The sequence below is a fragment of the Salmo trutta genome, chromosome 4 (assembly GCF_901001165.1).
Source record: "Salmo trutta chromosome 4, fSalTru1.1, whole genome shotgun sequence".
In the NCBI taxonomy this organism is placed as follows: domain Eukaryota; kingdom Metazoa; phylum Chordata; class Actinopteri; order Salmoniformes; family Salmonidae; genus Salmo; species Salmo trutta.
The window spans coordinates 27,279,701-27,423,879 of NC_042960.1; the positions used below are offsets into that span (position 1 = coordinate 27,279,701).

The following is a 144,179-nucleotide window of genomic DNA, read 5'->3' on the forward strand; positions in this document are numbered from 1 at the left end:
TGAAAATGAGTAACACATCCATAGCCACATTTTGAGGTTACTGTAACAATACATTTCTTCTTATGCAATCATGTAAAGCATGCATGTTCAAGATAGAACCCATAGGTTATCACAGGTCAGTGGAGATCTTCACAATTGCTGTAATAATCTGCACAAAATCTTGAACGGTAGTAGTACTGGTAATGTATCTCAACTGCAATCCAGCATCATTTGGTTGTGCTATTAGATGAAGCACAGTGATATCACACTAATCTGCTGTATAAATAAACACAATATCTAACATTGTATTCCCATTTGAACTTTGCTGTGCCCTTAAATGGTTGAAAGCGCAGTGACAGAAATTTGGGTGACAATTTAACCAACAATCTGACATTGTTTTTCCATTGGAATTTGGTTGTGGTTTTAAAGTAGATGGTTGAAAGCATCGGTGGACATTTTACTAACTTTTGTATTTTTGAGTGGGTGACTATAGGTTGTAATCTCATTGATCAACGTCTCAACCAAATAGTACCCAATTATCTACTTTGAAATGACAGCGTGACCAGTGGGATTGGAAAGTAAATAAAAAACGTTTAGTATTTTGACTGATATCAGATGGGTGGTGGCACTTCTGCATCGGGTAGTGGTTCTATAAAAACAATTTGCTCTCTGGCTGCTTGCAGAGGTCAGAGAAATCGAAAGGTGTATTTATTGAAATTCTCTCTTGGAGGGCAAGGAGGAAAATCACGATATTGCATGTGAATGAGGCTGGCTGTAGCCTACGTGTCGTCTCTCCTTTTCTCTTTGCCCCTCCTCGATACTTAAGAATCAACCGAGCGCTATCCATCAGCTCGCATTCTGCTGCAAACCAGGATGAGCCACCAGCACAACAACCATCACTTCACGTTAATTTAACCTCTGTCTCTCTGACCCACCGGTCGGTCGCGGTCCATGCTTTGCCTGTCTGAGATGCGATTTCGTTCTCCCTTTTCCCGGAGACTATCGTCCGTTACGCCCCACTGAAAGAGCATGCCTGAGACCGGGGCGACGGGAGCAGCAGCTTCAGCTGCCAGTATCAGCTCCTCCAACAGCAGAGACGGCACCGAGGGCTTTTGGCACAGACACCGATCGCAACGCGAGGGAGAAAAGACAGATCCAAGTGCTGCCTCCTCGCAGCAAACGTCCTCCGGTGTACTGGGTGAGCCCGTATTTCAAAGGGTCAGTTTGGCCTGTGGGCGGAAATGTAATGTAGTTAGAATTGCGGCGACGGGACGGGTAGATGCGACGGGAAACGAGACGAGCATTGGATCACAATATAGGACCGGTGCCGCACCGTCCTTTTGTCTTTTCAGGCACATGGCCACCATAGAAACAGCCCACATGTTATATTGTTTATAGAAGGATGTCTTTGTCCTTAAATGTCTCAGTATCATCGTCGCTGTCTCTAGGCTAGCCTACTAACACCCACTCCATATGTGTGTGTTGTAGGTTTGACATGTGGGAGGTTTAGCCTGTAATATCCAGCAACATTCTGGAATTACCATCCACTGTGCAAAAACTGGTTGAATCAGCGTTGTTTCCACGTCATTTCAACCCCCAAAATATAAACGTGAGGGCTTTGAATCAATGTGGAAAACTGATTGGATTTGTAAAAAGTCATGAACATAATGGCATTTATTTTTTTCACCCAACTTTTAACCTAAATCCATCCAATGACATGGTGGGATGTTTTGTTGATTTCACCTTGATTTCACTTCGGTGACAACTCAACCAGTAAATTAAAAACCAGACGTTGAACTGATTTCTGTGCCCAATGGGCAGCATTTTATGGATTAGGGCTACTAATTATTCTGAGTTTTCAAATGGTCTGGTTTTAACCGTTTACCACGAAAACTTAGGCCACACAGCCTGTTCAAACTAAAACGTATTTCCCACAATGACAGTTGAACATTTTGTTATTTAAATGAAGTATTTTGTCTAGAATCTTTGGCATTGTGCCCCCTTCTTCTATCAACCTATTGGGTAATATTTGTTTGAGATGTTGATCAATGAGATTACAATATTTATTTACCCATTCAAAAATAATTAGTTGAATTTCCAATGTGTTATCACTATGCTTTCAACCATCTAAAAGCATAAACACATTCCAATGGAAAAACAATATCTGATTTTAGTCAGTCACCCAAATGTCCATCATTGTGCTTTCAACCACTTTAAATAAGAATACAATGTCAGATATTTAGTTTATTTATACAACATTTTATTGTGTTATCAGTGTGTTAATAGCAGAACCAAGTGGCCTGGATTGCAGTTGAGATTACATAAAAGTACAAGTGCAAGTCATCAATGCCTTTCGTGATTCTGCACAGATTATTACAGCAATTGTGAAGATCTCCACAGACCTGCTATGGCCTATGCATGCAATCTTAAACATGCACACTTTATGTAATTACATAAGAAGACATTTCTAGTTACAGTAACCTCAATGTGGCTATTTTAATGTGGAATGTTAGCCTTAACTTTAGTCTATTTACTGTATTTAAAAAGTAATCTTGAATTGTGTTTGGTTGACAACGCAACCAAATATCAACATTTAAAGGCGATGTATCTACTGCTTTGATAGTTCCATCTGAGCCACTGTCTTAATCCCATTCTTTAACTTTTATTTGTGGTTGAGTTGGAGACATGATTCCAACATACAGTTTGTTAACTTGTCTAAATTAATAGGCTATTTATTGTATTTCAAAGTGATATTGAATTGTGTTTGGTTGTCAACGCAACCAAATATCAACATTTAAAGGAGATTTGTCTTGTGTTTGGATCGTTGGTTCCATCTGTGATACTGATTTCCAGTTTGTCTACAAATTAAGAATTGATATGTTGGATTCATGTCTCCATCTCAACCCCCCAAAACGTTAAAGAATAGGGACTAAATCAAACTTTTTTAAATGTACTTTAAATAAAGTTTGAATTATTCCTTTTCTTTACCTTGATTTTGGGTTGAGATGGAGACTTGAATCCAACATATAAATTATTAATCTGTAGACAAACTGGAATTAAAGCCAGACTAAGTCAGTGTCACAGATGGAACTATCCAAGCAGAAGATACACCTCCTTCAAATATTGATATTTGGATGCGTTGACATCCGAACGCAATTCAATATCAGTATATATCATTACATTTGAAATCAACCAGAGCTTGAAACCCTAGGCCTATTTTATTGTCTATTTTTAGTTCAATTCTGGGTTGAATTGAAATCGATGTTGATGATTTTGCAAACGCTATACGGGCCCATTGTCTTACGTCAGATGGCATCACTCCTACGCGACACTCTTCCCTCATCCGATCTGTCTTGTGGGACTCATCCTAAAATGTTAGGATTCCCGAGCATCCGCTATTCCAAATGTTTAACTTAGTTCCTAATTTTTTATATCACTGCACTCCTGTATGACTATGAAATATTCAGAATAGTTAGCTAAATTATTACACAGCAGTGGTTCAAACTGTAGAACCCAGTTACTACATTTGAATATAAAATTTGATTTTATCAAACAAAATTATGCTACATTTTTTCTCTGGGACCCTCAGGGTGACAGATCAGAGCAAGATTACTGAATGTAAGGACATTATTTACCTTCAGAGGTGACTACCGATTCCGTAGAGGTTAAAAGTGAAAAATCCGTCCGTAGATCAGCGTGTTTCTCTGCGATCGTTGGGATCAGCAGCACAAGCTGAGCTGACGGGAGGCTATCACTGCAGAACAGGCAGCGCTAGCAGCTTCTTCAGAACTCATCAATTGTGATAAAATATTGTTGCTAAAGTAGCTTGCTAGCTTGTGGAGGAAACATTTGGTGTTCAGCATTGAGTGTGTGCTCTAGGTTAGCTTCCTATTAATTTCATATGAAGTGACTGGCTTAGAGCTACGTTAACAACCTAATGGAAAAATGTAAGCTAGTTGTCGTGCACATTGTCGAACTCCAGAAATACTGCTCTGTCAAGCACCAAACTTCTTCGCTAGATGTAGGCAACTAAGACTACCTCAGCAAAAAAATCTTCACAATCAATTACGGATTTATTGTTTTAGCATATATTAATTTGGACTATTTGAGGGTGAAATTGGGTTAATTAGGCGCTGTCGCCTAGGATATATTTTCTAATGTTATGAAAACTCATTGTAGCCAAACTACTTTCGAGCTATCCCATTACCCTTTGCGAGATACAAGACAGATCAGTGCAGGCGGAATCAACGCATCATTGATGATATGAGTGATAAAGTATGGTCACATGATTTGTTCTGTTAAACCTGCCCTTTGGAATGACTTTGAAGAAATTAATTTCTTCCTAAATGGAGGAGAAGCAAGAGAGAAATAGGGAGAGAGGTGGAAGGAGGAGAGCGCATAATGTAGATGTGAGAAGGAATTCAACGTGGCTGCTATGAAACTGTGAACTGTTTATGTGTGATCAGGGATGTATTCATTCCGCCAATTCTGTTGAAAAACGTTTCTTAAACAGAAGCAAACTGAACAAAACGGGGATAAACATACCTGAATTTGTCCAATAGAAACTCTCGTTTGCAACTGTTGGACTAATGATTACACCCACTATCAGATAGATGCAGGCAAAAGTGTGCAAGGCGGTATTGAATGTCATTGTCTGTCCATATGTCACTGCCTGTAACATCAAATTTGTCTCTCGACCTGTGCGCACCTACGTTGTAAACTTTAATTCATAGGCTAGGTTGTAGCAACCTCATGATGGGTATAGGAAAAATTTGAGTATCATGTAGTAGCCTAAACCTATCGCTGTTACATTGTAAATAAGTTATTTCTGTTTTTATATTTTATTTCTATAAACCTGTTTTCCCTTGGTCATTATGGGTATTGTGTATAGATTGATGAGGAAAATAAATAATTTAATCAATTTTAGAATAGGGCTATAATGTAACAAAATCTGGTAAAAGGGAAGGGGTCTGAACACTTTCCGAATGCACTGTACAAAGTAAAAGTGCCTTACATCAAATTCCTTGTATTAAGCAAACAAGACGGCATGATTTCTTTTTGTTTTTTTTATATACGGTCAGCCAGGAGCACACTCCAACACTCAGACGTAAATTACAAACACAGTATTTGTCTTTAGTGAGTGCACCAAATCAGAGACAGTAGGGATGACAAAGCTTTATATTGATAGGTGCGTGAAATGGAGCATATTGCTGTCCTGCCCCAGCATTCAAAATGTAATGAGTACTTTTTGGTGTCAGGGAAAATATTTTGGAGTAAAAGTACATATTTTCTTTAGGAATGTAGTGGAGTAAAAGTTAAAGTTGTCAAAAATATAAGTAGTAAAGTACAGCTACAAAAAAAAGACTTAAGTAGTGCTTCAAAGTATTTTTAATTGGTTACTTTACACCACTGCAAAAACCTAATGACATCACTGTGCTTATCCTATCAACCAGTAGTCTTTGGTTAGGCTCCCTTACCTACTCTGGCTAGCTAGGGCCCCTTTCCAGACAGCCAGGACACACTGCATCATTCTGCAGCAGGCAGCACAGCCATTGGGGAAGGACGCTGTCTGTGCTCTGCTCTCTCTGCGGGCCCTCTGCCCAGACATATGAAAACAACTCTGTGCAGCTGAAGCGGTTCCCCAAATCTCCAGTTTCGGTTCTAACATGCAGTCAGGACTGTATCCACAAAATAACACAGGCCCAGCGCTGAGTGCAGAATATGACCGATGTTGCAAATTCAAAAACAGGTTTATCCTGCTATGAGTAGGCTATAGGCTACCCATGCCAAATTAATTCATAAGTCCCACTGGGCACAAACTGGTTGAATCAACTATTGTGGAATCTACGAGGAAAATACATTGGATTTGAAAAAAGTAATCAACGTAAACTGTTTTGAGGGTGAAATTTCAACCATAGCATTATGTCATCGTGGTAACCAAATTTCAACATAGTATAAAATATGTTGAATTTGTTCCTTTAAAACATAAGAATTCAGACCCTTTGCTATGAGACTTGCATTTGAGCTCACGTGCATCCTGTTTCCATTGATCATCCTTGATGCTTTTACAACTTGATTAGAGTCGACCTGTGGTAAATTCAATTGATTGGACATGATTTGGAAAGGCACACAGTTGACAGTGCATGTCAAAGCAAAAACCAAGCTCGAAGGAATTGTCCGTAGAGCTCCGAGACAGGACTGTGGGGAAGCAAAACATTTCTGCAGCATTGAAGGTCCCGAAGAACACATTGGCCTCCATCATTCTTAAATGGAAGAAGTTTGGAAGCACCAACTCTTCCTAGAGCTGGCCACCCGGCCAAACTGAGCAATCTGGGGAGAAGGGCCTTGGTCAGGGAGGTGACCACGAACCTGATGGTCACTCTCCAGAGTTCCTCTGTGGAGATGGGAGAACCTTCCAGAAGGACAACCATCTCTGCAGCACTCCACCAATCAGGCTTTTAAGGTAGAGTGGCCAGATGGAAGCCACTCCTCAGTAAAAGGCACATGACAGCCCGCTTGGAGTTTGCCAAAAGGCACCTAAAGGACTCTCAGACCATGAGAAACAAGATTCTCTGGTCTGATGAAACCAAGATTAAACTCTTTGGCCTGAATGCCAAGCTCCACGTCTGGAAGAACCTGGCACCATCCCTACTGTGAAGCATGGCGGTGGCAGCATCATGCTGTGTGGATGTTTTTCAGTGGCAGGGACTGGGAGACTATTCAGGATCAAGAGAAAGATGAACGGAGCAAATTACAGAGAGATCCTTGATGAAAACCTGTTCTAGAGCGCTCAGGACCTCAGACTGGGATGAAGATTCACCTTACAACAGAACAATGACCCTAAGCACACAGCCAAGACAACGCAGGAGTGGCTTCGGGACAAGTCTCTGAATGTCCTTGAGTGGCCCAGCCAGAGCCCGGACTTGAACGCGATCGAACATCGCTGGAGAGACTTGAAAATAGCTGTGCAGCGACGCTCCCCATCCAACCTGACGGAGCTTGAGAGGATCTGCAGAGAAGAATGGGAGAAACTCCCCAAATACAGGTATGCCAAACTTAGCGTCATACCCAAGAAGACTCAAGGTTGTAATCGCAGCCAAAGGTGCTTCAACAAAGTATTGAGTAAATCGTCTGAATACTTAGGTAAATGTGATATTTCAGTTTTTATTTTTAATATATTTGTAAACAAATTCTAGAAACCTGTTTTTGCTTTGTCATTATGGAGTATTCTATGTAGATTGAGGGGTGAAAAAACTATTTAATTCATTTTAGAATAAGGCTGTAACGTAACAAAATGTGGAGAAAGTCAAGGGGTCTGAATACTTTCTGAATGCACTGAACTTTTCATCAAGTTTGACAATTGAGTACTTTATCCACCACAGTTCCTAAGTTAATTTCAAACCAGTGACTTTCACTTTTAATTGAGTAATTTTCTATTAAGTTGTCTTGGTGGCTTTCTCTTGTAAATGAGTCATTTTCTATTAAGGTATCTTTACTTTTACTCAAGTATGACAGCTCAGCTTTTTCCACCACTGTGTTTTTGATGTTTTAACAACCAGTCTGGTGTACAACCTGGTTACAATGTCTTAGGAGAAGTGGTCATATCTTGTCAGGGTAACTAGCCTACAAACATAGTGTCACACCCTGATCTGTTTCACTTGTGCTTGTCTGCACCCCCTCCAGGTGTCACCCATCTTCCCCATTATCCCCTGGGTATTTATACCTGTGTTTTCTGTCTGTCTGTGCCAGTTCGTCTTGTTTCGTCAAGTCAACCAGCGTGTTGCTCCGTGCTCCTGCTTTTTCCTTTTTTCTGTTTTTTGCTAGTCCTCCCGGTTTTGACCCTTGCCTGCCTTGACTCTGAACCCGCCTGTCTGACCATACTGCCTGTCCTGACCTCGTGCCTGCCTGCCATTCTGTACCTCCTGGATTCTGACCTTGTTATGATCTTTTGCCTGTCCACGACCATTCCCATGCCTGCCCCTTGGATTACAATAAATATCAGAGACTCGAACCATCTGCCTCCCGTCTCTGCATCTAGGTCTCGCCCTTATACATAGGTTGGTTACAGTTGGCTAAGTCCATGATGAAGTAACTATAGATACTATGAGCTGTGAGTGTATAAATATTTAGGTTAAAATGTAGGGACTGACTTATACTGATATTAGTCCTGCACCCATCGCTCTCTGTAAGTGTTACTATACACTGACTGTACAAAACATTAGGAACAAAGCTCTTTCCATGACATAGACTGACCAGATGAGTCCAGGTGAAAGTTATGATCTCTTATTGATGTCACATGTTAAATCCACTTCAATCAGTGTAGATGAAGAGTAGGAGACAAGTTAAAGAAGGATTTTTAAGCCTTGAGACATGGATTGTGTATGTCTGCCATTCATAGGGTAAATGGGCAAGACACCATGTAAGTTCTTTGAACAGGTCATGGTAGTACGCTCAACAGTTTCCCGTGTGTATCAAGAATGGTCCACCACCCAAAGGGCATCCAGCCAACTTGACACAACTCTGGGAATCATTGGAGTCAACATGGGACAGCATCCCTATGGAATGCTTGACACACCTTGTAGTGTCCATTCCCCAACGAATTGAGTGTTCTGAGGGCAAAAGGTGGTGCCAGTCAAATATTAGAAAGGTGTTCCTAATGTTTTGTACACTTCGTGTAGTCTATATTATGGGCTGTATTTCCCAGTTGGTTCATGGGGGAGAAGATAATTGGAGCTGGGGAGTCAGTGCAGACTTTCATCATGATTAACATGATATCACATAACTGCTTTCACACGTGTCAGTGTCTTTCAGCGCCAAACCGCCACACAGCATGTTGAGTCCTGAAGCCTGATTTCCCCCTCAGCCCTGCTCTCTGTTTTAGCCGGGTGGGGAGGATTGGATGTTTCTTCTCCATGTTTTAAGCAAGTCTTCCTAATCCTTTTTCAGTTAGCCTAAAGTAGCTTTGATCCATTAAGACACCGTCCTTTGTGACTTCACCCTCTCAGTCCCCTCCCTCGTCCTCCACGTTAATTACATGTCCATCATATAACATAGTCATCTTAGGATGAGTCCCAAATGGTACCCTGTTCCCTATGTAGTCCACTACTTTTGACCAGGGGAATAGGTTGCCATTTGGTGCGTCTCCGTAGTTTCAGAAAGTATTGACCACTCTGCTCCAGTGCAGAGTGGTGGTGCTGATAAGATACAGATAGTTACAGTAGTGAAATCAGGGCATGGGTTTTATGGTGGATATTCATTCAACCAGAACACCAGTGGCTTTGTTTTGGTTGTTTGGAAGGGACATACATTATTGAAAAGTGAAAGGCAAGCAAAAGTTTCTGTGGAGTTTCCCTAACCAGATATAATAGGTATTGATTGTGAAGAGGGTTACTCCTCTAAACATGGACTTGAACTGTGCTTATAACAAGTATATTTTCTAATTCCCATTGGGTTTACTGTATTTCTCTCTATAGATCAAGTGAAGCACTGATCTAAGCGATACTAGTCCCCAAGTTAAGACTAAACTCAAACACCTCTTAGAGAACAAACTCTGAGCATGAGAGTGTGGAGCAAGGGAGTTTGCATATTGAGAAACTCCCCTCCTGTATTAAATGATCAGATCATGAGAAGGGTTTTCACTCTGCCGACTCAAACAACCTCAGAAAGTGGCACTCAATCTATTCTGTGATCTCGGTGAGATAGGATGGGGGGTCAATTTTCGTCTGTGTAAACTTATTTAACAGAGTTTCTTTCTTCAGAACTCGGCATTAGTAAAGGCGCTTCTCCAAGTAAAATGTTGTAAAAGGAATAGGTCGGTATTTTGTCAATCGTGGATACCATTTTTATGTCTCTGTGTCCAGTATAAAGGAAGCTAGATGTAGTTTAACAAGTCAGTGCTAACTCGTGTTAGCGCAATGACTGGAAGTCTACAGGAACACCTAGCATGCTAGCTGTTCTCATAGACTTCCAGTCATTGCACTAACGGTGGTTTGCAATTGTGCTAATGCTAGTTAGCAACTTCCTTCAAACTGCTAGGTAAAGTCCCCCCTTATCTCAGCTCACTGGTCATCATAGCAGCAGCCACCTGTAGCACGCGCTCTAGCAGGTATATCTCTCTGGTCACCCCCAAAGCCAATTACTCCTTTGGCCGTCTCTCCTTCCAGTTCTCTGCTGCCAATGACGAACGAACTACAAAAATCTCTGAAACTGGAAACACTTATCTCCCTCACTAGCTTTAAGCACCAGCTGTCAGAGCAGCTCACAGATCACTGCACCTGTACATAGCCCATCTATAATTTAGCCTAAACAACTACCTCTTCCCCTACTGTATTTATTTATTTATTTTGCTCCTTTGCGCCCCATTATTTCTATTTCTACTTTGCACTTTCTTCCACTACAAATCTACCATTCCAGTATTTTACTTACTATATTGTATTTACTTTGCCACCATGGCCTTTTTTGCCTTTACCTCCCTTATCTCACCTCATTTGCTCACATTGTATATAGATGTATTTTTCTACTCTATTATTGACTGTATGTTTGTTTTACTCCATGTGTAACTCTGTTGTTGTATGTGTCGAACTGCTTTGCTTTATCTTGGCCAGGTCGCAATTGTAAATGAGAACTTGTTCTCAACATGCCTACCTGGTTAAATAAAGGTGAAATAAAAATAAAATAAAACTGCATGCAGAGACATAACAATGGTATCCACAAGTTTATCTGACTCTGGGAAGTAGATTTCCAAAATCCCGAACTATCCCTCTAAGCAGGGATATGCACTCTGTATCAGCACACATCATCCACACACCCTTGGCACTGACAGGGATTCCACTTTCTCTTTCTCTCTTTTTATCCCTCAACAAGGAGTCCTCCGCTCTGCTTTAAGCAGATTTAGACAGGTTCAATGTCACACAAGTTGGTTTAAATACACTCTTAGAAAGAAAGGAGCTATCTAGAACCCTTAGAGAGAAATAGTAATAGCGTCTTTTTGTAGGCACTAACTCCACCATGGTTTGTTGGACAAAGCCTTTGAGGACAATGTTTTTGTAGGATTTTTGGATAAATGCCAAAAATATGTTCTATGAGATAATCTTCATCCGCTTACGTCACTTTTTGTGAATTTTATATAATAATAAAAAACAAATGACACACAGGCTTCATGATTCATAGTCATGTTAACTGACTGCTATTATCTCATAGAACCAAACGTATAAGATCTCCTAAGCCTGTGTTAACCTCAGACCTTAATTTTGTAATTTATTCCAAAACCTTATTCTTTCCCCATTCATTTTTCCCATAGGGATGGCTGAATGAACCAGAGTTAACTTATTTCCTGGTTTTAGGACTATAGGAGAACCCTTTGAAGAACCCTTTTTGGTTCCAGTTGGAACCCTTTCCACAGAGGGTTCTACATGGAACTAAAAACGGTTCTACCTGGAACCACAAAGGTTTCTACCTGGAATCAAAAATGTCTCCTATGTGGACAGCCGAAGAACAATTTTTTTTCTAATAGTGTATGCAACAGATGCTGATCGTACTCTCCTTGCGTTGTGTTTTGTCCAAATAAATTACCCGAGCCAGTGGTCCCAATTGAGCATTATTTATTATCTGCTGTTGTTAAATAGGAAACAGCATGTTAGTTGTGCAGGGTTTGATGATGTTGATGGCTGTCGATGGTAAAATCCCTTTTATCACATTTTCATACTGGGACTAAACAAAATACAAAAATACAATACAAAATATAACATGTGTAAATACCTGTTAAATAGGAAACAGAACGTTAGTTGTGCAGGGCTTGATGATGTTGATGGCTGTTGAGGGTAAAATCTGTAGTATGAAAACAACTGTGTTAGCAGTGGGCTTATGTGACCAGCATGCTAGCTAACACACTTATATACAGCAATCATATACCAAAGCACATCCCAGAAAGCCCCTCAATCCCTAACAGGTACCATATACCCAAACATGTATATATCAGCAATGTACAGCAAACTTGTACACATTGTAAAATATAAAACAGTATTCAGAACGTGACCTAGCATCACATTTTCATACTGGGGAGACCTGACGTTCGCGATCTCCCCCTATCTGCAAGCGGGGCCAATCACAACACGCCTTATTGTCATCGCAATTGAACCAACCAATAAGAATGCTTGAACATTAAATACACCTTTCTTTAGAGGCAAGTGGAAGCACAACCAACCCTGTTACATGTACACCAACCCTCTGACAGCACTGAAAGGCAAAGCAATTTATGCAAAAGCATCAAACTCACCAGCACATTTGTAGAAGCAAGAACCAACACTTTTTACTGTAGACATTGCAGTAGACATTCTATTCTTCTCTATTCTATTCAATTCTATCTGACCCTATTTTACTCTAACGTCACAATACGGTGTAGAGTATTCGATTTGGCTACTGGGGAGCAAGAAGACCCCCAGCTTCGCAACAAAAACATTGACAAATATGTGCTGTTTTCAAGGGATTGTTAAATAAATGTTATAGCTAACTATTTGGTTTTAATATCATCACCGCATGAAGAGCATGGTCAGAACTACACTATCATCAGAGTTATACATCAAGTAAAATAATGCTTTTCATGATCAGTAAACATCAATTGATCATGTCATTTAAGATACGTGAGGGTAGCCTATCCATTTACACCGGTAAATCCTCGTCCTGATCAAGTTTACATATTACATATTAGTCATTTAGCAGACGCTCTTATCCAGAGCGACTTACAGTAGTGAATGCATACATTTCATACAATTTCATAAATTTTTTCTCCGTACTGGTCCCCCGTGGGAATCGAACCCACAACCCTGGCGTTGCAAACACCATGCTCTACCAACTGAGCTACAGGGAAGACCAACTTCAACACCACTGTAGATGGCAAGCAAATCAAACTATATTTGGAAATAGCTGGCCATCTAGTGTATCCCCTGAAAGTTAGCTTCTTAACTAGCCATATTGACGTGATCTGTTATTAGTTAGCTAGCTAATTTGACATCGTCCATCAATCAATGTAGCATATCATGTCTGTCAGAAGCAATCGTAATTAAACACTCTTAAAAACAATGTTGAAAAGGGGATAATGTTAGCTAACTTCACTAGGTAGGCCTACGGTGGTTGGAGAAAAAAGTACATTAGGTATAATTACCACTATTTTAAGCCAACTGTACAAAGTTTCTACCAGTAGCTTGCAAAGAAAACATCAGCTAACAGTACATCGGCAAATGCGCCTTTCTACTGCCAATATTGAGAGATATCGTAAGGATACCCCACTGAGCAATAATAAGAATGTTCTACCCTCGCATATCTGAATGGTGGCCAATATTGAGAGATATCTTAAGGCTACTCACACATATCTGAAATTACATGATCAATTGATGTTTACTGATCATGAAAAGCATGCAGTTACTTGCTGTATAACTCTGATGATAGAGCTAAATTTAGAATAATCTGAAATTTGTAGTTCTGACTACGCCCTTCAAGAGGTGATGATATTATAACCCAATAGTTCATATTTATTTAACAATCCCTTGAAAACGATGTGCAGTTGCCAATTGAGGGTCTCCTAGCCCCCCAGCAGGCAAATCGACCTATTAACAGACTTCTCCTCTCATAACACCATAGACTACTGCTTTATAGGAGAAGCACAGTGATGTTTTTGACATTTTAACAGCCAGTCAATTGCACAACCTGGTTACAATGCCTTATGAGAAGTGATCATATATTGTCAGGGTAACAAGAGCCTACAAACTAGCCTGCATAGTGTGTATAGCTTACACTTGGGCTAAATCCATGATGAAGTAGCTATAGATATTATGAGGTATACTTAGGTTAACATTTAGATCTACATTAAAGGGCACTTCATTGAATATAACAGGCATTTAAAATTCAGTATTGGTGCACAATTTCTACTTACAAGTATCAAAGGGAAGCAAATTTCATGGAACGACCCAAAGACCGGGTAGATTAAAGATAGCAGTTGCTGTGCAGTCTACGGGACATATTTAGGGATGATGAGAGTATTTGTGAGCAACCTGGTGGGGCCCTCCAGCAGTATCTACCTATGCATGCCCATTCTCTGTCTCAAGTTGCTGTCTTGTGTTTCTAGCGTTCTTCCAGAGATGAAAAATGCAAGAGTGGAACTAGTCATACCTTGTCTGTCTGAGGGTGAAATCTAGTCAGCCTGCCTTTTACTCAAGAGCCTGTGATTATGATTTTGACTGGCTTGTGGATGCATGTGGACTCTGTTCCTAAAAGTTAGGTCTATTCTAGACATGAGAAATGTTTGCATTTCATCTATAAACATCCACCTTGCCAATACAGAGGCTTTTGAATGTCTTTCTTGAGCATGTCACCCTGTGATCGCTGCCTGCAGAGTCAACACTGCTGCACTTTGGTGTGTGTAATAGATATTGCAATTCTCATGGAAACTCTCCTTTATCCTCCCTGTGTACTGAGCAGGGGGGATTTTTGTTGTTGTTGCTAAGCAAGGCCAGTAGAAGTACAATGGCTATGGAGCCATGCAGAGGAAGGCTGTTTTTAGCCTCAGTCATGACATGGGGAATATCACCAGATCAGCTCCTCTCTACCCTCTACTCTACCCTCTACCGAAGGGCTTTTTAGTTAGCCTACAGGGGAGAGGAACACTTTCTGGTCCATTTTCAGGCATTAGTATTTCAGCACCAGTTCATCACTGTCTCTCCTCTTTTCCTAATTGGTTATTCCAAAAATAGATTACAGTTTCAGTTCTGAATACGTTTTATATTTGTGGTAAATGAGCAGTGGAGATAAAAAAAACCCACATACAATCATATTAGTTATCTTTCGGTGCAAAGGCAAAGTGATTAAAACACAGTTGCTAACCAAACTCCTCGCTGTGGTTCTTGTGCCACTTTTGACCCCTCAGCAAAACTAAAACAAGAGGGTCGCCTGCCACTGTGCAGTGTTGCATGAGAACCTCTCACAAATAGGCTGTCAGGAAAATGCAGTGCAACACCTTCTCTACACCCTGATTCTGCACCCGACATTTCCACTTTAGAAATGAGTCTAAGTGTTTTTGTCTTATGTTGATGTCTTCAGAATTGCGTCAATACAGGACTAAAATCGAATCCTACTACTAAGATTGAATCCTGACACTCGTCAGATGTGGCAGGGCTTGCAAACTATCACGGATTACAAAGGGAAATCCAGCCGCGTGCTGCTGAGTAACGCAAGCCTACCAGATGAGCCAAATCCATTCTATGCTCGCTTCAAGGCAAGCAACACTGATTATCAAGGCAAGTAACACGGATTAACAGGACCCGTACTCAGAGCATGCGCTAATCAGCTAGCAAATGTCTTCACTGACATTTTCAACCTCTCCCTGACCCAGTCTGTAATACCCACATATTTCAAGCAGACCACCCTAGTCCCCGTGCCCAAGAATGCCAAGGTAACCTGACTAAATGACTCTAGCCCGTAGCACTCACATCTGTAGCCATGAAATGCTTTGAAAGGCTGGTCGTGGCTCACATCAACACCATCATCCCAGACACCCTGGACCCACTCTATTTCGCATACCGCCCCAACAGATCCACAGATCAAGCAATCTCTATTGCACTCCACACTTCCCTTTCCCATCTTGACAAAAGGAACACCTATGTGAGAATGCTGTTCATTGACTACAGCTCAGCGTTCAACACCATAGTTCCCTCGAAGCTCATCACTAAGCTAAGGACCCTGGGATTAAACACCTCCCTCTGCAATTGGATACTGGACATTCTGACTGGCCGCCCCAAAGTGGTGAGGGGTGGCAACAACACATCCACCACGCTGACCCTCAAAACGGGGCCCCTCGGGGGTGTGTGCTTATTCCCCTCCTGTACTCCCTGCTCACCCACAACTGCGTGCCGCCATGAAGTTTGCTGACGACACGAGGGTGGTAGGTCTGATCACGGAAGACAATGAGGCAGCCTACAGGGAGGAGGTCAGAGACCTGGCAGTGTGGTGCCAGGACAACAACCTCTCTCTCTCACTGTCAGCAAGACAAAGGAGCTGATCGTGGACTACAGGAATCGGAGGGCTGAGCACACCCCCATTCACATTGACGGGGCCGTAGTGGAGACGGCCGAAGAGCTTCAAGTTCCTCGGTGTCCACATCACTAAGGACCTATCATGGTCCGAACACACCAACACAGTCTTGAAGAGGGCACGAGATTTATGGGCTGTAATTTCTACATCCTCAGGATATCGATCTGCCTGGGAACCGTCCATGAACATGTACTGTATCTACCACTACAATAGGACCTTTCTACAGATAAAACCCAGGCCTATAATAGCAGTGATAAGAGCTCAAGATCAGCAGCCCAATTACTGACTGTAGTGACCCACTGCCATTATTATTGACATCCACATCCTCAAAGACATCACATAGATATCATTACTATGTTATAGGGCATCAGTCTCAGCACGGATATGAGGGTTAGGGTTTCTGGATATACAGTATGATACTATGCGTCACTATAGTATGTGTGATACAGTGTGTGCGAGTTAAAAGCGGAAATTAGATCTAGAATGACTTTCTATAAATAGATATTCTGTTATCATCAGTGTGGTTGTACAGTATGGAGATGAGCGTTGCTCAGAGGCAGAGCACAGCAGCAGTTTGGCAATTTTAACTAATTCATCAGGAGAGTGAATGTGAAATGTTCTCACTTCTCTTATACAGAAATAAAATTATTACCAATCTGGATTAAGTCACTACTAGACAGTCTGTCATCTCATCGCTGGTCTACCATAGTATTACATTACATCATATTGAGTAAAATGTACCATGTTATTTGACTGTTAGAGCCATGGGCTATACACATGAAAATGCAGTAAAGGGTGTAAATATGTAATATTGTAGTAATAAGAGTTATGTGATTCCTTATTGACCTTATGAGAAGTAAACTGATGAGATGTGAAATGAGAGAGTTACACATAATGTTCTGAGAACCATATGTTTCTTAGAGCTTGGTGAGAGTGTGGTTGTCCTATGTTTAGTTTGCATACAACCTTCTCACAACAATCTGGGAATGGTGCAGGATACCCAGCTAGCACATATCGTTCTGAGAACCATATCTTTCTTAGGTGGGAATTTCAGTACTTCAGCTTAATGTTTCCTACAGGTTTCCTCATGGTTCTATTTAAAGTAATGTTCTCACATTTTTCAGAGAATATTTTAAGAAACAATGTTCTTCTGTGGGAATTTCAATACATTAGCATTACGACCCTGCCTGGCTCACAGCAAGAACTTTACCTTTTTCAAATGCAATTTTCTTGTCTGCTTGTTTTAGCAATTACAAAACTACATTTAAAAAAAAGTACAACATGTCTAAAGATTACTTTTCATCATTGCCTACTCCCGAGTGTTCTCACTACTTAGAAAAACATAATATTGTAGGACATTGGTCACCAACCGGTCGATCAGCTGCACTGTACGCCGGGCGAAGTGTTCCCATTTTGAACCATTTCATGTGTCTGAAGCAGTGTTGTGTTCGAGACCACTTAAAGCAAGACCGATTTCAAGACAGGAACAAATAGATTTGGAGTCAAGACCAAGTCCAGAGGGGGGCGAGGCCGAGTCAAGACCGAGACCGGGAGGGGGACAAGAGGTCTGAGACCCAGTCAAGACCGAGACCAGAAAAAAACTCAAGACCATGATTGTAATTTTGTCAAATTGTCCAGTATTTCTGTGTTCATATTTCAGAACAAAATATGAATTCTTAAGTCATTCATAATAGTGAAAAAATGCATGCTGAGGGAAAATAGAGCCACTATACAAATTATTATTAACCCAAACACAGTGGGGAAGAATGGGCCTTCTACGCCTTCAGAGAAGGGATAAGTATTTATAAAATATTAACAATAATAATATTTTCAATGTTCTGATTTAATCGCTTCAGTTTTTGTTGGAAAGGAAAGGGTTAACACTGAAGAGGAAAAAAAAGATCCAATCAGGATTTTTCTTTGCTAGTCTCTGGGGAGCTAAATCTAGTCAGCCTTTGGTTAGGCCATCAGAAGCTAGATAGAAGTCATTTGCCATTCAACTGTAATAGGGCAACAATTTGGAGTGACTGTGAAATCAACCAATCACATTTTGACTTAATGGGTGGGACTGTTTTTACAAAAACTTATGGATACTTCTGCCTTCTCGAAGGCCAACCGGTCTCTGCGCAATAAGCTAGCAGTAGTTTTCCCATGGTCTAGTTAACTAGTTTTTGTTGTCAGCTAGTTTTCAGCGGCTGCAGCAGGTGTTATCAAAGAGGATGTTGTTGCTAATTTGTTAGCTTCTCCCATTTCAAGAATAACTTTCAACAAAAAGTTAAGTTTCAAATGATCATCATCTGGTGAGTGGAACTGTGTTTTTTTTTTAAATTGCAGCTCGCTAGCTGTTGTTAGCCATCTCTTTGAAAATAACTTGTGTGTGTGAAACATTGTTGCATTCAAACATTAGGTCACCAATTATTTTGTGTGCTAAAGGTGACATGTTCTTTGCAATGAAGTAATTATGTAAGTTCTTATTGGGAAATGCTTAATGGTACTGTTTTTGAATTCTTATGATTGGGACCTACTGGCTTATTATTGTATGTATATCCTTTAACATCATGCTCTGTGTGATTGAGGTCTTTCTGTCGGCCCTATGCAGTGGTGTATGGTGCCTGGAGAAGTGGGAATACTCTCATTTTTGCCAAAAAGTTCCCAGATGGCCCACCCAGCGAAGGAAAGGCACCCTGTGTGAAAATCATGTTTTCCTATTTTTTTTAACGAGTTTTCACATATATTTTTGGGGATTTTCACTTTCATATCAAACTTTTTTGTAATAGAAAAAAATACAAAAGTGTGATGTTCTAAGTCCACAGCAATGCTTAAGCCACATCAATTTGATTGGGCTTAATTTGATTTTGACTCTGAGAGTGATCTTGACTCAGAAAAGGTTGGTGACCACTGGGCTTCCCTCATACACCTTTTCATGACGATTCTAGCAGCCACTTGAGTGAGTGCTAGATAGCTACCGTCCGGAACATTAAGCTAGCCAAGATCAACAACACAAATGGACTATACAGCTACAAGTAGTGAGTTGAGTTACAAACAGACTGTACTAAACAAGTTAAATGTCTTACCTGTGATTACATGTTTTCTATACACTTAGCTACGTGTAGCCTACTTGGACACAGCGTCCCCACATTTCCCACTCTCTCAAACGAATAGCCTAACTCTTTTCGCAGGCTCTATTTCCTTACGTGGGAGAATTGCAAACCGTAGGTCAGTTATTTTTGACCTGGCTAGATGTACAGTGCCTTCGGAAAGTATTCAGACCCCTTGACTTTTTCCATATTTTACAGCCTTATTCTAAAATGGATAAAACAAAAATATCCTCAGCAATCTACACACAATACCCCAGAATGACAAAGCAAAAACAGGTTTTTAGAAATGTTTACAAATGTATGTATATATATATTTAAAAAAAAAAGATTTACAGGTGCGTCTTGAATCCATTGATCATCCTTGAGACGTTTCTACGGCTTGATTGGAGTCCACCTATGGTAAATTCAATTGATTGGACATGATTTGGAAATGCACACGCCTGTCAATATAAGGTCCCACAGTTGACAGTGCATGTCAGAGCAAAAACCAAGCAATGAGGTCGAAGGAATTGTCCATGGAGCTCCATACAGATTTTGTCAAGGCATTGATCTCGGGAAGGGTACCAAAACATTTCTGCAGCATTGAAGGTGCCCAAGCACACAGTGGCCTCCATCATTCTTAAATGGAAGAAGTTTGGAAGCACCAACTCTTCCTAGAGCTGGCCGCCCGGCCAAACTGAGCCATCGGGGAAGAAGGGCCTTGGTCAGGGAGGTAACCAAGAACCCGATGGTCACTCTGACAGAGCTCTAGAGTTCCAATGTGGAGATGGGAGAACCTTCCAGAAGGACAACCATCTCTGCAGCACTCCACCAATCAGGCCTTTAAGGTAGAGTGGCCAGATGGAAGCCACTCCTCAGTAAAAGGCACATGACAGCCCACTTGGAGTTTGCCAAAAGGCACCTAAAGACTCTCAGACCATGAGAAACAAGATTCTCTGGTCTGATGAAACCAAGATTCAACTCTTTGGCCTGAATGTCAAGCGTCACATGTGGAGGAAACCTGGCACCATCCTTACGGTGAAGCATGGTGGTGGCAGCATCATGCCGTGTGGATGGTTTTCAGCGGCAGGGACTGGGAGACGAGTCAAGATCGAGACAAAGATGAACGGAGCAAAGTACAGAGTTCCTTAATGAAAACCTGCTCCAGAGCACTCAGGACCTCAGACTGGGGTGACAGTTTACCTACCAACAGGACAACCAACCTAAGCACACAGCCAAAAAAATACAGGAGTGGCTTCGGGACAAGTCTCTGAGTGGCCTAGCCAGAGCCCGGACTTGAACCCAAATTAACATCTCTGGAGAGACCTGAAAATAGCTGTGCAGCAACTCTCCCCATCCAACCTGACTGAGCTTGAGAGGATCTGCAGAGAAGAATGGGAGAAACTCCCCAAATACAGGTATGCCAAGCTTGTAGCATCATACCCAAGAATACTCAAGGCTGTAATAGCTGCCAAAGGTGCTTCAAGAAAGTACTGAGTAAAGGGTCTGAATACTTATGTAAATGTGATATTTCAGTTTTTATTTTTTATAAATCAGTTTCTGTACATTGAACAACACAGCAGCTTCTCGACATGTTTTGTTATTTCTGTATAACCAAAAACAACGAAGTTGCCTCTTTTAAAGTAGGGCTCAATAGGAAAGAACGTTGGTTTTTGCCCAATTTGTGGGCGTGGTCGAGGGGAATTCCTTATTATTGTGTGAATACCTTCCGGGACTATAAAAACACAACAAAACATTGACGTCCAAAGAACATTATAAGAATTCATTTAAAAACATATACATTCTGTTTGCAGCATCAACAAAACTCTCTCTGTCCTCTATCTTGGTAAGTGTGCTCAAGTGTGGTGGCAGCACTTACTAATTGTCCTCAGCTGATCTTAATCAGTGCTTGTTTCCTTTGAAAAGGGGGCTGATTGAATAGACAAAAATGATCAGCTTTGTGTGAATTAAAAAAAACATGGAGCAGTGGACTAATTTCATTGATAGAGAACAGAAGATCATAGGTTCAAATCTCCCTGATGCCACAATAATAAAAACAATGTTTGCATCATTAATGCTCATGCAAATGAATTTCCATGTGTGCTTAGAGTTCAAAGCAGTTCATCCAAACTAAGCTAGCAGTGTTATTAAAAATCTTTTTTTCAGAATACTATTTTAATTACTTTTTTAAAAACCTATCAATTCCATTCTCAGAATGTTAATAAAATCTCGCAGGAAAACTTTCAGGGAACCATAGTAAAACATTCTCAGAACCTCCAACCTAAAAATGAACGTTCTCAGAACATTTAAATAACTTTCTGTTTTACCAGTCAGGAAACGTATGGCTTCGTTCCCAGAACCAATGGGAAACCAAAAACGTACGTTCACACAACTTCCAAGGAACTAAATGTGCTAGCTGGGTACATTGTAATTGTGTTTTTTTTACTCACTGTAACCTAATAATAGAGAGAGAGAGAGAGAGAGAGAGAAATATAAATGGACTTGAGTTTTTCAATTCTTTATATAGATAATACACTAGTAGGTCTTTGCCTCAAAATGGAAATAGATTTAAATCCCTTATTTCCTGAAATAGTTGGTCGTTGCTAATAGTCCCACTGGGCACAGACCTCAGTTCAACATCTAGTTTTGATTTACATTTGAAATCAACAACAAATGTCACCATGTCGTTGGATTTAGATTAAAAGTTGGGTGAAATAAAAATGAAATGCCCTTGCGTTGACGACTTTTTGCAAATCCAAATCCAGTTTTCTACGTTGATTCAACGTCATAGATTTTTGGGGGTTGAAATTATGTGGAAACAATGTTGATTCAACCAATTTTTGCCCAGTGGGGTGTCAGTCTGAAGTGGGTCAGTGCCTCCAACGCTAATGCCCTCTCTTTAAGCATCTTACTGAAAGACTGATTGTGCTTGGTTTAGTTCTGCTCACCTCCTTCGGTACCCTTTGGTTTCCTTACGTTTTTTTTGTTTGAGAAACACATCAAAAACCTATACCTCCTTTTTTATGGAAATGTTTTCAACTGTAGGTTATATCTCACGACTTTTCCCATCTGTAAATTCCCTCTCTTGAGTTAGGGTTATCGCATCAGACTTAATAGTTCAGACCCCACCCAGTCAGTTATCTCCCCCAGTGATTTGTCTATAGGCGCACAACTTCACGTAACAAAAAATTGTGCTACATCTTGCAATGCCCAAACGGCCTTGCATCGTCATGGTTGTACTGTTCATCTGGTAAATCCTGTATCCCTTTGTTGCTGTGGTCATTAGAGGATCTTCCTCTTGTGTTTGGGGGCTTTCGCTGGGACCACTGTGGAACACGGCTGTTCGTTGGAGTTGGACACACAAAAGCTGCTATTCATTAACTATATTCAGAGCCAATCGCTTATTAATCCCCCTTCATCACAATGGCCAATTCAGCCAGTTAGATAACCAGCAGTCTGTGGATCTGGGAAGAAGTCTGTATGGAGTTGTGTGAAAGGGGCTCTTTGATGATTGTTACCTGGATGAATAGAAGGCATTGTGGCTCTGGCACTTTACTGTTCAGACTCCACCTTATACTGCTGCTCTTCACTGTCTGATCTGGCCCACTCTTCTTTATACAGTGTAATATACCGTGTTGAAGGTCACACTCAGTTACGTTCTTGAACCCCCATTTTCTATTGACAAAATATACTGTTGTTGAACTAGCACAAATTAGTGAAAGGCTTTAAAACCTTAAGCGCCCAACATTTTGAGAGAGAGCCGGAGGGAGAGGGAGAGAGAGAGAGGGAGAGAGAGGGAGAGAGAGGGGGGAGAGCGAGAGAGAGAGAGAGAGAGGGGGCAAGAGAGAGAGAGCGCGAGAGGGGGCGGGCGAGAGAGCGATAGGGGGCGGGTGAGAGGGGGAGCGAGCGGGGGCGAGCGAGAGAGAGAGAGAGAGGGGGCGGGCGAGGAAGTGAGAAGGGGAGCGAGAGAGGGGGCGGGCGAGGGAGCAAGAGAGAGGGGGAGCGAGAGGGGGCGGGCGAGAGAGCGAGAGGGGGCGGGCGAGAGAGAGAGGGCGAGAGAGGAATTATAGGAACAGAAGACCTTCTAATTAAAGAAATGAGCATGATTAGATAATTTGGCGAGAGAGGGTCGAGAGAGAGAGGGGGCAAGCGAGGGAGCGAGAATGAGAGAGGGGCGGGCGAGGTAGCGATAGGGGGCGGGTGAGAGGGGGAGCGAGAAGGGGCGGGTGAGAGCAAGAGAGGCGGGGCGGGCGAGAGCAAGAGAGGGGGGGGCGGGCGAGAGCAAGAGGGGGGGGGTGAGAGAGCAAGAGAGAGGGGGCGGGCGAGAGAGCAAGAGAGAGGGGGCGGGCGAGAGAGCAAGAGAGAGGGGGCGAGAGAGGGGGGGCGGGCGAGGGAGCGAGAGGGGGCGGGCGGGAGCAGGCGGGCGAGAGGGGGCGGGTAAGAGAGGGGGTGAGAGAGGAATTATAGGAACAGAAGACCTTCTAATTGAAGAAATGAGCATGATCAGATAATTTGGCCCAGAAACAGAGTGAGAGGGGGCGGACGAGAGAGGAGATGAGAGAGGGTCAAGAGAGAGAGAGGGGGCGAGCGAGGGAGCGAGAAGGGGAGCGAGAGAGAGGGGGCGGGCGAGGGAGCGAGATGGGGAGCGAGAGAGAGAGAGAGAGGGCAAGAGCGAGAGGGGGCGAGCGAGGGAGCGAGGGGGGGTGAGCGAGAGGGGGCGGGTGGGAGAGGAATTATAGGAACAGAAGAACTTCTAATTGAAGAAATGAGCATGATTAGATAATTTGGCCCAGAAACAGAGCAGATATTCTTAATGGGATCATTGCTATTACACTGTACTGGTATTGTGGCTGTGGACATGGTTGTCAGTCATACAGAATCACGTTAGTACATAGGGTAGTGCTGAATCCCAAATCAGTGGGCAGCTGTCCAGTTCTTTCAGATCTTCAGCGTAGTGCCTAAAGGGCTAGGGCTGGTTTTGGGTTTTGGAATGGGGTTCGGGATATGTCATTCCTCTAAAACCAGCCCATGAGAAACACGTGCCGCTCAAAGCAGTTCCACACTCTCTTCCCCCTGGTCTGCCTGTGAGGTAATACAGTCACTGTTGCTAGGAGGAATATGGGATAAGATAGAACACTAACATGCTGACTACACTGGGCACGTGTGTGTGCCATCAAAGGCTTGTTGATTTTATCCATCCACACCAGACACGATCAGGACACACAGGTTGAAATATCAAAATTAACTCTGAACCAACTATTTAATTTGGGGACAGTTCGAAAAACATGAAACATTCATGGACATTTAGCTAGCTAGTTTGCTGTTGCTAGCTAATTTGTTGTTGCTAGCTAATTTGTCCTGGGATATAAACATTGGGTTATTTTACCTGAAATGCACAAGGCCCTTTTTTTTCCTTGATCTTTGTAGAATTTTGACCTATTTTGAGTCACACAAAAAAAGGTGTGTTCTCTACTCCAACAATTAATCCACAGATAAAAGGGGAAACTTAGTTAGTTTCTAATGATCTCTTCTTCTGTGGACTTTTTAAGGTGCATTACCACCACCAACTGGAGTGTGGACCTCAGTTCAGCTTTCAATCTCCCACGTGGGTATATGCTCCTAAAAACCAATGAGGAGATGGGAGAGGCGGGACTTGTAGTGCTTAAAGCGTAAAAAATAGAACAAAGTTCTATTTTAGCGCCAAACTACGCAAACACGTGCGAGCAGTTTGGATTAAATAATTGAATAACATGCATGTGTAAATGTATTTTGCAACGCTCACACACGTAACGCGAGTGGTGGGGTCAGCATGTAACTCACCCTAGAGGTGTTTCTGTGTGAGAGTTCTGAATCCTATATTTAGACTCTATTGTTAATATGTGGTCTAAAATTCCATGGATTGACAGAGAAGACATTTTTTGGGGGTCACTACATAACATATACTTGAAAAAGTCCCAGCAGAACCTATTTGTAGTTTATGAATGCTGTTATGAATGTGTAATAAACATGTTATGAACAGTTCCTGGTTCATGAACGTACATTTATGTAGTCAGAATTTTGTTATAAATGTGTATTAAGCAGTTAGTTTCAGGTCTGTTTAGTCAAAGTTGACATCCCATCTGTGTTGTCCTGTGTATCCAGTAATTTAGTATGTGACATGTTGGCGTTGCACAGCGCATCACGCTCTGGATATAGACACCATGAAAGCACCCCTAAAGCTTGTTCACATGTTCTGACCCACCCACTGAGCCGACCCCCAGGATTCAATATGATGCTCTCAACCACTTAATATACTCTGAAGTGTCTGTGAATACAGCTAATCCACAGAAACCTGAGCTGTAGTGCTCAGAGAGTGATAGGATTTCAAGTCTCAGTGAAAGTGAATTACTTTGGCTGATGTCACTGCAAGATGCTTAGCTAACATGTAAACTATCCTACTTGTTTACATGTAGGCCTAGGCCTCAACATTTGACTTTTTAAACTACTGTAGCCTATGTAACCATTATTTGAAGTGAACTTACTGTAGCAGTGGGAGGTGGGGAGGAGGTTGAGGTTAGTGAATTTACATGTTTGTTTGCATTTCCTTCAGCATTACCACCCCCCCGAAAAAAATTCTACATCAAGCTCTTTCCTCAAGAGGACGTACAATAATACATTATATTCCATTTAGTCCTATGCCTTGCTTTTCTATTATTATATTGTTTATATCTATATATTATTATTATTATATATACAGCACCAGTCAAAAGTTTGGACACCCCTTTCTCATTCCAGGGTTTTTTATTATTGTTAGTATTTTCTACATTGTAGAATAATAGTGAAGACATCAAGACTAAGAAATAACATATGGAATCATATAGAAAACAAAAAAGGGTTAAACAAATCAAGATATATTTTACTTGAGTGGTTATTCAAAGTAGCCACCCTTTGCCTTGATGCCAGCTTTGAAGAATCTAAAATATATTTTGATTTGTTTAACACTTTTTTGGTTACTACATGATTCCATATGTGTTATTTCATAGTTTTGATGTCTTCGCTATTATCCTAATCCAGGCACTTGTCATCTCCTGTCTGGATTACTGCAACTCGCTGTTGGCGGGGCTCCCTGCCTGTGCCATCAAACCCCTACAACTCATCCAGAACGCCGCAGCCCGTCTGGTGTTCAACCTTCCCAAGTTCTCTCACGTCACCCCGCTCCTCCGCACACTCCACTGGCTTCCAGTTGAAGCTCGCATCTGCTACAAGACCATGGTGCTTGCCTACAGAGCTGTGAGGGGAACGGCACCTCCGTACCTTCAGGCTCTGATCAGTCCCTACACCCAAAGAAGGGCACTGCGTTCATCCACCTCTGGCCGGCTCGCCTCCCTACCTCTGCGGAAGCACAGTTCCCGCTCAGCCCAGTCAAAACTGTTCGCTGCTCTGGCACCCCAATGGTGGAACAAGCTCCCTCACGACGCCAGGACAGCGGAGTCAAATCACCACCTAAAGCTAACCTTAACCCTTACTCCTAACCCTAAATCTAACCCTAACCCTACTTGTAACCCTAAACCTAACCCCTAAGCCTAACCTTTTTCCTTGTGTGGACCGGTAAAATGTCCCCACTTAAGTCCTGATGGGCAATGTCTGGGCAAATGGTGGCTCTCGAGTGGCGCAGCGGTCTAAGGCACTGCATCTCAGTGCTAGAGGTGTCACTACAGACCCTGGTTTGATTCTAAGCTGTATCACAACCGACTGTGATTGGGGGTCCCATAGGGCGGTGCACAATTGGCCCAGGGTCGTCCGGGGTAGTCCATCCATTGTAAATAAGAATTTGTTCTTAACTGATTTGTCTAGTTAAATAAAAATGGAGACACCACCAGTGTGAATGGGTTTTCCTATGAGCATTACTCAAACACGAACACACACTCATTACGAACACACACACTAAAACCCACACACACGTAAGCTGCACAGCAGTCTGCCTGTCAATGAGGTTCATAAATCGAGGTATTGTTGGAGGTGTTGGCTTTCAGAAGGTGTGTGTGTGTTTAGAGCAGTGAATACAGGCCTCATTAGAATGCTTGTCAGGCTGTTCTTTTTCTGCCAAACTACAGCTGCATGGGGAACAGGATGGATTTAGAGACTGTGAATAATAACTCTTAAGATGAAACTGAAATAAAAATGTTTTTACATTTGTTTCTATTGTTTTCATTTGTTAAATCACTATTTGGAATAGAATAACATCCTGAAACAAAATCCCACTGGGCACAGATGTCAATTCAACGTCTATTCCACGTTGAAATGATGTGGAAACAATGTTGATTCAACCAGTGTGCCCAGTGGGATGAAATTCCTTAACGCTCTCTGTAAGAACTCCAAATTCAACTCTACATGTTCAGACTGCCTATGTAACAAAGTGATGCATGCATGAGGTTATCTAGTGTTACAGAATAACAATCTGAACCTTATTTTACCTTGCGATGTACATCTTGACAGTATGGGGATATTTTTATATCTCTGGAACACCCCCTGGGCATTCTTTCCAGGAAGTAGTCCTACTCTGCCCCTCTTTCATCCTCAGTCTGTTCCAGGAAGCAGAACCACACAGAGCTGAACAGTGTGTTTCTCAAGCCAGTCCTCGGGGACCCCTAGATATTCAACATATTTGATATATATTCCAAATATACACTCTAGACCACCTAATTCAACTGGTCAAGGGCCTGGTGATTAGCTTAGTTGACTGTTTGACTAGTGCTGGTATAAATCAGATATGTGGCTAGAGGTCACGGTCGACTGGTCAGAGAAGAAGTGTTTTAATGTGGCAGGTGATTATAGGGCTGTGGTATCTAGTTCAACTCATGATATATGATTTATAGAAGATACACTATATATACAAAAGTATGTGGACACCCCTTCAAATTAGTCGATTCTTCTATTTCAGCCACACCCGTTGCTGATGTCTAGTTTGAGAAACAGAAAAGTCCTCAACTGGCAGCTTCATTAAATAGGACCTGCAAAACACCTGTCTCAACGTCAACAGTGAAGAGGCAACTCCAGGATGCTGGCCTTCTAGGCAGAGTTGCAAAGAAAAAGCCATATCTCAGACTGGCCAATAAAAATAAAAGATTAAGTTGGGCAAAAGAACACAGACACTGGACAGAGGACTCTGCCTAGAAGGCCAGCATCCGGAGTCGCCTCTTCACTGTTGACGTTGAGACTGGGTACTATTTAATAAAGCTGCCAGTTGAGGACTTGTGAGGCGTCTGTTTCTCAAACTAGACACTCTAATGTACTTGTCCTCTTGCTCAGTTGTGCACCGGGGCCTCCCACTCCTCTTTCTATTCTGGTTAGAGCCAGTTTGCACTGTTCTGTGAAGGGAGTAGTACACAGCGTTTTACGAGATCTTCAGGTTCTTGGCAATTTCTCGCATGGAATAGCCTTCATTTCTCAGAACAAGAATAGACTGATGGGTTTCAGAAGAAAGTACTTTGTTTCTGGCCATTTTGAGCCTGTAATCGAACCCACAAATGCTGATGCTCCAGATACTCAACTAGTCTAAAGAAGGCCAGTTTTATTGCTTCTTTAATCAGGACAACCATTTTCAGCTGTGCTAACATAATTGCAAAAGGGTTTTCTAATGATCAATTAGCCTTTAAAAATGATAAACTTGGATTAGCTAACACACCATGCCATTGGAACACAGGAATGATGGTTGCTCTGTACGCCTATGTAGATATTCCATTAAAAATCAGACGTTTCCAGCTACAATAGTCATTTACAACATTAACAATGTCTACACTGTATTTCGGATCAATATGATGTTATTTTAATAAAGTCAAGGGGTCTGAATCCTTTCCAAATGCACTGTGTGTGTGTTTGGCAGATAGACCGTGTGTGGGGGGGGGGGAATTATGTGTGTGTGTGGTAGAGGAAAAGGATGTGTGTGTGTGGAGGGGAAGCACTGACTGACAGTTCGAAAAGAAGTATCCTAATCGGTCATTCTGCTTCACTATTGAAAGGTGACTGTCGTTGTGATTCTCTTTCTCTCTATATCTCTTTCTCTCTCCTCTCTAGATAAGTTATTTGGGAAGCGGCTGCTGCAGGCTGGGAGGTACATAATGTCTCATAAGTCCTGGATGAAGACCGTGCCCACTGAGAACTGTGACATCCTCATGACTTTCTCAGGTGTCTCTTTGTTTTTGTTTACCTACACGTTTGCATGGCCATCCATGCACTATGAAAAGCGGAAGTACGCAGAAGTCATTTTTCATGTTGGTCTCTGTGGCCTGACGTTATGAATGGTGATAATGTAATAGCAACATTAGCCATCCCAATACATAGATATGCTGTGCTACTTTTCACAGTCATTACTGGAACATAATGCTCATTAGACAACACGCACTCATCGTTCCAGGCTGGTGTGAAAGTAATGATACTAATATGGGTTATTTACTCTTTTGAGATAATGATGCTACCTCTGAGTTTAATTAAAAACAGTGTTTCTGTGTTGGTTTATGTGGAACAATTTCACAGTAAAACTGTTGTTAATATCTTGAAGGTTGGAATTTTCATTAAAACCGTTATTATGATGATGTAACCAAATTGTATTTTTTTAAAACATGCATGTACTGTATGTACTGTATGTGTTTCATCTCCACTCTATTTCTTTCCTGTAACAGACCAGACAGATGACCACACGTTGCTATGGCTACTGAACCACCTGCGTCTGGGCATTCCAGAACTCAACATCCAGATTCGACATCACAAACGCACGCGCGTCCATGCCTTCTTCGTCACGGCAACCTATGAGAAGTAAGAACCCCGGCCAGCTAATGTACAGTATAGACAATGACATTGTGTGCTGCAGTATGAATTAATTGTCATTATTATTGTTAACACCTAAATGGAGCCTGGGATAGAAGGTAGTTACCGAGGCTTTAGTAAACCTGTTTGAATTAGTGTCTTGACTGATCATAAATAGAACATTTCCTACATCAACAGCAGAAGGTTAGTTAGTTAGAAGGTTAGTTAGTTAGCAATATTAGTGTGGCCTCCCTTTGCTGTATGTGAGTGTGGTACAACCACTGCTAAGAGATCTGGACCTAGGATTGCAGAATTTTGGTAACTTTCCCCAAATTCCCTGGTTTTCCAGAAATCCTAGTTGGAGAATTCCCAGATTTCCTCATTCATTTCTCATTAATCCAGGAATGCTCCTACCAGGATTTCTGGAAAACCAGGGAATTTGGAGAAAGTTACAAGAATTTCATTGTAGAATGTTGGAAGGACTTACATTTTACAATAGCTTCAACTATTTCTAAACACTGTACTGTACATGATACTATTATGCTGTATCTTACCTCTCTGGGTAAATACCAGGGGATTTAGAGATGACTCTGGGTAAATACCAGGGGATTTAGAAATGACTCTGGGTAAATACTCAACAACCAATGTAAGAGTGCAGAGGGCATTAGCCACACTACCCCACAATGCAGTTCACTCTGTGTTAGATGATGTCTGCTGTGCCGACTGACTGCTGTGCTGACTGATCTGTTTTCAAGGGCTCTTGGCTATCCTATCCTGAGAGTTTTAAGGGTGGCTTTCACCTCTTAACAAGTGAACGGAGTAGAGAGAGAGAGAGAGCTTTCTGTAAGTGTGTCAGTGTGCGTTACTGAAAAAATGCTCACGGCAGATGGCTGTACCAGCATGTGTGCACACACAATCTCACATACACACAGTCACACATACTTGCACGCTCGTTCTCAGGTGTATTGGATGACCTAAATTGACGCGATAGAAAAGTTCATGTATGTAATCTCATTTACTGCTGCTGAAACTATTCAAACTTGTGTTGATCCATGAAAGTGATATGGAAATGATAGAAGTCGTGAGATAGAAGGTTAAATGAAAATGATACACGTTCACTCATTTTTTATTTTTTTATTTCACCTTTATTTAACCAGGTAGGCCAGTTGAGAACAAGTTCTCATTTACAACTGCGACCTGGCCAAGATGAAGTCCCGTGTAGCTCAGTTGGTAGAGCATGGTGTTTGCAATGCCAGGGTTGTGGGTTCGATTCCCACGGGGGACCAGTACGAAAGAAAAAAAAAATGTATGAAATGTATGCATTCACTACTGTAAGTCACTCTGGATAAGAGCGTCTGCTAAATTACTAAAATGTAAATGTAATAAAGCAAAGCAGTGTGACACAAACAACAGCACAGAGTTACACATGGGATAAACAAATGTACAGTCAATAACACAATAGAAAAATCTATGACAAAATGGATGGCACTAGACTACATCCAATTTGCTGAGTAGAGTGTTGGAGGCTATTTTGTAAATCGCCGAAGTCAAGGATCGGTAGGATAGTCAGTTTTACGAGGGTATGTTTGGCAGCATGAGTGAAGGGGGCTTTGTTTGCGAATAGGAAGCCGATTCTAGATTTAATTTTGGTTTGGAGATGCTTAATGTGAGTCTGGAAGGAGAGTTTACAGTATATCCAGACACCTAGGTATTTTTAGTTGTCCACATATTCTAAGTCAGAACCGTCCAGAGTAGTGATGCTAGGCAGGCGGGCAGGTATTGGAAGCAATCGGTTGAAGAGCATGCATTTAGTTTTACAAGCATGTAAGAGCAGTTGGAGGCCAGGGAATGAGTGTTGTATGTCATTGAAGCTCGTTTGGAGGTTTGTTAACACAGTGTCCAAGGAAGGGCCAGATGTATACAGAGTGGCGTCGTCTGCGTAGAGGTGGATCAGAGAATCACCAGCAGCAAGAGAGATATCATTGATATATACAGAGAAAAGAGTTGGCCCGAGAACCCTGTGGCACCCCATAGAGACTGTCAGAGGTCCAGACAACAGGCCCTCCGATTTGACACACTGAACTCTATCTGAGAAGTAATTGGTGAACCAGGCGAGGCAGTCATTTGAGAAACCAAGGCTTTTGAGTCTGCCGATAAGAATGCGGTGATTGTCAGAGTTGAAAGCCTTGGCCAGGTTGATGAAGACGGCTGCACAGTACTGTCTTTTATCTATGGCGGTTATGATATCGTTTAGGACCTTGAGCGTGGCTGAGGTGCACCCATGACCAGCTCGGAAACCAGATTGCATAGTGGAGAAGGTTACGGTGGGATTCGAAATGGTCGGTGATCTGTTTGTTAACTTGGTTTTCGAAGACTTTAGAAAGGCAGGGCAGGATGGATATAGGTCTGTAACAGTTTGGGTCTAAAGTGTCTGACCGCGGCAACTTTCCAATCTTTAGGGATCTCAGACGATACAAAAGAGAGGTTGAACAAGCTGGTAATAGGGGTTGCAACAATTTCGGCAGATCATTTTAGAAAGAGAGGGTCCAAATTGTCTAGCCCAGCTGATTTGTAGGGATCCAGATTTTGCAGCTCTTTCAGAACATCAGCTATCTGTATTTGCGTGAAGAAGAAACGGGGAGGGGGCTTGGGCAAGTTGCTGCGGGGGGTGCAGAGCTGTTGGCCGGGGTAGGGGTAGCCAGGTGGAAAGCATGGCCAGCCATAGAAAAATGCTTATTGAAATTCTTGCTTATCGTACTTATCTTCTAGCAGATGGCAACATTCATCAATCCATTCACTTTTCTCTAGGTCTGAGTTCGCAGTTTTTTTCCCGCAAGGCTGAATTTTTCATTACTGGTGATATATTATTGTCTAAATTAGCATAGAGCAAGCTGCATAGAGTACAACTGGCTGGGCTAGCCCTCTCAGCAGTATTAGACTGGGTTATTTATCCCAGGTTAGCAGTGGCCAATGACAACTGGACACTACACACGCAGGTAAAGACTTCTTGAATTGAAAGGACAATACGGCTATAAACTTTTAATCCAATAGAAGCTTGGCTGCTTGGACGTGTTCATTCACGACCTCTCGTAAAGAGTCTTGGCAGTAGCAGGATACCTCTCTAAAACATACTGGCTTCATCTGGATAAGAAATTGGGGATTTGAGTAAATGCAGTCTGTGTTACCCTATAAATAGATATAATCCTTCTTAGATCGTTGATCGGTTTCAATCATTGTTGAGTTCAGTACTATGGACTATATTGTAAAGCAGTTTCATTCACGACCCGAGAGGGCCATAACAGTATGATAGATGTGTGCTGGTAAATGCCAGCTAATAGAAGTGTGGCCGCACTCTGGTGTGTGTAGCTGTGTGAGTTGGGCTTATCATTCTGCAGAGAACAGAGCAGAGGAGGAGGAGAGGCGAAGTAGAACCTAGAATAGATACTGTTGTCATTCCTTGAATGCTGTCATTCAAAGTTTACTCGGGCTTTCCTTTGCTGCTCTGTTCAGTGTTATTTGGTCCCTTCATGTGCATCTATCACGGGATGTGTCATATGGAATTCTTATCAGATGCGTGGCATGCCAGGACAGGTCTTATTCACATTAGACCATGTATTCCCATCTTTGTGTGTATGTTCTTGTTTTTATTGCATGTGTGTGAGTGTGCGTGTGCGTGTCCTAACACCTTTCTGTTTGCTTGTCTGTCACTGTGCCACTCTGTTGGTTTGTGAGTGTGTGTTTCTCCATCTCAACTCTGCTCCAGCCTTGTGGGCCTGTGGAAGCCTGTGTGTGTTTCCCAAACTCTCTCCCTCTCTCTCTCCCTCTTACTCTCTCTCCCTGTCTCTCAGTCTGTTGCGCGGGGCAGAGGAGATGGGTCTGAGGAAATCAGTGAAGCCAGAGTTTGGGGGAGGAACACGCAGCTTCTCCTGTGAAGAAGACTACATCTATGAGAACATTGAGAGTGAACTATGCTTCTTCACATCACAGGTCAACACAAACACACACGCACGCACACACACACACACAGACTTGTGTGATAAATAACCTTGTCTGAGAACCTGAAGATTTGATTCTGTCTGACCGGTCGGTCCCTATCTCTCCTCAGGAGAGGCAAAGCATCATCAAGTACTGGCTCGACAATCTACGAGCCAAGAATGGAGAGGTGCTTCACAACATACAGTTCCTGGAGGGACAGCCAATCAGTGAGCAGCATTTTTTGTTTGTTTTGTCTTTGTTAGTCACTGTGAAGTAAATAATGTTGTGTAAGTTGTTTATACCCAGCGCTGTTAATCCCAATAACATACTGAATACTGTATACGGGTGTGCGTGCATGTGTGTGTGCTCCTGTATGCTTCTATGTGTACCACTTTGTACTCTGTGTGTTTGAAAATAAGAATTCATGTTTGTATGTGTGTTCCACCAGTCCCAGAGCTAAGTGTGCGGGGCGTGATCCAGAAGGTGTTTCCGCTCCATGAGCAGAGGATCCTCAGTCAGCTGATGAAGTCCTGGGTGCAGGCCGTGTGTGAGAAACAGCCGCTAGGTCAGTAACAGTGGAGGCTGCTGAGGGGAGGACGGCTCATAATAATGGCTGGAATGGAGTGAATGGAATGGCACTAAACATATGGAAACCATGTGTTTGATGCATTTGATACCATTCCACTTTTTCTGCTCCAGCCATTACCACAAGCCCGTTCTCCCCAATTAACACTCTCACACACACAGAACTGTTTGTGTACTTTTCCTCCGTCTTGGTAGACTAGTGTTTGCTGGAAGTGAATTGTTAGTGCAGTCAGGCTATGCTGGGTGAATCTTTCATGATGTATATGTGGTTCATGTGACCTTAAACCTAAGGTCAACCGAGGCCAAAACTCACCAGAAAACGTTTCTTCACTCACAGAATTATATGTTGAATTGAATTATAAATGTTTCATTGCTAACTGTCTCTCTCCCTCTGTCCCTCTGTGCTGTATCTAGATGATATTCATGATTACTTTGGGGTGAAGATAGCCATGTACTTTGCCTGGCTGGGGTTCTACACCACATCTATGCTGTATCCTGCTGTCATAGGCTTTGTGCTCTGGATTCTGACAGAGTCTGATCAGGTGACTTTCACACTGGGCCTTATCAAGTGCCTTTTCTATCCATCCATCCATTCTGTCCACAAGGTGTACTTGTATATCAAGCTGCCTCACTACAGAAACAGGAGATACATTGCCTTCAGAAAGTATTCACACCCCTTGACTTTTTCCACATTTTGTTGTGTTACCGCGTGATTTTCCAATGCCTTGCAAAGAAGGGGACTTATTAATAGATGTGTAAAAAAAACAGCAGACATTGAATATCCCTTTTCAGCATGGTAAAGTTATTAATTACAATTAGGAAGGTGTATCAATGCAGAGTCACAACAAGGATACAGGCATCCTTCCTAACTCAGTTGCCGGAGAGGAGGCCAGTGGCGTTCACCATGAGGCCAATGGTGATTTTAAAATAGTTACAGAGTTTAATGGTTGTGATAGGAGAAAACTGAGGATGAATCAACATTGTAGTTACTCCACAATACCAACCTAATTGACAGAAATAAAAGAAGGAAGCCTGTACAGAATAAAAATATTCCAAAACATGCATCCTGTTTACAACAAGGCACTAACGTAATAATGCAACAAAAAAATTCGTAGAGCAATTACATTTTTGTCCTTAATACAAAGTGTTACGTTTTTCAAGCATAGTGGTGGTTGCATCATGTTATGGATATTGTTGTAATCGTTAAGGACTGGGGAGTTTTTAGGATAAAAAAGAAATGGAATGAAGCTAAGGCAAAATCCTAGAGGAAAACCTGGTTCATTCTGCTTTCCACCAGACACTGGGAGATTAATTCACATTTCAGCAGGAAAATAACCTAAAACAAAAGGCCATATCGACACTGAAGTTGTAACGGGCGTCATATAGAGGAGACCAAGGCGCAGCATGTTGAGTGCTCATCGTTATAATTTTAATGAAAACGAACACTAGACAAAATAAACAAAATGACAGCCAACAGTTCTGTCAGGTTATACAAACTAAACAGAAAGCAACTACCCACGAAAACAAAGGGAAAAACAGGCTGCCTAAGTATGGCTTCCAATCAGAGACAACGATAGACAACTGCCTCTGATTGGAAACCATACCCGGCCAAAACATAGAAAAACAAAACATAGAATGCCCACCCACCTATCACACCCCGACCTAACTAAACAGAGAAAACACAGCTCTCCTAGGTCAGAGCGTGACAGAAGTTGCTTACCAAGAAGACAGTAAATGTTCTGGAGTGGCCGAGTTACAGTTTTGACTTAAATCTACTTGAAAATATATGGCAAAACCTGAAAATGGTGGTGTAGCAATGATCAACAAACAATTTGACAGAGCTTGAATAATTTTGAAAATAATAATTGGCAAATGTGGCACAATCCAGGTGTGGAAAACTCTTCAAGACTCACCCACAGCTGTAATCACTGCCAAAGGTGCTTCTACAAAGTATTGAGGTGTGAATACATACCGTATGTAAATTAGATATTGCTGTATTTATTTTTCAATAAATGTGCACACAAAAAATCTAACGTTTTCAGCAGGGGTTGGAACAAAAATAATTTTTCAATTGTTTCAATCTGAACAGAACCACTATTTTTGGGGGTTTCGTTCCACTGTTCCGACAGGCAAAATAAAGTCCTGAACCGGTTCGACCCAAAAAAAGTACCAGTTTATATCGTTCCTTTCTGTTTCTTTTTTAACCTATGAAATCAACAGGTTTTTACATTTAGCTCATTAAATTACTTCATCAATCCGTGCGGATAGAGTAGGCAAGCTAGTTGTTTACATACGTGATGGACAGACAAGTGTAGCCCATGCTGCAATATGCGACTTCAATTTTGTGGGTGGGGAGAGAGTGAAAGAGGATTGTGGAGGAGGCTTGAATCGCTGGGCATCTTATTATGACATGCATTATATGAATTATACCTAGAAGGAGCGGCTTCTATGGAGGAACCTTGAATGTCCTTTGAGCTAGCTAGCTTACAAGCTTGAGCTAGCTAGCTTACAAGCTTGTGTGTGCAGAGCAGCACAAGAATTAAAAACAAGTCTTACCTTTTTTTAGTTAATGTGATAAATAGACCTATAGTATCCTTAACTAGCATTGAAAAAGTTAATCCATTCTTCTCTACTAATTAAAAATCTCTCTCCCTATCTTCTGAATCAAGCTTGTAACATCAGTACAGTAGCCTATGCTTCGGAAGGGGGAGGAGCAGGTAGCCTAAACACGCACAGGCAAGGATTGTCAGCTTGCAGGCAGACACTTATTAAGGCACAAGGCAAGACCCAGATGCAGACACAGGAGGCAGATGGTTGGAGTCTTAAAATGTTTATTAGTCCAAAGGGGTGGGTAAGAGAATGGTCGTGGACAGGCAAAAGGTCAAAACCAGATCAGAGTCCAGGAGGTACAGAGTGGCAGATAGGCCCATGGTCAAGGCAGGCAGAATGGTCAGGCATGCGGTTACAAAGTCCAGAAACAGGCAAGGGTCAAAACCGGGAGGACTAGAAAAAGGAGAATGCAAAAAGCAGGAGAACGGGAAAACCGCTGGTTGACTTGGAAACATACAAGACGAACTGGCACAGCGAGACAGGAAACACAGGGATAAATACACGGGGGAAAATCAGTGACACCTGGTGGGGGTGGAGACAATCACAAGGACAGGTGAAACAGATCAGGGCGTGACAAACTGGTATAAGTTTCTGAGTGACAGAGTGAGGGCTTTGCATAGGTGCTTTGTTGTATTTTGTTGTGGGACTACAAAAAAATGCCTGAAACGTAGAACAACGTTATTAACCGGTTCCCGTGCTTTAAAAGTAACGGTTCTGTTCCGGGAACAGTATGGATCACTTTAGTTTCAGGTTACGTTTCTGTTACTGGAAAAATGGCGTTCTTTTACAGTTTTCTGTTCTGTTTCCTGAACCGGTTCCAACCCCTGGTTTTCACTTTGTCATTATGGGGTATTGCGTGTATAATCCATTTTGAATTCAGGCTGTAACACAACAAAATATGGTAGTCTAGGGGTATGAATAATTTCTGAAGGCACAATAAGATTCTGCCCCTATGGGCAGTTCTGGCTCAGACAAGCCTTATGGTCCAAGGCTTACTTACCACTTACTTTTCAAGTGCACTGTCTGGAACACGTTTAGGACATAGACACACAGATACTAATTGTGATACACTCATCTGCTCTCTAACAGACTTATTCCGGTCTCTAACAATGTTAACCTTTTCAACTGAATCACAGAGTGAGATATTGAACTGTTGACACTTGAAAATGTAGAAAGTGTTTCGAAGTAACCTCCGATATGATGATACCATTTCTTCCTAAGACGTTTTCCTTTTCCTCCAGTCCTCCTTTAGTTTTTACACAGGTGTTATAGAGGTTACATGTTTCCTATTTAAAGATTCACCTGTGTATTCTCTGTGTGTTCTCTCAGACAAGTCGTGATATCTGCTGTGTAGTGTTTGCTCTGTTCAACGTGGTGTGGGCCACACTGTTCCTGGAGAGGTGGAAGAGGAGGGGGGCGGAGCTAGCCTATAAGTGGGGTACGCTGGATACCCCTAACGAGTCCCTAGAGGAACCACGGACACAGTTTATGGTGAGGAGGACATGAGAACATTTCAAATAACATTTTATTTGTCACCGAATACAACAGGTGTAGTAGACCTTACAGTGAAATGCTTACTTACAAGCCCTTAACCAACAATGCTTTAAGAAGTTTTAAGAAAAATAAGTGTTAAGTAAAAAATAGATAAGTAAAAAATTGAAAATAAACGTAACAAATAATTCAATGGCAGCAGTCAAATAACAATACCGAGGCTATATACAGGGGGTACCGGTGCAGAGTCGATGTGCGGGGGCACCGGTTAGTCGAGGTAATTGAGGTAATATGTACATGTAGGTAGAGTTAAAGTGACAATGCATAGACAATAACAGAGAGTAGTAGCAGTGTAAAAGAGGGGTCTGGGTAGTCCTTTGATTAGTTGTTCAAGAGTCTTATGACTTGGGGGTAGAAGCTGTTGAGAAGCCTTTTGGATCTAGACTTGGCACACCGGTACCGCTTGCTGTTCGGTAGCAGAGAGAACAGTCTATGACTAGGGTGGCTGGAGTCTTTGGCAATTTTTAGGGCCTTCCTGTGACACCACCTGGTATAGAGGTCCTGGAACGGCGGGAAGCTTGGCCCCAGTGATGTACTGGGCCGTATGCACTACCCTTTGTAGTGCCTTGCGGTCGGAGGCCGAGCAGTTGCCATATCAGGCAGTGATGCAACCAGTCAGGATGCTCTCGATGGTGCAGCTGTAGAACCTTTTGAGGATCTGAGGACCCATGCCAAATCTTTTCAGTCTCCTGAAGGAGAATAGGTTTTGTTGTGCCCTCTTCACGACTGTCTTGGTGTGCTTGGACCATGTTAGTTTGCTGGTGATGTGGACACCAAGGAACTTGAAGCTCTCAACCTGCTCCACTACAGCCTCGTTGATAAGAATGGGGGCGTGCTTAGTCCTCCTTTTCCTGTAGTCAACAATCATCTCCTTTGTCTTGATCACGTTGAGGGAGGGGTTGTTGTCCTGGCACCACACGGTGAGGTCTCTGACCCCCTCCCTATAGGCTGTCTCGTCGTTGTCAGTGATCAGGCCTACCACTGTTGTGTCATCGGCAAACTAAATGATGGTGTTGGAGTCGTGCCTGGCTGTGCAGTCATGAGTGAACAGAGAGTACAGGAGGGGACTGAGCATGCACCCCTGTGGGGCCTCCGTATTGAGGATCAGCGTGGCGGATGTGTTGTTACCTACCCTTACAACCAGGATCCAGTTGCAGAGGGAGGTGTTTAGTCCCAGGGTCCTTAGCATAGTGATGAGCTTTGAGGGCCCTATGGTGTTGAACGCTGAGCTGTAGTCAATGAATAGCATTCTCACATAGGTGTTCCTCTTGTCCTGGTGGGAAAGGGCAATGTGGAGTGCAATAGAGATTGCATCATCTGTGGATCTGTTAGGGCAGTATGCAAATTGTGGTGGGTCTAGGGTTTCTGGGATAATGGTGTTGATGTGAGCCATGACCAGCCTTTCAAAGCACTTCATGGCTACAGACATGAGTGCTACAGGTCGGTAGTCATTTAGGCAGGTTACCTTCGTGTTTTTGGACACAGGGACTACGGTGGTCCGTTTGAAACATGTTGGTATTACATACTCAGACAGGGAGAGTTTGAAAATGTCAGTGAAGACACTTGCCAGTTGGTCAGCGCATGCTTGGAGTACACATCCTGGTTTTCCTTGTAAATGTTGAACTGTTTAAAGGTCTTACTCACATCGGCTGCAAAGAGCCTGATCACACAGTCAACCCGGAACAGCTGATGCTCTCATGCATGCTTCAGTGCTACTTGACTCGAAGCGAGCATAGAAGTAATTTAGCTCGCCTGGTAGGCTCGTGTCACTGGGCAGCTCTCGGCTGTGTTTCCCTTTGTAGTCTGTAATAGCTTGCAAGCCCATTCACATCCGACGAGCGTTGGAGCCGGTGTAGTACGATTCGATCTTAGTCTTGTATTGACGCTTTGCTTGTTTGATGGTTCGTCGGAGGGCATAACGGGATTTCTTATAAGCTTCCGGGTTATAAGCTTTAGAGGCTTCCGAGTGGCGCAGCAGTCTAAGGTTCAAATCCAGGCTGCATCACATCCGGCCATGATTGGGAGTCCCATAGGGCGGCGCACAGCGTCATTGTAAATGAGAATTTGTTCTTAACTGACTTGCCTAGTTAAATAAAGGTTAAATACCCTTTTTTGCTTTTCTCTTCCCTCTCCATTTCCCTCCAATTTTCTTCTCCCACCCCTTTCCCTCTTGCCCCATCCCCTCCATCTCCCCTCTATCTCCTCTCTCGCCCCCTCCCCCCTGCAGGGCGTGAAGCGGTGCAGTCCCATAACAGGCTGTGAGGAGTTATACTACCCTCCGTGGAGGAGGAGGATGTTCAGGTGGCTGGTCAGCCTGCCCATCTGTATCCTTTGTCTCTGCTTTGTCTTCCTGGCCATGCTCATCTGCTTCGAGCTGCAGGTATGTCAGTACTGCTCCTTCTGGCTGCTGCTGCTCTACTTACATAACTGCCTTCCTAGTGTCTAGGGAGCATTCCCAAAATTCACAGGTTTTCCAGAAATCCTGGTTGGATGATTGCGGATTTTGTGCTTATTCCTTCGTCATTCCAGGAAAGCTTCCAACCGGGATTTCTGGAAAACCTGGGAATTTTGAGAAAGTTAACGGAATTTAACAACCCTACAAAATAAAATTTCACCCGCAGAAAGGAATTGATTGTAACGGGTCGCTGCCGTGAAATGTCAACACCCTATGCGCTGTGCCAATAGAGTTAGCCCACTTGGTGGGAATTGTAACGTGCCTCATATTAGCGAGGATCGCAACAATATTAGGCAGCTGTTGTTGTCTCACAGGAGTTTGTGATGGGGATCAAGGAGGTACCTCGCTTGGCAAGGTTCATCCCTAAGATCATGCTGGCCATCACTGTGACCGCCTGTGACGAGGTGTACCGGAAGATAGCCTGCTGGCTCAACGACATGGGTGAGAACACGCAGGCAAACACACACACACACGAACCATAAACAATTAATGAACATGCACCTGTGGAATGGTCGTTAAGACACTAACAACTTACAGACGGTAGGCAATTAAGGTCACAGTTATGAAAACTTCGGACACTAGAGGCCTTTCTACTAACTCTGAAAAACACCAAAAGAAAGATGCCCAGAGTCCCTGCTCATCTGCGTGAATGTGCCTTAGGAATGCTGCAAGGAGGCATGAGGACTGCAGATGTGGCCAGGGCAATAAATTGCAATGTCCGTACTGTGAGACGCCTAAGACAGCGCTACAGGGAGACAGGACGGACAGCTGATCGTCCTCGCAGTGGCAGACCACGTGTAACAACACCTGCAGAGGATCGGTTCATCCGAACATCACACCTGCGGGACAGGTACCGGATGGCAACAACAACTGCCTGAGTTACACCAGGAATGCACAATCTCTCCATCAGTGCTCAGACTGTCCGCAATAGGCGGGGAGAGGCTGGATTGAGGGCTTGTAGGCCTGTTGTAAGGCAGGTACTCACCAGACATCACCGGCAACAATGTCGCCTATGGGCACAAACTGTCGCTGGACCAGACAGGACTGGCAAAAAGTGCTCTTCACTGACGAGTCCCGGTTTTGTCTCACCAGGGGTAATGGTCAGATTCGCGTATATCGTCGAAGGAATGAGTGTTACACCGAGGCCTGTACTCTGGAGCGGGATCGATTTGGAGGTGGAGGGTCCGTCATGGTCTGGGGCGGTGTGTCACAACATCATCGGACTGAACTTGTTATCATTGCAGGTAATCTCAACGCCCCTTCCCTGTGTTACAAGGAAGACAACCTCCTCTCTCATGTGGTACCCTTCCTGCAAGCTCATCCTGATGTGACCCTCCAGCATGACAATGCCACCAACCATACTGCTCGTTCTGTGCGTGATTTCCTGCAAGACAGGAATGTCAGTGTTCTGCCATGGCCAGCGAAGAGCCCGGATCTCAATCCCATTGAGCACGTCTGGGACCTGTTGGATCGGAGGGTGAGGGTGAGGGCCACTCCCCCCAGAAATGTCAGAGAACTTGCAGGTGCCTCGGTGGAAGAGTGGGATAACATCTCACAGCAAGAACTGGCAAATCTGGTGCAGTCCATGAGGAGGAGATGCACTGCAGTACTTAATGCAGCTGGTGGCCAACTTGTTACTTTTGATTTTGACCCCCCCTTTGTTCAGGGACACATTATTCAATTTCTGTTAGTCACATGTCTGTGGAACTTGTTCAGTCTCAGTTGTTGAATGTTATGTTCATAGAAATATTTACAAATGTTAAGTTTGCTGAAAATAAACGCAGTTGACAGTGAGAGGACATTTCTTTTTTTGCTGAGTTTATATATTTTTTTTGTATTTATTCAGGTGATGATGATTATTACTGTGAATGCTGACATTATATTTCTTCCCGCACAGAAAACTACAGACTCCAGAGTGCCTATGAGAAAAATCTCATCATCAAAATGGTTCTTGTGAGTGGTGTCATCTTCTTCCTTATTACATGGAAATTGGACTCACTTTTCACATGACAAATGATTGAAATGCAGAACCAACACTTATACTTTCTCTCTAAAGTTTTTCAACTAACATGTTTTGTTTCTTTATTTGCAGTTTCAGTTTGTAAATTCTTATCTCAGTCTTTTCTACATTGGATTCTACCTCAGAGACATGGAGCGCCTGAAAGAGGTAAAAGCGACTGAAATCCCACCATGTTTCCTCTCCTTCCAAAAGTTACCCAAACAATTTTCACCTCCCTGGTCTTCCTTCCTTAATCCCTCTACCTTCTTCACATGTTGCTCTCTCTCCATTCTGCCTATTTCTCCATCTGTCTCTGTGTTGTGTGGGTCTTTGGTGCTGGTCTTGTGGTGTGGTCCTAGATGTTACTGGTGTTCTCACTGGGCCAGAGTCTTCTCAGGCAGCTGAAGGACAATGTGCTGCCATATCTCTTTCTCAAGATCCAGCTGCTGGCCTTCACCATCTGGGTCATCAGGACCTCTTTTAGGTCCAAAGTACGACTTCGCCCCCCACCGTGGGGTCAGGGGTTAGTCATCTCGACATTACCTGCCCAGCACCCCATATTTTTTATGGACCTAATCATAGAATTACATATGGAATCCCTATTAATTCAATATGATCTCTGTGGGCCTAGTCGTGAAGATTTGTCATTAGCTTTTAAAATGTATTACTTTTTATTGTGGCATAAACACAACCCATCGTGATGTTTTCATATGATTGTCAATCACTAACTTCAAAGGGCTCCTTTACAAGGCTACCCACGCATGTTCATCCACTCGCAACATATTTCCAGCCTCCAAACAGTGGTGAATGGAAAGAGACATCTGTTACACAAAACACCAAAAAGTGTAATTGACATTAGGCCAGATTTTATCACTACTGCCGTACCGAACCACCTTACTTTCACCCGTGCTTATTTGTTTAGAGTTGTAGTCTGTTTGTTTGTTGTGCTTGTAGTTTGTAGCATCTTTATGCATCATTGGCATTGCATAGAAAGCTTTTATATGTTTAGGTTAATCTCTCGTGGAAAGATTATGCGTGTAAAATGAGAGAATCTGTCGGGACTGAATGGGATGCGAAATATAAGAGTAGCAGTAGTTCCAGTGTTTTGGGTTTTTCGATAAATCCCGATTTCGCAGTTGTTAGTATCTTTCGAAATTCGAAAGGGGAGGGACGTTCGGCCCGTAACTTGCAAAGAGAGAGGGTGGAGCTCATCGTGCTAGCATTTCTTGATCTCTTAATTAACATGTATGGACCCAGAACTTAATGCTATGTTGATTTACAAAACACATAGCACACAAAACCAATGCTTCCCACAGTTGTTTTTTGTTCTACCTGTTTCGTTGTTAATTGTGTATGTGATGTACATTTTGAAGCATTTGACATGTCTGTTAAGCAGTGTTATGTTATGGGTTTTATAGCGTCTGACTACCTGTGGATTTGGACATTTGTCCTACAAGGTTTGTGCCGTGAAAGTCATGTGCCTGGCACATCACTCTGTCCTCTTTTCTGTCTGTCTTTCTTTAAGCCACTCTGTTATTACTGTCTTTGGGTGTTTACTGTATATTCTCAGTGTTTTATTTCTAAAAGCCAAAAATGTCTGGGATATGTTTTCATACTGCACTTTCTGTTTGTGTTAAGGAACATTATAAGCACTGAGTGGGCCTTTGTGTAAACTGATGGACTGACTATGGGCTGTCTGTAAATGTGCTATCTGTGGTTTGTGCTTTGACTTGGTCATGGTTTGCAGTGAAAGGACACTGTGTCTGTGTCCTGGGTCTTACCTCTGGGCCTGAGCACAATGCCCTGTAGTTATTCCTGCAGTAGTAGTTTTACATGTCATGGTTTTGATGTAGCACATTTGACTAGGCTGTATACAGAGTAGTGTGTGTATCTACCGTATTTGAATGGGCGTGAACTGCTTGCGGTTTATATAGAGGATTGTTTTCAGTCCATCATATACAGTACCGAGTGAATATTATACACTGAGTATACCAAACATTAGGAACACCTTCCTAATATTGAGTTTTGCCCTCAGGACAGCCTCAATTCGTCAGTGCATGGACTCTACAAAGGTGTCGAAAGCGTTCCACAGGGATGCTAACTCCATTGCTTCCCACAGTTGTTTCAAGTTGGTTGGATGTCCTTTGGGTGGTGGACCATTCTTGAAACACACGGGAAACTGTTGAGCATGAAAAACCCAGCAGCGTTGCAGTTCTTGACACAAACCGGTGCGCTTCGCATCTACTACCATATCCCATTGAAAGGCACTTAAATATTTTGCCCATTCCCCCTCTGAATGGCACACATACACAATCCATGTATAAATTGTTTCCTCCCCTTCATCTACACTGATTGAAGTGGATTTACAAGTGACATCAATAAGAGATCATAGCTTTCACCTGGATTCACCTGGTCAGTCTATGTCATGGACTGGTGTTCTTAATGTTTTGTATACTCAGTGTATTTCTGCAAAGGAATAGTTTTTTTTTACAATTTTATTTGTTTAATGTGGTGCCTACTTATGGGAAACTCCACCCATGGTATTCAATCCCAGTGACAGATAATGACAACTCTGACCTTTAAGCCTTGATCCTCTACTTCATTTAACCCTTGATCCTGTCAGATGCTGGCCACCCTTTTGATCACCCGGCAGTTTGTCCAGAACGTGAAAGAGGTGCTGCAGCCTTACCTGTACGAGCGCCACAAGCTGGGCGAGCTCACCCTGCGCGGCGTCTGGGACCTGTTCCTCTCAGCCGTGCTCAAGTACTGCCGGCTGGCTGCAGGAAAGGCCCAGGCTTCACCCACCGACCAGGCCGTACCGGGCCACGGCCTGAGGGGAACCAGATCCGGGGTGGGACAGCCTGACCGCAGGTAATGCTGACACAACGGCTTATATTCATTCAGGAATAAGTTAAATTAGAGCTTTTTTTAGGGCATGTTTCTTTGAGTATAGACAAGTCTATGTTTTGATTTGTTTGAGTATGTGTGACCTATTCACATTATTACATACTTTAGTCTAATCAACACTATTGTAAGTGGAAGCCTAACCTTTCTGCTGTTCTATAGGGAGAAGAAGTATCTGAACGGGGGATGTGGGGTGCCTGACGAGGAGGAGAGGGAGAGGGAGGAGGGAGACAGCGGGAGGTTCAGTGAGGGAGAGAACGAGGAGTTGATAGATTGTGGCCTGAAGCTGAGGAAGGTTAGCTTCATAGAGAAGATGGACAGGAAGTCATCTGGAGGGGGCTGCGTCCCCACAATAGAGGATAGTTTCCTGGAGGATGGCAGCCCCACCATGGTGGAGAAGGGGATGGACCCGGCCTCGGTGTTCGAGACGTATGATGATGCCGATGACAATGAGATGAAGGACACGGGTGGTTCGGCCAATGAAAGTGTGGCGGCTGCCCCACTGCCTTCTGGGCCGGAGAGCACGGTGAGGGTGCGTCATCACAGAAGGCAGAGGAGTTTGGAGAGACTAGACTCTGAGACCAAGAGGGAGTCGTGGATCAACCCGCCAGAGGAGCAGGAGAGTACGATTCTGGCACAGGCTGAGATTGAGAGCTGCATGCAGACCTATGAGGTAGGACAACACACACACATACATAGATACAGTTGAAGTTGGAAGTTTACATACACCTTAGCCAAATACATTTAAACTCAGTTTTTCACAATTCCTGATATTTAATCCTAGTAAAAATTCCCTGCTGGTGAATTTTGGCTCATTCCTTCTGACAGAGCTGGTGTAACTGAGTCAGGTTTGTAGGCCTCTTTGCTTGCACATGCTTTTTCAGTTCTGCCCACAAATTTTCTATGGAATTGAGGTCAGGGCTTTGTGATGACCACTCCAATACCTTGACTTTGTTGACCTTAAGCCATTTCGCCACAACTTTGGAAGTATGCTTGGGGTCATTGTCCATTTGGAAGACCCATTTGCGACCAAGCTTTAACTTCCTGACTGATGTCTTGAGATGTTGCTTCAATATATCCACATAACATTTCCGCCTCATGATGCCATCTATTTTGTGAAGTGCACCAGTCCCTCCTGCAGAAAAGCACCCCCTCAACATGATGCTGCCACCCCCGTGCTTCACTTTTGGGAAGATGTTCTTCGGCTTGCAAGCCTCCCCCTTTTTCCTCCAAACATAACGATGGTCATTATGGCCAAACAGTTCTCATCAGACCAGAGGACATTTCTCCAAAAAGTACGATCTTTGTCCCCATGTGCAGTTGCAAACCGTGGTCGGTTTTGGAGAAGTAGCTTCTTCCTTGCTGAGCCGCCTTTCAAGTTATGTCTATATAGGACTCGTTTTACTGTGGATATAGATACTTTTGTACCTGTTTCCTCCAGCATCTTCACAAGGTCCTTTGCTGTTGTTCTGGGATTTATTTGCACTTTTCCCACAAAAGTACGTTCATCTCTAGGAGACAGAACGCGTCTCCTTCCTGAGCGGTATGACGGCTGCGTGCTCCCATGGTGTTTATACTTGCGTACTATTGTTTGTACAGATGAACGTGGTACCTTCAGGCGTTTGGAAATTGCTCCCAAGGATGAACCAGACTTGCGGAGGTTTACAATTTTATTTATTGGCTGATTTCTTTTGATTTTCCCATAATGTCAAGCAAAGAGGCACTAAGTTTAAAGGTAGGCCTTGAAATACATCCACAGATACACCTCCAAGTGACTCAAATTATGTCAATTAGCCTGTTGGAAGCTTCTAAAGCCATGTCATAATTTTCTGGAATTTTCCAAGCTGTTTAAAGGCACAGTCAACTTAGTGTATGTAAACTTCTGACCCACTGGAATTGTGATACAGTGAAATAATCTGTCTGTAAACAATTGTTGGAAAAATTACTTGTCATGCACAAAGTAGATGTCCTAACCGACTTGCCAAAACTATAGTTTGTTAACAAGAAATTTGTGGAGTGGTTGAAAAATGAGTTTTAATGACTCCAACCTAAGTGTATGTAAACTTCTGACTTCAACTGTATGTATGCATGCACACGCACACACACACAAACTAACTAATGAACATGCTCACTCACTATGTGAACTATGTCAACAATGCCAACTCTCTAAATAGACAATTCCATCATCCCATATCCATGGGGCTTAAACCAACTAGAGAAGCAAACCCCATCAGTGCTGTAGTTCTATTTGAGTTGCCATACTGAGTAACGTAGCTGGCCATGTGTAGCTCATCAAGTGCTTGCTGAGCATGGATTCTGTTACCATGGACCTTGATTTACCCCATACTTACTCAGGTCATGCCTTCATCAAATTTTATTGGTCACATACACGTGGCTATCAGAAGTTTATGCGAGTGTAGCGAAATGCTTTTGCTTCTACTTCCGACAGTGCAGTAATATCTAACAAGTAATCTAACAATTTCACAACAACTACCTTACACACAAGTGTAAAGGGATGAATAAGAATATGTACATATAAATATATGGATGAGCGATGGCCGTGCGGCATAGGCAAGATGCAGTAGATGGTATAGAGTACAGTATATACATATGAGATGAGTAATGTAGGGTATGTAAACATTATATAAAGTGGCATTGTTTAAAGTGACTAGTGATACATTTATTACATCCAATTATGAATTATTAAAGTGGCTAGAGATTTGAGTCTGTATGTTGGCAGCAGCCACTCAATCAATGTTAGTGATGGCTGTTTAACAGTCTGATGGCCTTAAGATAGAAGCTGTTTTTCAGTCTCTCGGTCCCAGCTTTGATGCACCTGTACTGACCTCGCCTTCTGGATGATAGCGAGGTGAACAGGCAGTGGCTCGGGTGGTTGTTGTCCTTAATGATCTTTTTGGCCTTCCTGTGACATCGGGTGTTGTAGGTGTCCTGGAGGGCAGGTAGTTTGCCCCCGGTGATGCGTTGTGCAGACCGCACAACCCTCTGGAGAGACTTGCGGTTGTGGGCGGAGCAGTTGCCGTACCAGGCTGTGATACAGCCTGACAGGATGCTCTCGATTGTGCATCTGTAAAAGTTTGAGTGTTTTCGGTGACAAGCCGAATTTCTTCAGCCTCCTGAGGTTGAAGAGGCGCTGTTGCGCCTTCTTCACCACGCTGCCTGTGTGGGTGGACCATTTTAGTTTGTCCGTGATGTGTACGACGAGGAACTTAAAACTTTCCACCTTCTCCACTACTGTCCCGTCGATGTGGATAGGGGGGATGCTCCCTCTGCTGTTTCCTGAAGTCCACGATCATCGCCTTTGTTTTGTTGACGTTGAGGTTATTTTCCTGACACCACACTCCCAGGGCCCTCACCTCCTCCCTGTAGGCCGTCTCGTCGTTGTTGGTAATCAAGCCTACCACTGTAGTGTTGTCTGCAAACTTGATGATTAAGTTGGAGGCGTGCATGGCCACGCAGTCATGGGTGAACAGGGAGTACAGGAGAGGGCTGAGAACGCATCCTTGTGGGGCCCCAGTGTTGAGGATCAGCGGGGTGGAGATGTTGTTTCCTAGCCTCACCACCTGGGGGCGGCCCGTCAGAAAGTCCAGGACCAAGTAGAACAGGGCGGGGTTGAGACCCAGAGTCTCGAGCTTAATGACGAGTTTGGAGGGTACTATGGTGTTAAATGCTGAGCTGTAGTCCATGAACAGCATTCTTACATAGGTATTCCTCTTGTCCAGATGGGTTAGGACAGTGTGCAGTGTGATTGAGATTGTGTCGTCTGTGGACCTATTGTGGCCAGTAAGCAAATTGGAGTGGGTCTAGGGTATCAGATAGGGTGGAGGTGATATGATCCTTGACTAGTCTCTCAAAGAACTTCATGATGACACAAGTGAGTGCTACCGTGCGATAGTTGTTTAGCTCAGTTACCTTAGCTTTCTTGGGAACAGGAACAATGAAGCCTGTGGGCACAGCAGACTGGGATAGGGATTGATTGAATATGTCCGTAAACACACCAGCCAGCTGGTCTGCACATGCTCTGAGGACGCAGCTAGGGATGCCGTCTGGGCCGGCAGCCTTGGGAAGGTTAACATGTTTAAATATTTTACTCACATTGGCCACGGTGAAGGAGAGCCCACAGGTTTTGGTAGCGTGCTGTGTCAGTGGCACTGTCTTGTCCTCAAAGTGAGTAAAGAAGTTGTTTAATTTGTCTGGGAGCAAGACATCGGTGTCCGCGACAGGGCTGGTTTTCTTTTTGTAATCCGGGATTGACTGTAGACACTGCCACATACGTCTTGAGTTTGAGCCGTTGAATTTTTACTCTACTTTGTCTCTATACTGATGCTTAGCTTGTTTGATTGCCTTGCGGAGGGAGTAGCTACACTGTTTGTATTCGGTCATGTTTTTGGTTGTCTTGCCATGATTAAAAGCAGTGGTTCGCACTTTCAGTTTTGCGCGAATGCTGCCATCAATCCACGGTTTTTGGTTAGGTAAGGTTTTAACAGTCACCGTGGGTACAACATCACCGATGCACTTGCTAATAAACTCGCTCACCGAGTCAGCGTTTACATCAGTGTTGTTGTCTGAGGCTATCCGGAACATATCCCAGTCCACGTGATCGACGCAATCTTGAAGCGCGGAATCCGATAGGTCGGACCAGCGTTGAACAGACCTATGCACGGGCGTTTCCTGTTTTAGTTTCTGTCTATAGGCAGGGAGCAACAAAATGGAGTCGTGGTCAGATTTGCCGAAGGGAGGGCGGGGGAGGGCTTTGTATGCGTCGCGGAAGTTAGAGTTGCAATGATCCAGAATGCTGCCAGCTCGAGTCACGCATTCGATATGCTGATAGAATTTAGGGAGCTTTGGTTTCAGATTAACTTTGTTAACCTCTTGACGGTCGCCTAGGATAGGGGGCGCTACAGCGATTTTTGAAAAAAATGTGTGCCCATTTTAAAAGGCCTCCTACTCAAACTCAGAAGCTAGGATATGCATATAATTAATACTTGTGGATAGAAAACACCCTAAAGTTTCTAAAACTGTTTGAATGGTGTCTGTGAGTATAACAGAACTCATATGGCAGTCAAAACCCCGAGACAGATCGTAACAGGAAGTGGAATTCTGAATTGCGGACTCAACTTCATCACTTTGCCTATAAATCACACCGTGAGCAATGGTTCATTGAGCACTTCCTATTGCTTCCACTAGATGTCCCCAGTCTTTACAAAGTGATTTGAGCCTTCTACTGTGAAAACTGACAGAATGAGAGTCTGTGGAACGTGGTCACATGAGGAGGGCCATCACCATTATGACGCCGGCGACCCTGGCTACCCTCCCCTTTCGAAACGTTTTGAAAGACAATGCAATCGTCCCCCTTGAATGTTATTGGAGCTCTGGTTGAAAAAGGCCCTAAAGATTTATGTTATACAACGTTTGACATGTTTGAACGAACTTAAAAAAAAATTAAAATGCATTTTGTTGAGAGAGAAGTCCCGCGGCCGACGGTACTTTTGGTCCAGCCTTCAGAACGCGCTAACAACAACAAGCTATTGGGACATAAAGGATTAACTTTTTCGAACTAAAATACATTTGTTGTGGACCTGGGATTCCTGGAAGTGTTTTCTGATGAAGATAATCAAAGGGAAGGGATTATTGACAATAGTATACAAGACTAGATTTGATATGCGATTGTTCCAAGATGGCGCTGACCTGTATTGCTAGCCTATTTTTCTGAGTATCGCATCCCCTTTTATCGCAAAGTGTGATTACCCAGTAAAGTTATTTTTAAATCTGGCATTGCAGGTGCTTTCAAGAGATGCTAATCTATAAATCTTAGAATGACAATATTACATTAAAAAAATGTTTTCGAATAGTAATTTAGTAAATTGTAGCGCTGTTTCACCGGACGCATTTGAGGGAAAATAGTTAGTCAACGTTACGCGCCGATGTAAAATGCTGTTTTTATATATAAATATGAACTTTATCGAACAAAATAATGCATGTATTGTGTAACATGATGTCCTAGGAGTGTCATCTGATGAAGATTGTCAAAGGTTAGTGCTGCATTTAGCTGTTTTTTGGTTATTTGTGATGCATGTGGTTGGTCGGAAAATGGCTATGTGGTTACTTTTACGATATACTCCTCTAACATAATCTAATGTTTTGCTTTTGCGGTAAAGCCTTTTTGAAATCGGACAACGTGGTTCGATTCAGGAGAGGTGTATCTATAAAACGATATAACATAGTCCTATATTTGAAAAAAAAAATAATAACATTTTGTTATGCTAATGGCGATAGGATTTTTCGCTGGATGTCCGTCGAGCCCGCCCAGAGGTTAAAATCCCCAGCTACAATAAATGCAGCCTCAGGATATATGGTTTCCAGTTTACATCGAGTCCAGTGACGTTCTTTCAGGGCCGTCGAGGTGTCTGGTTGGGTGGGTATACACGGCTGTGATTATAATCGAAGACAATTCTCTTGGTAAGTAGATAATGCGTTCGGCATTTGATTGTAAGGAATTATAGGTTAGGTGAACAAAAGGACTTGAGTTCCTGTATGTTGTTATGATTACACCACAAAATGTTAATCATAAGGCATACACCCCCACCCTTCTTACCAGAGAGACGTTTGTTTCTGTCGGCGCAATGAAATGTACATACGATACTCCAAAACACCCTGTCTAGTGTCCTTCACAATCTGTCATTGGATGCCTAAAGTGATTTGAGCTCTGAACTCTATTCCCTCCCTGTATGTTGTTGGGATTTTGGGATGGTATGGGTGGGTTCTACATTTACCTTGTGGGGAACACTTCTAGTTATTATTGACTACTTAGCTAACTTGAATGTAATTACATGGCCGTTACACCAATTTGGTGCCCTTTGAGAAGTGTAACTTGGTAAAACAAATAAAAAGGATTTAACCTAATTTTAACATTCTGTCATAAAGAACACATTTTCCCATCAAGAGGTTAAATAAATAAAAAAAGACTATAGTAAGGGCCTATTAAGTGCCAAATAAAGTAACAGGGTTGACGTTTTTGTCTTAACTCAGGCATCAATCCTCTTCTGACAGAGGGAATGGAAATTGTTGTGTGCCAAAAAAAATTGAATTGTTAGCCTTTCCATCTACGGGTAACAGGGTTAACGTGTTATGCTCGATCCGCTCAGTTTTCCACCACAAAACACCAAAACAAATCTAATTACACTATTATTTGACTATTAGATGTTCAATGTTTCTTTTGAAATAAATCATTGAAAAAATATAGTTTCACAATGTTAAATCGTGAGCTCAGTTCACATAACAGGGTTGACCTTAAAATGAGGGACAAACGTAAATGAATCCCAAATCACATGAAATAAATGATCTTCAGAAATGACTTTGTCAAAGCAACAAAATAGCTAGGGCTATATACTAACCAGGTTTCCATCCAACATTTTTATGCGAGTAAAGTACGCCGGATAAAAAATGTAACGACAGGCCTTATGGAAACAGAAAATGTCTCAGTAAACTTTCCAAATGTCGATAAAACAAAATATGCTAGATGGTAAAATGAATTGTGCAAGAAATGTAGGTGGAAAAGCTTTTATGCACAAATATTGATATAACAACCATCATAGCGAAGTAAACTTGGAGTCACACGATTACATGTTGTGTGATCCTCCCACTACGACTCGTCGGGAAAGCATGCAGTTTATTAGGCTACAGTTTATTAGGCATATTATTTTTCTGCAAATTTTTGAATATGCACATTAAAATCTGTCACCAATTGGATGGAAACCTAGCTACTAATGGTGAAAACTTTGAGAAATGTTGGTTAAGTGGGTTAAACTCTTCCTATAAATCAGAGGGTGCACGGAGGGGCATGTCAAAATGCTTAATTTCAGCACTTTAGCAAGTCTTTATTCATATAAAAAATCTGATTTATTGAAATCTCCATGTGGTCTATATTAAAAGGCACTTAATTTAATATAACTGGCTGATAATTTTTTCATATTTTACCCCTTTTTTTCTCCCCAATTTCATGGTTTCCAATTGGTAGTTAGTCTTGTCTCATTGCTGCAACTCCCGTACAGACTCGGAGAGGCGAAGGTCGAGAGCCCTACGTCCCCCTAAACCCAACCAAGCCGCACTGCTTCTTGACACAATGCCCGCTTAACTCGGAAGCCAGCCACACCAATGTGTCGGAGGAAACACCGTACACCTGGCGACCGTGTCAGCGTGGATGCCTGGCCCACCACAGGAGTCGCTAGAGCGCGATGGGACAAGGACATCCCTGTCGGCCAAACCCTCCCCTAACCCGGATGACGCTCGGCCAATTGTGCATTGCCCCATGGGTCTCCCGGTTGCGGCCGGCTGCAACAGAGGCTGAACTCGAACCAGGATCTCTAGTGGCACAGCTAGCACTGCGATGCAGTGCCTTAAATCACTGCGCTACTCGGGAGGCCCCTAATATAACTGGCTTTTAAAATGCAATATATTGGTGCACAATTTCATATTAAAATATAAAAGGGATGCAAAAGGCACTCTTTTCGTGGAACAACCCTACAGTGCAGATACAGTATGTATTACCACCAAGAAATGTAAATACATGGTATCTGTATCTTGCACTCAGAATCAGTAAGATATTATTTTAGGTCTTTTGACGTCACTGTGCGAGGCAAAGTTAGCCATGACTAGCTAACTTCCCATACAGGTACAACTGCATTTACACAACTTCTGTTCTGGCCCTTACTGAAACAATAAAGATATTAAACACTGTGATAATCATCTATCCATGTCACGGTGCTGACAGTGTCTGTTGTGTATTTTGTCCCTTCCAGGACACCTTCCAGGACTACCAGGAGATGTTTGTCCAGTTTGGCTATGTGGTTCTCTTCTCCTCAGCCTTCCCCTTGGCGGCTATGTGTGCTCTCATTAACAACATCATAGAGATCCGCAGCGACGCCTTAAAGCTCTGTACCGGCCTGCAGAGGCCCTTTGGTCAGAGGGTGGAGAGCATCGGACAGTGGCAGGTAGAACAGTCTGTTCAAGCTCACTTAATATATGTCAAATTGAAAGAACTTAAAAAAAGTAGAAATGATACTTAGTGGCAGTTAGGACAGAAGGACAGTGGCAGGTAGGACTGAAGTACAGGTAGGACTGAGGGACAGAGGCAGGTAGAACTGAGGGACATTGGCAGGTAGGAGTGAGGGAAACTGGCAGGTAGGACTGAGGGACAGGACGGGTAGAACTGAGGGACACTGGCAGGTAGGACTGAGGGACACTGGCAGGTAGGATTGAGGGACACTGGCAGGTAGGACTGAGGGACAGGTAGGACTGAGGGACAGGTAGGACTGAGGGACAGTGGAAAGTAGAACTGAGGGACAGTGGCAGGTAGGACTGAGGGACAGGACAAGTAGGACTGAGGGACAGGACAAGTAGAACTGAGGGACAGGACAAGTAGGACTGCGGGACAGGAAGACAGGATGGTAGGACTGAGGGACAGTGACAGGTAGGACTGAGGGACTGTGACAGGTAGGACTGAGGGACAGTGGCAGGTAGGACTGAGTAACAGGTAGGACTGAGGGACAGACAGTGGAAGGTAGGACTGAGGGATAGGTAGAACTGAGGGACAGAGGCAGGTATGACTGAGGGACAGGTAGAACTGAGGGATGGACAATTGAAGGTAGGACTGAGGGACAGGTAAGACTGAGGGACAGGGACTGGTAAGACTGAGTGACAGGTAGGACTGAGGGACAGTGGCAGGTAGAACTGAGGGACATGACAAGTAGGACTGAGGGACAGGTAAGACTGAGGGACAGGGACTGGTAAGGCTGAGCAACAGGTAGGTTTGAGGGACAGTGGCAGATAGGAAGTAGGGACAGGTAGCACTGAGGGACAGGACAGGTAGCACTGAGGGACAGGACTGTTGGACTGAGGGACAATGACAAGAAGAACTGAGGGACAAGGACAGGTAGGACTAAGGGACAGTGACAGGTAGGACTGCGGGACAGGTAAGACTGTGCGACAGGTAGGACTGAGGGACAGTGGCAGGTAGGACACTGGCAGGTTGGACTGAGGGACAGGACGGGTAGGACTGAGGGACAGGTATAACTGAGGGACGGACAGTTGAAAGTAGGACTGAGTCACAGGTAAGACTGAGTGACAGGTAGGACTGAGGGACAGTGGCAGGTAGGACTGAGGGACATGACAAGTAGGACTGAGGGACAGGGCGGTAGAACTGAGGGACAATGACAAGTAGGACAATGACAGGTAGGACTAAGGGACAGTGACAGATAGGACTGAAGGACAGGACAGGTAGGACTGAGGGACAGTGGCAGGTAGGACTGAGGGACACGTATAACTGAGGGACGGACAGTTGAAGGTAGGACTGAGGGACAGGAAGGACTGAGGGACGGACAGTGGGACGTAGTACTGAGCGACGGGACAGGTAAGACAGAGGGACAGGACGGTAGGACTGAGGGACAATGACAAGTAGGACAGGGACAGGTTGGACTAAGGGCCAGTGACGGGTAGGACTAAAGGACAGTCCTAAGACCGGCAGTGGGAATGGGGGACTCTGGTTATGGAAGGCCACAGTGTTCATAGGCTTTTGTTGCAGCCCAGCACTAATATTTCATAAACAGAGCCCTGTCCTTTCATATAAACCTAATCATGAATTTACCTTGTGTAAGCTTTGAAAGCATGAGGTTCTGTGTTATACTGCATGTACATACAGTAAGCCTGTCTGTTGTGTGTGTGCGTGTCTCTCTCTCTCTCTGCAGACAGCAATGGAAGCCATGGGTCTAATCGCCATCATAGTCAACTGTTACCTGATTGGTCAGTGTGGTCAGCTGCAGCGACTCTTCCCCTGGCTCAGCCCTGAGATGGCCATCATCTCCATTGTCATCCTCGAAGTACAGACTCTACTACAGTTACACACCTGACATCAGCTAATGCCTAGGCTTTAGCTCAGTTGGCTGATGGGGTTTTGAGTCTCACTCTGTTTCAGTGTTGGCAGGGTTTAAATAGGGATTTTGTAGGTGGTACACTAACTCTCAGCACTGATCCAGAGTCAGATTTGATTGACGTCTTCTAATAGTTGAGGTGAGGATATATGGCTAGACAACTGATCTCAGAGCAGCTCAACCTCTCAAACTGACAGCAGCCCAGCAGGCCATATAGACTTGTCTCTTTAAAAGTCACCTCGGTGAGCTGTAGTCATAGTAGCGTCTTCCAAAAGACACATTTCAAACGTTTATTATGACCTGCAGCTGCACCAATGCATTTTGGCATCAAGCCGTCCCCAGTGTGCAGTATACTAGCAGGCTTTCAGATGAGATTAAAATTAAGTCAAAATAATAAATATGACATACATTTTAAATCTTTCGTAAGTAAAGATGCCAAAGTTGTTTTACATCCCAGGGAAGGGATTTCCGTTAGAACGGTATCTACCATGTTGAAGCTAGTCTTGCTCACTAGTCAGCAGCAGGTGTGTCTTAAGCCCCTATGAAAGCTTAGAAACAGGCAATACTACACTGCTCAAAAAAATAAAGGGAACACTTAAACAACACAATGTAACTCCAAGTCAATCACACTTCTGTGAAATCAAACTGTCCACTTAGGAAGCAACACTGATTGACAATAAATTTCACATGCTGTTGTGCAAATGGAATAGACAACAGGTGGAAATTATAGGCAATTAGCAAGACACCCCCAATAAAGGAGTGGTTCTGCAGCTGGTGACCACAGACCACTTCTCAGTTCCTATACTTCCTGGCTGATGTTTTGGTCACTTTTGAATGCTGGCGGTGCTTTCACTCTAGTGGTAGCATGAGACGGAGTCTACAACCCACACAAGTGGCTCAGGTAGTGCAGCTCATCCAGGATGGCACATCAATGCGAGCTGTGGCAAGAAGGTTTGCTGTGCCTGTCAGCGTAGTGTCCAGAGCATGGAAGCGCTACCAGGAGACAGGCCAGTACATCAGGAGACGTGGAGGAGGCCGTAGGAGGGCAACAACCCAGCAGCAGGACCGCTACCTCCGCCTTTGTGCAAGGAGGAGCACTGCCAGAGCCCTGCAAAATGACCTCCAGCAGGCCACAAATGTGCATGCTCAAACGGTCAGAAACAGACTCCATGAGGGTGGTATGAGGGCACGACATCCACAGGTGGGAGTTGTGGTTACAGCCCAACACCGTGCAGGACGTTTGGCATTTGCCAGAGAACACCAAGATTGGCAAATTCGCCACTGGCGCCCTGTGCTCTTCACAGATGAAAGCAGGTTCACACTGAGCACATGTGACAGACGTGACAGTCTGGAGACGCCGTGGAGAACGTTCTGCTGCCTGCAACATCCTCCAGCATGACCGGTTTGGCGGTGGGTCAGTCATGGTGTGGGGTGGCATTTCTTTGGGGGGCCGCACAGCCCTCCATGTGCTCGCCAGAGGTAGCCTGACTGCCATTAGGTACCGAGATGAGATCCTCAGACCCCTTGTGAGACCATATGCTGGTGCGGTTGGCCCTGGGTTCCTCCTAATGCAAGACAATGCTAGACCTCATGTGGCTGGAGTGTGTCAGCAGTTCCTGCAAGAGGAAGGCATTGATGCTATGGACTGGCCCGCCCGTTCCCCAGACCTGAATCCAATTGAGCACATCTGGGACATCATGTCTCGCTCCATCCACCAACGCCACGTTGCACCACAGACTGTCCAGGAGTTGGCGGATGCTTTAGTCCAGGTCTGGGAGGAGATCCCTCAGGAGACCATCCGCCACCTCATCAGGAGCATGCCCAGGCGTTGTAGGGAAGTCATACAGGCACGTGGAGGGGCCACACACTACTGAGCCTCATTTTGACTTGTTTTAAGGACATTACATCATGTAGTGTGGTTTTCCACTTTAATTTTGAGTGTGACTCCAAATCCAGACCTCCATGGGTTGATAAATTGGATTTCCATTGATTCTTTTTGTGTGATGTTGTTGTCAGCACATTCAACTATGTAAAGAAAAAAGTATTTAATAAGATTATTTCATTCATTCAGATCTAGGATGTGTTATTTTAGTGTTCCCTTTATTTTTTTGAGCAGTGTATTTTAAAAGCTAACCACAGCTACCTCAATGAAATGTATCCTCCTCCGAGGCAGCTTTCAGCTATTGCCCATAGCAATAAAAATGATAAAGTGTGAAATGAGGCGGATCATTCCTGGCTACTTCTGTGGTTGTTGACAGGGCAGATGGGTGGTGAGTGATGTGAACCCTACTCCCAGCCAGAGACTGTACGTACCTGTAAGAAAGCTCAAGTGTTACATGATCTCTGGACATCTCCACCACTCTGTCACACTGCCGGTGGTGAGGTGTAGGGGGGGGGGGGGGGGGGGGGGGGGGCGACAGAATAGGAGAGTCTCAACATACTAAATAAACACAACACAGCACTGCAGCCAGTAAACAGCTCACAGGTGAACAGCTCTCTGGCTTGGCCTGCTAACTCAAACAGCCTGACCAGCCTGGTCTTTTAAATGTTATAACGTTCTCTCTTGCTCGCTCTCTCTCAGCACTTTGCCATCCTGCTGAAGTACATCATTCACGTAGCGATCCCAGATATCCCCAGCTGGGTAGGAGAGAAGATAGCAAAACTGGAGTACCAACGCAGGGAGGCCTTTAAGGTAAATTGTCCATGCCTGAATCACATTGGTGTTGTGAGGAGTTCATTGTATCAATCAATCAATCAATCAATAATCAATCAAATATATTTAGAAAGCCCTTTTTATATCACCAGTTGTCACAAAGTGTCCCCAGTAACCCAAAGTGATACAGTCACTCGGCCTAGACCTCAAAGGGCAAGCAGAGGCACATTGGGTAGGAAAACTCCCCAGAAAAGAAACCATCCTCTTCTGGCTGTACCTGGTAGAGGTTAAGAGTAAATAGATAGTTTCTCGGCTCAGAGTGTGCACAGTTTTGTCAGACTGTGATTGTATGAGTTGTTGTAACGGTTGTTTCTCTCCCTACAGAGGCACGAGCGGCAAGCACAGCAACACTATCAACAGCTACAGAGGAGGAAGAGAGAGGAGGAGGAGAGGCAGAGGCAGGCGGAGTACCAGGCTCGCAGGGAAAGGGAGAGAGATGAAGGGAAGGACTCCTCCGGGGGAGACCACCACCACGACAAGAGCCATGGGGGGAAGTCCCGCACTGGAGGGGGTGGAGGGGGGGACAAGCCCAAGAGGCCCAGCTCCCTCCTGGCCAACAACAACGTGATGAAGCTCAAACAGATCATCCCCTTACAGAACAAGTTCTCCTCAAGCAGCACGCGCTCCCCTCAGTCTCCCACCGGAAACGAACCCAAGCTCCCCGGGTTCCTTAGCTTCAAGTTCCTCAAGTCGCCCGAGAATAAGAAGGAAGCGGCAGCGACTTCTGCTGCAGCAGCGGCAGCCACGGCAACGAATACCACGATGTCTGCGACCGTCCCAAGTGGTAACCAGGAGTGGTCTCAGTCGCCAAGCAAGTCATTCAACCCGGGGAAACTGTTTAACTTTGGGAAGTCGGAGGGGGGATCCTGTGTGAATGGGACCCAGTTACCCCGACCAGGAGAGGGGTACCAGGCGTCTGACAAACAGCCCACCAAGTCTGACCTGAATGGGGTGACAGACGAGAGCCGTTCACGTGGAGGGGACACAGTGGAGAACGAACACACAGACTCCCCGGACCGTAAAGTCTAGTCTCTCTTTGGAAAGAGATGACAAACTGCTTTGAGAACTTAACTTGATATATCTACTACAAGGAAAAATAAGTGGGGTGAAAAGGCCTAGCCTCTCTCCATGCTGTCTGGGTCTGAGGTTGTGTATGTAGACACTGCCTAGAGGCTGTGAGGGGAATGGGCTGATGGTGATGAAAACATAACCCATGCTCGTATAGAGACACACACATACCTCACTTTTGTCTGCAATACATATAGACATGCATGAGCTGTGTTTCTAAAACTTTTCGTGAAAAAAAGGGAGAGCAGTTTATCTTGATATATTCTCATCTGAAAATTGAAAACATGTTGGTGGCCATCTTGCCACTGAAACATAATAGCCTGGTTTTGGGGAAGAGAAGGAAAAACATTTATTGGTGTGTGTGTGAATCAAACGCATAATGAGACCTTTCGTAGCATCCACAAAATGGTCGCCTGATATCATACACATTTTTAACTATGAAGGCCTATCCGCTTTTCTACTTAAACGAAGCGGCTTTGCTAGCCGTGCAATATCAATCCGTGTAAAGTCAAACAGGAAGTGCCGTGAGCTTTATTTACAAAGCAAAAAGAACCACCCGAGCTTAGTATATACCTCCCGAGAAAACAACAGGAATATCTGAAGTGTATGTCTGACAGGGAGAGTGGATGTTGTGAAAGGCAGAGATGAAAGTCGTTTGATAAAAGACAACACGTACTGTCTCGTATCAGTAGGGAGAGAGGAAAAGAAAGAGAGGGAGAGAATGACAGTTGCTTTGACTGATGCCTGCCCAGGAAACTGAGAGTCCGATGAAGAAAGATGCCACAGGATGTTGACATGGATGTGTGTGTAGACTAGACAGTATACGGTATGTGCTATGGAGAGTTTGGGTTACTGCAGTCTACTGTTTGCCATTCTAATCTCTCCCCATTCAAGCCTGCAGAGAGACACATTATAGACAGTATACTGATCATGACACTCCATTTCAACACAAAGATCTGACTAGATTAGTGAGATAGAAAGAGAGAACATTTGCACTAAACCCCGAAGTCCTGCACTGAGACAGCAGAGCTTGTTCTGCAGGTGTAAGGAAGGACTATACCAGCCTGCCTCATAACACAACCTAACATATGCAAACACTTGATTTTTTTATCGCTAGTATCTTATAATGATGCTGTTGTTATTTCATCTGGATGGCTGCTGTTCCCAATAATTCGAGAGCTGACATATATTTTATTTCCCCTTGTGTCTTTTGGGATATATGTAATTTGGGATGTTGCCAAAGCAGTACCTTTCTGAGTACACTGGCATGTGAGAACATAGTTACATTTCTCGAGATCCCAGATTTCTAAATTCCTTTTATAAGCAAATCCAAAGGGATTATTCAACCATCTTTATTTTCTATAATGTGGCCAGAGGATGGTGCCAGAGAACAAGAAAGTGGTTTATACGTCTCTAATTTAGAGTATGATGACATTGTCCTTGGATACTGATCAGCAGTCAGTTGTGTGTCCCCCACCCCTACTGTTAAGTTTTAGATTTGGGGAAGGTAATCTGATATTAGATCTGTGCCTATAAACTCATAGTTCATCAAGTCTTCTTCATTGAAAAGAAGAACCACTGCACTTCACAGCAGAGATTCAGCACAGAGACATGCAGTAAACATAAACTTTGCACCTCCACGTCATCCTCTTTGGCTAGGATCTTTGCAATAATATAGTATTGGAGGGACATAGTGGCACAGCCATATACACTAGTCTTCTACTGGTCCATGCCTTAGCCAACTGCATCTCTAGTTCCACCACCCACATTTTTCAATCTCCACCTGACCTGGCTTCTCAGTGTGGGTATTAACATCCCATCTCTCCTCTCTCCATCTGGGCTGAACCAGACACACACCTGTCTCCCTTCTGAAATAGGAAACCTAATCTAAGGAAGCTTCCCTGGTACACTGTTCTTTTCATCTCTGTGCTTTAAATATGAGACGAGGTTACCTAAAATGCCTATCAAATATGAATTTTGGCAAAAAACATGCATAAACTTTCATTTTGCATGGATTGCCTAGCTGTAACGATACAAGCTACAGAATAATGTCTTGCTTCTGCAATGAGACTCAATATGGTATTTCAGCCTGGTCTCATAGACTAGACATAACATAGTACATGTACATCCGGGACACTCAAGTTAGTATGATATATTATGTTTACTATGGTTACTTATCTCATCATGGACAATTTATAGTTAATTAGCAACTTTAACTACTTACTATTTTTTAGCTACTTTGCAACTACTTAGCATGTTAGCTAACCCTTTAGGCTAACCCTTCCCCTAATCTTAATCCTTTTAGCAAACCCTAACCCTTTAACCTAACTCCTAACCTTAACCCTAACCTAGCTAATGTTAGACATCTAGCTAGAATTCGTAACATATACATTTAGCAAATTTGTAACATATTGTACATTTTGCAAATTCGTAACATATTGTACGTTTTGCAATTTGTAACATATAATACAATTTGTAATTTGTAACATATCATACAAAATTGGCGATAGACATCACAAATTAATACATACCATATGAAACATAATATATCATACTAAATGGAGTTTCTCAGATTTACGTACAGAATAATAAGAAATGCTCTGAGACCAGGTTGAGTATTTTCATGCATATGACGGAAACAATGAGTATTGAGCTCTGACTGACTGAACTAGTACTGGTAGTAGTAGTTACATGAGAATGTATTTGAGCTGAAAAGGCACTTAAAGGCAATAAGGAAATGGAAAGAGCAGTTGTTTGTGACCTTATCATTACATTTAAGTCATTCTGTACAAATAACAAGGAAACCATTTGGTTACTATCATCGTCATCATACATTTGTGAATAATGCCAAATAACTAGGCCACGGATGACACGATTGAGACATGATTTCAATTTTGTTGTCTTTTACTGCAGCTGCTTAGTCAGACACATTTGGAAGTATTTGATTAGATTTTCTGTCATAGACTATTGTCAGTAACAGTCATCCATGGTACACCTGCATGCCGCAGCTCTGGAACAGACTAGGTTGGTTTCTTTATTTGTTTCGCCTTTGATGCAGGTTGTATCTTAGTAGTTCTGAATGGCCTCCTCTATTTCCCTGATCTGAAAGGAATGGACAAGCTACAGCAAATTCCCAGCAGGCAACTGGGTCCCGTGTGGCTCAGTTGGTAGAGCATGGTGTTTGCAACGCCAGGGTTGTGGGTTCGATTCCCACGGGGAACCAGTATGAAAAAAAATCTATGTATTCAGTACTGTAAGTTGCTCTGGGTAAGAGTGTCTGCTAAATGACTAAAATGTAACTAACATGTTGCTTTTATCTGTCCGGTATTTTCAGATAAGTGCCGATGAAGGAAAGGAGACAAGGAGCTCAGGCCATGTTAGTAAGACTATCGAGATGCAGCCTTTTTTGGGTCAGTGGCCGTCCATGTCCTTTGGCCTCACTAAACACGTTGACCCTTTTATCAGACAGAGCTACTTAGAAGTAGTGAAATGGTTCATGTCAGTATCAATGCAACTATACGTATTTTCAAACTGTAAGGAAGTACTCTGAACGAGTTTACCTTTTGATGTTCTTTCATTGCACTGCTTAGTTACAAATATGAGAAGGGTTACGAGAAGAGAACTGAGGCCATGTCTAGACTTGACAGTTCAGTTTAATATCCGATCAGAGTTCTGGATCATGGAATTACGAATGCGTCCTGTGTCTACACTTATATTTAAATGTGTCTACCGTGTCCGGATACCCTTATCCCGCGCTACATTCAAATGCGAGTATGCATTCTACAAACGGTGGAATAGGCCAAATATGGTACTAACACAACAACTGATGGCAGTAGCTAACTACTGTAGCTAACTAGCCAGCTAACCTCTGTAGCTAGCCAGCAAGCAACACTAAAGGAATTGCAAATGGGTTAGCTAGCTGGCGAGCATTTAGGAGGCTAGCAAACACATTCCTTGCACGCTAGGAATGTATTTCCTCCAACTTTATAATGAAAAGGTCCCCCTCAGTCCCAAAACATACGTTTTCTGGAGATTTGTGGGTGGAGTGCTGATGATGCTGTGAAGTAGATGTGTGGAGGTGAGATGTACTGTACAGCTACCAGTATGTAGAACCCTTCCCTTAAACCTCTTAACTAAATGAAAAAAAAAACATATTCACAACAGCCTCACTAACTGATAAGACATCATGTTCTCTTCCAATGTACCACTGTACAAAAAAAACCTTTATTTTCAAGAAAAATATAATACTGGGAAATGGGCTTATTTATTTTATTTTGTCATATTTTTTGTAAGATTTGAAAATAGATAATAAAACAAATGTAAACAGAAATGTTCATTTCTTTCTTCCCTGAAACATGAAAGAATGAAACAAATGTACATTTACATTGTTTCAATTACATAACAGAAACAACTTTTTTAAAATGTGCATTATTTTTGGGTACTTCTTACTCCTTTTTCTCCCCAATTTTTGTGATATCCAATTGGTAGTTAGTCTTGTCCCATCGCCGTACGGACTCGAGAGAGGTGAAGGTCGAGAGCCATGCATCCTCGAAACACAACCCTGTCAACCCGCACTGCTACTTGACACACTGCTCGCTTAATCTGGAAGCCAGCCGCATCAATGTGTCAGAAGAAACACCAACAGCTGGCGACCGAAGTCAGCGTGCCTGCGCCCGGCCCGCCACAAGAAGTCGCTAGAGCGCGATGGGACAAGGACATCCCGGCCGGCCAAACCCTCCCCTTACACGGACGACAGTGTGCCAATTGTGTGCCACCTCATTGGTCTCCCGGTCATGGCCAGCTGTGACAGCCTGGGATCAAACCCTGGTCTGTAGAGATGCCTCAAGCACTGCAATGCAGTGTCTTAGTTTCCAGCAGCAGTCTACTTTTCAATCAATTTTTTTTTTTTTTGAGCGAAGCTGAAAAGAACATTTGACCTACATAGGTTGGTTGTTTAGACACATACGCAACTATGGGGCAAAACAGACGGGGTTGGCTTAGACTGTTGACATGTAAACTATATTTCATCTCCAAATGTTTATTGAAAACAAATACATTTGCACAATGAGCACTTGTCTCAAATACATCTTTACAGTTGTTGGTTAGCTATCTAGCAAATTTAAGCCATATAGGCATAGACATGACATCAGTCAAAACAAGACATGGTTTCAATAACAAGATATGAACTGAAACAAGCCACCTACGATCCCCCACAAGGCAGCTTCTTTTCATTGTTGCAATCTGACTATTCAGAATCATAACGTGCACCTTCCGGCCACATCGATGTGCGCACATAATTTTCATGATGTTGTCAGCCAACCCATCTATACACAATAAAACAGGGCAAGGCGTAGCGTGTATATTGAGAACAGTCTAGTAGAAGCATAACATGTCTTTATGCTTCAAAGTCAGAGGATGGCAAGTAGACCTAGAGAAGGAAGATCACTGACAGTCAACTCACTTCGATTGCAGCATCTGGAAAACACATTTGCAGTGATTTTGTTGAGCAGTGTAAATATTAACATAGGTCTGAGGACTGTTCTGAAGGGTGCAACGTTACAGAAAATGTATAGAAATGTATTACATAGAGCAGATTAGAGGTCGACCGATTATGATTTTTCAACACCGATACTGATTATTGGAGGACCAAAAAAAGCCGATACCGATTAATCGGCCGATTTTAGGTTGTAGTTATAGGAATTATGACGCGTCGACTATTTTTCTCTATACCATTTGTATTTCATATATCTTTGACTATTGGATGTTCTTATAGGCACTTTAGTATTGCCAGCCTAATCTCGGGAGTTGATAGGCTTGAAGTCAAACAGAGCTGTGCATCAAGCATTGCTAAGAGCTGCTGGCAAACGCAGTAAAGTACTGTTTGAATTAATGCTTACGAGTCTGCTGCTGCCTACCACCGCTCAGTCAGACTGCTCTATCAAATATCAAATCATAGACTTAATTATAATATAATAAACACAGAAATACGAGCCTTTGGTCATTAATATGGTCAAATCCGGAAACTATCATTTCGAAAACGTTTATTCTTTCAGTGAAATACGGAACCGTCCGTATTTTATTGAATGGGTGGCAACCCTAAGTCTAAATATTGCTGTTACATTGCACAACCTTCAATGTCATTATGTAAGATTCTGGCAAATTAGCTCACAGTTCGCATCGAGGCAGGCGGCCCAAACTGTTGCATATACCCGGACTCTGCTTGCACTGAACACAAGAGAAGTGACACAATTTCCATAGTTAATATTGCCTGCTAACATGAATTTCTTTACTAAATACGCAAGTTTAAAAAAATATACTTCTGTGTATTGATTTTAAGAAAGGCAGTGCTGTTCATGGTTAGGTACCTTTGTGCAACGACAGTGCTTTTTTCATGAATGTGCTTTTGTTAAATCATCACCTGTTTGGCGAAGTTGAAGTAAGCTGTGATTCAATGATAAATTAACAGGCACCAAATTGATTATATGCAACGCAGGACAAGCTAGTTAAACTAGTAATATCATCAACCATGTGTAGTTAATTCTTACATCTAGATGTTCCGCTAGCGGAACGCCTTGCCAATATCCAATGATAGGGCGTGGCGCGAATTACAAACTCCTCAAAAATCCCAAAACTTCCATTTTTCAAACATATGACTATTTTACACCATTTTAAAAGACAAGACTCTCCTTTATCTAACCACATTGTCCGATTTCAAAAAGGCTTTACAATGAAAGCAAAACATTAGATTATGTCAGGAGAGTACCCAGCCAGAAATAATCAGACACCCATTTTTCAAGCTAGCATATAATGTCACAAAAACCAAAACCACAGCTAAATGCAGCACTAACATTTGATGATCTTCATCAGATGACACTCCTAGGACATTATGTTATACAATACATGCATGTTTTGTTCAATCAAGTTCATATTTATATCAAAAATCAGCTTTTTACATTAGCATGTGACGTTCAGAACTAGCATACCCACCGAAAACGTCCGGTGAATTTACTAAATTACTCACGATAAACTTTCACAAAAAACATAATTATTTTAAGAATTATAGATACAGAACTCCTTTATGCAATCGCGGTGTCCGATTTTAAAATAGCTTTTTGGTGAAAGCACATTTTGCAATATTCTGAGTAGATAACCCGGCCATCATGGCTAGCTATTTTGACACCCACCAAGTTTGGCACTCACCAAACTCAGATTTGCTATAAGAAAAATTGGATTACCTTTGCTGTTCTTCGTCAGAATGCACTCCCAGGACTTCTACTTTACACCCAATGTTGTTTTGGTTCCAAATAATCCATAGTTATATCCAAATAGCGGCGTTTTGTTCTTGCGTTCAAGACACTATCCGAAGGGTGACGCGCCGGCGCGTATCGTGACAAAAAAATTCAAAATATTCCATTACCGTACTTCGAAGCATGTCAAACGCTGTTTAAAATCAATTTTTATGCGATTTTTCTCGTAAAATAGCAATAATATTCTGACCAGGAGACGTTGTTTTCGTTCAAAGACTGAAAGAAGAAAATGGTGCCTTCACGTGCACGCCCGTGTCATTGTTCTCAGATCGACCACTATCCAAATGCGTTACTGTTTTTCGCCAAGGGACTGCAGTCATCATTCCCCGTTCTGGCGCCTTCTGAGAGCCTATGGGAGCCTTAGAAAATGTCACGTTACAGCAGAGATCCTCTGTTTTCGATAAAGAGGCTATAGAAGGCCAAGAAATGGTCAGAGAGGGCACTTCCTGAGTAGAATCTTCTCAGGTTTTGGCCTGCCATATGAGTTCTGTTATACTCACAGACACCATTCAAACAGTTTTAGAAACTTTGGGGTGTTTTCTATCCAAATCAAACAATTATATGCATATTCTAGATTAAATCGGGTACGTTTTTTATCCGGCCGTGAAAATACTGCCCCCTATCCTAAACAGGTTAAGTGATTATGTGAAGATTGATTGTTTTTTATAAGTTTAATGCTAGCTAGTAACAAGATCCTTTTGACGCTGCACTCGCGTTAACAGGTGGTCAGCCTGCTACACAGTTTCCTCATGGATTGCAATGTAATTGGCCATAATCGGCATCCAAAAAGGCAGATTACCAAATGTTATGAAAACTTGAAATCGACCCTAATTAATCGGCCATGCCGATAAATCGGTCGACCTCTAGAGCAGATATTAATCGTCATCTCTTTTCATTACTATTTTATCTTCAATGTTGTGAATGTTACACCAGTTCTAGTACCAACTAAATCTCTGGAACAAGGCAGGATGGCGACTGCACCCATTTTTGCATTCCATGGCAAGTGGTCTGTTACATATCATACCATCTTTATTCCTTTATCCTCTTCTCCACACAACTTCCCCCCCAGCTCGGGAAGTTTAAAGTTTTTTTTCTTCAAGATCACAAACATTGGGTAGCAGTGCTTCTCTGAAGATTTAATAACAGCATCTAGTATAATATCCATGTAGCTACATGTATTCATTTTACAAAAGACTGATTCAAAATCATTTATTTTGACAGATATTAAGGTCTTGGCTTGATATTTAACAGCCGGCACTGGCTATTATATTTACGTACAGTCACTAGTGAAAGTCTACATACCCGTTGCAGTCTTCACATTTTGCTATATAAAAAGACAACACAGGATTACATTTTAGTATTTTCCAACCGATCTACAAGGTAGAGAAAAAAAATTAATTTCATTCCTTTTTAGATTTAATTCTAAGGCAGCAAAAATATAAAGAATGTGCAAGGGGTGTGTACTTTCACAAGGCACTGTAGGTCTTCATACTGAATACAACACTCTCTCTACCCCTCATATTGATGTAGGCTACTATTCTTTGTTCTACCGGTGCTATAACTTTTGAGTTTAACAAAAATACCTAATGGGTCCTTCGATTGCAGTGTAAACAAATTGAAAAGCAATTCTACCAAACTGAATAGTCAACACCTGTGACTAAAACAATTTGGCTTGACATTATATTATATTTTTTTTTAACAGGGATACTTTGCCAGAAAGCAGCAAAAATTCAAACTAAGCTAGTAAACTGTTGAGTCACTTGTCATCCAGGCTGTATCACATCCAGTCGTGATTTGGAGTCCCATAGGGCGGCGCACAATTGGCCCAGCATCGTCCGGGTTTGGCCATCATTGTAAAAAATTATTTGTTCTTAACTGACTTGTCCTAGTTAACATGTCAGAACTAGAATTGACTGTAAAACAAGCAGCAAACTTAAAACACAAACAAATCCAGAGCAGAATGGAAGATAATGCACGTTGAACATTAAGTCCAGGGGGGAGGGTTCTTCCCAATGATGTGTATAAACCCTGGATGACTGACAGGGGGCACTGTATTGAAGCCTCGGTGCAGCCATCTTAGTAATCTTCCATTATAAAAAAAGATTGTGGAAGCCACATTCATTTTTGACACTTCTATTAGACACTTTAATGCATACTTGTACATTATATTATTTGAGCTAAACATATAAAACAAATATATATATTTTTTGGAGTACTAGGGTTACTGTCCCCACTACAACTAAAAAACCATGAAATGTATGTAATTTTGTTCTTCAAACATTTAATTGAAATACTGTTGAATTCCATTAATTCCTACGGCGGACTGCTCCTACTGGAGATTGCCAATATGGCCGACCAGTGGCTTCAAAGCCTCTCAATGGCCAATACATTGCATCATCAATCCAGGGTTTATATACATCCTTGGGTCCTCCCCTGCTGTGGCAGGCAGAAGTTCAGTGTATTGGGTCTGCTGAAGCAAACTGTGTGGAAAGATGTTGCAGTGCCCCATGTGGTCAGGGCTAGGCAGTGAAGCTGAAAACAGGGCACTAGACAAGGCAGGAAACTCTTTGAAGGTAACAAAAAAAGCCACTGTTTTTTCATTTTCCCAAACCAGGGTGGACATTTTCTCAGGTTGTTAGTCAAAGTGTGAGTGTCTCGTATGTCTTTATAGTCATGTCTGTTGTGTGCCTGTATGTGCTTCCTCCAGATGCACGCATCCGTACGCACACTCCTAAGAGTCCTCGTTCATCTCTTGGCTATCTGTCCTTGCAATTTTGTGTGGAGGTGCTGGACTCCCTCCCTCTCCTTGATCCTGTTCCCTCTTCTTCGCTGCATTCTGTTCAACAGAGGAGGACAATCAGTGCTTTCACTCACCTGATTGACAACCTCCTCTACAAAGTTGATGTTCCAGTTTCAGAGTGAGCATGGCTGACCATGCTTTAAGCCGTTCCTGGTCTGTTACAGGTCACATCTGTTACTCTTGCATGACACCTTACATTTAGAGCATGACACCTTGCTATTCATAAATGTATCTATTCATTCAGGAATGGGAAGCCCCCACCAACTCACCTTTTTGTCCCACTGTTGGTGAAGGTAGCGAAGGAGGATATTTGTTTTCTCCGTGACAATGACTAGTAAGTAAAAGAAATCCATTTATGAAGAATAATTTAGTTGTTTTGGAAGGGGAAATGGCTTGAGTTTAAAATAAAAAAAGTTTTATTTCTAGCAGTACATGTTTCCCAAGACAAAGCAAATAAAGACTATAGATGAAGTCTGTGCACTCCAGTAAGGATGAAGGAACTTACTCTGTTCTGAGGGGTACTCGCAGGTTGGGAGGTACACGGACGGTCTTCGGTTCTGTAAAAAGTTATTTAAAAGCATTTCAGGGGGAGCAAGACTGATGATGTTCATCTGTCATATTACAAATGTTCTGATAGATGAGTAAGTGCTCACCGATGCTTTGCACACAGGGTCTGCATGGAACAGGCTGAAATTGCTCTTGTTGTAAACAGGGAGACCCTTTAAGAAATCTGCCTGTAAAAAAATATTATTCAGTCTGTGTTGTGTAGCTAAGTAAAGGTTTAGACTACATCTAAAATGACACCAGCTGCCAATTTTGCAGAGCGTCATCCTAGTCTTGCAGTTCATGGGTGACTAAGCCTCTTGCCCTGCAAAATTCTGTGCCATCCCTTGCCTTATCTATCATGTCTGGTTTTAGGTTAGCTAAGTACCTCAACTCGTCCACATTGAAATTCAATGGGCACATGAGCATTAGTGCTGAGGTGGTTGTATTTAATTAACGTTTTATTAAAAAGAAACAAAAAAGGCATGCAATAGAGGACAAACATGGGTACATTTAAGTACCGACACAGAGCGACTCGAAGGAGTCAGAGGTTAATTTAAAAAAAAAACTCTAGTCTGCACTCAACTCAGTGGAGGAGTTGAGGTACTTGGCTAGTTTAGGTTGACATCTAGTTAGTTAAATATGAAGGACGCTTTACTGCCCCTTTGACAGCGTTTGGTTCAAACTACAGAGAAGGACTGTATGTTCTGGAATACGTGACCTCCAAGACACCATGGGGTGGGTGGGGTACACCTCTGCTCGAAACCAGGGCTGATGCCATGTGGCTGACACCCTGGGCGTTCCCTGTCATATGGTCGAAACAAGTGGAGGATTCTATCTGGCTTGCCGGCAGGTGAGATACAAGCAAAGATTTGTATAACTAAAACAAGATAGACCACAGCCTGTCGTTTCAAATGGGTACAAAAGAGCCATAGTGGGCAGAACAAGCAAGGAGTGACGACCCAAAAGCACGAGATCGCGAGATCCAATTGGCGCGTTCTAGCTATATTTGCATATTTCCGTTGGGGAACGCCTACTCTGAAATGCGCGTGTGCCTTTGCGTTCCGTCTAAACGCAATAAAAATAAACTTTGTCAAAGGGTAAAGTCTAAAAGCCCACTCTGTTTGTAACAGACTTTTGTTTTGGTTACAGAAAACTATTGAGATCAAATGTTTCATCGATTAGAATATTAGCAGAATGTCGGCCAAAATCCATCTCGTTCCATCTCTTCTCCCACTGCCATATTTGATAGTGAGTGGAAACGCCAACCGGATGCTTCACATTTATACATCTGGTAAAATATCTGTCTCATTGTTCTGTGATACAAGCTAGCTAACTAAGAATTGAATGGCAACACATGAACGTTACCAATAAGACAGATAGCGAGCAAGCTACTTCAGATCATACAATTAAATAACAGAAAAATGAACAGCCATATGATGATCACTGAACTGACATTAGCTAACGTTATCTTGCTAAGCTGCCAGCTAGGTAGCTGCTTTCTCTTCGCAAAATGTTTTGCCGGTAAGTTACCTTGTCCATGATGCTCCTTTTTGTATCGCAAGACGAAACGCAGACTGAGCTTTGCACAATATCTTGCAGCTGGATAGATAATGTGGCAGGTAGCTAGGTAAAGTTAATGTAAACTGTTTTATCAAGCCAGCGAACGTTAGACTGCTGTTTTAGCTAGTTAGATTGCTAGCTGCTCTCCAGCCTACTAGCCAATGTTTATGAAATCCTCCACAGTCACTTGTTATTTGAAGCACACTGTTGTATACACTCTTGCGTCCAACTTTATCTTCTGTAATCATAAAAAACCGCAAGTGCAGTGAGGTACTTCTTCGATTAGGTTTAACGGTGGTTGGCATCCAATAAATGTTTGCATTACCGCCATCTACTAGACTGGAGTAGAACTCCCTTATACTTTGCTTAAAAAAAACCTACCATCTACACAACTTATAAAAAGTCAAATAATAATTAATAAATCAAATAATAAAAAAGAACACCACTCTACTCCACTATTTAAATCTATCTAGTCCTACCTCAGACCAACAACTTGAAAGGATGGGACACCAACACTTAACACACCCTGTAACTCTTCTGATATCAAGTCTCGCACACCCAAATACTTCTCTGCAGCTGTCACCACAACCTCAATTTTCTGTGACTTACGTTCCATCCCTGCAGTACAGTTGATAACCATTGCTAAAAATCCAATCTTACTTAAACATATATCACTTGTTGGCCTATCCCTCTGTGCTGGTACATATCTACTACAAACACCACTCCTCTCAGGATCCCCCCCCTTGACCGATCTTCCTCTACTTTCTTCACTGCCTCAGCATATGCTGCACTACTTTAACCCTGGAAACCTCAACCTGCCTCTCTCTTACGGGACATTTCTGATCCCCAGCTCCATCGGCACCCCTACAACGAGCACATACCACTACTTTCCCCAATGCTACACATTCCTTTGTCTCATGCCCTTCTACACACTTCTCACACCTAGGAACCTTCCTCCTACACACTGCTGCCACATGCCCATAAGCTTGACACCTGTAGCAATGTAATGTATTCAGCATAAAAGCTCGTATATGATAAATTATAGGTCCTAACATCACTTTGTCGGGCAGACTCGACATCAAAACTCAAAAGAACAGACAATGATTCTTCTGTTTCACCACTCATGCCACCCACAAACACCGGGAATCTTCCCCTTCAGTTGGTCAACTTTTACATTTACTGCTACCCCAGTAATCACTCCTTTCAATTGCGCTCTTTTCTTGAGAGCAAAACAATTCACATTTCTTGCCCCCATTATTTTAACACGGAGCGCCTTCTCCCTCTGACCAGCAGAAACACTAACAATTATCACAAGACCACTTCTGGTTACCCTCACCAATTCCACAGCACCCAACTCTGTTTTCACCCACCCTGAAATCACAAATGGATTAGCCAAAAGGCAAGGGTCCACTTTTTCTAAACTTCACTCCTACTGTCACAGACTCATCTTTATCCTGACCCTCGGTGCAAGCCTCGGGCTCCAAGAACTTCACCACACCTACCACCTCCAATACTTCGCCCTCATTCACTTCCATTTCTCCTCCTGTCTTCAGCTCACGCAGCTTACACTTTCTACCATTCTTCTTTAACAAACCATCTCCCTTTTTCTGCAATTTGTAACCGACTCAAGCTCACCCTCTTCCACCCTCTCTCTCTTAGACCTCCTCTGCCTCTCTTTTTCCCTCCATTCCTCCTCCATATTCCAAATATACATCTCCTTATGATAATTCTGCTCTTCATCTGACATACATCTTGTTCTTGCCTTCTCAGGGGACGCCATTTAACCGGCTGTCACAATCTACAGTAAGGCTCATGGCTATAATACAAGTAAACGGCCTAGCTAGCTTCGTGGCCAAGTCTTTAGCGTTCTTCTTCGGGATTGTGTTCTTCGGTGGGGTTTATCGGTGGTTGGCATCCAACGTTATGGTGCATTACCACCACCTAATGTACTGGAGTGTGGGGCAGACACAGAGAAACTAAATCCTACTTGCTACTTAATATACTCCATAAGCTAATTTCCCGTATCCCCTTCTCCCTCATACTAGATCTCATCCTCTCTTTCCCGCTGATACTGCCCAAACTGTAGCAATATTTGCTCCACGGTCTCTGTTTTCTGGCAATAATCACACTTTTCTGTTGGATGCTTTCCTATCACATTTAAAGTCTTATTCAACTGGCTGTGTCCCACCCTTAATCTTCTAAAAATAGCCTCCTCTCTTCTTTCCCTTCCTGCCATCCTACCCTTTCCTCTGTACTTCAAATAAATGCCTGCCCTTAGTATCTCTATTCCACTGCTCCTGTCGTCTCTGCACCATCACTGTCAATTTCAGGCTTTTTGCCTCTGCCTTGCTCATTGAAACTACAACATCAACATCCCCACTACTAAGTGCTTATTTAGCCAGTACATCAACTGCCTCGTTCTCCTCCACCCCCACATGGGCTGGGACCCAAGTAAATCTTAGCTGTATACCCATCTGTCTAATCCTGCAATGGGTTTGTAGTACCTCATAAAGCAGGTCTGGTCTGCTACGTGAGCTAAATGACTGCAGACTCCTCAACAATGCACATGAATCAGAGCAAATAACTTCTCTGTCTGGCTTGACTTCCTCCACCGACTGCAAGGCCAACATTATGACCATCAGCTCTGCCGTATATACAGCCAGATGATCTGTAATATGTTTCCTGCCTGCCACCCCACATTCCTGCACTACAAATGCTGACCCAGTGCGTCCTGTCCTTGGGTCTTTTGAATCATCTGTGTAAATGGCCACAACATCCTGATTCACAGTATCCAGATGTCTATTAAACAAATCAGATGGACCAACACACCCCCTATATTTATGAAGGTGGCTCACCCCATATGAAGGTGCTCCCCCCCCATATCTGTCCCTAGAAACCACTACATATCCCTCCACAGTCAGATTGAGACATGTTTCCTGTCACATACACATGGTTAGCAGATGTTAATGCGAGTGTAGCGAAATGCTTGTGCTTCTAGTTCCGACCATGCAGTAATATCTAACAAGTAATCTAACAAATTCACAAAGACTGCCTTATACACACAAATGTAAAGGAAAAGATAAGAATATGTACATATAAATATATGGATGAACGATGGCCGTGTGGCATAGGCAAGATGCAGTAGATGGTATAGAATACAGTATATACATATGAGATGAGTGATGTAGGATATGTAGACGTTATTTAAAGTGACTAGTGATACCTTTTATTAAATCAATGTATAACATTTATTAAAGTGGCCATAGATTTGAGTCTGTATGTTGGCAGCAGCTACTCTGTTAGTGATGCCTATTTAACAGTCTGATGGCCTTGAGATAGAAGCTGTTTTTCAGCCTCTCGGTCCCAGCTTTGATGCACCTGTACTGACCTCGCCTTCTGGATGATAGTGGGGTGAACAGGTAGTGGCTCAGGTGGTTGTTGTCCTTGATGATCTTTTTGGCCTTCCTGTGAGATCGGGTGCTGTAGGTGTCCTGGAGGGCAGGTAGTTTGCCCCCGGTGATGCGTTGTGCAGACCACACCACCCTCTGGAGAGCCTTGCAGTTGTGGGCGGAGCAGTTTCCGTACCAGGCGGTGATACAGCCCGACAGGATGCTCTCGGTTGCGCATTTGTAAAAGTTTGAGTGTTTTAGGTGACAAGCCACATTTCTTCAGCCTCCTGAGGTTGAAGAGGCGCTGTTGCGCCTTCTTCACCACGCTGTCTGTGTGGGTGGACCATTTCAGTTTGTCCGTGATGTGTACGCCGAGGAACTTAAAACCTTCCACCTTCTCCACTACTGTCCCGTCGATGTGGATGGGGGGATGCTCCCTCTGCTGTTTCCTGAAGTCCACGATCATAGGCCGTCTTTTCATTGTTGGTAATCAAGCCTACCACTGTAGTGTTGTCTGCAAACTTGATTATTGATTTGGAGGCGTGCATGGCCACGCAGTCATGGGTGAACAGGGAGTACAGGAGAGGGCTGAGAACGCATCCTTGTGGGGCCCCAGTGTTGAGGATCAGCGGGGTGGAGATGTTGTTTCCTACCCTCAGCACCTGGGGGCGGCCCGTCAGAAAGTCCAGGACCAAGTAGAACAGGGAGGGGTTGAGACCCAGAGTCTCGAGCTTAATGACGAGTTTGGAGGGTACTATGGTGTTAAATGCTGAGTTGTAATCAATGAACAGCATTCTTACATAGGTATTCCTCTTGTCCAGATGGGATAGGGCATTGTGCAGTGTGATGGTGATTGCGTCGTCTGTGGACCTATTGGGGTGGTAAGCAAATTGCAGTGGGTCTAGGGTGACAGGTAGGGTGGAGATGATATGATCCTTGACTAGTCTTTCAAAGCACTTCATGATGACAGAAGTGAGTGCTACGGGGCGATAGTCATTTAGTTCAGTTACCTTAGCTTTCTTGGGAACAAGAACAATGGTGGCCATCTTGAAGCCTGTGGGGACAGCACACTGGGATAGGGATTTATTGAATATGTCTGTAAAGACACCAGCTAGCTGGTCTGCGCATGCTCTGAGGACGCGGCTCGGGATGCCGTCTGGGCTGGCAGCCTTGGGAGGGTTAACACGTTTAAATGTTTTACTCACATTGGCCATGGTGAAGGAGAGCCCGCAGGCTTTGGCAGCGGGCCGTGTCAGTGGCACAGTATTTTCCTCAAAGCGGGCAAAGAAGTTGGTTAATTTGTCTGGGAGCAAGACGTCGATGTCCGCGACGGGGCTGGTTTTCTTTTTTTAATCCGTGATTGACTGTAGACCCTGCCACATACGTCTTGTGTTTGATCCGTTGAATTGCGACTCTACTTTGTCTCTATACTGACACTTCGCTTGTTTGATTGCCTTGCAGAGGGAATAGCTACACTGTTTGTATTCAGTCATGATTCCAGTCGCCTTGCCATGATTAAAAGCGGTGGTTCGCACTTTCAGTTTTGCGCGAATGCTGGCAACAATCCACGGTTTCTGGTTAGAGAAGGTTTTAATAGTCACATTGGGTACAACATCACAGACCCACTTGCTAATAAATTCGCTCACTGAGTCAGCGTCTACGTCAATGTTGTTATCTTAGGCTACCTGGAACATATTCCAGTCCACGTGATCAAAGTAATCTTGAAGCGTGGAATCCGATTGGTCGGACCAGCGTTGGATAGACCTGAGCATGAGCGTTTCCTGTTTTAGTTTCTGTCTATAGGCTCGCGGAAGTTAGAGTAGCAATGGTCCAGAATACTACCAGCTCGTGTCGCTCATTCGAAATGCTGATAGATTTTAGGAAGCCTTGTTCTTGGATTAGCTTTGTTAAAATCCTCAACTACAATAAATGCAGCCTCAGGATATATGGTTTCCAGTTTACATCAAGTCCAGTGAAGTTCTTTCAGGGCCGTCGAGGTATCTGCTTGGGGGGAGATATACACGGCTGTGACTAGAATCAAAGAGAATTCTGTTGGTAGATAATTCATTCGGTATTTGATTGTAAGGAATTCTAGGTCAGGTGAACAAAAGCACTTGAGTTCCTGTATGTTGTTATGATTACACCATGAGTCATTAACCATAAGGCAAAGACCCCCGCCCTTCTTCTTACCAGAGAGATGTTTGTTTCTGTCGGTGTGGTGCGTGAAGAAACCGGGTGGCTGTACCGACTCTGAGAACATATCCAGAGTGAGCCATGTTTCCGTGAAACAGAGAATGTTACAATCTCTGATGTCTCTCTGGAAGACAACTCGTGCCATTATTTCGTCCACCTTGTTGTCTAGAGATTGGACATTGGCGAGTAGTATGCTCGGAAGCGGTGGATGGTGTGCTCGCCTTCTAAGTCTGACCAGTAGACTGCTCCGTCTGCCTCTCCTGCGGCAACCGCGTTGTTTGGGTCGGCCTCTGGGATAAGATCCCATGTCCAGGGTGGAGGTCCGAACAAAGGATCCGCTTCGGGAAAGTTGTATTCCTGATTGTAATGTTGGTAAGTTGACGTCGCTTTTATATCCAGTAGTTCTTCCCGGCTGTATGTAATAACACTTGAGATTTTATGGGCACACAATGTAAGAAATAATACATAAAAAAAAACGAATTACTGCATAGTTTCCTAAGGACCTGAAGCGAGGCAACCAGCTCTGTCGGCGCCATCTTGTTTTTTGTTGCTTTGCTGGCATATCCACAATGAACTGCTTGAACTCCTGCCCATTAGCCAACAAGCTTCGAGCATTCCATGGTAGTACTACCACCATAACTAAGATCCAGTAATAAATGACTCCACCCTTGGTTGATTGAGGTAATCTTTAACCTCTTCCCATGTCAACCCTGTCATTCTCAGACGCCTCCCAGCCGCGTTCACTATTAGCTGAATCCTCTCTGTTTTAGACTCTACTTTAGCAGTGCCATTGATAGCTCCTGCTATGAACGTCACCAGCTTTCTTTTATCTATGTATGCCATATCGCCGTCCACCTGCCCTGTAATCCTCTGTCTAGATGCTCCTACCCATCTCTCCTTTGAACCTGTATCTCCCTGGACCACCCTCACTGCCTCAGCATATGACACCCTTCTCTCCACTCTCACTTGTTGCACTTCCACTGCCTGCTTCATTGGCCCACACCCACCATATGCCACACTATGAGCACCCCCACAGCTGCAACACTTTGGTTATACACCATCCCCACACTTCCCATACTTATGCTCCGCTCCTCACCTGGCACCTCTTTTTCTCTTTACAAGCTGTTGCCAAATGCCCAAATCTCTGTCAGTAAAACATCTTAAAGGCTGCGGTACGTACGCCCTCTCATAATAACTCATATATCCTATGTTTACTTTATTTGGCAGTACCCTGCCCTTGAAGTGTAACAGAATAGACAGACTGTCTACCCTAATTCTACCCCTTTATTGCTTGCAATCTTTGAACAGTCACTAGAACACCTCCTCTCAAGTTGTTGCTAACCTCTTTAATGCTAACGCTGACAGGCACTCCTGTTATCACTCCTTTAATCCACTGCTTCCCTGCTTGAACATTCCAGCAGCTCGACACAACCTTACACTTCCCTATTTGCTTCACCCTGAGAGCTTTTTCCCTCTGCACCATGTCCTTACCGAACACCAACAAGCTCCCATCTCTTTAGCATTGATAACTTCCCCAATCAACTATTTTATCACAGCCGTCAACCTTATCAGACTCATCGCCCCAACTCCCCTTCCTCCCTAAATTTCAGAATCACTTTATGCTCCCCTCGCAACTTATCTCGCACTTCCTCTGCGCTCTCTGCCTCCAAACTGCTGCTAGCGTTGGAAACTGTTGCTCTCCTCAAACTTATTTTTCTGCCTCCTTAAACCTCTCGCTTCCCTTAAAACCCTACTCCCTTTCTCTCCCGCTTTCTTTTTCTCTTTCCTAATCCCCCCCTTGTACCGCTTTGCTCCATACTTGCTTGACTTTCTTCTCTATCACTATCTCATACCATCTCTGACCCAGTCACAGCACAGCCGTGCCGAACCGCCGCCACACAGAGAAAAGTTTGATTGTTTGTTTATCAACGATTGATACCGGAGCTCCGGTCAACCCACGTCCCAGCAATCGTCCTCAGATTCCACTGATGTTAGCAGTTGGAGAAAGTCTTGAGATTGTGTTCGCGGATCGCATCCAATATAAGGTGCACCCTAATGTACTGGAGTGTGACTCCATTCTCGGCCTACTGACATTCAATTATTTGTGGTACAGTACTATAAAATTGGGGAAAAGGAAAAATGACCATGCCAACTATTAGCCCTCTCTAAAAAAAACTTTAAAAAACACACACCCCTCCATTATTTACCCTATCTAATACTACTCCAGCCCAACAGTCTGGGAGGACAGAACACTACCACTCAACACCCCCTGAACTGTTGTGCAGTAAAACCTCACAATCCCAAGTATTTCTCTGCTGCTGCCACCACAACCTCTATTTTCTGTGACTTTTTATCAATTTCTGCAGTACAATTGACAACCATAGCTATGAATGCCAAGACACCTACCTTACTGAAGCAAATATTCTTCCCATCACTCTCTATTAGTCTCTGCCTACTCATAGGAATTCTCTCAGGGTTCCTCACCCTGTACCCACCTTTCTCTACCACTCTCTTCCCTGCTTCAGCATACAACACTTTCTGTACTAATCTGACCCTAGCAACCTCAACCTGCCTTTCTCATACCGGACACCTCTGAGCTCCATGGGCAACCCCACAACTAACATTTACATTTTAGTCATTTAGCAGATGCTCTTATCCAGAGCGACTTGCAGTAGTGAATGCATACATTTCATATATATATATATATTTTTTTTCCCCCCGTACTGGTCCCCCGTGGGAATCGAACCCACAACCCTGGCGTTGCAAAAACACCATGGTCTACCAACTGAGCCACACGGGACCATAACACACACACAACAACTTTCTCCACTGAAACTACATTATTTTGTCTCATGCCCTCTTGCACACTTCACACATCTAGGACTCTCCCTGCTACATACAGCTGCAACATGCCCATAAACTTGACACCTAAAACACTGAAGTATTTTAGGAACAAACGCTCTCATGGGATAGCTTACACTTCCTATCTTAACCGTATGGTAAAGACTCTACATCAAAACTCAAAAGAACAGACAACGTCTTTTCCGTTTCCCACTCTCTCCTGCAGGTCTGCATCGCACAAAACGGCGAGCGTCACAGACCTCTTTAGCATTCTCCTTCGATGGGATTTATCACCGTTTAGCATCCAACATTAGTGGTGCATTACCACCACCAACTGTATGTGAGTGTGGGCCAGAGACAGCGAGGAACTACAGTGCCTTCAGAGAGTATTCATACCCCTTGACTTATTCAACTTTTTAAAAGTAGAAGCTCGAACTGTTTGAGCACAGACCTGGATAGCATGACAGAACTCTGCAGTAGATTAACTCCACCCCCTTTGGCAGTTCTATCTTGCTGGAAAATGTTGTAGTTGGGGATGGAAATTTCAGAATTTTTGGTGGCCTTCCTAAGCCAGGATTCAGACACAGCTAGGACATCAGGGTTAGTGGTGTGTGCTAAAGCAGTGAATAAAATCAACTTAGGGAGGAGGGTTCTGATGTTAAAATGCATGAAACCAAGGCTTTTACGGTTACAGAAGTCAATAAATGATAGCACCTGGGGAATAGGAGTGGAACTTGGGGCTACGGGGCCTGGGTTAACCTCTACATCACCAGAGGAACAGAGGAGGGATAGGATAAGGGTATGGCTAAAGGTTATAAGAACTGGTCGTCTAGTGCGTTGGGTACAGAGAATAAAAGGAGCAGATTTCTGGGTGTGGTAGAATAGATTCAGGGCATAATGTACAGACAATGGTATGGTAGGATGGGAGTACAGTGGCGGTAAACCTAGGCGTTGAGTGACGATGAGAGCGGTTTCGTCTCTGGAGGCACCAGTTAAGCCAGGTGAGGTCTCCACATGTGTGTGGGGTGGGACAAAAGAGCTATCTAAGGTATTTTGAGCGGGACTGAGGGCTCTACAATGAAATAAAACAATAAGAACTAGCCAAGACAGCAGTAGACAAGGCATATTGACATTAGAGAGAGGCAAAAAGCAATCACAGGTGTTGATCAGGAAAGCTAAGACAACATTGGGTAAATGGCAATGAATGGGCAGAGTGAGTCAGTTAGGTACATACAGGACCTGAGTTCGAGACTGGGGCTGACAGGTAAACAAAATGAGGTACCGTGTTATTGAAACAGTCCAGGGGGCATCAGCTGTGTAGCCGAGTGATCATAGGGTCAAAAGAGCAGCAATAGATGAGTCAGGGTGCCATTTGGTAGTCACTACTACACTAGGCGAGCACGGGAGCACGGGACACAGCGTTCAGAAAAGCTAGCGGTCCGGGGCTAGTAGCTGGTTCTTCGGCGACATCGTAACAGAATAGCCTGTTGAGACCACATCGGGCGATCATGTCGGCAGTCCAGTCATGATGGATCGGCGGGGCTCCGTCTTGACAATAAAGGGTCCAGGCCAATTGGCAAGGAGGTATTGTAGACCTAGAATTAGCTGGTATATGGGCCTAGTTCGAGGCTAGCTCAAGGCTAGCTGGTGCTTGCTTCGGGACAGAGGCGTTGGCTAACAGTAGCCGCTCGTTTGCAGCTAGCTAGCTGCAATGATCTGGTGTAATGATCCAGAGCGGCAGGAATCTGGTGATATGGTAGAGAGAAGCTGTCCGATATGGTCTGGGTTGATATCATGCTGTGCAGACTGGCAGGTGTTGTCCGAGCTAAGTCTAGCTGGTGACCGAGAAAAAGGTGAAGACCACTAGCCGTGGCTAACAAAGACTAGTAGCTAGTTAGCTGGCTAGCTCATGATGGAAGTTCCAGTTATAAGGAATAAAAATAGCAGATCCGTACCACATTGGTTGAGGCGGGTTGCAGGAAAGTATATTTAGTTCGTAGATAGAAAGTGAGATTAAGGTATATACGAAAAAGACCACCTATTTACATGGGATAAGACAAAGACAAATACACACGTCCTACTGCTAACGCCATCTTGGGGAACTCATAATATAATAATATATCCTAATTCTGTTTGTTTATGTTTGTAGGGCAGACACCTGACTAATTTTATTCAAAATTTTAGCAATATCAGAGCTTGAAATTTTGGGGTACATGAGCTTATGTGGCCCTTCCCCAATCCAACCAGTCATTTTTCTGCAGTTTGTTTGTTATTTATTTTATTTAACCTTTGTTTAACTAGGCAAGTCAGTTAAGAACAAATTCTTATTTAAAATGACGGCCTTCACCGGCCAAACCCAGACCAATTGTGTGCCGCCCTATGGGACTCCCAATCACGGCCGGATGTGATACAGCCTGGATTCGAATCAGGGTGTCTGTAATGACACCTCTAGCACTGAGATGCAGTGCCTTAGACCGCTGCGCCACTCGGGAGTTAAAGGGGGTTTAACACAATATTTATCAATTTAACCACTTTGCAGTAAAATATTTTTACACAACCATCCATTTCATATATGGGAGAGATTAGAAATATGGAAAACATGTTTTTGTTTTGTTGTACCTCGGGTAGGCGTATCTCAAAATGTTGGGGTTCTTGCTGCTAGCCTATTAGGAGAGGAGAGGTGGAGGTGCCAATGAGCAAGGCTGAGTCTAAGCGACTGATATGGGAAGTAGTTGTGCAGAGATGGCAGGAGCTGTGGAACAGAGACCAAATGGTAGGCATGTATTCCAAGTACAGAGGAAAGTCAGGGAGAACGGCAGGAAGGGACAGAAGAGAGGAGGCCATCTTTAGAAGGCTAAGGTTGGAACACAGCCGGCTGAAGACATGAAATATGATAGGAAAGCATTCAACAGGAAGGTTTGATTACTGCCAGGAAACAAAGATAGTAGAACATGTACTGATAGAGTGTGGATGGTATGAGAGGGAAAGGTAGAGACTGAAATAGAGTATGAGGGAAAAAGGGGATGCAGGAATAGAGTTTTATAAAGAACATTTTGAGTAGAACATCATTAGATACATTATCTAATATTTTGTTATCTTTAAGAGAAATGGGGCTGACAGGTCGGATTTACACCAAAGCCCCATATACTACCAACAACTGCGAGTTGTATGCTCTCGTTGGCTGGCCCTCGCTTCATATTCGTCCCCAGACCCACTGGCTCCAGGTCATCGTTAAGTCTTTGCTAGGTAAAGCCCCGCCTTATCTCAGCTCACTGGTCACCATAGCAGCACCCACCCGTAGCACACGCTCCAACAGGTATATTTCACTGGTCATCCCCAAAGCCAACTCCCCCTTTGGCCACCTTTCCTTCCAGTTTTCTGTTGCCAGTGACTGGAACTAATTGCAAAAATCACTGAAGCTGGAGTCTTATATCTCCCTCACTAACTTTAAGCATCAGCTGTCAGAGCAGCTTACCGATCACTGTACTTGTACACAGCCCATCTGTAAATAGCCCACCCAACTACCTCATCCCCATATTGTTATTTATTTTTTTGCTCCTTTGCACCCCAGTATCTCCACTTGCACATTTATCTTCTGCACATCTATCACTCCAGTGTTTAATTGCTAAATTGTAATTATTTCGCCACTATGGCCTATTTATTGCCTTACCTCCCTAATCTTACTACATTTGCACACTGTATACAGATTTTTCTATTGTGTTATTGATTGTACCATTTTTTTATCCCATGTGTAACTCTGTGTTGTTCGTGTCGCAGTGCTTTGCTTTATCTTGGCCAGGTCGCAGTTGTAAATGAGAACATGTTAACTACTGGCCTACTTGGTTAAATAAAGGTGAAATAAAAATATTAATAAAAATTGCATCTTGGGAACATAGACCTGTAACACATTGATACAATGGGCAGAAATATCAACTATGAATTTTTATAAAGAATGTAAGCTTGACTTTTTGGTAGCTGATTAATAGACAACTTTACAAGTCAAATTTGCTCTCATTCAGTGCTGTATGGCCCTGCCTGGCTAAAGTAAATACAGTTACACATGTTTTTTAAGATGTGGCTATTGTAATGGGCTCTAAGCAAAACAAGTGTGCTGAAACATCGAAATTACATTTTTTGGAATCCATTATTCCTTGAAGAATTTTGTATCTTTAGCCCCTACTCTTACAAATAAATCTGGGCGGCACCACAGATTATTTTTGGGGAAACCTTGGATTTTGCCTCAAATCCAATATGGCATCCAAAATCCAATATGGCTGCCATAATACCATTTGATGGAGGTTAAATCACCTGTAAATATGAATTTAGTAAGTGAGAGACATTTTTCAGAATTGTGTACAACACTCATGCCCATAAAGACTGTTTTAGGGAAAAATACATTTTATTCTGAATCCAAAAATCCAATCTCTGTTGCCAGAGAATTGATTGTTAATTTGTCTACCATAAGCCGGCTCCAACGTCATTTTAGAGAATTTGGCAGTATGTCAAACCGCCCTCACAACCGCAGACAACGTGTAACTACGCCAGACCAGGACCTCGACATCCGGCTTCATCTGCGGGATCGTCTGAGACCAGCCACTCGGACAGCTGATGAAACTGTGGGTTTGCACAACTGAAGAATTTCTGCACAAACTGTCAGAAACCGTCTTAGCAAAGCTGATCTGTGTGCTCGTCGTCCTCACCAGGGTTTTGACCTGACTGCAGTTTGGCATCGTCACCGAATTCAGTGAGTGGTTTGCTGAATGTTTCAGCATTATAATGCATGGCCCTATGTCGCAAGGATCTGTACACAATTCCTGGAAGCTAAAAATGTCCCAGTACTTCCATGGCCTGCATACTCACCAGACATATCACCCATTGAGCATGTATGGGATGCTCTGGATCAACGTGTATAACAGTGTGTTCCAGTTCCCGCCAATATCCAGCAACTTCACACAGCCATTGAAGAGGAGTGGAACAACATTCCACAGGTCACAATCAACAGCCTGATCAGCTCTATGCGAAGGAGATGTGTCGCGCTGCATGAGGCAAATTGTGGTCACACCAGATACTGTGGTTTTCTGACCCACTCCCCTACTTTTGTTTTGGTCTCTATGACCAAGGGATGCATATCTCTATGCCAAGTAATGTGACATCCATCGATTAGGGCCTAATTAATTATTTTTAATTGGCTAATTTCTTTATGAACTGTAACTCAGTCAAATCTTTGAAATTCTTGCATGTATCGTTTTATATTTTTGTTCCTCGGCGTCCACGTCACTAAGGAAAGTACATGGTCAGCACTAACCCTCACAGTTGTGAAGAGAGCAGTGCCTCATCCCCAAAAGATCCTCAAAACGTTCTACAGCTGCACCATTGAGAGCATCTTGACTGGCATCGTCACTTGGTACGGCAACTGCAAGACACCCGACCGTAAGGCGCTAAAGAGGGTTGTGAGTACGACTGAGCTCCCTGCCATCCAAGACCTCTATACCAGGCAGTGTCAGCGGAAGGACCAAAACATTGTCAAAGACTCCAGCCACCCAAGCCATAGACTGTTCTTTCTGCTACTGCACGGCAAGCGGCACCAGTGCACCAAGTGTGGAACCAACAGGACCCTGAACAGCTTCTACCCCAAGCCATAAGACTGATCAACAAAACTGCTAAATAGCTAATCAAATGGCTACGTGCTGCTGCTCCTGTCTATTATCAATCCTGTTGCCTAGTCCCTTTAACCCTACCTATACAGTGACTTGTGAAAGTATTCACCCCCTTGGCATTTTTTCCTATTTTGTTGCCTTACAGGCTGACTACACCGCTCACATCGCGTTGCAAAATAAATGTAGAAATCTATGTTATTCAATTATTGCACCCACACTGCTCGCACGTGCCAACGAGCGTCAGCATTGCAAAGGGCTAAAATGAAAATCAGTTCTATTTCTGACGCAGATTGCGCTGCAAGTCCTGCCTCTCCCATCTCCTCATTGGTTTATAGAAGCAGGTACCCACGTGCCATCTCCTCATTGGTTATACCCACGTGGGTGACTGAAAGACGAACGAGGTCAGTGGCGGTAATGCACCTAATTTATGAAAGTTGCCAATTGCAATATAAAGTCAAGAGAAGAAAAGGCCTGGAAGGAGGAGAGATGACTGGAAACGATTCGGTTGACCGTTTTATGTGTGGATTAATAGGCGGAGTAGAGGACCTTGTGCATTTCAGGTAAAATAACAACTCAATGTTTATATCCCAGGACAAATTAGCTAGCAACAGCAAGCTAGCTAAGTAGGACAAATTAGCTAGCAAGTGCAAGCTAACTAGCTAAATTGCCATAAATGTTTAATGCTTTTCGACCTGTCCCCAAATTAATATAATTGGTTCAGAGTTTGTTTTGATATTTTAACCTGCGTGTTGTGATTGCGTTTGGTGTGGTAGGACAAAATAAATGTATGTGCGATGGCGCACGCGCACAGCCGGTTTGGGTTTCGTGTTACAACCTGGAATTAAAATAGATTTTTGGGGGGGTTTGTATCATTTGATTTACACAACATGCCTACCGCTTTGAGAATGCAAAATATTTGTTATTGTGAAACAAACAAGAAATAAGACAAACAGAACTTGAGCGTGCATAACTATTCCCCCCCCAAAAGTCAATACTTCGTAGAGCCACCTTTTGCAGCAATTACAGCTGCAAGGCTCTTGGGGTATGTCTCTATAAGCTTGGCACATCTAGGCAATAGGATTTTTGCCCATTCTACAAGGCAAAACTGCTCCAGCTCCTTCAAGTTGGATGGGTTCTGCTGGTGTACAGCAATCTTTAAGTCATACCACAGATTCTCAATTGGATTGAGGTCTGGGCTTTGACTAGGCCATTCCAAGGCATTTAAATGTTTCCCCTTAAACAACTCGAGTGTTGCTTTAGCAGTTCTTAGGGTCATTGTCCTGCTGGAAGGTGAACCTCCGTCCAAGTCTCAAATCTCTGGAAGACTGAAACATGTTTCCCTCAAGAATTTCCCTGTATTTAGCACCATCCATCATCATTCCTTCAATTCTGACCAGTTTCCTAGTTCCTGCCGATGGAAAACATCCCCACAGCATCATCCCCACACAGCACTGTGGGGATGGTATTCTCGGGGTGATGAGAGGTGATGGGTTTGTGCCAGACATAACGTTTTCCTTGATGACCAAAAAGCTCAATTTTAGTCTCATCTGACCAGAGTACCTTCTTCCATATGCTTGGGGACTCTCCCACATGCCTTTTGGCGAACACCAAACTTGTTTGCTTATTTTTTTCTTTAAGCAATGGCTTTTTTTATGGCCACTCTTCCATAAAGCCCAGCTCTGTGGAGTGTACGGCTTAAAGTGGTCCTATGTACAGATACTCCAATCTCTGCTGTGGAGCTTTACAGCTCCTTCAGGGTTATTTCTGGTCTCTTTGTTGCCTCTCTGATTAATGCCCTCCTTGCCTGGTCCGTGAGATTTGGTGGGCGGCCCTCTCCTGGCAGGTTTGTTGTTGTGCCATATTCTTTCCATTTATTAATAATGGATTTAATGGTGCTCCGTGGGATGTTCAAAGTTTCTGATATTTTTTTATAACCCAACCCTGATCTGTACTTCTCCACAACTTTGTCCCTGACCTGGAGAGGTCCTCGGTCTTCATGGTGCCGCTTGCTTGGTGGCGCCGCTTGCTTGGTGGTGTTGCAGATTCTGGGGCCTTTCAGAACAGGTGTGTATATATACTGAGATCATGTGCCACTTAGATTGCGCACGGTGGACTTTATTTAACTAATTATGTGACTTCTGAAGGTAATTGGTTGCACCAGATCTTATTTAGGGGCTTCATAGCAAAGAGGGTGCATACATATGCACGCACCACTACATAGACTTTTTTAAACATGTTTTTTTTATTTCATTTCACTAAACCAATTTTGAATATTTTGTGTATGTCCATTACATGGAATCCAAATAAATATCCATTTAAATTACAGGTTGTAATGCAACAAAATAGGAAAAACACCAAGGGGGATGAACACTTTTGCAAGGCACTGTATGTACATACAGTGCATTCAGAAAGTATTCACACCTCTAGACTATATCCACATTTTTTGTGCTAGAGTCTGAATTTAAAATGAATTAAATTGAGATTTTGTGTCACAGGCCAACACACAATACCCCATAATGTCAAAGCTTTTTTTTTCTTATTAATAATGAAAAGCTGAAATGTCTTGAGTCAATAAGTATTTAACCCCTTTGTTATGGCAAGCCTAAATAAATGCAGGAGTAAAATTTGCTTAACAAGTCACACATAAGTTGCAAGGACTCACTCTGTATGCAATAATAGTGTTTATCATGATTTTTGAATGACTACCTCATCGCTGTACCCCACACTATCTGTAATGTCCCTCAGTCGAGCAGTGAATTTAAAACACAGATTCAACCACAAAGACCTGGGAAGTTTTGCAATGCCTTACAAAGAAGGGGACCTATTGGTAGATTGGTATAAAAAAAAGCACATGAACCCAACCCCACTCCGAATTTACTTTCACATACAGCTTGTGTAAGAAAAGTTATAGGAGTTACTTTCAAACACAGTGATGGACTGGGCCATATTCACCACCCTCTGTAGCGCCTTGCTGTCGGGTTCCTTGCAGTTGCCGTACCAAGCGGTGATGCAGCCAGTGCTCTCAATGGTGCAGCTATATAACTTTTTGAGGAACTCGATGTGGAAGGGGGAGTGCTCATCCTTCCGTTTCCTGTAGTCCGGGGTGGCCCATCAGGAAGTCCAGTATCCAGTTGCAGAGAGAGTTGTTCAGTCCCAGGGTCCTGAGCTTGGTGATGAGCTTGGAGGGGACTATAGTGTTGAATGCTGATCTGTAGACCATGAGCAGCATTCTTACATAGGTATTACTTTTGTCCAGTGTTGAGTGCAATAGAGATTTTTTAATCTGTGGATTTGTTGGGGGCAGTATGAACATTGAAATGGGTGCAGGGTGTCTGGGATGATGGTGCTGATGTGAGCCATGACTAGCCTTTCAAAGCATTTCATGGCTATAGATGTGAGTGTTACGAGGCAATAGTCTTGAAACAAGTTGGTATTACAGACCAGGTAAGGGATAGGTTGAACATGTCAGTGAAGACACTTGCCAGCTTGTCAGCGCATGCTCTGAGTAAGTGTCCTGGTATACCATTTGGCCCGATGGCCTTGCGAATGCATGTTAACCTGTTTAATGGTCTTACTCACATCGGCTACGGAGAGCAAGATCACACAGTCGTCTGGAACCACTGGCACTCTCATGCATGGTTCAGTGTTGCTTGCCTAGAAGCGAGCATAGAAGGCATTTAGCTCATCTGGTAGGCTCACTGGTACTAACTTGTACTTACCTATACTAAATATGTAGTACTTACTTGCTTGGTTCCTAGTAACTATGTTTAAGACTAAATTGTTAGTACATATTTCATTTTTGCTACTATGTATTTACCTATTAACAGGCTGTAAAATGGAGGGTTACCCTGGAAGCTTATCCCAGCCTGAAGGATGCTGGGGATACTCCTGTAGTGGAATGGTTGGTTGTCTGCTTGTGAACGAGTCTGTGAAAGGGCTGTCACAAACAGACCTGCCCTTAGATCTTTCCAAAGCCTAATTGAGTTTTTTTTATGTTGAATGTTGCAAAAAGTCCTGCAGGTCCCATCCTACATTTCTTCATATTCCTTTGGAAGTCAGGTAGGATTATAATTTGGATGATATTAACTGTGGGTGGTTGGCTGAGATTACAGTCTGGGGCAGGAGGGAGAAGAGGAGAGTGACAGAACCTGTGAGGATGACCTCAGGTCACGTAGAGCAGGGCTCTCCATTCCTGGCTATAATTATTTAGCCCCACTCCAAAACCAGGGATAGGTTGACAAATGGGCAGGTAGGGATGGAAGTGATGCATCTCAATAGTCTCCTCTCATTGATCTATAACATAAATGCAGACTTTGTGGAATTTGCTTTCACCTACCAGTTCTTTCTCACTAGTGCATTGATGCTGTATGAATAAATTGATATAGGCCTATCACAGAATATCTTCGCAAGATAATTGCAGCGAATTTCTAAACTTTATTTGAGACCTATGTTGCTGCTCTGTTTGATTATTTTTGTGGTAAGCCTATGTGAAACACAGCTGTGAATATCGGCCATCATCAGGGTATCTTACATCTGTCTCTGAGTGACCGCTGATGTATGGAAGTCTGCCTTGTCTCACCTCTCTGGCACCTGGACCCTTGGTAACTGTTTCTTAGCAACAAAACTAATAGAAACCACATCAGCAGCGGTTGTCAGCTTGAGGAGGATAGGGAGAGAGGAAGATTTTGGGAGTTTGCATTTTCCTGTTAGACTTGTTTGGAAACCAATGGGATTTATTGGCTTTATCAGTTACAATTGCAAATGTTTTCCATTGTAAATGGAAACAACTTAGCTGTTTTTACTGAAATTGTACTTTTCAGAAACTGTTTATCCATGAAGAGGTTACATTCCCCCTGTATCAGCAGTGTGTCTGCTAGGAGGTGAACACTGTTCCCAATGTATCGTGTGTAGGCTGCCATCTCCATGGAGACAGCTGGGTTCATTAATTCACAGAGCAGAGGGGTATACTACAAAGCAGCATCAATGAGTTAGCCAGCTAACTTCAATAAACAACCCAGAAATAATAGATTTTCTGGATAATTAAGAAAGATAAACTTAGATATGTGTATTTTGTTGTTGAGTCAATTTAGCCTACACCGAGCACAGTTCAAGCTTATCTTTCAAAAAAAAAAAAAAAGTTAGTTATTTCCGAATATTTAGGAATGTTAGCTGGAGGTTCAATACTTTATTCAGGAAGTTCTTCTGCTCAAGTTCTTCTGCTCAAGAGGTGGCCTGGGCCTTCCTGATATTCAGAAATACTATTTGGCATTTAATGCAAGGTACCCTCGCAATGGACAATTTATACATATATCTGGAAATGCCCTAACCTGATATTGGTCCATGGTATTGAAACCAGTTTCAGCCATTACCAGAATATCAGTCCCTTTGGACCCAGTGAAATGTTTATTGAATCATCTTGGAAACGTCCAAGGAGATATAAAACAAAATAAGTTGATCTCACTTGCGTGTATGTGTGCTAAATGTCTCCTTCCATTGAATTGGATGTACATTGATGTTGTGTCAGAGGAAATTTGTATCAGAACTTACCTTGACACGTACAGTACCAGTCAAAAGTTTAGACACACCTACTCATTCAAGGGTTTTTCTTTATTTTTACTATTTTATACATCGTAGAATAATAGTGAAGACATCAACACTATGAAATAGCACATATGGAATCATTTAGTAACCAAAAAAGTGTTAAACAAATCAAAATATATTTGAGATTCTTCAGAGTAGCTACCCTTTGCCTTGATGATAGCTTTGCACACTCTTGGCATTCTCTCAACCAGCTTCACCTTGAATGCTTTTACAACTATCTTGAAGTAGTTCCCACATATGCTGAGCACTTGTTGGCTGCTTTTCCTTCACTCTGCGGTCTAACTCATCTCCATCCATCTCAATTGGGTTGAGGTCGGGTGATTGTGGAGGCCAGGTCATCTGATGCAGCACTCCATCACTCTCCTTCTTGGTCAAATAGCCCTTACACAGCCTGGAGGTATGTTGGTGCTGTTGAAAACAAATGATAGTCCCAGTAAGCACAAACCACATGGGATGGTGTATTGCTGCAGAATGCTGTGGTAACCATGCTGGTTAAGTGTGCTTTGAATTCTACCCCCACACCATCACACCTCCTCCATGCTGCATGGTGGGAACCACACATGCAGAGATCATCCGTTCACCTACTCTGCATCTCACAAGGACATGGCAGTTGGAACCAAAGACCTCAAATTTGGACTCATCAGACCAAAGGACAGATTTCCACCAGTCTAATGTCCATTGCTCGTGTTTCTTGGCCCACGCAAGTCTTCTTATTATTGGTGTCCTTTAGTAGTGGTTTCTTTGCAACAATTCTACCATGAAGGCCTGATTCACGCATCTCCTCTGAACAGTTGATGTTGAGATGTGTCTGTTACTTGAACTCTGTGGAGCGTTTATTTGGGCTGCCATTTCTGTTGCTGGTAACACTGATGAACTTATCCTCTGCAACAGAGGTAACTCAGGGTCTTCCTTTCCTGTGGCAGTCCTCATGAGAGCCAGTTCCATCAGAGCGCTTGATGGTTTTTGCGACTGTACTTGAAATTTTTCGGATTGACTGACCTTCATGTTTTAAAGTAACGATGTACTGTCGTTTCTCTTTGCTTATTTGAGCTGTTCTTGCCATAATATGAACTTGGTCTTTTATCAAATAGGGCTATCTTCTGTATACCACCCCTACCTTGTCACAACACAACTGACTGGCTCAAACGCATTAAGATGGAAAGAAATTCCACAAATTAACTTTTAACAAGGCACATTTGTTAATTGAAATGCATTCCAGGTGACTACCTCATGAAGCTGGTTGAGAAAATGCCGAGAGTGTGCAAAGCTGTCAAGGCAAAGGGTGGCTACTTTGAAGAATCTCAAATATAAAATAGATTTATTTAACACTTTTTTGTTTACTACATGATTCCATATGTGTTATTTCATAGTGTTGATGTCTTCACTATTATTGTCCAATGAAGAAAATAGTAAAAATAAAGAAAAACCCTGGAATGAGTAGGTGTGTCCAAACTTTTTACTGGTACTGTATGTTGGAAAAAAACCTTGTAATTTGAATGGCATTTATTCACGTGGTAATGAGATGTGGGATGCAATTGCTGGCCTGATTTTAGCTCACCTTTTCTAATAACTGAGAGGGTTGATGTGTGGGTGCCTGAGGCCCGTCTCCAGGACATGGATTTGTCCCGGTCTTGGGCTGGGAAGCACTCTCACTGGAAACCTTCTCACGGTATGCTTTTTCTGACTGGGGCTGGGACTGGTCTATGTCCGGGAAACTGGCCCTGGATGTTTATGTCTTTATATGCGTATATACAGTGGTGGAAAAAGTACCCAATTGTCATACTTGAGTAAAAGTAAAGATGCGATGCCTTCAAAGAAAAATGACTCAAGTAAAAGTGAAAGTCACCCAGTAAAATACTACTTGAGTAAAAGTATTTGGTTTTAAATATACTTAAGTATCAAAAGTAAATGTAATCGCTAATATATACTTGCGTATCAAAAGTAAAAGTATAAATAATTTCAAATTCCTTATATTAAGCAACCCAGATGTCACAATTTTCTTGTTTTTAACATTTACGGATAGCCAGGGGCACACTTCAGCAGTCAGACATAATTTACAGACTAATGATTAATTTTGTGTTTAGTGAGTCTGCCAGATCAGAGGTAGTAGCTGTTGTTGTTGTTATTCTGTCTCTCACTGTTCAAATAAACCTACCATTAAAATTATAGACTGATCCTTTCTTTATCAGTGGGCAAACGTACAAAATCAGCAGGGGATCAAATACTTTTTCCCCCCACTGTAGGCAGAAACTCAAACAAGAAGTACCCGTGCTAAGGTATATTCAATGCTGGTCTGACCAATTGTAATCCATGCTTCAACATTGTTTTGATCACGCGGACTAGGATATGTTCCGGGTTGCCTCTGAGAATAACATTGACGTATACACTGACACAGTGACTGAGTTCATCAGGAAGTGTATAGGGGATGTCGTTCCCACTGTGACGATTAAAACCTATCCACACCAACAACAAAAAACGTGGATAAATGGCAGCATTTTCTCAAAACTGAAAGCACGAACCACTGTATTTAACCTCCAGCAAGGTGACTGGGAATATGGTTGAATACAAATAGTTCAGTAATGCCCTCCGTAAGGCAATCAAACAGGCAAAACGTCAGTACAGAGACACAGTGGAGTCGCAATTCAACGGCTCAGGCACGAGACATATGTGGCAGGCAATCACGGATTACAAAGGGAAAACCAGCCACGTCGCGGACGGCGTTGAGGATAACAAAGTTCTGCTAACGCAGGCCGCTCCCGAAGACTACGAGCTCTCGTTCTCCATGGCCGACGTGAGTAAGACATTCAAACGTGTTAACCCTCGCAAGGCTGCCGGCCCAGACGGCCTCCCTAGCCGCGTCCACTGAGCATGCACAGACCAGCTGGCTGGAGTGTTTACGGACATATTCAATCTCTCCCAACCCAGTCTGCTATCCCCACTTGGTTCCTGTACCCAAGAAAGTGAAGGTATCTGAACTAAATGGCTATAGCCCCGTAGCACTCACTACTTCTGTCATCATGAAGTGCTTTGAGAGGCTAGTTAAGGATCATATCACCTCCACCTTACCCAACACCCTAGACCCACTGGAATTTGCATACTGCCCCAATAAATCCACGAATGATGTATTCGCCATCGCACTGCACACTGCCCTAACCCATCTAGACAAGAAGAATATCTATGTAAGAATGCTGTCGACTACAGCTCAGCCTTCAACATCATAGTACCCTCCAAGCTCATCATTAAGTTCGGGGCCCTGGGTCTGAACCCCACCCTGTGCACAACTGGGTCCTGGACTTCCTGACGGGCCAACCCCAGGTGGGGAAGGTAGGCAACAACACCTTCCACTACACTGATCCTCAACACAGGGGCCCCACAAGGGTGAGTGCTCAGCCCACTCATGCTTTACTCCCTGTTCACCCATGACTGCGTGGCCACCCACACCTCCAACTCATCCGTCAAGTTTGCAGATGACACAACTGTGGTAGGCCTGATTACCAACAACGACGAGAGGTGAGGGCCCTGGCGGAGTGGTGCCAGGAAAATAAGCTCTCCCTCAATGTCAACAAAATGAAGGAGCTGATCGTGGACTTCAGGAGACAGCAGAGGTAGAACGCCCCCATCCACATCAACAGGCCGCAGTGGAGAAGGAGAAAAGCTTCAAGTTCCGTGGCGTACACATCAATGACAATCTGAAATGGTCCACCCACACAGTCAGTGTGGTGAAGAAGGCACAATAGTGCTTCTTCAACCTCAGGAGGATGAAGAAATGCGGCTTGGCCCTCACAAACTTCTAAATATGCACCTTTGAGATAATCCTGTTGTGCTGTATCACGGCCAGGTACGACAACTGCACCGTCCGCAACTGCAGGGCTCTCCAGAGGGTGGTCCTGTCTGCCCAACTCATCACCGAGGGCACACTGCCTGCCCTCCAGGACATTTACAGCACCCAGTGTCACAGGAAAGCCTAGAAGATCATCAAGGACCTCAGCCACCTGGGCCACGGCCTGTTCACCCCGCTATCATCCAGAAGGCAGAGGTCAGTACAGGTGCATCAAAGCTCGGACAGAGAGACAGAAACTATATTTCAATCTCAAGGACATCAGACAGTTAAATATTCCCCACTAGTTGGCCTTCACCCAGTACCCTGGCCTGAACTTAGTCACTGTCACTAGCCGGCTACCACCCAGTTAATCAACCCTGCAACTTAGAGGCTGCTGCCCTATGTACATAGACATGGAACACTGGTCACTTTAATAATGTTTACATACTGTTTTACCCATTTTCATATGGATATATTGTATTCTAGTCAAGGCCATCCTAATTCAACTATTGCTGTACATAGAATAGTATATCTTACGTATTCCTCAGATACACCACTGGTCAAAGTTTTAGAACACCTACTCATTCAAGGGTTTTTCTTTATTTTTACTGTATTTTACATTGTAGAATAATAGTGAAGACATCAAAACTATGAAATAACACATATGGAATCATGTAGTAACCAAAAAGGTGTCAAACAAATCAAAATATATTTTCTTCAAATAGCCACCTTAATGACAGCTTTGCACACTCTTGGCATTATCTCAACCAGCTTCATGAGGTAGTCACCTGGAAGGCATTTCAATTAACAGGTGTGCCTTTTTAAAAGTTAATTTGTGGAATTTCTTTCATTCTTAATGCGTTTTACCCAATCAGTTGTGTTGTGACAAGGTAGGAGTGGTATACAGAAGATAGCCCTATTTGGTAAAAGACCAAGTCCATATTATGGCAAGAACGGCTCAAGTACGCAAAGAGAAATTACAGTCCATCATTACTTTAAGAGATGAAGGTCAGTCGGTCCGGAAAATTTCAAGAACTTTTAAAGTTTCTTCAAGTGCAGTCGCAAAAACCATCAAGCGCTATGATGAAACTGGCTCTCATGAGGACCGCCACAGGAATGGAAGTCCCAGAGTTACCTCTGCTGCAGAGAATAAGTTAATTAGAGTTTCCAGCCTCAGAAATTACAGCCCAAATAAATGCTTCACAGAGTTCAAGTAACAGACACATCTCAATGTCAACTGTTCAGAGGAGACTGTGTGAATCAGGCCTTCATGGTAGAATTGCAGCAAAGAAACCACTACTAAAGGACACCAATAAGAAGAAGAGACTTGCTTGGGCCTAGAAACACGAGCAATGGACATTAGACCGGTGGAAATTTGTCCTTTGGTCTGGAGTACAAATTGGACATTTTTAGTTTCAACCGCTGTGCCTTTTTGAGATGCGGTGTGGATGATCGGTTGATCTCTGCATGTGTATTTTCCACAGTAAAGCATGGAGGAGGAGGAGGTGTTATTTTTATTTTTTTATTTATTTTTTGTTATAGTGTGGGGGTGCTTTTCTGGCAACACTGTCTGTGATTAATTTAGAAATCAAGGCACACTTAACCAGCATGGCTACCACAGCATTCTGCAGCGATATGCCAGTTCCACTAAGCACAAACCAGATGGGATATTATTTGTTTTTCAACAGGACAATGATCCATCACACCTCCAGGCTGTGTAAGGGCTATTTGACCAAGAAGGAGAGTGATGGAGTGCTGCATCAGATGACCTGGCCTCCACAATCCCCTGACCTCAAGCAAATTGAGATGGTTTGGGATGAGTTTGACCACAGAGTGAAGGAAAAGCAGCCAACAAGTGCTCAGCATATGTGGGAACTCCTTCAAGACTGTTGGAAAAGCATTCCAGGTGAAGCTGGTTGAGAGAATGTCAAGAGTGTGCAAAGCTGTCATCAAGGCAAAGGGTAGCTATTTGAAGTATATTTAAAATATATTTTTGTTACTACTTTTTGTTACTAAAATTAATTAGTAACTTTTTTGTTACTAAAATATATTTTTGTTACTACTTTTTGTTACTACATGATTCCATATGTTTGATTTCATAGTTTTGATGTCTTCACTATTATTCTACAATGTACAAAATAGTAAAAATAAAGAAAAACCCTTGAATGAGTAGGTGTTCTAAAACTTTGGACCGGTAGTGTATACCAACGATCTTCCTTATGCCTTATCTAAAACTCAAGCTAATGTATTTGCAGATGATACTACAATTTATACAACACGGCAATCTGTTCAACAGGTAGATCTGGGAAATATCAGGGAGTGGGTTTGCCGGAACAAACTTGTTTTGAACGTTAAGAAAAGTTATGTTGGTCTGTTCCACCAGGAAATTGAAATATAACATGTGGTGTGGTTAAGTATGGGGGGTGTGGTGGCTAATTTCTGCATTACCAAATGAGGAGAGTTAAACACACCAGTCCGAGTTAACTACATCTTTAATACTTAAGATACTTTTGCAAAAGCATCTTTGACCTTCAATAATGCACTCTCTCGAATGAACCAGGAAGATTTCAACACAATGGCTACTGAGATCTTTATAGCAAGATCCACCCCCTTTTGACATGACAAACCACAGATAGTTAGGAACGGTTCACAAAGAAAGACTGTTTACTTTTTCTCTCTTCTCTCTTTCTTTCTTTCTCTCGGAGGACCTGAGCCCTAGGACCATGCCTCAGGACTACCTGGCATGATGACTCCTTGCTGTCCCCAGTCCACCTGGCCATGCTGCTGCTCCAGTTTCAACTGTTCTGCCTGCGGCTACGGAACCCTGACCTGTTTCACCGGACGTGCTTGTTGCACCCTCGACAATTACTATGATTATTATTATTTGACCATGCTGGTCATTTACGAACATTTTAACATCTTGACCATGTTCTGTTATAATATCCACCCGGCACAGCCAGAAGAGGACTGGCCACCCCTCATAGCCTGGTTCCTCTCTAGGTTTCTTCCTAGGTTTTTGGCCTTTCTCAGGAGTTTTTCCTAGGGAGTTTTTCCCAGCCACCGTGCTTCTTTCACATGCATTGCTTGCTGTTTGGGGTTTTAGGCTGGGTTTCTGTACAGCACTTTGAGATTTCAGCTGAAGGGCTATATAAATAAATTTGATTTGATTTGATTTAGAGAGGAGTATCTACAGCCAGATAGCATTCGCTATAAATTATCGTTCAGTTTGGTCCCTAATGACGAGGTTCTAATCTCGTCCCTGGTACTTCATAGAACAAAAACACCATTTCATCCAATGGCATATATCAATTGTCAACTCTAGATACTCCCATCTCAAGCAAACCCCCTCTTGACCCCACTCCTGGACAAGCTCACTGAGGGGAGTGACCTGCGCACAGACATTGTGGAGACAAATAATTGGTTCCCCATTAATCACGCCATCCCTTCACATGGTTTAAGAATAGGTAAAGAGACATTCACATATGAAGACAATATTTCATTCTGTCCTCTCTTGCTGATATTCTGCATAGCAACAAAGACATGTAAAAAACAAGTCTGACCTCTCCCCTCTCTGGGCCCCAAGTGACTGAGCCCCAGCTAAGGGGAAACGTTCAACTGAAAGACACCAGAGTCCAAAGGACACTTTCTAATGACAAGTATCTCACATAAGCATATTATACTAATAAAACATCTTAATTATCTATGTTACCCAACTAATTCTGATTCATCCACCACAGGGGAGTACAAATTCGTTATCTAAATTACTAATCTATGTAAAAAAATATATATAACTGCATGCATGATCAGAAGGATAGCTAAATATTTACCAGGAAAGATTCTTAAGCAAACAACCCAAGCATTAATTGGGAGTCAGATTAACTGTTTTTCTGTGGTCTGGGGAAATGCATCATCAAGTAATATTTAGGAGGCTGCAAATTGCACAGAATAAATCAGTAATGATTGTTTTAAGGTGGAGATATGGTTATTGTGTTTTAGTCATGTACAATACTCTTGGGTGGTCATCAATCAACAAGATAATTGAAAAAAACATTTATTTTATTTCAATGTACACCATTTAAAACGGCCAAACTCCATTCACAACGGTATTCAGTTGATAAGAGACAGACATTCAGTCAATACTAGGAATAGATTGTCCACCATCTATGTGTAATTCCAGCAGAAAAGAGAGAGGCAAAAAAAAAAAACATTTTAGATTCAGAGCAATAAAGACATTTTATAATTTATCTGAGCAAACCAGAAACCTTTTATTAATTCAAACAATACTTTAGAACCATTTTAAATACAGTACTTTGAAGGTTGTGCAGGACTATGGTAGATGAAGGAACCAATCTATATTTTCAGACTGTCAGAGTATTTATCTGGTCAATATGTCAGTGTATTATGTCTGTTATTTGTAACAGTGTGTTATGTGAAAATGTGATTGGATTATACATTTAATTTTTTATATTTAAGGACTCTTGGAAGATTAGTCCAAATTAGGACTAAAAGAAATCCTAATCAGATCATGAGTTTAGTTCAACTGTCACACCCATGAGAATCCAAAATATAAGCTTTTTTTCTCTCCCATGTTTGTAAACATTGTAAATGTAAATAAACACTGTGTAGCCTGAAAATATGTTTAAAACAATACTTTTGATATAATAGAGTGTCAGTCTTTGCATCCATAGCTGTTTATTAATCTGAAAGTGGTTACATTTCTCCAGGCCCATCCCTCATCTTTTAACAGCTTTGTTATTGTTTCAACTGTGGATTTGCCCTTTAAACACCTGCAAATTATAGAGATATCAAAGGGTCACCAACAAAAACTTAAACAATAGGCCTATGGCAAATGCAGTATATGGCATACATTTTTCACATGCAAATAGCACTTTTCGGTAGTGCTCAAAGCATGCCATTCCATGAGAGCAGCATTTCTTTTTCAACTTGAAGCAATGAGTCCAATCGGTCCTCCATGACAACAAAATCTTAAACAACAGAGTAGGCTAATAAATCCTTAGTTTTTGGGTTATGTTCAGGTAAAATAATTTTGCTAATCTATACTTCCATATTCCCAAATCCTATTCTTGAAGATCAAGGGGTATTCAATTAATTGGAATGACTGGAAATCTGACAGATTTTGGTTTTTAATGTAAAGATATAACCTAATCATATTATCTTTAGTGGAAAGCAATGAGTTAGAAGAAGTCTACATAACCAACCCATAAAGTAAAATGCAACACCCATTTATGGCTAGTTATCTAAACTCTAACATTGATTGATCTTGCAATAATCAAATCAAAGTTTATTTGTCACGTGCGCCGAATACAACAGGTGTAGACCTTACAGTGAAATGCTTACTTACTGGCTCTAAACAATAGTGCAAAAAAGGTATTAGGTGAACAATAGGTAAAGAAATAAAACAACAGTAAAAAGACAGGCTATATACAGTAGCGAGGCTATAAAAGTATCGAGGCTACATACAAACACCGGTTAGTCAGGCTGATTGAGGTAGTATGTACATGTAGATATGGTTAAAGTGACTATGCATATATGATGAACAGAGAGTAGCAGTAGCGTAAAAGCTAGATGTCATTCAATTGGTATTATTATCTGTCTTCTTTAAAGCCCGCTAAGGGGAAAGTAATCTAAAAGTAACTGAATTTAATCAGATTACATTACTGCGTTTGGGTAATCCCAAAATTATGCTACTGATTACAATATTGGACAGGTAACTAGTAACTAACAGATTACATTTAGAAAGTAACCTACCCAACCCTGCTCAAATTAGTATGATATGTTACGTTTGGTTAGTTACTTAAGTCAAAAATGAAAAGAGGGTGGTGGGTGGGGTGGACATTTAACGCAAATGTCTTGCAATCTGGAGGGTGGTGGGTTGGGTTGCTGTTTAATGCGATAGTTTAGGAACCCAAGGGTTGCGTGTTCAAATCTCATCACGGACAACTTTAGTATTTTAGATAATTAGCAACTTTTCACCTACTTTCTACTGTTTCGCTACTATGCAACTACTTAGCATGTTAGCTAACCCTTCCCCTAACCTTAACCCTAATCTTAACCCTTTAACCTAACTCCTAACCTTAACCTAACATAGCATATCATACTAAAGCTCTCAAACGATATCATACTAAAACAGTCAAACGTAATGTATCATACTAAACAGGTAAAATGCGATCAAGATTTAGGATACTATACATCCTACAATTCATATATTTTACTACCGTTATTACATTGCTAGGGCCAATGTAATGTAACCTAATGTAAAGTAACATTTCATACTAAATGACCCGGATTTTAGTAAAATATAATACGTTTTGCTCTGAGACCAGGTTTCAGAGAGGCAGTTACAGGACCAGGGAACAGTTAGAAAAGAGTGAACCGTGCGCTTTACAATGGATTAAAAACCTGCACATGTAGATAGACACATGGCGTGCGCATCCACTATGCGCCCACGGGCACGCCAACAGGCAATGGAATTGATAATGCACCTTGGTTTTCATTTTTAGTAGCTTATCAGGTAAACTAACGGGTAGGAATGTTGAGGTTGAGAACAGTGCTGCTGACTCCAATTAGATTAGATTATTGGATTGGCTGCAACAGATTATAGCGCGCCTGCTTCCAAGACGCAGTATACCGAGAAAGAAGCGTATTATCTAACAATTTTACCCCAGTGGACTTCGACAATAATAAGGTAAGATTCTTCGTTGTTGAGAATATGAATGAAGCCTGATGTATGATTATAATTGTATTTCGTGTCAACAGAAGGCAAAAAGAGAACGCACCGGGAAATTAGGGAGACACACTAAAGCTGTTGCATAACCAATTCTCAGAATTGAATTAGCCTAAATCAAATACCAAAATGGGGATGTGGTATTACTTGTGCGTAAAGTGGTATGGCTGATCTAATGCATCTTGAAAATTGGTGAACAAAAGATGAAAAACATTCTGGCGTTTGCTGTATATTTGCTGCATCAGACGTTTGTCAGTGATCCATTCAGAAATAAAAGGCAGTGCGCACGCTTTGTTGTTTTCCATTCTATGGAAGGGGACCTATAGTAAACGGAACAGTTGCAAATAAACTACCTCATTTATTAGATGGGCAACAAAGTGTATATATATTGTTGTATCCAACTAATAACAATAAATGATATTAGATTCATTTCAGTTGTGATATGACCTAATTATTGACATGTGATTCATGAGAGCCCTGATAGGATTTGTCCTTTGCACAGCCCACTTATTGCATGATATTCCTGAGATTATATTGTACTGGTTGAGGTTTTCAAAATAAGCTTGGATTCAAGACAAAGCACCTATCCTGTGTATTGATTTGAAGATGTCAACAAGTGATGGGTCATGTGATGTTTTGCCTTGTAAAGTAGCTGATATTGATTGGATCCTCCAGCTGACACCAGTCCATTGGAGGATAATGAACACATTCTCAGCAGCGTTTAGAAATGATTGTGTTTTTAGTACCAAATAGGCGCTGATTTTGATCAACTCCTCAGAGACTTTTCTCGTGGCTGGTCTCGCCTCTGATTTAGTACAGAATATACAACATGTACGTATACGTGAATTTAGAGTCCGCTTAGCGTCAGATTTCAACACCATTTTTAAAGTACCGATTGATCCCATGTAGCCTATGCACATCGCATGATTATGACTCTCACCATGAGCCAACAAATCAATTGTCCTGACACTCATCCACAGAAGTTGGAGCCATTGTTAGTATTTATTATTTTGTTAGGATCCCCAAAGCTGCAGCTACTCTTCCTGGGGTCCACACAAAACATGACACCATACATAACATTAATAGCTGAAGGACAGAACTACATACAATCACATAATATTGTGACATTGATATATTAAGGATGCCACTTTGCATCGTGCAGAACAGAAGCATGCCTGTAGTCACACCTAGAAGAAGAAGAAGAAGGATTATTGTTAGTGTTTGTTGACCCTTAGCAGGCCCGAGACTGTCAGCACAGGCCATAATGTGTTTTAATCCATCTGATGCTATCTGCTCTTTTCTAAGCGCCAATCCCTACGCAGAGTTGACTACCCTTTGATCTGGGATTATGTAACACTGTTTTAGCTACGCCGTTGGCAGGAAGTCTGTGTGTTGCTACTGCTAGCCTTGCAGATATTACCAGCCAATTTGAAGGCTTGACTAAATTTGCGTATGGACCAGAGATTTTGACCCAATTGCTGAAATTGTTTGTAGTTGCCAAAAAAAAGTTACACTCTTGTTCCTCAGTGGGTAGACAGCGGGGGGATTTTAATGAGTGTGCACACTAAGAATGTGTGTGGGACTTCTGCTATTTGTAGCCAGTGTCGTGTTATGCTGATAACATCATAACAGCGTTATTGGCCAAGAAAGTGGGTGGCAGCGCCTTCGAATCCTTATTATTCAGATAAGACCACATATGAATGATGTCAACATTAGCAAAATGAATAAAATAGTTGGAGTATGAGAGATGTAAAACCGTTGTGTGCCACACCACAAATAAGCCCACGGTTGCAGTTTGTGGCGATAATGTGAGAGGTCCCACTCAGTGATTTGTCAGTCAGTGTGTTGTGACGAGACACTGAGTCTGTTTTTAGGCATCACTGGAATGATGAATAATTTAAACCTATAGCATCTATACTCCTGGTTATTGAATAATATATACAGCAGATGAACACTGAGGGAGACTGCTATGAAAAGGAGGGATAGGTGTGGTTTAAAGGCAGTCATTTATGGAGGGGGACGCAATGTGTATCAGTTTTCTACCTAAAATGGCACCTGAAATGGACTACTTATTAACAGTAAGGTGTATGGTCTGTGATTGTAGAAATACAGTAAGCTATTTTTTTATATATATGTATATATAGGCCTTGATGTAGGCCTTGATGTCTGAGATATATATATGTATATGTATGTATATATATGTATATATATATATATATGTGTATGTATGTATGTATATATGTATGTATATATATGTGTGTATATATATATATATATATGTATGTATGTATGTATGTATGTATGTATGTGTATATATATATGTATGTATGTATGTATGTATGTATGTATGTATGTGTATATATATATATATACACACCAGTAAGTTAGGTAGCCTATAAGAGGTTTACCTTTTAAACACAGGACAGGGTCTTTACATGCTGGCCATGCCCCTGTCAGAATCTACACTGAGAGAAAATGGAGGGCCACGCCACAGTAGTCGAGGGACACGTTTTTCAATAGTTCAAACCTGATGTGTCAGACATCAAGGCCTACAGCTATCACAAAACACACAGCACCACAGAACACTGTGTGGGCTGAGGATGTGCAAGTAAGCAAAAGAGAGGGGTGAAAAGGAGAGAAAACAAGAGGCGCAGAGTTATATGCTACATTGTTACTATAATCCTCATCCAACCACAGTGAGCAGTGGGGCTGAGGTTGAAAAGTCTGCAGTTGTACAAAGAGAAAGTCTGGTTCCAACATCAAACCACAAAAGAAAAGACATCTCCGGCCTATTATATTCTATTGCAAACACAAAAGTTGAAAGAATTGTTTATGGAGAACCACATTTTTTTTTTTTTTAGAAAGGATAGATAGACAAACATATTGCAGTGTGTCTGGAGGGAGAGTAAGAAAGGGGTGTAATCCCTAGTCTGATAAATAAATAAATAAATAACACTTATCTTAAGTCGCTGCTCAGGAAATAATACATCAGGAACACAGCGAGAGGACAGTGTGAATAAATATCAGTAGTTGTAACGATCTGGTTTGGTCTGATTGATTGTTTTGTTCTTTTGTCAGGAACATTTTGTCAGTTGTTTGTCAATATGTGAAAACAGTGTAACAAGTCTATGTTAAAAGCCAAGATGCTGCCCACTCAGAATAGTTTATTTGAATTAAATGGATCTTAAAGAAGAGCCACACCCAATCCCTTTACAAGGGCTGTCCTGAGCCAGATTATGTTTGTGTGGGCAACATCTGTGAATGCATGTCATCTTCGCTTCATTCAGAGCAGTCCCACTCCCAAATTCCCCATCCCATAATCAGATTTTAACAGCCCGAAAATCACAGAACCATTGTTTAAGTATTCTAAAAAAAACAGTAGTTGGAAAACAGCATCAGCAATGAAATGCAAAGTTTGTCATTTACTTTGCTTATCAAAACAAACACACATGTTCCTGATTTGTAGCCTCAACAATATTCACCCCAGGCCTTGGGTCCTATGAACTGTAATAATTCTGGAAGACACAGGGGGCACACATGGGCACACTGTCGCCGGCTTTAATTCAACCATGGGCTATTACTGTCCCCCCTTCCTATTAATACTTCTAAGGCCTCACTAGGGGAAGAGGCTTGATAGGAGAGCCTATTTATGAGCCACGTCTGAAGGAAAATGGTCAAGTTTCTGTGGTTTTAACTAGTCACCAACGTGTCAAAGGAGTTCCTCTCCCATTCCTGATATATTATGCGCTCATTATTCTGTTGTGCTGGAATTCTAAGAGTGGACTCTGTTCACATAGTCTAACCTTACCCCTAACGGCTTTAGAATAGGGATTATCCTAGCAGCATGTGTTTGTGTGTGGATGCTGTTAGTGGGTGCGTGTTGCCTTATATATGTATAGTGAAAGAGCCGCCTATGTATCGTCAGACACGGTTATTGCCTTCATTATTCATATGCAATTGACTCATGTTTATGTCTATGTGTGTGAACATCCAGGGGCAGCCATGCTGACCACCTTAATGGACGGCCTCCTCTGCTGCCTGACGGGGAAGTCGGCAAACGTTGTGGTTCCCATAGAAACCTCAGAACCCGCTGACGGCTACGAGTTTGTGGAGGTCAAACCGGGTCGCGTCCTGAGGGTCCGACACGTCATCCCGGAGCGGGAGGTGGAGGAAGAGCCCAGCGGGCCAGGGGGAAGCGTCCACTGCAAGAGGAAGATCACAGTGTATCGTAACGGACAGCTACTGATAGAAAACCTGGGGGATGCGGTGAGACAGGAGCTGTTACATGCTCCGAACGGAGAAGCAGAACCCAACTGTACAGTAGAGGTAGAGCTCGCAGACCCACCTTCCAATCCAACTCCCAATCCTGACACCAAAGTGGACAAGACAGGGTCAGTGGTTGGGACAGGGGGAAGTGGGGCAGGGGGAACGGCAACAGCTCCAGCCCCGATCCTCAGATTAGCCCCAGATCTGACCCAGCAGCCCCGGAAGCGACGGCGGAAGCCCAAGCGCACAGTGGTGATCGACAGCGAGAGGAAGATCACATCGTGTAAGGGGACACATGCGGACGTGGCACTGTTCTTTGTGCACGGTGTGGGCGGCTCTCTGGACATCTGGGGCAGTCAGCTGGACTTCTTCTTCCGTCTGGGATATGAGGTCATTGTGCCAGATCTGGTAGGTCACGGGGCGAGCTCGGCGCCCCAGATCGCGGCGGCATACACGTTCTATGCCCTGGCCGAGGACATGAGGGCCATCTTTAAGAGATACGCACGGAAAAGGAACATTCTCATCGGACACTCTTATGGGTGAGTTAGACAGAAGTGTGTTAGTTATAAACACTACATATTGTATTTTCTGCCTTTTGCTCTCCCAGACTCTCTCCATCTCTCTCTTTGTACAGTGTGTCATTCTGTACATTCCTGGCCCATGAGTACCCCGACCAGGTCCACAAGATGGTGATGATAAACGGAGGAGGCCCCACAGCCCTGGAGCCCAGCCTTTGTTCCATCTTCAACCTGCCCACCTGCGTCCTGCACTGCCTCTCCCCCTGCCTCTCCTGGAGCTTTCTCAAGTAAGAGTGAGAGAGAGTGTGGGTGTGCGCGCGCGTCTTCCCTCCCATACAGACAAACATCTTGCCGTCTATGACATTCAAGTATGATATCCTATATCCTACTCACTCTCTCCTCTGCCTCCCTCAGGGCTGGGTTTGCCCATCAGGGTGCGAAGGAGAAGCAGCTGTTGAAAGACAACAATGCTTTCAACGTGTCCTCCTTCGTGCTGCGTGCCATGATGAGTGGCCAGTACTGGCCAGAGGGCGACGAGGTGTACCATGCAGAGATCACTGTGCCCATCCTACTGGTGCACGGCATGTACGACAAGTTTGTGCCCGTGGAGGAGGATCAACGCATGGCAGAGGTGAGAGAGAAACCTTTAACGCCAACTTTAACCCTTTCTTTAAACCTAATCTAACCTCTCTACCTCCTCTCAGATCTTGCTGCTGGCCTTCCTGAAGATAATCAACGAGGGCAGTCACATGGTGATGATGGAGTGTCCTGAGAGCGTCAACACCCTCCTGCACGAGTTCTTCCTCTGGGAGCCAGACTCCGCTCCTAAGTCTAAACCACGACCTGAAACCGCCAATGCCCCCACTGCATCCAACGGGGGAGCAACTTCTGAAAGCCAAGCCAAGAATAAGTAGCCCATAGAAGGATGGATGTGTGTTATTGACTCCAATCAAAGCTTGCACAGCCAGTGATGTGTACTGTCTACCATGGCTGGTAGTGCTAGGCGTGTCTCCTCAGGTGCAGGGAGCTGGTTTGAGTCGGTTTGAACTGGTCTGGGCTGGTTTTGAGCTGGTTTAAGATTGAGTTTTGAGGTGGTGGAACACAGTACACAGGGACAGATGGGCCCATGTTTGGTCTAAGTCACTGCACTACATCAGAGAGGAAGGACAAGAGGGATGTGAGGGAGGATGAGGAGGGATGGATAGATGGATGTCAATAACGTTGACCGTGGAGGTCTATTGTATTGTTCTGACCTGTTCTGATTGAGTGACTGATCCCTGACTGTGCCTTGGGGTGGTGTGGGGCTGAAGAGGTGCTGAGTTGTAGAGGTGGACCTGATAATGTTATTGATTTTGTGTGTTGCGTGTGGTACAAGGACTCAAGTCTATACTTGGGTCCACCTCTAGTTGCACAATGGGTGGAAATGTCAAAACAAGGGTGGATCAGAGAGGGAAGAGAATGTATTGGAAGTGGTCAAGTCACACAAGAAAATAACTAGCCAAGAAGAACGCTTGTTATACTACTCAAGCCAAAGGTTAGCCAATGTTTGTGACAAGCAACACCAGAACCAACTTTTTTTTTCTGACAGTACTTCTTCACATTTGAATATTTGAAACTTCAACATTGTGACTGAAGTTGAGTGAGACATTTTAAATGATGTTTGACAATCAATGCTGCTTTTTGAGAACTAGCCAACTACAATGCATTATTCATACATTATTTAAACGCACTTCCCTGTCAGAATCATTCCAAATGACAAGCAATTTCTTGACATTGACAATGTTTTGTATTATCTACAGAGAAACAACTTGAGGGACAGGGGAAATACCAATGTTTGACTGTTTTACAAAGTCTCCTTGTGTATTTTATGGGGAAACAAATATGTTTCCTTTGGCTGCTGGTTAACTGGGAAGTACAAACTGGTAGATCATGTGTGTTTTGGGCCCTTTTAAGAAGGATTATTATACTTGATGTTTCTTCATATTCCTCAACAAAACTATGCTGAACAATGATTGTTTACCTGTTTTTCAGGTAAAAGTGATATAAGCTATGAAAATGTTTATTGGTCCACCAAAAATGTTTGTAAAATCTGAGAATTCTTCAATGCCACATAGCAAGCTCTCCGTCATGTAACTACTGAACAAAAATATAAACAAAAATGTAAAGTGTTGGTTCCATGTTTCATGAGCTGAAATAAAAGATCCCAGAAATGTTCTATATGCACAAAAAGCTTATTTCTCTCAAATGATGTGCACAAATGTGTTTACATTCCTGTTAGTAAGCATTTAAACTTTGCCAAGATAATCCATCCACCTGACAGGTGTGGCATATCAAGAAGCGATGTGGCATATCAAGAAGCTGATTAAACAGCATGACCATTACACCGGCGCACCTTGTGCTGTGGACAATAAAAGGCCACTCTAAAATGTGCAGTTTTGTCACACAACATAATGCCACAGATATCAAGTTTTGAGTGAGCATGCAATTGGAATGCTGACTGCAGGACTGTCCACCAGAGCTGTTGTCAGAGAATTTAATGTTAATTTGTCTACCACAAGCCGCCGCCAACGTCCTTTTATTGAATTTGGCAGTACGCCCAACCGGCCTCACAACCACAGACCAAGTGTAACTACGCCAGCACAGGACCTCCACATCCGGCTTCTTCACCTGCGGGATCGTCTGAGACCAGCCACCAGGACAGCTGATGAAACTATAGCACAACCTATCAGAAACCGTCTCGGGAAGCTCATCTGCGTGCTCGTCGTCCTTACCAGGGTTTTGACCGGACTGCAGTTCGGCGTCAGAACTGACTTCAGTGAGCAAGTGCTCACCTCCGGTGGCCACTTGCACACTGGAGAAGTGTGCTCTTCACAGATGAATCCTAGTTTCAACTGTCCCGGGCAGATGGCAGACAGCGTGTATGGCGTCAGGTGGGCAAGTGGTTTGCTGATGTCAACGTTGTGAACAAAGTGCCCCATGGTGGCGGTGGGGTTATGGTATGTGCAGGCATAAGCGACGGACAGTGAACACAAATGCATTTTATCGATGGCAATTTGAATGCACAGCGATAACGTGACGAGATCCTGATAATGGCGCCGGAGGGGGCCAGAGGGGGCACCGTTTTACGGGTTACTGACCAATCGTGCTATTTTGTGTGTTTTTTGGCATTGTTTGAAACGTATTATGTACATAATGTTGCTGCTACCGTCTCTTATGACCGAAAGAGCATCTGGATATCAAAACAGTGATTACTCACCTCGAACTGGACAAAGATGTTTTCTTAATGAGTCTGACGCAAAAGATATACTGTTTCTCCCGGACCAGGCCCAAATCCTTGTCATTCGCATGAAGAAAAGACGGAGATACAGGGGGCGCAGATCCGGGAGCCTTGTGAGAATTCATCGGCGAGTGGGTAACCCGCCTCTACCATCCGTTCTATTGGCCAATGTGCAATCACTGGAGAATAAACTGGATGAGCTTACGGGACATTAAAAACTGTAATATCTTATCTTTCACCGAGTCGTGGCTGAACAACAACACGGATAATATACAGTTGGCTGGGTTTTCCGTGCATCGGCAGGACAGAACAGCTACATCTGGTAAGACGAAGGGTGGTGGTGTGTGTCTATTTGTCAATAACAGCTGGTGCGCAATGTCTAATATTAAGGAAGTCTCGAGGTATTGCTCGCCTGAGGTAGAGTACCTCATGATAAGCTGTAGACCACACTATCTACCAAGTGAGTTTTCATCTATATTTTTCATAGCCATCTATTTACCACCACAAACCGATGCTAGCACTAAGACGGCACTCAATGAGCTGTATATGGCAATAAGCAAACAAGAAAATGCTCATCCAGAAGCGGTGCTCCTAATGCCCGGGGACTTTAATGCAGGCAAACTTAAATCCGTTTTACCTCATTTCTACCAGCATGTCACATGTGCAACCAGAGGGAAAAAAAACAATAGATCACCTTTACTCCACACACAGAGACGCATACAAAGCTCTCCCTCGCCCTCCATTTGGCAAATCTGACCATAATTCTATCCTCCTGATTCCTGCTTACAAGCAAAAACTAAAGCAGGAAGTACCAGTGACTCTCTCAATACTGAAGGGGTCAGATGACTTGGATGCTACGCTACAGGACTGTTTTGCTAGCACAGACTGGAATATGTACCGGGATTTATCCAATGGCATTGAGGAGTATACCACCTCAGTCACCGGCTACATCACGAAGTGCATCGACAACGTCTTCCATTTCCCACCAATATCCAGCAACTTAGCACAACCATTTAAGAGGAGTGGGACAACATTACACAATCAACAGCCTGATCAACTCTATGCGAAGGAAATGTGTCGTGTTGAATGATGCAAATGGTGGTCACAACAGATACGGACTGGTTTTCTAATCCACACCCCTACATTTTTTTAAAGATATCTGTGACCAACAGATGCATGTCTGTATTCCCAGTCATGTGAAATCCATAGATTAGGGCCTAATGAATTAATTTCAATTGACTAATTTCCTTATATGATCTGTAACTCAGTGAAATGTTTGAATTGGTTGCATGTTGTGTTTATATTTTTGTTCAGTGTACGATCCCTTGGTGGATGAACATGTCAGGAGAAGCCCTGTTTTGTGTCTAAGTGTCCTCATACAAAGACTGCATTGAATAACAGTAAATACCGTATAGCTTTACTCTCTAGCTTGGTGTGCACTCTGAATGATGCCCTCCTGTATTCCACAGGACTGGATGCTCTCCTTTCTAATACGACTGTTACTTGGAAACTATATGGTTGAATTCTGATCTTGGCACTGCAAGAGTCCAGTTATTTCAAAATGATCACATAATGCGCTCTGTTACTATTTGTTATGGAACAGTCAGTAGGTACCCTACAAATAGCAATATGCATTTTGAAAACATAACACTTATACCCTGACTACACCGCTCGCGTCGCGTGCACGAACGTTGCAAAATAAATTTAGAAATCTATGTTAGTCAATTATTGCACCCACACTGCTCGCGCGCATCAACGAGCGTCTGCGTTGCCAAGGGCTAAAATAGAAGTCCTTTCTATTTCTGACGCAGATCGCGCTGCAAGTCCTGCCTCTCCCATCTCCTCATTGGTTTATAGAAGCAGATACCCACGTGCCATCTCCTCATTGGTTATGCCCACATGGGTGATTGAAAGACGAACTGTGTTGCCGGTTGTCGTGGTAATACTATGAAGGATTAGATGCCAATCACCATATAAATTCTAAGATGAAAAAGCCTGGAGGGAGGAGAGATGACTAGAAACGAGTCGGTTGACCGTTTTATGTGTGGATTAATTGTCGGAGTAGAGGACCTTGTGCATTTCAGGTAAAATAACAACCTAATGTTTATATCCCAGGACAAATTAGCTAGCAACAGCCAGCTAGCTAAATAGGACAAATTAGCTAGCAAGTGCAAGCTAACTAGCTAAATTGCCATAAATGTTTAATGCTTTTCGACCTGTCCCCAAATTAATGTCATTGGTTCAGAGTTTGTTTTGATATTTTAACCTGCGTGTCGTGATCGTGTTTGGTGTAGTGGGACAAAATAAATTGGGTTCCGTGTTAGCCTCTACAGGACCGCGGGACGGTTAACTTAATGTAGGCTAATGTGATTAGCATGAGGTTGTAAGTAACAAGACAATTTCCCAGGACATAGACATATCTGATATTGGCAAGCTTAAATTCTTGTTAATCTAACTGCACTGTCCAATTTACAGTAGCTATTACAGTGAAAGAATACCATGCCATTGTTTGTGGAGAGTGCACAGTTATGAACTTGAAAATGTATTAATAAACCAATTAGGCACCTTTGGGAAGTCTTGATACAACATTTTGAACAGCATGCAATGGTTCATTGGATAAGTCTAAACTTTGCACGTATACTGCTGCCATCTTGTGGCCAAAATATAATTTGCGCCTGGGCTGGCATAATACATTATGGCCTTTCTCTTGCATTTCAAAGATGATGGTACAAAAAAAAATACAGAAAAACATGTTTTTTTCTTTGTATTATCTTTTACCACATCTAATGTGTTACAGTGAGGGGGGAAAAGTATTTGATCCCCTGCTGATGTTGTATGTTTGCCCACTGACAAAGGAATGATCAGTCTATAATTTTAATGGTAGGTTTATTTGAACAGTGAGAGACAGAATAACAACAAAAAAATCCAGAAAAACGCATGTCAAAAATGTTATGAATTCATTTGCATTTTAATGAGGGAAAGAAGTATTTGACCCCTCTGCAAAACATGATTTAGTACTTGGTGGCAAAACACTTGTTGGCAATCACAGAGGTCAGACGTTTCTTGTAGTTGGCCACCAGGTTTGCACACATCTCAGGAGGGATTTTGTCCCAGTCCTCTTTGCAGATCTTCTCCAAGTCATTAAGGTTTCGAGGCTGACGTTTGGCAAATCGAACCTTCAGCTCCCTCCACAGATTTTCTATGCGATTTAAGGTCTGGAGACTGGCTAGGCCACTCCAGGACCTTAATGTGCTTCTTCTTGAGCCACTCCTTTGTTGCCTTGACCGTGTGTTTTGAGGTCATTGTCATGCTGGAATACCCATCCACGACCCATTTTCAATGCCCTGGCTGAGGAAAGGAGGTTCTCACCCAAGATTTGATGGTACATGGCCTCGTCCATCGTCCCTTTGATGCGGTGAAGTTGTCCTGTCCCCTTAGCAGAAAAACACCCCCAAAGCATAATGTTTCCACCTCCATGTTTGACGGTGGGGATGGTGTTCTTGGGGTCATAGGCAGCATTCCTCCTCCTCCAAACACGGCGAGTTGAGTTGATGCCAAAGAGCTCCATTTTGGTCTCATCTGACCACAACACTTTCACCCAGTTGTCCTTTGAATCATTCAGATGTTCATTGGCAAACTTCAGACGGGCATGTATATGTGCTTTCTTGAGCAGGGGGACCTTGCGGGCGCTGCAGGATTTCAGTCCTTCACGGCGTAGTGTGTTACCAATTGTTTTCTTGGTGACTATGGTCCCAGCTGCCTTGAGATCATTGACAAGATCCTCCCGTGTAGTTCTGGGCTGATTCCTCACCGTTCTCATTTGCATGGAGCCCCAGGCCGAGGGAGATTGACAGTTCATTCGTGTTTCTTCCATTTGCGAATAATCGCACCAACTGTTGTCACCTTCTCACCAAGCTGCTTGGCGATGGTCTTGTAGCCCATTCCAGTCTTGTGTAGGTCTACAATCTTGTCCCTGACATCCTTGGAGAGCTCTTTGGTCTTGGCCATGGTGGAGAGTTTGCAATCTGATTGATTGATTGCTTCTGTGGACAGGTGTCTTTTATACAGGTAACAAACTGAGATTAGGAGCACTCCCTTTAAGAGTGTGCTCCTAATCTCAGCTCATTACCTGTATAAAAGACACCTGGGAGCTAGAAATCCTTCTGATTGAGAGGGGGTCAAATACTTATTTCCCTCATTAAAATACAAATCAATTTATAACGTTTTTGACATGCATTTTTCTGGATTTTGTTGTTGTTATTCTGTCTCTCACTGTTCAAAATAAACCTAACATTAAAATTAAAATTTTTCCCTCACTGTATATTCTCCAACATTAATTTAACATTTCCACAAACTTCAAAGTGTTTCCTTTTAAATGGTATCAAGAATATGCATATCCTTGTTTCAGGTCCTGAGCTACAGGCAGTTAGATTTGGGTATGTCATTTTATGCAAAAATGTAAAAAAAGGGGTGGATCCTTTTGGGTTGTGAAATGAGGTAACAGTAAAATGGAAGACATTCTAAAGCCGCTACAACAGGCTCTCACAGAAAACATGTCCGGCATTAACTATGTTGATGAGGATTTAAGCACAGGTTTCATATTGTTCACAGTATTCAGATGTTTCTTAATATTTGTTTATAGAGTATACCTTTTATACAATATGCAACTTTTACTTGCATATGATGTCTTGATGCTGAAAAGGCGAGAACATCCGTGAATTCATAAAATAGAGAATTGTCACAAGTCAAATTTGTAAAATGTATGTTTAGTGTTTAGTTCATCATTCTTAGTCGTGTTCTCAGTGGAACTTGACTTCAAATTAAAATCATGAATCTGATTAATATTATACCATACAATCCTTAAATGTTTAAAAGCCAAGTTTATTACAAGTGTATTAGAAGCACATGCAATGTCAAGCTACAATACCTGGGTATGTGTCAAGCTACAAGTAGTAAGTATTTGCACTATATAATACTCTGCTTAATGCTAGAATGAACCTTAACTAGCGGGCGACCCTGGCTGCGCCCGGCTGGCGGGCGACCCTGGCTGCGCCCGGCTGGTGGGCGCCCTGGCAGCTCCGGCAGCTTCGGGCTGGCTGATGGCCCTGGCGGCTCCGGGCTGGCGGGCAGCCCTGGCGGCTCCGGGCTGGCGGGCGGCTCTGGCGGCTCCGGGCTGGCGGGCGGCTCTGGCGGCTCTGGCCCAGGATTCACCAGGCTGGGGAGACATGAAGGAGGCCTGGCCCTGGGCACAGGCCATAATTGGCATTCCTAGTGTAACCGATGTGAAATGGCTAGTTAGTTAGCGGTGGTGCGCGCTAATAGCATTTCAATCGGTGACGTCACTCGCTCTGAGACTTGAAGTAGGGTTTCCCCTTGCGTTGCAAGGGCCGCGGCTTTTGTGGCGCGATGGGTAACGATGCTTCGTGGGGTGTCAGTTGTTGATGTGTGCAAGGGTCCCTGGTTCGAGCCCGGGTTGGGGCGAAGAGAGGGACGGAACCTACACTGTTACACTAGCATGGCACCCAGACCTCCTTGGACATGGAATTGTTAAAGTGCTACATGCACACAATGCAGCAGTTTTCCTCGTTGGAGGAATCTGAATCTTCTGGTTCAATGTGCTTTGTTTTGGCTTTTTTCTTAGGCAGGACAGTTTTTTGTTGTTGTTCAGTGTGGTTTGTCTTAGCTTGCTTCTTTCCAGATGTTTTGTTAGGCAGGGCCATTTTTATTTTTGCCTTCTGAGAGCTTAACTTTTTATGCTGTTCTTCCAGTGCCTGCTTGACGGGGTTTCTTCTCCTCTTCCTCCCCCTTGTTGTAATTTTCCTGGGCCCTGCTTTTGGGAAGGGGCATACATCAGCTGGGTTGAAATCAGAAGAGTAATCAGGTGTTTCTCAGCCACAGCCTGATACATGTTGGGAGGTGCCTGGAAGACAGCTGGAGATGTGGCCTGGAAGGCAGCTGGAGATGTGGCCTGGAAGGCAGCTGGAGATGTGGCCTGGAAGGCAGCTGGAGAGGTGGCCTGGAAGGCAGCTGGAGATGTGGCCTGGAAGGCAGCTGGAGATGTGGCCTGGAAGGCAGCTGGAAAGGTGGCCTGGAAGGCAGCTGGAGAGGTGGCCTGGAAGGCAGCTGGAGATGTGGCCTGGAAGGCAGCTGGAGATGTGGCCTGGAAGGCAGCTGGAGATGTGGCCTGGAAGGCAGCTGGAGAGGTGGCCTGGAAGGCAGCTGGAGAGGTGGCCTGGAAGGCAGCTGGACATGTGGCCTGGAAGGCAGCTGGAGATGTGGCCTGGAAGACAGCTGGAGATGTGGCCTGGAAGGCAGCTGGAGATGTGGCCTGGAAGGCAGCTGGAGATGTGGCCTGGAAGGCAGCTGGAGATGTGGCCTGGAAGGCAGCTGGAGAGGTGGCCTGGAAGGCAGCTGGAGAGGTGGCCTGGAAGGCAGCTGGAGATGTGGCCTGGAAGGCAGCTGGAGATGTGGCCTGGAAGGCAGCTGGAGAGGTGGCCTGGAAGGCAGCTGGAGATGTGGCCTGGAAGGCAGCTGGAGAGGTGGCCTGGAAGGCAGCTGGAGAGGTGGCCTGGAAGGCAGCTGGAGATGTGGCCTGGAAGGCAGCTGGAGAGGTGGCCTGGAAGGCAGCTGGAGAGGTGGCCTGGAAGGCAGCTGGAGAGGTGGCCTGGAAGGCAGCTGGAGATGTGGCCTGGAAGGCAGCTGGAGATGTGGCCTGGAAGGCAGCTGGACATGTGGCCTGGAAGGCAGCTGGAGAGGTGGCCTGGAAGGCAGCTGGAGAGGTGGGCTGGATAGCAGTGGGACCGTGGGCATAAATCAGCTGCCTTCAAGAGATACTCTGACAATTTATGATCATCCATGAAGACCCTGTTTCCACTACGGTAGCCTACATGAGGAAGCTCAGTAGCTTCTTTCTCTCTCTGCAGAATCTGTGCAGTCACATGACATATGCCATACAACTTTAATGTCACCCCATATCCTTCCCCTATAGAGGAAAGAGAGTAGTCAACATCAAATTGAATTTGTCACATGTGCCGAATACAACAGGTGTAGACCCTTAACCAACAATGCAGTTTTAAGAAAATAGATTTAAGAGAATATTTGCTAAATAAACTAAAGTAACATTTTTGTTTAAGTGATTCACTGTGCACATGCTCAGTTCAGTTCTGAACTCTCATGCGAAAACAGCAATACCCTGTGATAAACTCTGCAGATTCTATTGACAGAAATCTGATTTTGAGGTAAGAAAGTAATTATTTTGACCAAATTAGTTTTTGTAGTTCCATTCATCAAACTTATATCAGGTTTATAACCAGTCCATGTAGAGATATTTGATGCAAGTTAGCAATGCTAAAGTTAAGATTTAGCTAAAATAGGGTTAATTGTAACAACTTGTGTGAAAATGTTACAACTAACCCTGAGTGAAATTGAATGTTTTTGGCAAATGTTTTCTTTTACTTCCAGCCAGCCTAGATCATGGAAAAGAAAGACATACAGGGGAGTACCTCCTCACACTTTGAAAAGAGAGTCAAATGATGTAGCAGAGCATGGGGAGACAATCGGATCGGTTGCAGCATGCTATTCACCTGCTATTCTGTCGGGGTGAAGATCTTAGAAATAAAGGTGTGGCGGAGGTGTGTCTACATATAAGCCGTATACCTTAATGTGCGCGGAAACCATGAATAAGGTCCAGCGAACCTACTGGTTCGGAGTGGAAAAAGCATCTACTTCATTTTTTCCCCGATAGAAAAAACATAATTCTCCATGCAGTGTAATTTATAAATGGATAACATCTATTGATAAGAGCTACGTAAATCAGCAATCCGTTTGGAGAAGGGGATTGTAAATATGATCCCTGTATAGATTCATGTGAAACCAGCCATATAGAAGCCAACTGAAAATCATATCAACATGACATGGATTGCGGCCCTTTTTCCACAGTGAAATAGGCTATAAATAGCTGTGCCGTTATTCAGAATTTTAATTGTGTGCTCTTATAATTTGTGAGGATGAAATTTGGACACCCAAGCTATAGGCTTCTGTCGGGCTGAACCTGCCGAGTTGATGTATGCACTTTAGAATATTTTAAAGCTTGGACTTTTCTGTTTTATTTACAATTTCTATCATGTTAATTAGCCACTATCGGGAGCCATTGTCAGTAATACCCACATACATTTATAACTGTCACTTTAGTGTTAGTTTTCTTAAATTTGTAGCTAACATTTTGCATCAATAGCACTTCTGTATAATAGAGATTCAGTGTCATCTTGGTTAGCAACTCCAGTGTATATTTGACCTTGTGTTTAAGGTTATTGTCCTGCTGAAAGGTGAATTGGTCTCTCTGTGTCTGTTGGAAAGCAATCTGAACCAGGTTTTCAGCTAGGATTTTGCCTCTGCTTAGCTCTCTTATGTTTATTTTTATCCCCAAAAGAATCACTAGTTCTTGCCGGTGACAAGCGTACCCATAACATGATGCAGCAGCCACCACCATGCTTGAAAAAATGAAGAATGGCACTTAGTGATGTGTAGGATTTGCCCCAAACATAATGCTTTGCTTTCAAATGTTGTTCATTTGTTGGCCAATTCTTTAGCAGTTTTACTTTAGTGCCTTATTGAAAACAGGATGCATGTTTTGGAATATTTGTATTCTGTACAGACTTCCTTCTTTTCCCTCCATCATTTAGGTTAGTATTGTGGAGTAACTATAATGTTGTTGATCCATGTCACGTTCATCGTAGGAATTGGACCAAGGCGCAGCGGGAATGTGTGAACTCATCTTCTTTATTTGAAGGAACGTGAACACAAAACAAAATAACAAACAAAGGACAAAGACAGTCCTGTCAGGCTAAACACTAAACATGGAACAAATACCCACAAAAACCCATGAAAAAACACCCCTACTAAATAGGACCTTCAATTAGAGGCAACGAGGAACAGCTGCCTCCAATTGAAGGTCAACCCAATAAACTAAACATAGAAATAGAATAACTAGACACAGACATAGAAATAGACTAACATAGAACATTAACCAAAAAACCCCGAAACACATAAAACAAATACCCCCTGCCACGTCCTGACCAAACTACAATAGCACCTAACCTCTTTACTGGTCAGGACGTGACAATCCATCCTAAATTGTCTCCTATCACAGGCATTAAACTATGTAACTGTTTTAAAGTCACCATTGGCCTCATTGGGAAATCCCTAAGCGGTTTCCTTCCTCTCTGGCAACTGAGTTAGAAAGGACGTCTGTATCTTTGTAGAGCCTGGGTGTATTGATACACCATTCAAAGTGTAAATAATAACTTCACCATAACCAAAGGGATATTCAATGTCTTCTTTATTTTACATTTTTAACCATCTACCAATAGGTGCCCTACTTTGCAAGGCGTTGGAAAACCTCGCTGGTTTTTGTGGTTGAATCTGTATTTGAAATTCACTGCTCAACTGAGGGACCTTACATATAATTGTATGTGTGGGGTACAGAGATGACTATTATTGCAAACAGAGTGAGTCCATGCAAATTATTATGTGACTTGTAAAGTACATTTTTACTCCTGAACTTATTTAGACGGGGGTTGAATACTTATTGACTCAAGAAATTTCAGCTTTTCATGTTTAATTCATTTGTAAACATTTCTAAAAACATAATTCCACTTTGATATTATAGGGTATTGTGTGTAGGCCAGTGACACAAAATCTCAATTTAAATTCAGGATGTAACACAACAAAATGTGGAAAAAGTCAAGGGGTGTGAAAACATAGGGGTGTTTTTGAAAAATTGATGCCTTGGTAATTCGGCTCTACTGAACAGTTGTACTCTGTGAATGGATGCAAGTGCTCAAAACTCTGACAACCTGATGAAACATTTTAAGAGTCAGAGATACATTATATGAAATGCTTATCAATCACTTGTTTGCTACAGATTTAAATGTACACTACCGTTCAAAAGTTTGGGGTCACTTAGAAATGTCCTTGTTTTTGAATGAAAAACACTTTGTTCATTAAAATAACATCAAATTGATCAGAAATACAGTGTAGACATTGTTAATGTTGTAAATTACTATTGTAGCTGGAAATAGCAGATTTTAATGGAATATCTACATAGGCGTACAGAGGCCCATTATCAGTAACCATCACTCCTGTGTTCCAATGGCACGTTGTGTTAGCTAATCCAAGTATATAATTTTAAAAGGCTAATCCCCCATAGGAGAACCCTTTGAAAACCCCTTTTTGGTTCCAGGTAGAATCCTTTTGAGTTCCATGTAGAACCCGTTCCACAGAGGGTTCTACATGGAACACAAAATAGTTCTACCTGAACCAAAAAGGTTTCTCCTATGTGGACAGCCAAAGAACCCTTTCGGAACCATTTTCTCTAAGAGTGGAGACTATTTTTAGAATTCAAATTTTTAAGTTGAGAGTTTATAAAAAAAAAATGCTATAACTTACCACACTTGATTTCAACTTCATGGGATGTGGTATAAATAGTTTCATTGTTGTGAGTAATATCTCCAAGACAGATGTACTTTTTGAAAGGTTTCAAATTAGTCAAGTTGATAGACCCATTGTTTCCTGTGACTAAAACAAGAATATTAGTGATTTCTTCCTTTGAATGGATATCTATTTTTTAAATGTATGGTTTCATTCTCAATTGAATAAAGATGAACTCAATTGTCACATGTAAATTCATATGACATGTGGATTTACAATATAACTCTTACAATATAACTCTTTTCAAATATTTTTATGTACATATTCTTATTCAATCCTTTACACTTGTGTGTATAAGGTAGTTGTTATAAAATTGTTAGGTTAGATTACTTGTTAGATATTACTGCATGGTCGGAACGAGAAGCACAAGCATTGCGCAACACTCGCATTAACATCTGCTAACCATGTGTATCTGACAAATAACATTTGATTTGATTTTAAATAATGTCCAGATCGTCATTGTTAGACTTTGGCCACTCAAAATGAAACACGGGAGTGGTTGTGCTGTGATCAGCCTACAAACAACCACTCATCTAAACTTTGTCTTACTGCAGTCGGTAGATGTACAGTACATTCAGAACTTTCACATGTACTGCAGTGTAGATTCATGCTAAATTCACACATACAATGCTGCAGTTTTGCACACAACAAGAGGTTTTGGATGTACAAGTAACTCTGAGAAACTGGTATTAGCCTCAGATTATTATTATAGTATTATAGTCTTTTTATTATAGTCTTTCACTGAAACTATTTCAGAGAACCAAACAAGGACAGTGGCGATTAAACACTTTACATCACTAATCAGTTCTGTCCGTTCTCTGAACATGAGCAGACCAACTCTGTCACAAGTCTCCTTTAAAAGCTAGTCCTCCAAGTAACACTCACCCACAGGCAGACAGTTTAGAGGGACTTGACAATCTCAGAGTTACTCTACTCAAACTCAGTTTTAAAGGAAAGGATACATTAGTTAACCCTGAGAAAGTTACTGCATTTCGAATGATCTCAAATAAGCTTGATTCATCAACATTATTTTATATGCAAACCTGCACCCTTTTTGTGTTTTCTTAAGCCTTTATGGTGACTGCATCAGGATACATTTTCCAAAGCAATTCCATATACGTTAAAGGTTAATTTATGCCCCACAGCCCATCCCCTTTAAAATAAATAACAACCCTCCCATCACTCCCATCCCCTGGGTATCATACTGTACTTACATATAGCCAACTCTATGAGCCCAGTCCACAGCAGCAGGATCTTCAGTCCAAAGAGACCGGCCATATCCAGGAGCAATTATCACTCTACCCATACACCATATGTCCTAAAGGGAACACCAAAGGAAACAATGTATCTGTCTTATTATGAACAAAAAAAAAGAGAAGTACTTAAAAAAGCTATTTTTCTTTATGTTTGTTGGGAGTGATGGGAGGGTTGTTATTTATTTTAAAGGGGATGGGCTCTCGTCTTATCACATAGCTTCTTGAATGTGTTCCCCTAACCCTCATCTCTGGTCCCTCAGCGTGACACAACAAGTGATTTCACAGCTAGCTGAGGCTCTGTACCTTACCTTACTTTACAGGAAGTCCCATTTCTTCTATGCCACACATCCCGTTCCCTCCACTTCTGCTCTTTCCTAGATACACATCAAATATACATAAAATACATGTTATAAGTTTGTTAGTGCAGGCCAGCATTAACTGTGTTTAGACATTTGAGTAATATTCAGAGGAGAGGGCCAGAGTAGTCTGGTCTCACAGTCAGACACAGCTGATTTGTCCATAAACCCCCCCAAAAAATAACAAGAGGCTTTCTGAACTCACAAACAAGGATTACTTCCATATAACAGAGTTATGTGTTGAATATTATAGTTGGTCCTGTGTGGCTCAGTTGGTAGAGTATAGTGCCTGCAATGCCATTGTTTGTTGGTTTGTTTCCCGCTGGGGCCACACATTCGAAAATGTATGCACGCATGACTGTAAGTCGCTTTGGATAAAAGCATCTGCTAATTGGCATATATATTATTTTTTGCCTGTTTCTTTTCACACAAAAGCAATTATTACGGATACATAATGTTTTCACATTTCAACTCTGTGGACCTGTTGTGCTTCTTTTGACAAGTTAGGTGATACATGTGAACATGCTCTACTCCTTTGTACTGACAAGACAGCCATCTTTGCTGAACGTGTGGGTAGTTATACACTGGGGACTTTGGGGTCTGTGACACATTATGAAGCCTGTTATGGTTTCAGCATTTTCTCTCTTCTTCTGACTCCTCTCATTAGTTTAAAGTCTATATTTGAAAAGAAGAAAAGTGATACCACTCACATACTAGGCCAACATCCTGCATAGGTCTTCCTACACCTACATTACACATTCAATAAATGTATCTATCCATTTTTTTTGCATCCCACACATCATTTATTTGGTATCTCTCTCTGGCATGACCATTTTATCTTGAAGTAAAGTTAATCTCTTCCTTTTTCTCCTTCTCTGAAAAGTACACATCTAAGTGTTATATCTGTTCTTAGTCTTGTGCGGTGTATGGTGTCTGTTTAGTCACATCCCTCAGCCCTGTTTATACACACCAGGAAGGGATGGAAGAGGAGAAAAGGAGGAGAAAACCTTCACGGGAATGAGATAGTTCCCTCTGGGCCATCAGAGTACAGTAATCATACAGTAAGTGTCAAGCTGAAGTGAAACGGTGTGACAAACAAATAAACATGTATGGCAAGATATGTAACAATGACTCAAACATATTCATATGTAACGTCTTTGAGTGTGAAGTCTTTCTGTTGTGTTATATTTGTATAGAGCGGCTTTTATTTGGTATCTGCTAAAGAGCAAACAAACACACCCACCTGAAACCTGGGAGATGCTACATTTCAACTAATTAAAATACAAAAATGTAGATAGACTCTTACCCGTATACATGGATGAACGCTTCTCCCTGTCTATCATGGATGCCATGGTTTCCCTTAGTTTGAAGATATAATCTGGATACAGGTGTTTTATAACTATGTTCTCTTTTTGACTCCCTACGCATTTGCAATCAAACTCTGCTTTCACCGGGCATTCCACTGATTTCAAAACTCTGTTAACTTCTTCCTTGACAACAACACTGTTGATTGCCATTTCTTCCCCATAACTGTCATCAGAAGATACTACAATGTTTGGTTCAATGAAAATGTTTTTACCTAAATCAGGGATTTCCTCATCCTCTGATTCATTTTCAGAGTCAAAGTCAGCCCGGCCCGATCGACCTCCAGAAAGTAGTCCATCACAACTTTTTTCCCGCTGATCTTGCCGAAAGCACCTGTTAAATTCAGGGCAGCAATGTTGAGCGCAGTAGCAACACTTTAGCAGTTCTCCATGATATCTTTCAAAATAGCAGCGGTAACCAGGATTATCTACACCTACTGGGCAGCTCATGTTTTAGACAGAAGCATGCTACATGGCAGACCAGTCCAAACTCATCTCTCAGCATGTCCAGCCCATCCATTATCTCAGCCAATCATGGGAAGATTCCTGACTTTTTCCAAGGCTAAACCAACTAGGCTAAACATTTAACAATTGTATTTATATTTACATGTTTGTTATTAAGGCACATGAAAGTTCACATGTTCCAGAAAGCACTTTTTTTTACATTCAAATGCCTCTCCTGTGAAGTAGTGACATGCGACATACACCTAACTTCCTGAAACGGGTCACATATATGAACTTGTTTTTTTTCTCAGAACATTTAGAAAAGGTAATTTGGGGATTCCACAAGGCATCAACACAGGAAATATGTGTCACAAACTTCTTCGTCAGACGATAAAGAGAAATCATCGTCGGACCAAAACGCAGCGAGATCGTATGTACTCATCTTCTTTATTAAGGAAAAGAAGGGAAACCAAAATAAACACGTACACAAAACACAATGACGAATAACAGTCTGGTAAGGCACAAGGCTACACACAGAACAATCTCCCACAAAACACAAACAAAACACATACCTATATATAGGACTCTCAATCAAAGGCAACTACAAACACCTGCCTCCAATTGAGAGTCCAACACCCAATTACCTAACATAGAAATACTAAACTAGAGACAACATAGAACATAACCCAAAACCCGGAAATAATAAATCAAAACACCCTTCTAAACAAACCACCACCCCGAACCACATAAAACAAATACCCTCTGCCACGTCCTGACCAAACTACAATAACAAATAACCCCTATTACTGGTCAGGACGTGACAATATGTCTCTCTTGCTGAGTGGAAATTGCAATTATGATTATTATTTGTTTTATTACTTGAAATGCACTGGTATCTTCAAAAAGAATATAAACAAGACCAAACCAAAGACTCTACACCTGTGTCATGTGTTGCATGTGTAGCACATTTGGAATGCGAGAAACTTACTCCTCAGCCTGAACTGTCTCCACTTGCCGCAGCAAATAGCTAGCTTTTCATGTGGTGCAGACTGGTAAGACACTTCAGGAGGGCTGTCACATGTGCTAGCAAGGCAGAGGTCCTGGGTTTGAGCCTCAGAGCTGAATTAGGAAGAGCCAAATCAGGAAGAAGTGGTACTCGATAAGCAAGCAGTGTGACATCCATAACACATGCAGACACATTTGAGTGGGTAGGCCCTTTGGTTAGCGTTAGGGACAGACAGACATGGCTTCCAGAATGTATTTAAAATACTTACTTAAAGTAATGATGGACTGTCATTTCTCTTTGCTTATTTGAGCTGTTCTTTCCATAATATGGACTTGGTCTTTTACCAAATAGGGCCATTTTCTGTATTATACCCCTACCATGTCACAACACAACTAATTGGCTCAAAGGGTGGCTACTTTGAATAGTCTCAAATATAAAATATATTTTTGGTTGAACACTTTTTTGGATACTACATAATTCCATATGTGTTATTTCATAGTTTTGACGTCTTCATTATTATTCTACAATGTAGAAAATAGTAAAAATAAAGAATAACCCTGGAATAAGTAGGTGTCCAAACTTTTTACTGATACTGTACGTAAATGTGATATTACCAGGGGTTTTCTCATAAATTTGCAAACATTTCTAAAAACTAGTTTTTACTTTGTCATTATGGGCTATTGTGTTTAGATTGATGATACAAAAATATTTGTAATCAGTTTTAGAATAAGGCTGTAACCTAACAAAATGTGGAAAAAGTCAAGGGGTCTGAATACTTTCCGAAGGCACTGTATGGAGTCAATATATACAAGAAGCTGGCATTTGAAATGTCAGTCGTCTCATCTAGTTGGAATGCAAACCTATTTAATGTGCGGGCTGTCTAAAACCTGCATGTGATTCAATATCATTTGCCATGTCCTGGATTCTACGCATGACAGTGTCATTGGAATGTGTGATTTCACTGATCTTTGTAGCAACAGTAGGGCCTCAAACCTCTCGGCAAGTATCCACGACTGAGGGCATGACCAGCTTTTCAACTAGAGTTACCCCTACCGCGGTCAATAGCACTGCACCCCCCAACAGCTACTCGCCCAAGCCTCCCCATTTCTCCTTCTCCCAAATCCAGTCAGCTGATGTTCTGAAAGAGCTGCAAAATATGGACCCCTACAAATCAGCCAGGCTAGACAATCTGGACCCTTTCTTTCTAAAATGATCTGCTGAAATTGTTGCAACCCCTATAACTAGCCTGTTCAACCTCTCTTTCGTGTCGTCTGAGATTCCAAAAGACTGGAAAGCAGCTGCTGTCATCCCCCTCTTCAAAGGAGGGGACACTCTTGACCTAAACTGCTACAGACCTATATCTATCCTACCCTGCCTTTCTAAGGTCTTCAAAAGCAAAGTCAACAAACAAATTACCGACCATTTCGAATCCCACCGCACCTTCTCCGCTATGCAATCTGGTTTCAGAGCTGGTCATGGGTGCACCTCAGCCACGCTCAAGGTACTAAACGATATCGTAACCACCATTGATAAGAAACAATACTGTGCTGCCGTATTCATTGACATGGCCAAGGCTTTCGACACTGTCAATCACCACATCCTCATCGGCAGACTCAATAGCCTTGGTTTCTCAAATGATTGCCTCGCCTGGTTCACCAACTACTTCTCTGATAGAGTTCAATATGTCAAATCGGAGGGCCTGTTGTCCGGGCCTCTGGTAGTCTCTATAGGGGTGCCACAGGGTTCAATTCTTGGGCCAACTCTTTTCTCTGTGTACATCAATGATGTCGCTCTTGCTGCTGGTGAGTGTCTGATCCACCTCTACGCAGACGACACCATTCTGTATACTTCTGGCCCTTCTTTGGACACTGTGTTAACAACCCTCCAGACGAGCTTCAATGTCATACAACTCTCCTTCCGTAGCCTCCAACTGCTCTTAAATACAAGTAAAACTAAATGCATGCTCTTCAACCAATCGCTGCCCGCACCTGCCTGCCCGTCCAGCATCACTACTCTGGACGGTTCTTACTTAGAATATGTGGACAACTACAAATACCTAGGTGTCTGGTTAGACTGTAAGCTCTCCTTCCAGACTCACATCAAACATCTCCAATCTAAAGTTAAATCTAGAATTGGCTTCCCATTTCGCAACAAAGCATCCTTCACTCATGCTGCCAAACATACCGTCGTAAAACTGACCTTCCTACCGATCCTCGACTTCGGCGATGTCATTTACAAAATAGCCTCCAATATCCTACTCAATAAACTGGATGCAGTCTATCACAGTGCCATCCGTTTTGTCACCAAAGCCCCATATACTACCCACCACTGCGACCTGTACGCTCTCGTTGGCTGGCCCTCGCTTCATACTCGTCGCCAAACCCACTGGCTCCAGGTCATCTACAAGACCCTGCTAGGTAAAGTCCCCCCTTATCTCAGCTCACTGGTCACCATAGCAGCACCCACCTGTAGCACGCGCTCCAGCAGATATCTCTCTCTGGTCACCCCCAAAGCCAATTCCTCCTTTGGCCGTCTCTCCTTCCAGTTCTCTGCTGCCAATGACTGGAACGAACTACAAAATTCTCTGAAACTGGAAACACTTATCTCCCTCACTAGCTTTAAGCACCAGCTGACAGAGCAGCTCGCAGATCACTGCACCTGTACATAGCCCATCTATAATTTAGCCCAAACAACTACCTCTTCCTCTACTGTATTTATTTATTTTGCTCCTTTGCACCCCATTATTTCTACTTTTCACTTTCTTCCACTACATTCCAGTGTTTTACTTGCTATATTGTATTTACTTTGCCACCATGGCTTTTTTTGCCTTTACCTCCCTTATCTCACCTCATTTGCTCACATTGTATATAGACATATTTTTCTACTATATTATTGACTGTATGTTTGTTTTACTCCATGTGTAACTCTGTGTTGTTATATGTGTCGAACTGCTTTGCTTTATCTTGGCCAGGTCGCAATTGTAAATGACAACTTGTTCTCAACTTGCCTACCTGGTTAAAAAAAGGTGAAATTAAAAAAATAAAAAAATAAAAAAGAGTGAAAGGAGCCTGACACTTGGGAATGTTATGAGAGAGTAAGAATGAAGCCTTCAGTAAACTCGTGTTGTCTGTGAAATTATTGTGCAGCATTTGTGTTTGGTTGGTCATCCTTTTGTCGTAAAAAAAAAAATGTCTGGTTTATCCTTGATATGTGGATGTGCTTTGTTTCTAAATGTCTGCGCATTTTTAATGGCATCTTTGCTGAGGCAAGTCTGAAACCGGTTTTGGCCGGCAGCTGTTATTTAAAAGCAAATCCAGGGAGAGAGAGAAAGCGTGCAGGCAGCGTAGCAGGGCTAGCTTGTGTGTGTAGCTATATTTAGTCATAGCAACACAAATTTGTTTACTGTGGCATGCCTAGCTCAGTGCATTGCGCAAGTAGGCCTACGGCAAGTGTTTATTTGAGTCAAAAATGCCGCAGACCACAAAAAAAACCTATCATATTCAATACAAATATCAAATCAAATCAAATTGATTAGCAGATGTTATTGCGGGTGTAGCAAAATGCTTGTGCTTCTAGCTCCGACATTGCAGTAATATCTAACAAGTAATATCTAGCAAATTACACAACATATGCCCAATACACACATCTAAGTAGGAATGAATTAAGACTAAATACATACGGGCGAGCGATGTCAGAGCAGAACGGACTAAGATACAGTAGAATAGTATAGAAAACAGTATATACATATGAGAAGAGTAATGCAAGATATGTAAACATTAAGTGAATGAGATACCGTAGAATAGTATAGAATACAGTATATATGTACATATGAGATGAGTAATGCAAGATATGTAAACATTAAGTGAATGAGATACCGTAGAATAGTATAGAATACAGTATATATGTACATATGAGATGAGTAATGCAAGATATGTAAACATTATTAAGCGACTAAGATACCGTAGAATAGTATAGAATACAGTATATACATATGAGATGAGTAATGCCAGATATGTAAACATTATTAAAGTGACTAGTGTTACATTCCTTAAAGTGGCTAGTGACTCCTAGTCTATGCCTATAGGCAGCAGCCTCTAATGTGCTAGTGATGGCTGTTTAACAGTCTAATGGCCTTGAGATAGAAGCTGTTTTTCAATCTCTCTGTCCCAGCTTTGATGCACCTGTACTGACCTCGCCTTCTGGATGATAGCGGGATGAACAGGCAGTGGCTCGGAACAGCATATGATCCATAGGCTATGGATCATATGTTGCAGACCATCAATCATTTCTCCACGGACCGGGGTTTGAGAAAGGCTGGTATAGGCTATGGATAATCTTTCACAGTCTCACATCAGAATGAGACGTTCATCCATGTTTCTCAAACGTCAAATTATAGAAGTTCTTCCAAAGGTCAAATTTCAAAGTATTTAAGGTTCAGGCATTTAACTCCCAATGGTTAAGGTATTGAGACCACACTAGGCACGCTTGATATTATGAGCACAGCAGAAAATCAGGGATGAGGGGCATCATCAGGCACACATGAGATACTATAACAAGCAGCTAATTATCAAACCTTGAGCAATATGACAAAAATACTAAACCCTCTCCTGACTGAAATTTAAAAAGCATGACCCTCCATTTTCCTCCGGGTAACTATTGTGTACATTTCGACCTCTCCCTTACTGAAAATCCTTTTGGCCTACTTATCATTAATTATAAACTGGGTGGTTTGATCCCTGAATGCTGATTGGCTGACAGCCGTGGTATATCAGACCGTACACCACGGGTATGACACAACTTTTATTTTTACTGCTCTAATTACTTTGGTAACCAATTTATAATAGCAATAAGGCACCTCGGGGGTTTGTGGGATATGGCCAATATACCACGGCTATCCATGCACTCCGCGATGTGTTGTGCATAAGAACTATTCGGGAACAGGGCGAGACCCAGATGTAGACACGGGAGGCAGATAGTTCGAGTCTCTGATATTTATTACAATCCAAGGGGCAGGCAAGAGAATGGTCGTGGACAGGCAAAAGATCATGATCAAGGTCAGAGTCCAGGAGGTACAGAGTGGCAGGCAGGCTCAAAGTCAGGGCAGGCAGTATGTTCAGGCAGGCGGGTTCAGAGTCAAGGCAGGCAAGGGTCAAAACCGGGAGGACGAGCAAAAGAGAAATAAGAAAAAGCAGGAGCACGGAAAAACACGCTGGTTGACTTGACAAGACAAGACGAACTGGCAACAGACAAACAGGGAACACAGGAATATAAATACCCAGGGACTAATGGGGAAAATGGGTGACACCTGGAGGTTTCTTTTTTTATTTGATTTATTTCACCTTTATTTAACCAGGTAGGCCAGTTGAGAACAAGTTCTCATTTACAACTGCGACCTGGCCAAGATAAAGCAAAGCAGTCCAACAAAAACAACAACACAGAGTTACACATGGGATAAATAAACGTACAGTCAATAACACAATATAAAAAAAGTATATGTACAGTGTGTGCAAATGTAGTAAGATTAGGGAGGTAAGCCAATAAATAGGCCATAGAGGAGGTGGGTGGAGACAATCACAAAGACAGGTGAAACAGATCATGGTGTGACAAGAACAGCCCTGAGGCGTGGTATATTGGCCATATACCACACCTCCTCATGTGTTATTGCTTAAATATAGCCTACTGATATAATTTGTATCAATGTAAAAGCACAGTCAAACTGCGAGCAGCATAGATCTCCAACAACATTCCAAATAAAGCAACACCTCACGGCACAGCGCCTCTCCCCATGTGACCTTGTTGTATGTACTGACGTACAGTATGAGTAACTGATATATGCACATACATTTAAAAACATTTACAAGTTGTGTGTGTGTATGTAAATTGTAAAGTCTTTTGTCTGTAATGTCTTTTTCGTTATGTGTCTGACCCCAGTAAGACTAGCTGTCACCATTGGCGTCGGCTAATGGGGATCCTAATAAATCAAATCAAAATCCTTACCAGGCTGGTTACATTACAAAAACGCCATATCAGCAAATAAAGGCCTACCTGTAATGTAACCCAATGCAGCAGGCCTGCAGCCTATATCCTTAGAACTGGCGGGGAAAGCGGAGGAGTGACAGAGGATAAACTGTAACGCCTATAATGTCACATTTTGATGACAAAGGGACATTCTAGCGGCTATGACAACCTGTGCAACAAGCTCAATTTGCCCACTGATAATGTTAGCTTTAATTTAAACTTGGTTCCAAATTGTGTTTTTAATGGCAGGTATTATTTTGTATCATTCAAAAACAATGTAGAAATATTAGATATTGTCTAAAAATATATGCTTAGATGATGCACAGGTATGTCAGTTTATGAATTGAGTTCATTCTGTTTCAGATTATACACAGGCCACAATAACTCCACCCTGTTACACACTGCTAGATGATCTCTCACTTGACGAAGGTAAAGTGTTTGAGTTTTTTTAACTTTCCTAATATGCAACTGAATTGCCTTCTCTTGTCAGATTATGAACCTTGATATTAGAGTTGCTATCAACGGAGTTCAACCTGTCCAGATTATCCAAAGGCCTGTTACTCACTGGTGGATGATCTCTCCCTTGGTAAAGTGCTTAGGACATTTCAGACTGTTCAAATATGCAACTCAGTGCTTTCTCAACTGAGGCCACAAATAGAATAGGATAAGTGTGTGTAAATGTGCTTACAAAATGTCCATTCCAGAGCCATGCCATTTCGGGGAGTTAAAGGAGGTGGTGGTGGACCAGCCTGCTTCTGCTGCTCCTATCCTGTCCCCACGCTGGTTATATTCAGAGAGCAGAAGAGAAACAGGCGAAGGGAAGTGACAACACTCACAAGACTATTCAGTCATCCCACACTAAACTGGGGAGGTTTTATCTACTGAATTTACAGTAGTGGGTAAAGGTGGTCTAGAGCCCCCGTGCTAACATTACATACCTCTGTTTCATGTGATGCTGTTGCCCCAGGACTTTTGTGAGGGAGAGGAGTTTGAGTCCATTGGAGATGAGGTAAAGGACCAGTGCGACTCCTCGATTGCCGGGAACATCGAGGGTAAGTCCGATGCCCCTATTGCCGAGGAGATCCAGTCCGACTCCACCGTTTCCGAGGAGATCCAGTCCGACTCCTCCGTTTCTGAGGAGATCCACTGGCAAGACAGCTTCCTCTGCTCATAGCAGGAAAGAGGAAGAGGCTGAGGTAGGAGATAATAATTGCCATCACTGACTCTTTTCTGAGTCTGAGTGATTTGTTTCTCAAACTGGTGAGGTTGAAATAGGTATCTAATCTGGATGTACAGTAGTGGGTAAAGTTGCTGCTCATATAGTGGACCATACTAAATCTAGATACCTCTGTTTCATGTAATGTTGCTGCCCCAGGATTCCTATGGAGAAGACTTCGGTCTTACTCCTCGATCTCAGAGAAGATTCAGAGTCAGGCTGCATCTGTTGCCTTGTCTTCCCACAGCCAGGTAGGTGGAACAGGCTGAGGTAAGTGACAAGTCTTTTATTTTTATTTGACATTTGTTCTGTACATGGAGAAGGACAGAGTCCGACAGTGACCTGAGTGCTCTCCTGGTAGCTCAATGCAGCCACTCTAACCGGATGGCCAAGGAGACCAAAGTGATGGTCAGGAAGCTTTTGCACATGAATGCCTCCTCCACACAGACATCAACGTGTCTCACCCTGAGCTATCAAATCAAGGCCTTTATGGAGACACTCAAAGTGCAGCATCAGAGTACTTGGGCACCAGAGTATAGTGCCAAAGCACACTGGAGAGGGAGCACAGAAAGCTCTGCTCTTATCACCGCTCTCTCATAGACAAACACCGGAAATTGTTCTCGGACCACCACACCTTGAAGTCAAAGCTTTAGGAGCTCCATTGTGTCCTGCAGCTGGAGCCCAAGGAGCACTGCACTGTGGCCACCGCAGCCACTGAAGATTCCGTAGTGACTGCGATAGTGGGGATGCCAATGGCGATGCGCACCCTGTTGAGGAACCTCAAGGAGAAGAGGAGGGCATTAGAGAGAAGTCAGCAGATTGACACCTCCTGATGTGAGAATCCCTCCTACTCCCAGCATACAAGAGGCACAACTGTGTAGTTTATATGCATGTCCACAGCTTCTAAATGTCTGATTTTGAGGTGAAGAATCTACTTTATTAATTAAAGGAGGGTATAATTGCACTGCCCTTTTGTATGTGTTTTTAAACATTTATTTTAGAGATAGAATTAAAGAAAAAAAAGGACAATGCTGCATTAACATGAATATCATTTATTTTTAAGTTCACAGTGCATACAGTTGTACCATTGCGTCGATAGCACATTAGATTGACCTATACGTTATTTAAGACAACAGTTTTTCTCGGCATTGAGAACATGCAATTAAGTGTGCACGCACTAGACTTCAGTAGGTTGCATACAGCATCTTCAAATAACTACACTACTATGTCTAGGGACCAGTGGAAAAGGTGAATGAATGAACATGAACTGTGTCGACAGTCTCAGTATTGTCACTGCAGTGAATGAAAGGTTAAAAAGACAAGTGATATGCCTCTGTTAGTTCCTGACAGTGGTTTTGATTTTTCATATCACATGAGTATTAGGAAAAAGGGAAATGCCAATCGTAGCATTTATAAAAGAGAAGAGAAGAGGTTAGCTTTCATCCTATTTTCTTCTGCATCAGTCAGTAAGCTGTGAGACAGTAAACAGACATTCCGTCATAAAAATACCAGCTTTTCAGTACACAGATACTCAGCCTCAAAGGATTCCTAGCTGACTATTGCAAGTGTTAGTAAGACATTGCTCAAGTAAAAACCTCCCAATCCATCGCAGTTAATACAGTAGTCATATAGTAGATGAAATAACTAATAAAGTATTTCAAGTTGGCTGAACAAAGTGTGGATATTGGACAACACTACCGTACCTGACGCTACCTTTTTAAATTTGAGCTGACTTAACTTTAAAACACATTCAACAGCAAAATTAGATTAGCAGAACATGGCCAATACAGATATTTTGAACCAGGGGAATGGAAAAATAGGATATTCTACTGAAAAACACAAACTGAAAAAAAGGAGGTTCAATTCATAGGTATGCAGTTTCTGTCACCTATCTGCTGAATTTAAATGCTGTAACATGATACGTGAGTGGCTGGATGGCAAATGGTTTGAGTTAACACATTTTATAATTATACAAAATATTTCCCCCCCCCAAAAATGATATAACAACATTCAAAGCTTGTTTGTTCTATGAATCATTTACAATATATTATTATACCAGTTATATATTCTCCTTGTAAAATATACTTAAAACACAAAAAATACAATCTTTCATCTATAATTCATCTTAAAATATAACTACCTACAACAAAGCATAACAAGATCCTTCTCCATAGTGAGTGCAGTCTGAAAGACCATTGAAATATCAGCACAGATGGGGAAAAAAAGAACACATACAGTAAGCCTCATTACAAAATGTAAAAACAGAAACAGAAAGATTTAAACAGAAATGAAGTCTATTCTAGTGGATCTCATAGGTGAAAGAACTGACCAACAAGCATTTAAAGCTGGAATCCTTAATGGTGAAACAACCATGTCCGTTTGCGATATTTCAACAACAAATAAGTTACTGTAAACAGCAAACACAGTTTTTTCTCCTCGGACATCATTGCACGTGCCATAGACGAGCACAATATGTACTGCAATTTGTTTTACCATGCTGAGCGATGCTCCTCAGTTCAGAAACCAGTGGTGCTGTTTCCCCCCCCAATTCGGATTCCATCTTTAAGGATGTGGCTTATTCTCAGTGCCTCCCCACTGACTGGACCAGTGGTTCTCGGTCTCTTTTGCATATACAGACTATATCAGTTGAAACGTTGAGAGGACGACTCTTTAAAGCCACTCAGATTTCTCCCTAATGACTTGTGTTGACCATGCTGAGTGGTACTCAGAAAAGGCCAAATTACAGAGGATCTATGGACTCACAAATATGATTATCAATTACCTGATCTTTATAATGGTAACCTCAAATTCTATTCTGAATTTGTAAACTTGAAATAAGTTTTGCATAGTATATAGACAGTGCTCCAACTTCAAAGCTGCCCAAATAAATAGCAAAATTGAAACATAGAATAGGCGAACATAAATTGTACATGGGCCCTTTCAAATCCAAATTAATAGCTGAAGTGAGGTCTTCCCAGAGCCACGGATCTCATCGTTACCACAGCCCAACTCTCAGGACAGGGAAAGAGCTACCGTTAAACCGTCACACTCAACGGCATGCCACATAAATCACTAGCTTAAACAGGCTAAACTCATCATCAACATAACCACAAACAAGCACTGGAAAATACTTTATTTTGTCTGTATGTACTAAAGTGGTACAATAGTGAGTGGCCACCATCTCTGGACATTACCCAAAGGGCTTGCATTCTCTCCATGGGAGATTCTTGTAAAATCTCTTTGGACGTCCGTCCATATTCTCAGAGGAGAACCGTATCGCTTTATTACTGTTCTACAATCATCTCAAGCCTTCCAGTCAAACACAGTGTGGTAGCATCAGAGTATGGGACAAAGCATTTCATTCGGTGTGTGCACATAGCAGAGATTTCAAGTGGTGAAATCACACTCCTCCTAAAGCACTCATGGGTGGTTTTACCAATGACATACCCCTATACCAGTGGGCCGTCAGTGTTTTCTGTTAATGTAAGCTCTAGTGATATCATTTCCATCAGGAGTGTGACACTAAAGACTTGGGGGTAGCAGAATCAACAACGTCTGCATCATCAAGACGGTTGCTTTGTGACAAGGTGCTCCAAGTTCCCAGTTAGCCATTGTTATGTAAACGAAGGCTGAAAACTACCCATAGCCGATTGAGACATGGGTGCCAGCCCGCGTAGATGGAAACAGAAAAGTCTGAGCCTTTTGGGTAAAACACTGGGGTAAATCCTCAGAGAAAGGAGGAGAGTGTGTGAGGGTAGGAGGATAGACAGAGATTGTGGGAGATGGTGAGGATGGAAGGGTGAATGGAGGAGAGTGAGCACAAGTGGGAAGGAGTGGCGAGATGGGGACAGCAAGCGAGAGATGGAGAGAGAGAGAGACCGACAAAGAGACGGTGAGATAGGTGCCATGGATGGGCTTGTCTATTCATTCATATCCGCTGTATTTACACAAGTCCTTTTCGCCTTTCTTTCCTAACAGACAGGAGTATCCTGAGAAACAAACACTTGAGAAAAATACATCTCTAAATAGATAAGCCTCTGAAATCAAACTAAATAGAGCTTCTCTCTGAGTGCAACATATATTAAACTATCTTTAATATATCTAAGCACAGTGAGAAAGCTGTCTGTTTTCCACATTCATGTGATAGTAGAGCTAAGCAGATCAACTGCTTCCAAAGTAACAGTTACATTATTTTAAGACTGAGCAGTACCAAATGCAAAGCACACCTCCGTTTTAGGCAGGGATGGGCAACTTTGATAGGGGTGGGAGCCACAAAAAAACTCATCATGAGGGGCTACAGTGGCTAGTGGGTCCATACCCCCTCCCCCACCAATTTGAAGTTATAAAATTAATTTCCTGCAATTCTACACATTTTGCCATGGGGCGTGGAGAAAATGTTGCCATTTTAAAGCAAGTTTGCTGCAATTCTACACATTTTGCCATAGGGTGGAGGCAAATGTTAACAGCTTTTAATATGATAACTGATGATCAGTGGGCCCCAACCCGGTCAGTAATTCGACCATGCTTACTACAAGTTTAGGTAGCTGGCCACGAGACTAACTTAACAATATAAAACATTTTAGCCGACATGAGCTAATTGAGTGACTACTGATGCACAATCAAATTTCGAAATTGCACCTTGCACCTATTATTCTAACTCTTAACAGTAAGTTGAAACCCCGACTGAGTTCCTAAAAAAAAGTTGTATATTTTTGGTGAAATTGGTCCTCAGAACTACAAAAGGCGACCCGCGGTTGCCCATCCCTGGTTTAAGGCATTGTGTTAGGAAACTGTACAGTGGAAGAGTTACCAAGGTCATTGGGGTTTACTTTGTGTCTTTACAATACTTTCAGATCGAAGGAAAAATGAATTTGTTCTCTTAAAACACACTGATCTTTTCGTAAACATTTTCCACTCAGTGGTTAAGGTCAAATTTTGGGGAGGGCAGTCTGATTCTTAAGGGCAACTTCTACCTCAAGCACCCCTTCCCCTGTCCCTGGCCGTCTCAGGACTTGTCGCTGGCTTTGCTGTGGCTGTTGGCGTGGGTATTATTATGTGTGTTGTTGGTGTGGCACTGGACCTGGGACAGCTGTAGGCTGGTCTGGAAGGCTGAGCTGAGATGACACATAGACTCTATTTCCTCTAGAAGGCCTTTCTCCTGGACCTCTGCCCCAGAGACCCTGCCCTGTTCCTTCCCCAACCCCAGCCCTAGGCCCTGGTCCTCTCCCTGTCCCCCCTCCTCTGGCCTCCCTCTCTCCCAGGGGACCAGCACAGAGGGCTGCCTGGCCTTCACACCCTGCCTCTCTTTGTCCTGACTGCCCTGCCTCTGGAGGGCCTGGTCCTGCCTCACCGTCTCCTTGGATAGCACATTCCCCTGCAGGATGCTGGATGTGGTCTGGGGTTTGGTCTCAGACTCAGGCTGGGGGTCTGTGGAGGCTCTAACACGGGTCAGCGTTGAGGTGTGTGGAGGGTTGTGTGTTGCCGGTGGAGGATTGTGTGTGGATGCACGGATTGGTGCAGGAGAGCGGCTGGAAGAGGGGTTTTGGTCTCCCAGGTGTGGTGATGTAGGTGTTGGGAGCGAAGGCTCCTCTGGACGGGGCTGAGAGAGACAGATCGGGGGCTTGGCATGAAGGGGCTGGGTCTTGGTCTGAGGGGCCTGGATCTTGGGCAGGAGATTGGGGACCTTGTTGTCCTTGGCTGGGACTGCAGCTGTGGCCGGTGGAGAGGCTGTCAAGGGATTTTGCTTTGGCTTCTTGAGGCTGCTCTTGCTAGGCTGTCTACGAGGGGAGGGGGGCAGGTGCTTCCCGTGGAGGGCACTGTCGTCCTGCCAGCTTCCTCCCTGTCCCCCTCCCCCACCTACTCCACCCACCCTGCTGCCACTGGTACACATCTGGGGCAGATTACTCTCACTGTGGGGGTTGGACTTGTTCTAGAATACAGACACAGAGTGGTTTACACATTTTGATGTTTTCTTTGACCGGTGCCTCAGTCAATATTGTCCATATGCAAAGATATTGTCCATGACGTTCAGATTATATTTACTGTATGTATCTGGGGTTATATGAGTGTGGTTTAGATGTTACAGATGTTTCTCTTACCGGAGACTTATAGTCGATGTCGTCCATAGATCTGAAGAAGTCCAGGCTCTTGGCAGCGCTGAGTTTGCCATGCTCTGTGCTGGTGGTGCTCAGAGAGTCAAGGATCTCCTCTAATAGGTTCATCTGGCCCGTGTGGGAGGAGTCTGTGTCTAGCTCCAGCGAATAGGAGTCGTCACTGTCCTCAGTGTAGGACGGCATCTCCCCACTGTCCTCTGACGAGATCCTCAAGGCGAGCAAATTAAATTAGCAAAATAAATTAGCAAAATAAATTTGGCAAATCAACGAATACATGAAATACAGAAAATAAAATAACAAACAAATTCTGTAAATAAATGTATTAATAAGCCAGCAAATAAACTCAGCAAATCAATGATCATTTCATGAATAATGATCTGTCCAAGAGGCTATAATCACAATGCAATAAATCTACTGTGGGGTCCTTACAGTAGGACTAAACCACTGGAGGGCAGCATTGATATGAGTATGAAGAGGATGAGGGGGAACCTGTCTATACCATAGTAACTAATGAAGGACAGGACAGGGAGATTATTTTTTCCAAATGACTGAACAAACAACTTTCATGAAAGAGGAAACTACCATGGAATCAACTTGAATAATTTTATTGTATTGCGATGTTTGCTCAGGGCTAGGGCTCACTAGTAAAATTGATAGCTGTCTCAATGAGACTCACCTGAAAGGATAGATAAAGAAATGTCACTGATCATACATATTCAAACAATACTGGGAGATTATTGGTATTATCATATTCCTATATCAGACTCTTACTTGCTGGCAGTGTCCAGTTCATCGTCATCGACGGCAAAGTCAGGACATCCCATGGAAGACTTTGCATAATAAGGCTAACACACAAACAGAGACAATGAGATCTACAGGTTACTCAAGGCAAATGACCATCACATCTGACCATGACAACAAAAAAATAACTCTTTATGATGCTGGTGTGCTGTGTTTGTGTTGGCAACAGGGTGTCATTCCCACCCCAGTCCAGTCCAGTGCCTGGTTTAACTGTCTGGGGACTTAAAGGAGAAAGAACCTTTAAGGCACACGCCTCCCCCTCCTCCTCCTCCCTCTCTCCTTCCCTTTAAGAGCTCAGCTCAGCCCAAGGCCTGCTATTAAAAATACCTTTATCCACTACAGACGTGTAGTCTTTTACTCACTCTACCTCTCTTTAACTCTCTCTCTGCCCATCTAATTCACAACTGTGTATATCTCGTGCACACTGTATAATGTTCTCCTCTCTCTCTCTCTCTCCCTCCCTTGTCCTCTCTAACCATCTCAGTCTCTCTCTTTACCTTCTCACCCCTCTTTCTTTCCTGTACCAAGGGCAGCCTCTAAAGCAGCCTATAAAACCAGGTTTGCCACATTATAAAAGCCTGTCACTTTCCCATCCCCTAGAGGGCAACCATGACTCGTCACAAAGAGAGAGAGAGAGAGAGAGAGAGAGAGAGAGAGAGAGAGAGAGAGAGAACAGGTCAGATGTAAATGATTGAGGGAGAGAAAGAGGAAAAGGGGGACCCATAACCCCTGGAGACAGAGGAGAAGGGGGAAACATTAGGGCCTTGCACCAACCCGGTCTTGATTAGCTGACACAGTACCAGCAAGACGGGCGGAATGTAACGTGTCGCTGGCCGCTGCTCATTTAGGGTACACACACACACCTTACACAAACGCGCGCATGCATACAGAAAGGGTTAACCACCGCCTTTGCCATAAAAGCTAAGGGAGGAGAAATGTGTGGAACGGCCACTTAGTCGTCTTTGCCATTGGGCTAAACAGGAACACATGTAGTGCGGCGCTGATTGCCCGGCTCAGGCTGCTCTCTGTCTCTGGTAGCTGGGAGCTATAATAATAAAGACCATTACAGAGCGGCTCAGGCCTCCCATCTCCTAAGAAAAAACTTTAATGGATTCCTGTGTCAGGGCCGTAAATCAGCACTGTGATACCATGTACACACAAGCGTACGGGCGTTCATATGCACACACACACATATCAAATCATTCACGCTGAGGCTGGCTTGACAGTTAGGGAGACCGGAGATGCACCTGCAAGAGGGTGGGTGCTGGGGCACACACACACACACACACACACGGGTCATGGTCCTTGCTGCTATTTAGCCTGTTCATTTGTGCACTTAGGCCTGTTTGGGGAAGCGGGGCCTCTCGGTGTGTCTAGGTGTTTATTAAAACAAGGTGAACCCTCAAACACAACAAACCATACCCAGGCCATAGAGCTCAGCTCACATCATAACCACACCCAGCTCAGCCTGCCCTTTCCTATGGTCATAATTATATCCATGCTAGACAACCTACACCTACATACTGTTGGAAGGGCAAAGCATACAGGAAACAAAAAGACATGCATACACACTTCCCATTTATGAAACACACATACTGAATGAACATGGAAGTCATCCAGAGTTGTAATTATTACAGTGGCATGTTATTAGATGAAACCGTAAAGACGAGACAACCATGCTAGAGGAAGTCTGGGTGAAACAACGTCCCCTTCACTTCTCATGACAGACTGATATAAAACTGAGAGGTGAAAATGGAAAAGTGATTCTCTCCCGTCTCTCCCTCTCTTTCTCGTTTCTCTCCCCCCCTCTCTCATTCCCTCAGCCTCCATCTCTGCCTCTCATTCTCTCTGTCTTCATCTCTCTCATATGACAGATGACTGTTATTTTTCTCTCGCAGTGAGTCTGCTGCAGTGAAAGAGAAGGGGAGAAAGAAGGAGAAAGCGAGGGAGAGTGCCACACCAGGAAAAGAGGCAGCAAATGAAGTCTAATAATGAAAATGAAAAAGGCCCAGGCTATTTCACGGAATCTGGCTAAAACCATCAGTTTGGAGGACAGAAGGGGGGAAAAATGCCTCTAATTCGTTTAAAAGCACACTAAAATCACTAAACACACTTATGTGTTTCAATAGGTACTCTGCACAGTAACCTCTGCTGGCATAACAATAGACCGTCTTACTGTCTGTGAACATTTTTTAGAATACTTTTTTGATCATCAATGTGATATACACAATGGTGAGTTATTTTTAACAGTGGCTGCATTTTTAGTCATTGTCAATACCTCCGCAGTTGCACATTTTGTGGCAACAAATCATTATTTAGAGTAAAACATTTTTTTTTACTAGAATAATTTATTGAGGCAATTCTGGTGAAATAAAAACCTGTATATTCCAGCCAGTCATGCTGTAAGTGAGGAGAGTTTCAATATGGCCAAGTCATCTTCTAACCTATTGTATAGTGTCAAGCTTTCGCTTTCCAAACGGAATGAGCCAAGATATGAAATCTATTTAAAGGAGCGCTCATGGCAGTGACTCTATTAATCCTTCATACGCCATACAATAACTCTATATTTCACTCCCCTTCTTACCAGGGGAAAATAGTAAATCACTGTCCATTTCAGTAGAAATATTTGAAGAAAAACTTTTTTTTCCCTCTTTCAGTCTCTCGTCTGCATGACCAGTTATGTTAAGCGAGCATGCCAACGACAGAGCGCTAGAGACTTTAAGTACCAGCTTTGCATTATACATTTCATATGGTGTTTCTGAGTGGCCACTGATCTCACATCTTGGCAGGGTATGTGAGATATGCCAAACAAACCACACGGAGAGAGGGGGGAAAATGAAATGAGAGAGAGAGAAAGAGGAGGGATAGAGAGAGCGAGGGAGATAGAGAGGGGGGAGTGGGAGCTAGAGAGGGGGGGAGAGACACACAGAGAGAGGGGGGAGAGAGTGAAAGAGGGAGCCAGAACCATGGCCAAGTCGGTCTTTCTGTTAGACATAAAACTACAGACAGTGTTTGAGGCAGGATACACTGCCTGCCTGTCTGTCCAACTGGCTGCCTCTGAAAGCACACGCTTTTAACAAACGGGCTAAATTAAAAGGATTCTAACCATTTTGTAAAAATAAATAAATAAATAAATAAGCAATCTTATAAAATCAAGGAGTGTGTCTGTTGATGTATGCAGTAATTTAAAGCTACCATGAGGTGGCAGTTTAGCTTCAGACAAGAATCGCAGGCCAGACTACAAATAACCAACTAAACACACACTGCCTACACACACACACCCACACACAACCTGACAGGCTCCAATCTCCACATCATCACCATGCAGATGTGTGCAGTTTTTCCCCATTAGAACAGAAGCACAAAAACAAACCATCCACACTAGCCAACCCCCCCCCCCCCAACACTCTCTCTCCCCCTCTCCCCACCCCCCCATGCTAGCATTTATTCAGTCTATGGTAGAATAGTGTCAGCGTCACACTGCTGAGCCCTGCCACAAGCCTGCTGTCACTATGCATACCACCGTCTCGCTCTCACACAGCTAACGTACTGTTGCATCCGCTAAAACACACACACAAACACACACGAGGTGAGCAATCACTCCCAAACATAGAGAAGCAAGACAATAGGTTGGTGTTTGTTAGTGTTTCACACTAAGAGAACATTCCCGGTGTGCAAATCAAGGAATACCTCCCACATACTTTAATGGACATGCTCTTTTAGTGACACTTGAATGAACTGGCCAATAAAACAAAACCGGAAAATGTTCATTTCATAATTACACTGAGCTAATATAAAATATCTAATATTAGAATAAACTCCAAAGATGAACCAAATCATTCATTATTTTGATTTCAAGGACAGAAACAGAGATTG

General features: G+C 42.9%; 4 protein-coding genes across 7 annotated transcripts in view; 2 read left to right on the top strand and 2 right to left on the bottom strand.

Annotated features, from left to right (window-relative positions):
• The first annotated feature begins 827 nt into the window (after nucleotides 1-827).
• On the top strand, nucleotides 828-61,418 carry LOC115192182 (anoctamin-8-like). 2 transcript variants are annotated; one of them, XM_029750393.1, is made up of 18 exons: nucleotides 828-1,177; nucleotides 29,190-29,300; nucleotides 29,795-29,927; nucleotides 33,767-33,905; nucleotides 34,024-34,120; nucleotides 34,342-34,458; nucleotides 34,893-35,020; nucleotides 38,418-38,579; nucleotides 40,867-41,019; nucleotides 41,409-41,535; nucleotides 42,992-43,047; nucleotides 43,187-43,261; nucleotides 45,717-45,964; nucleotides 46,160-46,670; nucleotides 54,814-55,005; nucleotides 56,758-56,889; nucleotides 59,522-59,632; nucleotides 59,978-61,418. In XM_029750393.1, the coding sequence occupies exons 1-18, from the start codon at nucleotides 1,009-1,011 to the stop codon at nucleotides 60,680-60,682; spliced, it is 3,366 nt and encodes a 1,121-aa protein (XP_029606253.1). In that variant the 5' UTR covers nucleotides 828-1,008; the 3' UTR covers nucleotides 60,683-61,418. The 2 variants fall into 2 exon arrangements, with proteins under 2 accessions (XP_029606253.1, XP_029606254.1); XM_029750394.1 differs by having other exon boundaries at nucleotides 1,115-1,197.
• A 9,210-nt stretch (nucleotides 61,419-70,628) lies between these two features.
• Nucleotides 70,629-73,304, bottom strand: LOC115192183 (DET1- and DDB1-associated protein 1). The gene is made up of 5 exons (XM_029750395.1): nucleotides 72,905-73,304; nucleotides 71,482-71,562; nucleotides 71,334-71,385; nucleotides 71,098-71,159; nucleotides 70,629-70,864 (listed from the first exon to the last, which is right to left on the bottom strand). The coding sequence occupies exons 1-5, from the start codon at nucleotides 72,911-72,913 to the stop codon at nucleotides 70,760-70,762; spliced, it is 309 nt and encodes a 102-aa protein (XP_029606255.1). The 5' UTR covers nucleotides 72,914-73,304; the 3' UTR covers nucleotides 70,629-70,759.
• Nucleotides 73,305-102,440: 29,136 nt separating this feature from the next.
• Nucleotides 102,441-110,179, top strand: LOC115192184 (protein ABHD8-like). Its single transcript, XM_029750396.1, has 5 exons — nucleotides 102,441-103,141; nucleotides 107,175-107,985; nucleotides 108,081-108,251; nucleotides 108,379-108,595; nucleotides 108,669-110,179. Exons 2-5 carry the CDS (start codon nucleotides 107,183-107,185, stop codon nucleotides 108,876-108,878), a joined length of 1,401 nt encoding a protein of 466 aa, XP_029606256.1. The 5' UTR covers nucleotides 102,441-103,141; nucleotides 107,175-107,182; the 3' UTR covers nucleotides 108,879-110,179.
• A 24,242-nt stretch (nucleotides 110,180-134,421) lies between these two features.
• Nucleotides 134,422-144,179, bottom strand: part of dennd1b (DENN/MADD domain containing 1B) — a 200,919-nt gene continuing 191,161 nt past the window's right edge. For all 3 annotated transcript variants that reach the window (XM_029750398.1, XM_029750399.1, XM_029750400.1), the window contains 3 exons: nucleotides 140,274-140,347; nucleotides 139,488-139,710; nucleotides 134,422-139,318 (listed from right to left, as the gene is read on the bottom strand). In XM_029750398.1, the coding sequence (XP_029606258.1) occupies nucleotides 138,395-139,318; nucleotides 139,488-139,710; nucleotides 140,274-140,347 (1,221 nt within the window). In that variant the 3' untranslated portion in view covers nucleotides 134,422-138,394. The remainder of the gene's footprint in view (nucleotides 139,319-139,487; nucleotides 139,711-140,273; nucleotides 140,348-144,179) is intronic.

Bases quoted from the DNA above. Each gene is read 5' to 3' on its own strand.
- LOC115192182 (XM_029750393.1), top strand. From the start codon at position 1,009: ATGCCTGAGACCGGGGCGACGGGAGCAGCAGCTTCAGCTGCCAGTATC. The intron at 35,021-38,417 runs GTGACTTTCACA...GTGTTCTCTCAG, and splicing joins TTCTGACAGAGTCTGATCAG to ACAAGTCGTGATATCTGCTG. The intron at 43,048-43,186 runs GTGAGTGGTGTC...CTTTATTTGCAG, and splicing joins TCATCATCAAAATGGTTCTT to TTTCAGTTTGTAAATTCTTA.
- LOC115192184 (XM_029750396.1), top strand. From the start codon at position 107,183: ATGCTGACCACCTTAATGGACGGCCTCCTCTGCTGCCTGACGGGGAAG. The intron at 107,986-108,080 runs GTGAGTTAGACA...CTCTTTGTACAG, and splicing joins CTCATCGGACACTCTTATGG to TGTGTCATTCTGTACATTCC. The intron at 108,596-108,668 runs GTGAGAGAGAAA...ACCTCCTCTCAG, and splicing joins AGGATCAACGCATGGCAGAG to ATCTTGCTGCTGGCCTTCCT.
- LOC115192183 (XM_029750395.1), bottom strand. The intron at 71,386-71,481 runs GTGAGCACTTAC...AACTTTTTACAG, and splicing joins ACCCTGTGTGCAAAGCATCG to AACCGAAGACCGTCCGTGTA. The intron at 71,160-71,333 runs GTAAGTTCCTTC...TTTACTTACTAG, and splicing joins CGAGTACCCCTCAGAACAGA to TCATTGTCACGGAGAAAACA.